Source organism: Microcebus murinus, chromosome 9 (assembly GCF_040939455.1).
Source record: "Microcebus murinus isolate Inina chromosome 9, M.murinus_Inina_mat1.0, whole genome shotgun sequence".
Lineage (NCBI taxonomy): Eukaryota > Metazoa > Chordata > Mammalia > Primates > Cheirogaleidae > Microcebus > Microcebus murinus.
The window spans coordinates 577,795-721,973 of NC_134112.1; the positions used below are offsets into that span (position 1 = coordinate 577,795).

A 144,179-nucleotide genomic window follows, 5' to 3' on the forward strand; every position below is an offset into this window, starting at 1 on the left:
CATCTCATCATCATGTGACCAGCACTGCATCTGGCGGATGATCCCAGGAAAGCCACAAGACTCTCTTGTACCGTGACAATTGGGGATAGGAGGGGACTCAGACCTGAAAAGATCTCCATGGGGCACTAACAAAGAAAGGGAAGAGGTACTGAGTGCAATGTAGAAGTGTGACCACATGCAAGAACCACCTGGGCCTGAGCCCTGACTGCCCCACCTATTAATACTGGCTGTGTGACCCAGTGAGTCCGTTGCGGTCTCAGTTTTAAGACAGTGATAGTAACAGTACCCTCCTCCCAGCGTTGCTATGAAGATAAAGGACCCGTCTCACAATGTAAGCTCAATATACATAGCCGTTATTGTTATCCAGGTTTCAGAAGGTGTCACTGGAATCCAAAAAGGATGCATGGACAGAAATCTTCAACTAGAGCATCATTACACGAGCAGCCGCCACATTTGCAGGTGAAGAATCAGATCTTCAGAAGAACAGTCACCACTGCTTCTAACCAATGCCGCTCTCAAACACAGAAATGGAAACAAAGGAAGATTCCACAAGTCATCATCACAAAACTGTCTTTTACTAACAAAACCAAAGAACTCCAAATACTTTTTGTGGACATCAACTTTTTTTCTTTAAATTTTAAACAGTGTTGTGCATCTTTAAAGTTTAGACACATTTTTGAAAAACACAGTTGTGGACACAAATCCTAGAAATGACTGGAGATGACCTGAAATCTTATTTCAAACACTTATTAACTATGAAACTGGCTTCTGTAAGTCTCTGTCCTGTGAAGTGCATGCCGTTTGTGCTTTGCCTTCAGGGGCTGGGAGCTGGAACTGCTGTCGCACAGCGGCCGGCGGACAAGGAAGTGGCCAATGCAGAGTCACACAGCAGCGCACCTGTTGGTATACAGTGGGTGAGTGGGACGGTGTCAACCTAGCTGGCCTCAAAAAAGCCTGTAAATAAAATCTCCTCCATTTATTCCACAGGTACTTTATCTTTCCCTCAGTGGGCCAGTCAGAAAGACAAGTATTTTCAAATGTGCATGTGAGTAAGTGCCTGGAAGACACCCAAATAACTAAGAGTTACCCTCGCTGCTGCTGGTCAAGACACTGGGCCTGACGGGGCCAGGGTCACCACTGTCCCCTCCCTGCTGAGGAGGGCTATCGTGGAGCCAGGGTGACTCCTATGCGGCCCCCCGACTGGCGGCCCCTGAGAAAGGACACAGGCAGAACCTCACCAGTGAGCTCTGTAGTGTGTATGGCTTTCCAATGAGGTGGGTGGGGAGGATGGGAACGTGTTGGGACAAGGTCTCTCAGCTGGCTCATGAGAGTGCACCCACGTTCACGTCATGGGGTGTGGGAGTCAGTTAAAATACAACTATGAGGATTTATACCCACGGAAGTCATTGATCTCCATGAGACAAAACAATCATGACTTGGAAGCAAAAATGTCTGCAATGCATTCAGAAGGCATCACTTAGAAACCGAAGGTCACGTGTTTCGGGTACCAGCCCCACAGAGAGCTGCACAGGGACGAGGAGGCTCATCTTTTCTACTGACGATCTTCTTTCTCCTTCACAAAAGGAGTGGGAACTAAGGCTGGTCCATTCTTAGGCAGGCCCCTGCAGACAAGGCTTAAGACCGTCAGAGCACCCTATATATTGTCCTTTATGACACACCCCTTAGCTCACAAGAGTATTTAGAAAGTCCTGGACCGCTTGTATCATGATGACAGAAACCCTTCTAAAACTGAAATCTACATGACAGAATCACTGAAGGCAAACTAATCCAAATTACTGCCCATATGTTTTAGATAAAAAATGTCAGACAGATAATACCCTGATTTTCTTGGTTAGATCATTATGTTTCCTCATATCTATAAATTCAGACTAGTACTTTTGACTTTACCACCCAAGAGTAGTCCAAAAAATATGAAATGTATTCACTCCAAATTTGTATTTGGACATTGACCAAAAGTCTGAAATAAACTTAGCTTTAGGGACATGGGTCCAATTGAGTATCTTTCTGTTTCCTACCCATCTGGAATTGTAGCCACTGTTCTTACAATAACATTTGCAATGTTGATAAAATTGAGGCACCGTTGGTTTTAATAACATACACCTGGGCAAACGCTCTAGCACTGCCAGCACTCAGTCACCAGGAGGCTTCCCTGCCGCTGCCCTTGGCACCCTGAAGTCTGCTCCCAGAAGGCGAGCTGCCTGGGACTGCAAGGGGCCTTTCAAACTTTACACAAAGTACCTGAAACCTCTGCTGAGAATGGGGACCCCAGTAGAGCCACAATGCCCCCTGGGGCTTCTTTAAAACACTAAGGTGAGCACAAAACCCAATGAGGAGGCTTGCAGCTATGGCCCCTCCACCCCTCCCACACCCCTCCACACACTTTCGGATCTGTGCCTCTCCTCAGTTCCTGGGGTCTTTCCTGCATGCTCGTCTGAAAGGTGCCCACAGAAAACGCTGACAACATGTCATCACTAGGCTCCGCTCCAGACAATCCTTCAAATACAGAAGAGACATCACCTGCCTGTTCCTTTGTCTGTCAACAAGAGACACCCCACTTTATACAGTAGGCACAGAAAAATGGCCACCGCCACCAGACACTCGTGCACAGCTGGCTCCGAGCTCCATGAGAAGGGCTTTCCGTGTCCAGAAACTTACACCTAGAGAAAACAAATGCTGAGAGACATGCAAACACTGCAGAGAAGCCAGATGTGAAGAAGTTGTATTTCACATAGGTGAGGAGACACTGTCACAAAATGCTAATGGGATGGTTTCTGTCACTCATGCTCTAACTTGAGGGTCTTTGCAACAAAAGGGGGCCTGTGAAGGTGCCTTATTTTTTCTCTCTCTTTCAGGGTTCACAGTTGTTTCTGTGTCAGGCACTAAGCAATCTGATGGCTTTTGGTCCAAACAGGTATTTTAGTTGTCTCTTTGCACCTTTTAATCCCTCTTTGAAGAGCCAAGTTCAAACGCTGGAAACTGTGCTGTCTCTGGTCTCAGGATGTCGGAGAGAAAGTGAATGGCGCCAGCCATGCCTGCAACAGAAAATGCAGATCCTTTAAGAATGACCTGGTGCTCTGGAGGGCAACGACCCAAACTAAGTGACTTCGAGTCATTTCCTTTACCAGGGGCTGTAAGAATATGGCGAAAGGTGCCGAGGACTTTAAAAATGACTTCATTAAAAAACCGTAGCATCCAGCGGGCAAAAATACCAGTTTTCTTCACTATCTTATTTTATTAAAACGTGGTTTCTGGGCTTTAATCTTGTATCTTGAAACTTTTAAGATTATACAGAATTGCTACCAAAAAGTTATGATGATAACTAATTATGTGTGGTATTCTAACACATAAAACTTCCCTTTCGGAGCTTTTATATTCTCATTCTAAACAAAAAAAATGCATTTTACACCTTCTTTACATTCAGACAATGTTATTTTTAATAAACATTAATTTATTTGGTCAAAATTCCTAGCCCACATCATCACAGTAATCAAAGCAGTGGGTTTCACCATGACTGACCCCGGACTTCTCAGGCGGGTGGGTGGGGAGGCGACTAGCCCACCAAGGCCTCCTCTCTCCCACCTAAATCTTCCCTTGCAGAGTTTTGGTTTGCATATGGTTTTTCTTTTGATGTAAAATTCACATATAATGAAACACACCAAGATGTACACATCTTAAGTGTACATCTCTGAGTTTTGACAACTGCATATACCTGTGTAAAACAAACCCCTATTAGGATCTGGAATGTTTCCACTCTCCAGGAAGCTCCGGTTGTCTCTCTCCAGCCCATCCTTACACTCTGTCCCCTCAGGGGCAACCGGCAATCTGGGTTTTAGTCCACCAGTGATTAGCTCTGCCTGTTTCAGAACTTCACATGAATGGGATCACAGTACGCAGCCTCTGTGTCTGGCTTTTCATTGATAATCTTGTGATTTGTTCAAGTATTGTGCGTGTCAGTGGCTGGTTCCTTCTTACTTTTGAGTAGTACCTCACAGACTGGTATCCCATTTTCCTACTGAAGGACATCTAGGTTGTTCTCAGGCTTCCCTATAAATTTTTGTTTGAAGAAAGGATTCCAGAAGTGTATTTAAAAAAATCTGAAAACCACTGACCTATTGGAACCTATTAGAAATAAACAGTGACCCCGAAGGGCTGCAGGAGGGTCCTGGAGGAGCCATGCTGGAATGACCTGTGTTGGTGTTGGGTGGTGGGCGGCAGATCCACTGGGCAGAGCACTTCAGCAGGAGTGAGCTCCTCTAGAAGGGTCACAGGTGTCAGTGGCCCCTCAGGCCTGGTGGCCTGTTACAGTGGCTGACATTGGTAGGCATATACATAACGATCTCTCAGCCCATCTGACGAGAACCTGGTTAGCACCTCCTGCTAGTTCTGTCTGCCGGGCACTGGACAGGCACAGGGGGAAGAGAGATGACCTGTCAACTATCCGGCCTTCAGGGAGTTGTACATTCAAAGATCCCAAATCTGCTGGGACTTTGAAGTTGCTGTTATAAACTTGAATGAACTCCATTTAGAGTGCAGACATTAACTGTATTATGTCTGGTGCAAATACACTGCATTTTTATAACCCAAAAAACTAAAATTTTTATTCAGAGGAAATTTTCCTTATGATTTCTTAGATATTAAAAAGATCATATTCTGCAAAAGATCACAGATAATTCAGATATCAAAAGGATAATAAAGGAATACTTTAGCTTTACACACATAAATTTGACATCCTAGATGAAATGGACCAATTTCTCAAAAATTCCAAACAATTAAAGCACACACACACCCAGTATGAAACCAATAACTTGAATAGCTCTATTAAAGAAACTGAATTTGTTTAATAACTCCAGAAAAATTTACAGGCCCAGAAGTTTTTACTGGAGACCTCTACCAAATACTTAAATTAGATTAATACCAATTCTTCCACGAATTAATGCATAGTCTATCCCAGAAAACAAGAGAGAAGAGGGTACTTCTCAATACAGTTTATCAGGTCAGTATTAACTTGATACCAAAACCAGACAAAGAATGGGTCAGTATCCTTCATGAATATAGATGTAAAAATCTTTAACAAAATATCAGCAAATAGAATTCTGCAATATATAAGAAGAATTGTGCACATGACCAAGTGAGGTTTACTCCAGAGATATAAGACTGGCTTAAAATTTGAAAATCAATCAATGTAATACACAATATTAATAGGCTAAAGAAGAAAAAAAATCACACGATCTTATCAATTGATGTAGAAAAAGCATGACAAATTCAATGCCCAACTATTATTTGATTTTTTAAAATTTTTTCTTTTAAATTTTTATTTCTTTTACCATCTATTGGACTCTGCTTGATATAATATTTGATTTTTAAAAAACATTATTCAATCCTTTATTTATTCTGAAGTTTATTTGGGATAGGTATAAGATGTAGTTCTAAAGTAATTAAGTTATCATGAATTTATCCCAACACCATTAAACCTTTGCCCTTTGATCTCTGCAGCTTACATTATAAATCATCCAGTTCTCTCTCTTTCACACTCGACTCAAGTTACAGAACCTCTGCTCTGTTTCCCTGCACTGTGTTCTCTCTGCCTGCAGCCTGTCAGCCGCCCACCGCTGCTCTTGATCAGAACACCCTCCTGCATTTACGCATGCTGTTTTCCTAACTGCTAGTATTTCTAATTGTTAATGCTATCATACTTCTTTATGTAAGTGATTAAACCCATTCAAATGTATTTAACTGCTTGAGCTTCCTGTGTGGCCCGGGTGACACACGGCGCTTACTTCTGCCCTCGCTGCACAGCGAGACTTCCGCGTTCTCTCTGCGCATGTGTTTCACAAAAGGTCCAAGAACACTCGGAGACATTCACATGAGCAAAACACAGGTAAGGGAAAGAGACTCAATGTAATTTTCATCAATAAACTAATTTGTTCACTGCTATTTTCCTCATCCAGTTTTGAAGTTATTACTCAAGCAAGGTCAGACGTAACAGTGCCAGTCCACAGAGGAAGGAGGCCCGATTTCATTCACCCAGATGTTTAAATCTGGAGTTTTCTTCTCACTCTTACCTTCAAAGAGGGAGTAGGGTCTGTCAGGAATGCGGCACCCATGTGCTCCATAATCTAGACACCACTCTGCAAACTAAAAAGAAAGGCATTCCTTTTTAGGCTGGGTGAAAAGGCAATGGGACTGTGACAAATTCCCCATGAATGGGGGTGGACTCCTGGCAGCACGGCGCTCACCTCCACACCCTCCTCCCGGCTGAGGCCGGCTGAGGCCGGCCAACTCCGGGGAAGATGGAGACAGCTGCAACAACCCAACCACATGCTGTGCTTTCTGTCACCTGCCTCCCACCCCTTGGGGGATGATTCCAGAATTAATTGGAAGCACTTGCTCTATCACAAATAAAATTCCTGGACCTGCAACTGCCCTCAGGACCAGCTGCTGCTCTCAGGTCTTCTCCACCCTCCTTGGGAAACGTCCTCTCGGGACACAGTCTGCGCCGTCTCACCACCGTCTGGCCTCAGCTCTCCCAGCGCTGTCCTTTGAGCAGCTCCTGACCTGTTCTCAGACCTCGTCAGTAGGTGTTTCTATATCATTATAATAAACATCCCTTTTTTGTCTAAGCTAACACAATTTTTTTCATCATTTGTATACTAAGAATCATAAGTAATAAACACGATGAATATCAAATGCAGCACATGGAAGATAAAACTTACTCTGCTTTTGCCCTCCAATTCTGCTCACTCTTAGTGTGTTTGATACGCCATCTACCTGGTTTTCTGAGTCGGAAAACATACATTCAGATATTTCCATCTTCTCCACACTAAAAAAATGCACTAAATTCTGTGGATCCTACATGCTAAATGTTTTCAAATCTCCCCTTCGGTTATCCCAGCCAATGCCTTGGTTTAGGACTCAACATTTCTTGCATTAATTATTACGCCACCATTTGGGGAAACCCAAGCCCTGCCTCATCCTTCCCACTGGACCACAGCAGTCTTTCTGAAAGAGTGGTCTGAATGTGGGTTACAAATCCTCATATGAACCACACCTTCCAAATCAGTATTCAATGCTGGCTGAGGGCCAAAATCACCAGGGGAGCTCGACAAACACTGGTGTCTGAGCTCCCTCACGGAATCGGTCTAGAGCGGGGTTCAGGCATCATTTGAGAGCTCCCCAGTGGTTTGGAGGTTAATCAAGGTTGACAACTACTGACGACGGGAAGGACTGACTTTCTTCAGCCTCCGCCCCCCTGCCTGACTTCACCTTTTCCCATATGTTTCCTTCCCTCCGCATCCCCAGTAATGAGATGCTCAGAGTTCCAGGAAGACACTGGGCCTTTCCAAGGCTCTGCCTGAGCGACTCTCCCTACCAGGAACAGATTCCACCTCCCTGGGCCACCACTTCCGGGTCCCCCTCAAAGCTCTTCATCTTTAAAAAAGCAGCTGTGTCTCAATCCTCATAAAGTCTTACACTCCCCATGTTTACTCAACCGTGCACAGCCGTGATCACTACCAGGGTTGACTGGAGCCTTCGGAGCCCAGCGGTCTCCCCCAACCCCTCCCATCTCCTGTTATGCCCCTTCCACCTGCTCCAGCCAAGGTAAACCTCAGACGGCTCCCTTGGGCGCCCGTGCCTGATGGCCTTTGGACAAGCAGTTTCCTCTCCTGTTATTGTAACATCTTTCCTCAACCTCCTTTGCTTAATTCCTAGCTGTCCTTAAGGTCTTGGCCTAGATGTCACATCTTGACCACTCAGGAGAGGGTGGGAGCCTGCCCTCTTTATATGCTCCACAGCCTCCTGCACAGACACGTGCATGCCCAGGGCACCATCAAGGAGGCATCCATTCTGTTTAGGTTGAGGAAAAGCTTCGTAATTGTAACAGGTGTTCACTGTCCGCAAAGTAGATAGACTAAGTCAGCCAAACTGCCTCCATCTATCAAGGGTCCACTGCAAACATTTTGGTATATTTTCTTCCAATCTTTTTTCTGTGTGCATATAACTACACTTTGTGGAATATGTATAGTAATAACAATACTTATAAACATTCACCAGGTCTTGCTTTGTGCCGTTCATTGTAAATATTTCAACGTGCATTTACTAAGTTTCTACTTGGTGCCATATGCCATTCTGGGTACTAATGTAGAATAGTGGCCTAGACAAGTAAGATTATGGTGCTTATATTCTGGAGCCATGTACTTGTGAAACAAGCAAAAATACACAGCAAATAACTGAGTGATCATCCACCGGGGGGATCTCAAAGGCCTCTAAGAACATCACACTTAAGCTAAGATGGGAATGGCAAGGCATCACCATGCAGATTTCAAGGAAAGAGCATTCCTGATGAAGGAAACAATTAATAACAGGTTCAACAGGAGCAAGCATGGCACAACCCATTCTTCAGAGAGAAGGGCCAGCGTGGCTGCAGTGTGGCAGGCTAGAAGGCGCAACAACATGGTGTAAAGGGGGTGGAGAAGCAAGCGAGGGTCAAGGCGTGGGCTCAGCAGCCTTGGGGCACTGTGTGAGTTTGCTATGGTACAGTGGGGACCACCAGAGGATTTTAAGCAAAGATGATGACAGATGATCTGCACATTAGCTCAATTAATTCTTCTGGGAACATCCTTAGGAGGTGGATGCCATTTTTTTTTTCTTTTTTCACCAATGAGGACACTGAGACTTGAAGAAGAAACATACCCAAAGTCATAATGCTAATAAATAGTACCAGTGCCACTTCTAATCCGGTATTGTGACTCGAAGACAAGTGTTCTTTAAAAGTCATTTGCATTTGACATGTAATGACATGGCCATTTTACAGACAAAAATACATGGGACCAGAGACGCCAGGGACAAGGATGTGTCAGAAGAAACAGTAGAAAGCAGAGTTGGGAGAAACAGGTTAAAAGAAGGAAGAGGAACTGTAATTTTTGTATTTTGTGCATATTCTGGAGTGTTCAGAAGTGGCTCAGATAGAGATGCCCTCACCTTGCAAGCTCTGTAGAGGTACTTCTTATCCTGCGTGAGTTGGTAAAGGGACAGGAAGGAGTAGCCGTTACCAGCAGTCCCGTGGCAGATCCCATAGCCCTTCCGCAGCAAACCGCGCTGCCAAATCACGTCACTGCACTCCATGGCCTCTTTCAAGTATTTCTCCTCCCTAAAAACCTGGGTGACGAAAACCAAAGCAATGTTAGTTAAAAAGACATTTTCAATGAAGAGCTGGCAAAATGCTTTCCCTTTCTGGTTAGAAAATTTACTGACATTAGAAAAATTGAAATAGCATGGAAGTAAAAACAAAACATGAACACGCTAACACCACCATGCACAGCACCTTGCAAGCTCAATCTGGCAGCCCATTCTCCTTGTTCTCCTCTTATTCCATGGTTTTGCAAAAGTACTTCTAAAGTTTAATTTACCATATTAAAATTAAAGCTACTACATCTCTTTGGCAAGATGTTTTGTCACAAACAAACCATCCCATGTTTCCTGGAACATATGTCTGGCAGCTCTAAGACTCATGCTCTTGTAAAAAGCAGTCAAGGGATCCATGACTCTGCAGTGTCCTGTTGCCAGGATGAGAATATCCAACATGCTGGGCCAGCCCACACGAAACAGCACCCCAAGGATCTTGCACTGCCGGGGTCAGCAAGATCTGTCACGATCCATCACAAGGACGCCTGCACAGAGCCTTCCAGTGTCTGGGAGTGGGCAGCCTGGACTGAAGACCCTAATGGTACCATCTCTACCACAAGGTATGCAGGACGGGGCAGGACAGGCTCAGTGCAGGCAGACAACTGGCAGGAGGAAGCTGTCTGTTTTCACGCCTCCAGACTCCCTTTAAGTACTCTTCTCTTTTCACATTTCATTTATTATTTCCCTGATCCCTTCCTTGGAAATGGTTCTTAGTAATCTCTACCTGCTAAACTCATTCCATTCTAGTGCAAGTGAGTTTTGGACAGTGAGTTAGAAGTGCAGAGGTCATCGCTGCTTGGGGGTGGCAAGCAGGATGCATCTAACTACGACTGTTGAGTAGTGACCCCTGTGCACTCAGCCGAGAAGGGATCCGAGCTGCAGAAAATGGGGCATAATAGAATGTCTTATGCTCTTTTGGGTAGATGCCCAACAATGCTATTGCTGGGTCGGATGGTATTTCTATGTCTAGCTGTTTGAGGTATCTCCAAATTCTTTTCCACAGAGGTCGCACTAATTTGCAGTCCCACTTGCACCCGAATGTTTATGGCAGCACAATTCACTATTGCAAGATCATGGAAACAACCCAAGTGTCCGTCAATTCATGAGTGCATAATTAAAATTTGGTATATGCTCACAATGGAATACTCTCAATTCTAAGAAATGATAGTGAGCTAGCACTGTTTATGCTATCCTGGATTAAGCTTAATAAGCCCCTTATCCAAAGTGAGGCAACATAATATCAAGAAAATGGGCTCCACATCTACTCGCCATCAAATTGGTACTGACTGATTAAAACTATGGTGCTCAAATGGTGGTAGTGTTCACCAGGGTTTGGGGGAGGGGGTGATACACATCTTAGGGTTGTGGTGAGCACTGTGTGTGGGGGGAGGGAATATCTCTAACCCCTCATAGGGAAAGGCAAAGATATACAATGTAGCCAAAAGGTCAACAAAAGGGGAAAAAAAAAAGCAAAACACAAAACTTTTATCGGGTGGTGGGCAGATGGGAGTGGGGAGGAGGGGAAGGATATATACTTACAAAATAGGTGTGATGCATACCACCTGGGGTTGGACACGCTTGATGCTTTGGCGAGGGGGGGCTGGGGGGGTGGAGGGGACGGGGCAGGGGGAGGAAAGGCAGTGGGGGGAATGGCAGGGGCAATATATATAACCCTAACAATATTTGTACCCCCATAATATGATAAAATAAAACAAACAAAAAAAGAAGATGGGGCATAAGGGGAAACAGAGGCATATTTAGGCTCCCAGAGTCAGAAGCAAGACCCCCTTTGTTAGTCACGAAAGCAGCTGAGACATGAGCTCTGAGGTCAGACTGCCTGAGTTTGAATCTCAGTTCTGTCACCTTTTAACTGTGTGACCTTGGACTAGTCACTTAATCTCTGTCTTAGTTTTCCCAACTATGAAAGGATACTATTTTTTCATCTCAGTGGCTTGTTGTGAGATTAAAGTGAGATACTATAGAAGTGGCTCTTGTCACCGTGCCTGGCACACAGTAAATGCTGCTGCTTCTTTGCTGTCATTAACTGGTGTTCTGTGCTATCATGCCAGCGCAGATACTTTATTTCATCCTGTCATTTGCATATTAAGCCTTTTAAAATTAAATGTAAAGGAAAACACTTTTTCTCATCCTAAAGAAATATTTGGTCAAAGCTAATAGGGGAAAAGATATTATTTTAGAGGCTGGGTCCTGAATCATATAAAGAAGGAGGCCAGCCCTAAAGCAAACCTGGTTTGCTCCTCACTGGTCATCAGGTTTCCTGCACACCATCCTCGCGCCCTGGCGAGAACGCGCTCGCTAGAGCCAGCCCTACGCTGCCCACACCGTCCCTGCGCCCTGGCGAGGATGCGCTCGCTAGAGCCAGCCCCACGCTGCCCACACCATCCCCACGCCCTGGCGAGGACCCTAGAGCCAGCCCCACGCTGCCCACACTGTCCCCAGCACCAGCAGCACCCGCCACATACACTCATGCTCTAAGTGAAGACATTTGAGAATTTAGGGTTGTAGAAAAAGCCCCAGACTCAATCACAGATTCATTCATCTCTGTGTTGCAGCAATCATAACTTGGCCAAAACATCCCTTTATTTATCCACAATGCCTCTCCCAAACAGTCAATTTCCCTGGGAAATGTCATGATAGAAAGTGTGGCGACAGTGCCTTGCGACGGATTGGACACGGCACAAGAAAACAATAATGAATATAAAGCTAGATAAATATAAATCATCTAATTTGAATTACAAAGGAAAAAAAGCCTCAGGGACCTACCTGTAGGGAAATAATGGCAGCTTTATGAAATGTAGTAAAAGACATGCACTTTCAAGTTCAAGAAGCTCAAAGGATTTCAAACATGATAGATACAAAGAAGTACATCTAGGCATATGAGAGTTAAACTACTGAAAACCAAAAATTTTAGTGGTTGCTATAGGGATTGCATACATCCTTAACTTTTCACAGTCTGCTTAGAGTTAACATTGTGTCGCTTCATGTAAAATGTTAGCAAACTATAATAGTAAGCACAGAGTTCTGTTCACTCCAGTTCTTGACATTATACCTGTCATATATATTAACTACAGATGTTGTTAACTACCACTCTAGTATGATAATTTTGATTTAAGTGACCCTGAGTATTTTAAAGAAATTAAGACAAGAAAAGAAATATATACAAATAGATACAGTTAAAGAGTCAACAAAGTTATTAAATGGGAAACCTAAAAAATATCCAAGTAATCTCTCCTACCTCCCTAAAAAAAGGCAGGAAAGAAAAAATGGAGGAATTAACCAAGATGTAACCAAAGAAACCACATTAAAAAATGGCAGAGGTAAATCAAACCAATGATACCAATAATTTTATTAAATATATATGAACTAAGCACTGCGATTATTACAACAGATGTAACACAAGCCCCACTATAAAGAAACATAAGACACTGACAGGTTGAAAGCAAAAGATGGAAAAAGACATATCATACAGTTATTATAAAATGCTGGAGTGGCTGTAATAATATCATACAAAGTAGACATCAAGACAAAGAATACTACCAAAGATAAAAAGGACATTTCATAATGATAAAGGGGCCTACTGATCAGGAAAACATAACAATCATAAATATGTATATGACAGAGCCTCAAAACACATGAAGCAAAAACTGACGAAATTAAGAAGAAAATGAATCCACAATAACAGGAGATTGAAAAACTGTACCTCCCCATAACTGAGTAAACAAACTGACATAACAAATTTGTATGGTGAATCTGTAAGGGTCAGCAAACTAGAAGCCTACAGAGCCTGATTTTATAAATAAAGTTTACTGGGAACATGGCCATGACCACTCATTCACATGTTGTCTATGTCTGTTTTTGTGCTACAATGACAGAACTGCATAGGTGCAATAGAGACCCATAAGGACCACAAGCCTAAAATATTTACTATGTGGGCCATTACAGAAAGCTTGCTGACCCCTGTAATAGAATACCTGAACAATACTTTCAACTATCTGACCTAACTGATATTTACAAAACACTATGCCTGACAACTAAAGAATACACATTCTACTCAAATGCACATGATACATTCACAAAGATAGACTAAATATTGGACCATAAAGTCCAAATAAATTTTAAAAGATCTAAATTATAGAGGATATGTTCTCTGACAACCATAGAATTAAATCAGAAATTAATAAAAATAAAATATATATAAAATTCTCAAATATCTGGAAAAACACAACACACTTCTAAATAACCCATGGATCAAAAGAGAAATCCTAAGGATAATTAGAAAATATTCCAAACTAAATTAAAATGAAAACAAAACATAAAATATTTGGGGATGGGGCTAAACTAGTGCTTAGAGGAAAATGTAAAGCTTTAAATATTTCTATTAGAAAAAAAGAAAGGTATAAAATTCAAATTCTACTTTAACAAGTTAGAAAGAAAAGAGCAAAGTAAATCTAAAGTTAGTAAAAGGAAGTTTTAAAGAGAAAATAAATCAATGAAATAGAAAACAGATAAAGACTTCAAAAAATTAACAAAGCTAAAATTTGTTTCTTTGAAAGATCAATAAAACTTTGATAGCCCATATTTTGGCTGATGAGAGACACAGAGACAAAGAGACGGAGAGGAAACATGTAAATTGCAAACATCAAGAATGAAAGAGAAACTATTACTACAGACCCTACAGACATTAAAAAGATAAGACAATATTATGAATAACATTGTGCCAAAAAGTTTGATGCTTTAGATGAAATGAGAAAATATTTTGAAAAATACAATTCATAAAATGAATTCTATTAAAGAAATTAAATTTGTAATAAAAATTTTTCCCACAACCAATTAAGTAAGAAATAATATCTATTGTACACAAAATTCTTCTGAAAATAAAAGGAGAGGCCGGGTGCTGTGGCTCACGCCTGTAATCCTAGCTCTTGGGAGGCCGAGGCGGGCGGATTGCTCAAGGTCAGGAGTTCAAAACCAGCCTGAGCAAGAGCGAGACCCCGTCTCTACTATAAATAGAAAGAAATCAATTGGCCAACTGATATATATATATAAAAAAATTAGCCAGGCATGGTGGCGCATGCCTGTAGTCCCAGCTACTTGGGAGGCTGAGGCAGAAGGATCACTCGAGCCCAGGAGTTTGAGGTTGCTGTGAGCTAGGCTGACGCCACAGCACTCACTCTAGCCTGGACAACAAAGCGAGACTCTGTCTCAAAAAAAAAAAAAAAAAAAAGGAGAAAAGACTTTCCAATTCATGTATGTGACCAGAATAACCCTGATACCAAAATCAAAGATGTTATGGAAAAAGAAAATATAAACTAAGAGAGACATTAAAATCTTTAACAAAATATTGGCAAACAAAATCTAGCAATATTTAAAAAAAAAGGATAGAAATCATGTCCAAGTAAAGTTATATCAGGAAAGCAAGGTTGGGTTAACTTTTAAAAGCAATCAATGTAAAATCACCATATTAACAAAATAAAAGAGAAAAAACTATAAGAGTATTTGAATAAATTCAGGAAAAACACAGCAAAACTTGACATCCATTCCTGATAGTAATAAAAGGCACCTAAGAAAAATAGTTAAAGTATATTTGATAATGAAATATTGAATGTTTTTTGCTATGACTGTGAATAAAGCAAAGATGTCCACTCTTTCTATTAAATATCATACTGTAGATCCTATCTACTGCTAATAAGAGAAGTAAGGGAAACAAAAGGGATAGAGACTAAAAAGGGAGAAAAAACCTGTCTTTATTCACAGATATGAAATGTGTACATAAAACAACCTAAGGAATCTATAAAAGCTACTAGATGTGAATTTAGAAAGGTCACAACATATAAAGTCAATATAAAAAAACAATTGTAATTCTATATACTGGCAATGAATAACTGGAAAATATAAATAACAAACCTAGGAATAAATTTTTCACAAAAGATGTGTAAGACCTGTATAGCAAAAATTATAATACACTGCTGACAAATTTTAAAATATACACATAAATGGAGAGAGATACCATATTGGTGGATAGGAAGACTTAATATTATTGAGATGTCAGTTCTACCCAAATTGATCTATAGATTCAATACACTCTCATTCATAACCTCAATAGGCTTCATTTTTATTAGTTGACAAATAGATTCTAAAATTTATATGGGAATTCAAAGGACCTACAATATTCTAAGTGACTCTAAAAAAGAACCAAGTTGGAGGTCTTAAACTACCTGACTTCAAAACTTAACAATAAACCTAGAGTAAGCAAAGCAACATGGTAGTAGACAGATAGATACATACAACATAAAGATAAACAGGGCTGGTTACTGAAGATGCCGGATGAGAAACACTGCCAGACAGAGTGTCTCTGTAGAAAAGACAGATTATAGCAGAAATTAGAAAAAAGAAGCAAGAAGACAAGCATACAGCGGATGAGGGCCAGAAGGAGGGGTACCTGAGACCCCGGGAGACTCCACCAGAGGAGGGTGCGGAGGAGAACTGGAGGCTGAGACCACAGGAGCAGCCCAGAGACCAGTGGCAAGGGTAGGTGGATTTGCTGTTTCCCCTCCCCTGCATTTGGGACTGCAGGTGGGCTCCCCAGTGGGTGGAGAGACCTGCGGCCACCAGCCCAGAGATGGCCGCCGCCAGCCAGCGGTGAGCCTGTAGCATACGTGGCACCAGGTTCCCAACTTCCTCCGGGCACGTCCGTGTGCACAGACCCAAGCCGCGCGGCAGGCGCCATATTGCCTCCTCCTCCCCTCCGACGACCCTACCCGCGGCTGCCCAGAGAGACAATACAGCCAGCAGCCAGAGGCACCTCAAGTGAACGGGACCTTCCTTTTTGGGACCCTACAGCTGACTCAGGGGAACTCAGACTGTGAGCTCCCTACCCGCCAGCCCTCCCAGGTGTTGCTGGCACGGTGTTCCCAGTAGAACGGTGCCGACTCAGAGGCTGAGAGACATAGACCCAGCTTGGGCTCCCTGTGGGTGAATTGGGACCAGAACTCCTCTCCCTGGTGGGGATACAGTTTGAACTCTGGGACCCAGAGGTCGGACCTGCAGACCAGATCCCTTGCACCGAGGGCTAGCATTGCACGGGGCACAGAAGGGTTATACGTGAACAGCCTACTGAGGTGTGTGTGCCTCCAGGGGCAGATCAGCATCCTAGAGGGCAGCCCTCCTCCCAAGAGGAGGCCCGGCGCCCAGCCCAGGAGGAGTTCCAGTGCAGGGAACTTTCCCGCCGGCATCACAGTCCGGGGAGGTCTGGTGGCGTGTGACCTGGCATGCTGGCAGAGGCCCAAGAGTAGCTGCGGAGTTGGGGAGGGTGAAAAGAAGCGAGGCCAGCTCCAGACTGCGGGTCTCAGACAGGCCCACCCCCACAAACAGACTTTCTGGCTGAGCGGGACCATTCCAGCCCCGCCCTCACAGCTTTTCCTGGAAGCAGAGATCAGAACATTGAACCCTGCTAACTGCCTGAGGAAAGGCTTACCCAACCCAGCTCTGCCCAGAACAAGAGCTGATAACAGAACACAAAATCAACAGCATAGCCTGTTCCTCCAAGTAAACGCCACCTACTGACAAGGACGGCACCTTGCACAGCCTTTCCAAGGCACCCACTGACTCAATATACAGGGAGTGGTCCAATCTCACCAACAGACACCACTTAACGCCTAGAAACTAAACAAGATGTGCGAATACCCAAACGATAACCAAAAGGAAAGAAACAACAACTGATCGACATGGGAAGAAATCAGCGAAAGAACTCAGGAAATATGAAGAACCAAACGGAAAACACATCCCCAAAAGAGGAGCACCAGCCCCCTAGAAACAGACACCAACCAAAATCAGGCAACCAATTTGACAGAAGAGGAACTTTGTATGTGGATCATAAGAACACTCACCGAGCTGCAACAACAACTCAATAACCAACACAAAGAAACCACAAAGAGCCTCCAGGATATGGAAAAATAAATAGACACAATGAAGAAAAGTTTAACCGAACTCCTGGAAATGAAGAATCAATTCAAGGAATTACAAAATACAGTAGAAAGTTTCAAGAAGAGGCTAGATCAAACAGAAGAAAGAATCTCAGAGATTGAAGATGACACCCTCCAATTAAATAAATCAGTCACAGAAATAGAGCAGAGAAACAAGAGAAAAGAGCAAAGCCTACAAGAGCTGTGGGATTATGTGAAGATACCTAATGTGAGGGTCATAGGGTTACCAGAAGGGGAAGAGGACAACACTCAAGGGTTGGACAAGCTGTTTGAAGATATAATAGAGGAAAATTTCCCAGGCCTTGCTCAAAATCTTGATATACAAGTTCAAGAAGCTCAGAGGACCCCTGGGAGATTCAATGCAAAGAGGAAGACGTCACGGCATGCAGTCATCAGACTGACCAAAGTATCAACTAAAGAGGCCCTTCTAAGAGCTGTAAGACAAAAGAAGCAAATAACATACAAGGGAAAGCCAATTCGAATAACATCAGACTTCTCTAATGAGACTTTACAAGCAAGGAGAGACTGGGGCCCCATTCTCACACTTTTGAAACAAAACAATGCCCAGCCTAGAATATTATTCCCTGCAAAACTAAGCTTCGTATATGAAGGAGAAATAAAAACATTTTCAGACAAGCAAAGGCTCAGAGAATTCACCAAGACAAGACCAGCCCTACAAGTACTTAAAACAGCGTTACGCACGGAACATCATAATAATAACCCACGAATATAAAAACAACCAAAACCCAAAGATATTAAAGGCCACATATTACAATGGCTCAAGAGAGAAATCATAGCAACAACATCCAACCCAACAGAATGAACAGTAATCTACCTTACCTATCAGTTCTCTCAATAAATGTGAATGGCTAAAACTCTTCACTCAAGAGACATAGGCTGGCTGAATGGATAAGAAAATACAGGCCAAGTATATGCTGTCTTCAGGAAACACATCTAACCTGCAAGGATACATATAGACTAAAAATAAAAGGGTGGAGATCAATATTCCAAGCAAATAGAAGCCAAAAGAAGGCTGGTGTGGCAGTTCTAATTTCAGACGATTTAGTTTTTAAACCAACAAAAGTAGTGAAAGACAAAGAGGGTCATTATATAATGGTGAAGGGCACACTTCAACAAGAAGAGATAACAATTTTAAATATAGATGCACCCAACTTAGGTGCACCCAGATTCATAAAGCAAACCTCACTGGAGTTAAGCAAATGGATTAATAGCAGCTCCATAATCACCGGAGATTTCAACACCCCACTGACGGCACGAGACAGATCCTCCAAACAGAAAATTAATAAAGAAATAATAGACTTCAACAAAACTCTAGAAAAATTGGGTCTGACTGACATTTACAGAACATTCTACACAAAATCCACTGAATATATGTTATTCTCATCAGCTTATAGGACGTTCTCTAAGATTGACCATATCCTAGGACACAAAGTAAATCTCAAGATATTTAAAACAATACAAATCATACCATGTACCTTCTCAGATCACAGTGGAATAAAACTAGAAATCAACCCTAACAGAAACTCACATTTCTACACAAAAATGTGGAAATTAAACAACCTCCTACTAAATGATTACTTCATAAATGAAGATATCAAGACAGAAATAAAAAAATTCAACGAAGAAAACGACAATGGAGAGACAAGTTATCAACTCCTCTGGGACACAGCTAAAGCAGTTCTGAGAGGAAAGTTTATCTCCATAAATGCCTATAACCAAAAGACAAGAAGATCACAAATAGACAATCTAATGAAACGACTCAAAGAACTGGAAAAAGAAGAACAGACCAAACCGAAACCCAGCAGAAGAAGGGAAATCAACAAGATCAAATCAGAACTAAACGAAATTGAAAACAGGGAAGCTACTCAGGAGATGAATGAAACAAAAAGTTGGTTCTTTGAAAAAATAAACACAATTGACACACCATTGGCTAAGCTAACGAAAAGCAGAAAAGAGATATCTATAATAAGCTCCATCAGGAATAAAAAAGGAGATATCACAACTGATCCCAAAGAGATACAAGATATAATTTATGAGTACTACAAAAATCTTTATGCACACAAACTGGTAAATGTGGAGGAAATGGACAAACTTCTAGAAACACAGCCTCCCTAGGCTCAACCAGGAAGAGATAGATTCCCTGAACAGACCAATCTCAAGAGCTGAAATAGAAACAGCAATTAAAAATCTCCCTAAAAAGAAAAGTCCCGGTCCAGATGGCTTCACACCTGAATTTTACCACACTTACAAAGAAGAACTAGTACCTATCTTACAGAAACTATTCCACAACATCGAGAAGAACAGAAACCTCCCCGACACCTTTTATGAAGCGAATATTACTCTGATACCAAAACCAGGAAAGGATGCAACAAAAAAAGAAAACTACAGACCAATATCCCTAATGAATATAGATGCAAAAATTTACAACAAAATCTTAGCTAACTAATCCAGACACTTATCAAAAAAATAATTCCACCACGACCAAGTGGGCTTCATCCCAGGGATGCAGGGATGGTTCAACATACGTAAATCTATAAATGCAATTCACCACATAAACAGAAGCAAAAACAAAGACCACATGATTCTTTCAATAGATGCAGAAAAAGCTTTTGACAAAATTCAACACCCTTTCATGATACGAACACTTAAGAAAATAGGCATAGAAGGGACATACCTAAAAATGATACCAGCCATATATGACAGACCCATAGCCAGCATCATACTGAATGGGGAAAAATTGAAAGCATTCCCACTTAGAACTGAAACCAGACAAGGCTGCCCACTATCTCCACTTCTGTTCAACATAGTGCTGGAAGTCTTGGCTATAGCTATCAGACAGGAAAATGGAATCAAAGGTATTCAAATAGGGGCAGAAGAGATCAAACTTTCACTGTTTGCTGATGACATGATATTGTATCTAGAAAACCCCAAAGATTCAACCAAGAAACTCCTAGAACTGATCAATGAATTTAGTAAAGTCTCAGGATACAAAATCAATACACAGAAATCAGAGGCATTCATATACGCCAACAACAATCTAATTGAGAACCAAATCAAAGACTCAATTCCCTTCACAATAGCAACAAAGAAATTAAAGTACCTAGGAATATACTTAACCAAGGAGTTAAAAGACTTCTACAGGGAGAACTATGAAACACTGAGGAAGGAAATAGCAGAGGATGTAAACAGATGGAAATCCATAACATGCTCGTGGATCGGCAGACTCAATATCATCAAAATGTCTATACTACCCAAACTGATCTACAGATTCAATGCAATACCTATTAAAATCCCATCACCATTCTTCACAGATATAGAAAAAATAATTTTACGCTTCGTATGGAACCAAAGAAGACCCTGAATATCAAGAGCAATTCTAGGCAAAAAAACAAAATGGGAGGCATTAATATGCCAGATATCAAACTATACTACAAAGCTGTAGTAATTAAATCAATATGGTATTGGCACAAAAATAGGAATATTGACCAGTGGAACAGATGTGAGAATCCTGATATAAAACCATCGTCATAAAGCCATGTAATCTTTGACAAAGCAGACAAAAATATACACTGGGGAAAAGAATCCCTTTTCAATAAATGTTGCTGGGAAAACAGGATAGCCACCTGTAGAAGGCTAAAACAGGACCCACACCTTTCACCTCTCACAAAAACCAACTCACGCTGGATAACAGACTTAAACCTAAGGTATGAAACTATTAGAATTCTAGAGGAAAAAGTTGGAAACACTCTCCTAGACATCGGCCTAGGCAAAGAGTTTATGAAGAAGTCCCCAAAGGCAATCACAGCAGCAACAAAAATAAATAAATGGGACATGATCAAACTACAAAGCTTCTGCACAGCCAAAGAAACAGTCATGAAAGTAAACAGACAACCTACAGAATGGGAGAAAATTTTTGCATCCTATGCATCCGATAAGGGACTGATAACTAGAATATACTTAGAACTCATGAAAATCAGCCAGAAAAAATCAAATAACCCCATTAAAAAGTGGGCAAAGGACTTGAACAGAAATTTTTCTAAAGAAGACAGAAGAATGGCTAACAAACATATGAAGAAATGCTCAACATCTCTAATCATCAGGGAAATGCAAATCAAAACCACAATGAGATATCACTTAACCCCAGTGAGAATCGCCTTTATCAAAAAATCTCCAAACGATAAATGCTGGCGTGGTTGCGGAGAGAGAGGAACACTCCTACACTGCTGGTGGGACTGCAAACTAGTTCAACCTCTGTGGAAAGCAATATGGAGATACCTTAAAGCGATACAAGTGATTCTACCATTTGATCCAGCAATCCCATTGATCCAATGATACTCTACAAAAAAGATCCAATGATACTCTACAAAAAAGACACCTGCACTCGAATGTTTATAGCAGCACAATTCATAATTCCAAGGCTGTGGAAACAGCCCAAGTGCCCATCAATCCAAGAATGGATTAATAAAATGTGCTATATGTATACCATGGAGTACTATTCAGCTCTAAGAAACAATGGTGGCATAGCACATCTTATATTTTCCTGGTTAGAGCTGGAACCCATACTATTAAGTGAAGTTTCCCAAGAATGGAACAACAAGCACCATATATACTCACCAGCAAATTGGTATTAACTGAACAGCACCTAAGTGTTCACATAGGTACTACAGTAATAGGGTATTGGGCAGGTGGGAGGGGGGAGGGGGATGGGTATATAAATACATAATCAGTGAGATGTGCACCATCTGGGAGATGGTCATGATGGAGACTCAGACTTTGGGGGAATGGGGGAAAATGGGCATTTATTGAAACCTTAAAATGTGTACTCCCATAATATGCCGAAATAAAAAAAAAAGATCCATGTAACAAAGTTGCTGCTTAGAGGCATAACAAAGGGTCTGAGTTTCTGCAAATGGGCAAGAGCTGCCCAGCCCCACATTAATAGGGGCCTGGAGGCCACACGATAAGCACACTGTTCCTATTATTGTTGCTTGGCCCTGTAAGATGGCTTGATAGACAATGACGGGTAACATTCCTCAAGGAGGAACAACCTAAGACATGCACAGCTGCTGGAGGTGGAGGGGAGGTGGCCAGGAGGAACTGGGGATGGAAAGTGCCCCCTGTGGCTACCTTGCTTAACTTTGCTTATCTCAGCCTGTGACCTATGCTTTGAGCAACTGCCTGGGAACCTCAAGTCAGGGGACATCTGTGTCCCTAGGCTATGTGTTCCGGAATTTATGGCCACTGCTGCAACGTCTGAGTGGTTACGTATAAGGAAGTAACTTTGATTTTTAGGGTATAAAAATAAAACGATTGGTGCATTCTGCACTGTACTTGTACCGTCAAAAAAAAAAAAAAAAAAAAAAAAAGATAAACAGGCCAAAGTAACAGAATAGAGTCTAGAAATAGACCTGTGCTTATTAGGTCATTTGGTTTCTGATAAAGGAACCAAATCAATCAAAGGGGAGAAATAAAAGTCTTTGCAACAAATGGTATGGGAACAATCAGATATCCCTATGGTTTAAAAAAACCTCATTCCTTACACCTCATGCAATATACAAAATATAACATGAGATAGATCATAGGCTTAAATGTAAAATCTAAAACTATAAAGCTTTTTAGAGAATATTATCTGTATAATCTGGGGTTAAGTAAGATTTCTTAGATAAGAAACAGAAAATAATTACCATAAGAGAAAACATGGGAAAAATGGAATTTATCACAATTAAAAACCCTATTAATCAAAAGACACCATGCTTAAGTAAATTACAGACTGGGAGAAATTATTTATAAAATATATATCTGACAAAAAGACTTTAAGCAGAACATATGAAGAATTTTTAACAATAACAAAGAGACAAAAAAAGAATAAAACAATGTGGGTAAAAGATATAAATAGACACTCGGCAAAGGAAGATACACAAATGAGTTATGAGGCCAGCAATACTGCTCAATGTCAGTGATCAATCAGGAATACAGGAATTAAAACCACAGTGAAACACATAATTCCAGAATAACTGGAATTAAAAAGACCTTTAACATCAAGTGTGGCAGAGATGTGGAACAACCAGAACTCTCTTAAATTGCTGGTAGAATGTAAAATGGAACGACCACTTTGGGGAAAGGTCTGGCAGTTTCTCAAAACTAAAGTGAACACACACCTACCCTATGCTCCAGTAATTCCACTCCTAGATATTAACACAAAAGAATGAAAATGTAAGTCTACAGAAAGACCTGAAAGAATGTTCTCAGCAGCTGCTTCATGATAGTCAAAACCTGGAAACAAATGAAAAACAGATAACTCTGCTATATTTAAATGACGCTTAAAATTAAAGGTATCAGAATTTTGAAGAAGGGAAAAAAATACAGTTTGAAAAAAAATCTCTTCATGTGATTCTGATAGTCATCCCTAGAAAGACATTCCATGTTTTAAAATAACCAACTTGCAAATTAGCTACTGGAACATAATTTACATGAAAGCATTGTCTGAAGTATTCACAACCGTTAGCCACCAGGGAGAATGTCTGATGCAGTTCTATTCTGGGTTTTCCAGAGCAGCTATGCAGGTGCAGGAGTGGGATGGCACGGCTGTTTCCCATTTAGAATAAAATCTATGGATTATATTGATAACATTCTGGTATGACTTTTATATGGTTTTCTTGGACACTATTCACCTTTCCAAATTTATTTACCCAGTGTTGGCATTTGTTTATAGTGGCTGAACCAACTCAAACTGCTAATGTCCTAGGGCTCAAAATGTGTGGTTAGAAGGTTCTGCCTTTACCCATAATTTGCTATCAGATAATAAAGAGCTGATTCTAACCACTCATGAAAATAGCTCCCAGTTACCAGGTCCACCAATGTAATTTGTTAGAAAATCATTATAATTGATAAAATTCCCAATACAGTATAGAATAGTGTTAAAATATTGACTTTTTTCCCAAAAAAACATCTAAAACTTTGGTGGCCAACCCCCGGGCCATGGCCCAGTACCCATCCTCGGCCTGTTAGGAATCAGGCCACACAGCAGGAGAGAGAGCAGTGCTTCGTATGTGTTTACAGCCACCCCCATGGCTCACATCATGCCTGAGCGCCACTTCCTGTCACATCAGCAGCTGCATTAGCTTCAGGAAAACAAGCTCAGGGCTCCCACTGATTCTGCATTATGATGAGTTGTATAATTATTTCATTATATATTACAATGTAATAATAATAAAGTGCACAATATATGTAATGTGCTTGAATCATCCTGAAACCATCCCCTTTACCCCCCGCCCCAGTGTGTGGAAAAATTGTCTTCCATGAAACCAGTCCCGGTGCCAAAAATGTTGGGGACCACTGATCTAAAATACCAAATAATTTTAAATTAGCAAATGATATATGTTCATGTACAGAAAATACTAAAACATGATTAGCATCTACAGAAAGGGAAAACAAATTTTGTATATCTGGACTCAACTTATAGTTTTATTTATGAAGGATATTAACATTTTATGCCTTTATAAACATACCTGAAGAACTTACATGCCAGGATGAGAAATTTTAAAACTTGTTATTACATAAAATTTAAACATTCCCTACTTAATTTTAAGAGACAGCTGTAATGAATGTAGACCCTCTTACTTTAACTACAACTTAAGGGAAATAAAGCCTAGAGCTGTGGGTCTGCAGCATCAGCCCCACCCCTCACCTTGGCCAACACAAACCCCATGGCCCACTCTCTGACAGACAGATGTGAAGAAGGTATATCTCATGGTCTGTGTATCCCCACCAGACAGGCAGGGTTAGTCTAAATTTATTTTCTGTTGTTCATAGTATGAAGAAAATACATTTTTATTCTTCATTGTAAAAGTATATTACATCTACTTTTCTTTTTTTCAATTTTTTTATTGATACATAATAATTATGCACATTTATGGGGAACGTGATATATTGACACATGCATACCATGACACATGCATACAATAAATAATGATCAAATTAGGGTATTTAGGATGTCCATCACCTTAAACATTTATCATTTCTTTGTTCTGAGAACATTTCAAATCTTCTCTTCTAGCTAGTTTGAAATATACAATAATATATTGCATTATTGTATATGTATTGTATATGTTTTTTCAAGTTACCATGGATGTCTTCCTGCCCCAAGAAGATTCTGATGTTCCTTTCCCTTCCTCATGTTTGAGAATCTTAGTAGAGGACACAATTAAGTTTTAACAACTAAGTATAGGATCTTGACATCTTTGGTGCTATAGAGAGAAATTTCTGTTTTGGCATCAGCAGGGCAGGGAAAGGTGTCAGTGGCATTCTGTGCAGAAGCCCTGTAGGAAGCAGCTGGCCTGAGTCATCTGTGGCCTGTCAGCAGCAGAGCAGGGCTGGGCTTGCCCCTTGGGTGACCAGCAGGGGTGGGAACCATGGTGGCTACTGTCAACAGCAATGATGGAAATCAAACTGCCCCAACGAAGGGCTCCCAGGAGGCCCTGGGGCCTAACCCTCCTTGCTGTCCCCAGGGCTCAGTTGCAGCAGACTTGGAAAGCAGCCCGACAGCAGAGGTGCCCCACCAAGAGTCACTAGCTGCCTTATGATGCTTGTTAGAGTAAAAGGTGCAGAGAAGTTTGACAGATAGAAGCTTTCGGCTTTTAGCAGTTATAGACTTGTTTTGAATAAAAAAGGGTCCCTGTTTGTACTCTCAATACTATGCTCACTCATTATTGTTGGACATTTATAATATTGTACACTTATCTTTATGACACTGAAGTTACAATTGCTCCAAAACTCTAAAAATTGGGAGGGAGTGATTTGAACAAGACTATGTTTTAATTTAAAAGCTGAAGTATTGTTAAGAAGATGAATCATTAAGGTCTTCTGACTTTCAAAGTGTGTATTTCAGGCCGGGCGCGGTGGCTCACGCCTGTAATCCTAGCACTCTGGGAGGCCGAGGCGGGAGGATTGTTCGAGGTCAGGAGTTCGAAACCAGCCTGAGCAAGAGCGAGACCCCGTCTCTACTATAAATAGAAAGAAATTAATTGGCCAACTAATATATATATAGAAAAAATTAGCCGGGCATGGTGGCACATGCCTATAGTCCCAGCTACTTGGGAGGCTGAGGCAGAAGGATTGCTTGAGCCCAGAAGTTTGAGGTTGCTGTGAGCTAGGCTGACGCCACGGCACTCACTCTAGCCTGGGCAACAAAGCGAGACTCTGTCTCAAAAAAAAAAACAAAGTGTATATTTCATTGTGCTTCGTTCTCACCAAACTTCATAACTTTCTGAGTTATTTGCTTAAGTGTTGACTTTTATGTTATTTGAATATTATTGGTCTTGCTGGAGGAGGACTAAAAAATTCTAAGAAAGTAGCCTAAATCATGAGAGAGAGAATTCCCTACAATTTTTCTAAATAATTTATTATAGTTAGTAATAAAGAAAAAGTAAAATTGACTCAGGTGTCAGTTCTTCTGTTATTTTCAGGTAGAAATGTGAGTTCTCCTCCATTAATCTCATCTATCTATCCAAAGCTAAGAGACCTTGCCAAAATACTGTGTTAAATAGAGCAATCACTGTGTTACAGGTATATACCTTTATTACTATATGAATAATAATCCTCAACAAACTACTGTAAAGATATATTAAATGAAAAATAAAATTGTAAAAGAAGCATTGTTTGCTTTCAACTTACATGATAAATCTTAGTCCAGAACAGAGATCAATACCAAACATATTTAGAGCTTACTAGACTTAATCAGTGAAGTACTGCCTATCTTGCTATAGGACCCCAGATATATAAAAATTTGAGTACCACACCATATACCTCTTATGAATAATGATTTTAAACTCAAATTTAAAAACCCTCAGATAATAATAATTAATAATCCAACAATAAAGGTTTATTCAAGCAAGAAAATAAAATGATGTGAACACAAACAAAAACCACTTTGGTTACAATACTGTGCCCACCTTCCTGGATACACATACACATCTCATTAGAATGAAAATCACCACTATCCTATCATCTAGGTCTGCAGTCCCCAATCCTCAGGCAGTAGACTGTACTGGTCAGTGGCCTGTTAGGGACTGGGCCTCACCCCCCATCCCCCCTCAACCTCCCTTCTCCCTGGTCTGTGGAAAAACTGTCTTCCATGAAACTAGTCCCTGGTGTCAAAAAGGTTGGGGACCACTGGTCTAGGTTTTCCTTTACACATACTATAAACCCTGTTAAAATGCACCCACATGTACTTGTAGCATTAACTGCAGTGGTGATGAACAGTGAAACAGACTTTCTGTGTATTTTGTAAAAACATTAATTCTAGAAGGCTTTTAGTGTGCAATCAAATGGGCTTACCAAAATCAAACTGAAAACTGGGTGGTGAAACCTGGATTTCTGTACAGTGGGTACCTGTGACATGAAGGGAAGCACTGACCTTATATGCCTGCATCAGCATGTGGACCACACCTGGGGCGCCATGGCACCAGTGGACCAAGCGATCGGTTTCATTGCTTAATGATGACGGATAATTCCCAGATCGGAATTTTTTGTGGCGCACATAATCAATACTGGGTTTCACCATTTCTGTCAAGGTTTCATGATCCACTTTTGCTGCTGGCTTTAAACAAACAAAAGTACATTTCATTTATTTTTTCTGAGTTTTTTTTCACTATTGTTTTGTAGCTAATATAATAAAGCATCATTTACATGGAATACTGAAGCACATCTAAAATTAGAATTGATTGAATTATCTAGTTATTTAACACTTAGGCAGACCTTTTCTGTTACAATTCGTTTTGAAATCTTTCAAAAATCTATTAGTGTTATAATGTATTGAACATATTTCATTCTTTCTTTGCTGAATCAGGACTGTCATCCTATAGAGCAGTAAGGAAGACTAGACTGAATCTCAGGTGAACCTAGGACTCTAGAGCTTTTGTTTTGTTGTTTTGCTCTGCTTAAATACTCATTCCCAATTTCCTACATATGGATCTTGCCTCCTAAAAAGCCAAGTACTTCACTTCTTCCCAATCTACTTAACTAGCTTAGCAAATTATTTAACCTCTAAAATAGGGTAATCATAATACTTGCTGCTAAGGTGGTGATGAGGAGTAAAGGAGAAAACATGCATGCTTCCTCCTTCACCCAGTGATCTGTGTGTAACACAGCGTGTGCTTACTGAAGGCAATCATTAAACGCTATCTATTAGAATTTATTATTGAATTTGTGTTAAAGTTTTACTATATGGACTGAGACTAAAAATACACTTGGAAAATGTTTACTAATTTTGAGGTATTGTCTTTTAACAGGACTTAAAGAAACACATTCAACGAGTCTCAAATTATTGCACAGATTCCCATGAACTTGGTGGTAACAATCAAATGGCAAGGCTGGGTGAATGGAAGGCCTTCAGTGTGGCATGCCAGCAAGCCTACCCAAACCCACACCTCGGGCACGGCCCGGAGCAGAGGGTCTGCCTCCAGCCATTGATTTAACTTTCATTTGGTTTTAGTGACAGATGTTGTAATTGGGAAATGAAATATAGTATTGTTCAAAATTCTTATTATTCTATTACAGTTAAAGAAAACTCACAACATGGATTTCTCCTATAAAATAAATCCACAACATAGATATTGCCTATAAAATAAAATTAAAACCTCACTTCTTTAACAAAAAGTTAATTTTGTTAAACACAAAGAGACAAGGAATATCAATACTTCTAAACTTCACTAAAGTAAATCTATTTTAACATTTTAAAACATAGTTACTTACTAATCTTTATTTGTTTTTCCTGATACATACTTAGAAAATGTATTTGCTCTTTTAAAAACTATAGGTCATAGATTATATTTCCAAAAGGCTAAACATAACTTTAAAAAATACTGTTATACAGATAATATATTTATAGTTTAAAAAGTCAAAAAACCGTTTTAAAAGCTTTTCGAAGACCAGCAGGTCGTGTTCCCTCACAGGACACAACACAGCCCCCACCCCCACCCCTCTTTAGCGGTTTCTCCTTATTACCGCCACATTTCTACGTAACCCACGCATAACTGTGTCATGACTTACTGATTTTAGACGTCACCTCTGGCTTCCTCTGGGCCCATGAGGACACTTTCCCTCCTTTAATCTTTCTAAGAGAATTTAGTTCTGATCACCATTTTTATCCACCTTTACTCTGTTTATAGACTAGACTATATATTGTTTGTTGCTGAGACAAGAAATTATACAAAATTATATATATTCTTTTATTCCTATTAGTTTTTCATGGAGTCTGCAACTTTCTCACATTTTCATATGCTTAGTTTTTTTCTGAACCACTACCTAAGTTTTTTTCACACCCATGAACAGCTCCATAAAAAGTCTCTCAATATAATTTTCCACAGAGTCAAATCTATCATGATTTTTTTTCTCATGGAGGTATCTCTCCATTCTCTTACTCCAATTATTATTATTATCATTATTATTATTTGAGACAGAGTCTCACTTTGTTGACCAGGCTAGAGTGAGTGCCGTGGCATCAGCCTAGCTCACAGCAACCTCAAACTCCTGGGCTCAAGCGATCCTCCTGCCTCAGCCTCCCAAGTAGCTGGGACTACAGGCATGTGCCACCATGCCCAGCTGATTTTTTCTTTATATATTAGTTGGCCAATTAATTTCTTTCTATTTATAGTAGAGACAGAGTCTCGCTCTTGCTCAGGCTGGTTTCGAACTCCTGACCTCAAGCGATCTGCCCGCCTAGGCCTCCCAGAGTGCTAGGATTACAGGTGTGAGCCACCGCGCCCAGCCTCTTACTCCAATTATAATCAACTGCTTTCTAGGTCCTCTGTGGCACTGCTATCCTGGGATTTCCACCTGCCAGCTTCTTGGGGATGCCATCCCCCCCCCTTGGCACAGGGCCCCTTGCTCCTGGACCTGCCCTTCCTCTTAGTGTGACCCTTAACTTTGGCAGGTGCCACACTCCAAAAGCTTCCTGAGATGGAGTGCAGGGGAATTAAACTTTTGAGAGTAAATATTTAAAACAGTTTTTTTTCTACCCTACATTTAATTGATTTTCTGGGAAGAACTCAATGTTGGGAGTCATTTTTACTCAAAACTTGGAAGACACTTCCATTGATCTTTCATCTTCAATAAAACTGTTGCAAAGTCCAATGCCATTCTGATTTCTAACCTTTGTACGTACATAACCCGCTTTTCCTTACTGGAGTTTTAAGCTTTGTCTCTTTATCCCTTCATCTTATGCTTTCACAGTGATGGGCGTGATGTGGGGTTGGTTTTATTCCATTCGTTGTGCAGGAACTTGGTGGGTCTTTTGAATATAGCAACTCATGTCCCTCAGTTCCAGAATATATTATTAGTTTTCTTGAAATTTCCTCCCTACCATTTTGTGTCCTTCCTAGAACTCCTATTAATTGGATGTTGGGCCTCCTGGATTAATCCTCTTATTTTCTATATTTCCTCTCCCATTGCCTATTTCTGTCTGCTTTCTAAGATATTTGACTTTTATTTCCAAACATGTTCATAAATTTTTTTTTTTTTTTTTTTTGAGACAGAGTCTCACTTTTGTTGTCCAGGCTAGAGTGAGTGCCGTGGCGTCAGCCTAGCTCACAGCAACCTCAAACTCCTGGGCTCAAGCGATCCTTCTGCCTCAGCCTCCCGAGTAGCTGGGACTACAGGCATGTGCCACCATGCCCGGCTAATTTTTTTTTTTTATATATATATCAGTTGGCCAATTAATTTCTTTCTGTTTATAGTAGAGACGGGGTCTCGCTCTTGCTCAGGCTGGTTTTGAACTCCTGACCTTGAGCAATCCGCCCGCCTCGGCCTCCCAAGAGCTAGGATTACAGGTGTGAGCCACAGCGCCTGGCCATGTTCATAAATTTTTAAAAAATTAATCTATCATATTTTTAATTTTCAAGAGCTTTTTTTTTTTTTTTGACACAGTCTCACTCTGTTGCCCGGGCTAGAGTGCCGTGGCATCAGCCTAACTCACAGCAACCTCAAACTTCTGGGCTTAAGCAATCCTCCTGCCTCAGCTTCCCGAGCAGCTGGGACTACAGGCAAGTGCCCAGATAATTTTTTCTATATATTTTTAGTTGTCCAACTAATTTCTTTCTATTTTTAGCAGAGATGGGGTCTCGTTCTTGCTCAGGCTGGTCTCAAACTCCTGAGCTCAAACAATCCTCCTGCCTTGGCCTCCCAGAGTGCTAGGATTACAGGCATGAGCCACTGCACCCAGCCAAGAGCTCTTTCCTATTCTCTCAAATGTTTCTTGGATATAATAGCTGCTCTTATTTTCCTGAGGATGTTATTAGTTATGGTCTCTTTAAAGTTTTCTTTCTCTTCCTAGATAATCCATTTTCTCTTTGTTGATTTTTGTTCTACTTGTTTAGGTCTCTATCTTTCAAGTTGGAAGCCTTTCTCAAATATCTGGAAAGTCTTTGGTTTCTAGTCTATACTTACACATAAGGCAATGTAAACCAAAAATAAAATCCTAACTCTCCCTGCTGACTGAACAGACCCTATTTTTGGCCAAGGGGACCCCAGAACAACCTTAAAACTGAGTAACTGGCCCTAAAGGGAAGGGACATTTGGACATGCCTATTATACACCCTTCCTTTTGGAGTTTAGATAAAACTAACCAGCATTAATGTTAAAATCAGAGACCATAAGGCTGACAAAATGGACTCTTTATGACAGTAAAATATTGAATTATCAGCAGGACCTATGGCCATGCCAGGCAAAGGTTAAATAGTCCTTTGTAGTCCATCAATTTACTTAACAGATCATTTTTGAGTCTGTATATTGTGACTTGTCTCTGTTTAACAAACCTCCTTATCTTAAAACATTCCAGGCCTTCAGACAAAGCTTTACTTCTTTAACCAATTACAAATCAAAGCATCCTTGAACCCACCTATAACCTGTAAGCCCCCTTATGCTTACTTTGAGATGTCCCACCTTTTCAGGCCAAACTAATGTATACCTTCCATGTATTGATTTATGATTTTTCCTATGAGTCCTGTCTCCAAAAAAGGTATTAATATAAAACCAAATTGTAACCTGGAAGACTGGGGACCACTTACTCAGGTCTTGAGTATGACTCCCAGCTGACAGTCACTCATGTTCAGCTCAGAATAAACCTCTTAAAATTACTTTATAGGGTTTGGGGGTTTTGCCTCTTGTAGTAGTACAAAGCTCACTGGATAAACTGTGCACAGAAGGGACTTGTCAAATAGTAGAAATCAATTTAGAGTGACTTTGAAGAACCATTAGGGTTCTTCAAAGAAACAGAACCAATAGGATATGTGTGTATGTGTGTGTGTGTGTGTGTGTGTGTGTGTGTGTGTCTGTCTGTCTGTCTGTCTGTCTGTCTGTCTGTCTGTCTATCTATCTATCTATAAAGAGAGCTCCTTTAAACAACTAGCTGCATAGGCTTGAGGTGCCCAAAATCTGATTGGGGTAGCTACCAGGCTGAAGACTCTGGGGAGAGCTACGTTCAAGTCCAGAGGCAGCCAGCTGGAGAGCACCCTCCTGCTGGGAGGCAGGGGTGTCAGTCTTTTGTTCTATTCATGCCTCACACTGACAAATGAGGAGCACCCAAGTTATGGAGGACAATCTTCCTTGCTCAAAGTCTACCAACGTAAAAGTAAATCTCATTCAAAAACACCTTCACAGAAATATCCACACCAATGTTTGACCAGATGCCTGGGTGCGATGGCTCAGCCAAGCTGACACACAGAATTAACAATCACAGGCTAACTTTTTAAATGAGGACTTTCAAATGCTTATGCCTATAAAACTTTTATCTGAGCCAGTTGCTTCTTCAAACCCACTGCAGTGAGAGAGGTGGTGGTGCATCAGCTGGCTGGGGCAGCAGGATGGCCTCACTGTTCACCATGTGGACATTCACTCGAGCCCCAATCACTAGTGCTAGACTTCCCTACAACTCTCCTCCTGAATCAAGTGCTGGTTCAATCCCTCCAGATCTAGTTCCTTTTGTCTCCAGCAGGCGTTAGGGGAAGGAATAACACTTTACTGTGCTGGGTGGGCACACTGACAGAGGTCCAACTGCTCCTTATATTCTGAGAAATAAAAATAAAATGCTAAGCCCCCCAACCGACTGAAGAGATCCCCTCTTGGCCAAGGGGACCCCAGAGAAACCTGATTAAGGTCCAGGCCAGGACAGGATGGGAGGTGATACACACACCTCTGTTACCCTCCCTCATTAACCGAGCTGGGGCTCTCTTCCCTGAAGGACAGACAGAGCCAGCTGGACAGGTGCTCCCTCCTGATTTCACCCAGCCTGTGGGCATCCCTCCCTTTTGTGGTTTCAGGACAGCAACTGACCAGCATTCCTCCCTGACGAGAGACCACTGACCAGGAAGTGGTCTGGCCAGTCTACAGAGGCTACACACAGAGGGCCTTTGTGCCCTTGGCTTCACCTTTTGATGTCAGATAACTGAAAACTCTACCCTCAGATCACGCTAATGCTGCCAATTTTTGAACATGGAACACATGAAGTAGCATGAAGCTCACTTGTACATGTGCGTGTTTCTCCTTACATAAATATCCATCACTCCTCCTGTATTATTAAGTGTGTATATTTGGCCACCCAACCCAGCATAATTCTTGTTCCCTCCAACCTTCCCTGGAAGTGTTTGCTCCTGGTTTTCACCCAAGGCTGCACTTAGCCTGCAAGATGGGTACCTGAAGGCTGCAGCCTCTAGGAGAAATAAAGCTCTCCTTCTCAAATATATGAACCTCATCATTCTTCAGTTGACAGTTCAAAGGCCTCCTGCTGCCCAGACCCACACCCCACAGGGACCCACATCTGGCACTGCCTTCTATGGGACGTGCCGCTTTGAATTCCTGAGTTCTAGGGTTCTGTGGGACAAACTGGTTGGCTTCTTACTGGTGTCCTCCTTCTGAGGCACCATGCACAATCTCCATCCTTCCTGGCAGGCTGTGTGCCACTGTCCACCTACTCTCAGCTTACATGTTTGTCATCTGGGGCTCCAGATGTCTCTGACTCTCAACAAAGAATTTGGATTCCTGCTTTTTGTTTTTCTGGTTGTTTTGAGATGACTTTTAAAGGAGAACTGTTTTTATTCTGCCATCGTGAAAGTGGAGTTCTGTTTAAGTGATATTTTTAAAGTTTTTGCATGTAGTTGTTCCGACAGCCTTCTAAATGACAGCACACACTGGAAACTCCCACTTCCACACAACTGCACTGCTCAATGGCAGGACGGAGCAGAGGTGCTGTGCACAGCCGCTTTTAGCCAGCTCCGCCACACCTCTGCTTAACCACCTCTCAGACAAACTGATATGGAGTTCTAAATCGAAGAGTTACTAAGTACTGTTTCCATGTTCTTCACTTTAAAAGCAGATGAGTGGAAAATTTTATGATTTGTATTTCTCTCAAGGAAACCACTAATACGTAACCACCTCACTCTAAACCACTTCGGTGTGGTTCTCACATTATTATGTTTTCCCGAAAGGTATTATTATGAAAAACACAAAAAGGTTTCTGAACCACTGTTAAAACACTTTTCTGGGAAAACAGAGAACATAGAGAATACACTGTGATGGTTACTTTTCTGTGTCAACTTGACAGGGCCACAGAGGACCTGAATTAAACATTATTTCTGGGTCTGTCTGTGAGGTGTTTCCAGATGAGATTAGCATTTGCATGGTAGGTGCAGTAAAGCAGATGGCCCTTCCCAAGGCAAGTGGGTATCACCCAACCCACTAGCCTGAACAGAATAGAAGGCAGAGGAAGAAGAAGCGATCTGCCCCTGCCTGTCTGCCTGTCGGAACAGGGACCTTGGTCTTCTCTAGCCTTGGAACTGGGATTTATACAGTCAGCTCTCCTGGCATGTGCTGAGTCTCTGGTCTCCTGGCCTGGACTGGAGTTACAGCATGGCTCTACTGGGTCTCAAGCCTGCAAATGGCAGATACTGGGGCCTCCCGGCCTCCACAGTCACATGAGCCAATATAGCTTGTTGGTTCTGTCTCTCTGGAAAACCCTGGCTACTACATACACAAAGTCTACTACATGGTTCAGAATAACAGCATCCTTCTTTAATGAGATATGGAATTCTGGTTCTTTTGGAACTGTATACCTACACTATGAAGAAAATTCACAAATTAGAATATATATATGTTTCATTTTCTACAACACTAAACAAATACAACTAATTACTAGAAAAGGAAGTTTTAATCTTGTGTAGATATGAATTTCCTATTTACTTTAGTGAGTAGAAACATGAAGTAGTAGGTTAGATAAAAAAGCAATGTGAAGTAAAATTCAAAAAAATAACATATGGGCTTTTCAGTCAAAGATATCTAAATTCTAATCTACGCTCCTTGACTTAGGAGCTTTGTGATTCAGTAGAATAAAGAAAGTCCTGGCCGGGTGCGGTGGGCTCACGCCTGTAATCCTAGCACTCTGCGAGGCCGAGGTGGGTGGACTGCTCAAGGCCAGGAGTTCAAAACCAGCCTGAACAAGAGCAAGACCCCATCTGTACTAAAAAATAGAAAGAGATTAATTGGTCAAGTAAAAATATATAGAAAAAATTAGCCAGGCATGGTGGCGCATGCCTATACTCCCAGCTACTCAGGAGGCTGAGGCAGGAGGATTGCTTGAGCCCAGGAGTTTGAGGTTGCTGTGAGCTAGGATGACGCCACGGCACTCTAGCCCAGGCAACAGAGTAAAACTCTGTCTCAAAAAAAAAAGAAAGTCTTAATTAAAAAAAAAGTAAAAAAAACACAAAAAAAACCCAGGGAGGCTATGTGCATGGAAGGGAGGGAGTCCAGGCCATCAGTCGAAGCTGAAGCTGTAGGCTCCCGCTTACGCCAAGCACAGGGTGAGGCGATTTTTGCTGTGGGGTCTCTGTCTGCCTGAGGGAAGAGTAAGTACACAATTCAGTAGGCATCAGGGATGATTGAGAAACAAGATTATAACCACAGCAATAAACTCGGTAAAAATTTAGAATACAATTTATAGCAAGCTGGGGGTACCTGAATATGACAAATTCTTTGCCCTAGTCTGAAACTAGTGAAGATTTCTCTCATTAAAAGAGCTCCTACTTCAATTGGTGGGAGAACAAGGACAGATGAAAAGTGTGGGCAACAGACAGCTAATGTGGTACAAAACTATGTGCAGAATGTACTCTCATGGATTCACTATTCGTGGTTTACGGAGCAGACTTTAAGCTTCCATGATTCAAAGTAGGATCACTACTTAAATGCAGCCTGCTCTGTTTGTACTAATAATTTCATTTTCCAGTTGATCTAATATACTGCACTGTATTAGTATTTCCAAGTATCCTCACTTACCTGCATTAACATATAGTAGATTCCAGCCATGCCATGAGCTGCTCCAACATACTGCTTCCTGTGCCACTGATATAACAGGGGGCAGCGCTCAGTTTTTCTTTCTTCTCTTGATAAAGTCTTACCCGATTCAATAATAGCATTTACTACCTAGAAACAATAAGACAGCTAAATCTAAAAAACTTACATGCATCCTGCTCTAGTTTAATTAAAACAAACAATATGTCTCTCTCTCTCTCTCTATATATATATATATATATAGATATCTCTCTCTCTCTCTCTCTATATATATATATATAGAGAGAGAGAGAGAGAGAGATTACTTAATTTAAAACTCTTTAGAGTTAGCAGCTAACATACCATGTTTCCCTGAAAATAAGACCTACCCATAAAATAAGCCCTAGCAGGATTTTTAAGCATTTGCACAATATAAGCCCTACCCCAAAAATAAGACCTAGTGATGGGTGTGGCTACACAGTGCATCTGCACAACCCATGCATTTGATTGCGGAGCGGTAAAGAAGACAAGCAGCCCTTCTCATCTGCACCATGAGAGCTCTATTGCTTGACATAAGAGGGCCAATGGTTCTAAAGGAAATAGAGTCACAAGAAATTCAGGATGGAATTCGGGGTTTGGAGAGTTATGATGACATTCCAGAAGAAGATGACTTAACTATATTTGAATAAATGTAGATTGTTGTACTGTAGTTAAAAAAAAAAACACATCCCCTGAAAATAAGCCCTTGGGTGTCTTCTTGAGAAAAAATAAATATAAGACCCTATTGTATTTTTGGGGAAACGTGGTAGTTATCTTCACTTTATAAATTAATAAATGTAGGCAGAGAGCAATCAGAAGACAATATAAGACTAGAAAAAGATAAGTCTAAGAAATCAAGAGTTCTTTATATGAAAAAGCTACTCGAATCTAGAAAAATTTCCTACAAAAACTGTTCTGAACTTGTAGTTGCTTTGTACCTGCAATGCTTTCCTCCTAACAACTGGCAAGCACATCTTCCAGGAAAGGCTGGAGGAACTGGCTTTATTTATGAGAGGCTGAGGATTTTAGTTAGATCAAAATAATATCACGTCTGGAATGACTACATGGCAAAGACACTAATTGTTTCCTCATTTCCGTTCTCCTCTCAACCTTTTGGTAAAGTACTCGAAGTTTTGGCTGGGCATCTGGCCTCCTAGCCAGAGACAGCTGACCATGGTCATTGGACTAAGTTCTGGCAATGGGATGTGAGTACAAGTGAGGTGGGCAATTTGTAGATGAAGCCTTTAACAAGGAAGCAATTACCCTCCACTCTTGCTTCTCCCCTTCCTTAGGCTGGGGTGCTAAGTGAGCTCTGGTCATGCAAACAGGGTGCCCCCAGGAAATGGTAGGACAGGACAGAAGAAGCCTGTCCCAGTCACAGCAGCCAGGACTGCAAGTCAGTTTAGGTATCTCATGAAAGAGAAATACACATTTTAACTTTCTGAAGCTACTGTTGTTTGGTTCCAGTAAAAATGGCTGAATTGATAAAGAATGAAGAGTACAGACTTTTTGTTAATGTTCCCAGCAAAAGACAAGGGCTATCGTTTACTTTTTAAGAGATGCTTTACTTTGTACTTGGATGTCGAATGTGAATAATGTCGAGTGGATAATGAGAAAAAAGCAAGCAAGTGCAAAGGGTTAAAAAATTACTGCTACCTAGAATAAGAGTCTAGCTATTAAAATAACTCTATGCTAACAGGAATGGCAGAGATGAGAGTATGCCCACAGTTGTCAGCAACCCCACATACCTCTTTAATAGCTGACTCACACACGGTGCCTGGCCCGATCTCTATGTTCAGGTACATTAAGGCATATAGATAACCTGCCCGTCCATACAGCAGCTCATCAGGAAGGTCTGACTCTTGGCAGACAATGGCCCTCTGGAGCTGCAAAAGTCTAACCAACAAGAAAAATTTTTGTTTTCTCAGAGAATGTCTAAATTACTTCTTCCTGAAACACTAAGTAACCCCATCACATTAGGAATTACCTGTCATTCATTTTTAAATTTAAAACTATGATTTCAAAAAATAACCAAACACTTAAGAAAATAACAAAAATTTCTCTGTATAACTAATTCTTCTCTGGAATGTCAAAATTAAAAATAAAACATCTTTCTGTTCAAAATTTCTACTTTTTAAAAATCTATTCTAAACCAAAAATAGAAGATATTTCATTTTTAAATCCAGAATTAAAAGAAAGCAATTTAAAATCTACTATAAATAAAATGGTAGCCAATGCTTAGGAGTTAGCTTGTGATTCTTTTAACTAACATTAATGCACTACCATATTCTGCCAGACCCCACGAGTAAGCCCTGGTTTCTGCTTCTTCAAGGAAGAATATAAACCAATAGGTGTAATAAAAGCTAATATTCCCTAATTGTTTCATCATTGGCATATCTAATCAGTTACTTAAAGGCTGAACCTAAGATTAATTTAGTTATTATAGTGGATCTAAGGCATGTAAGCTATTATAGTTTTCATGCTCTAAAGACAACCAAAAATTACTTAGAAAAAATGATTAAAGTAATTCAAAGAAACATATTTACTCCTCCCAAAATCAAGAAACACACATGCTTGGATAGAAAGAGAGCATAAGATTCCACCATTATGCTCAAGATTAATATACAAACTTCTTCACTTTTTGGAGAGATCTGTTTGCAATAGGGGATGAATTAAAATATAATTTCCTTTTTTAGTATCTTTCTACAGCAAGAGCTTCAACTAAGAATTGTGAGAAAATAGTTCCAGTTTAAAAACTCACTTTGTGATGCATTCCTGGGACTCACAGTCACTTTTGAGCTTATGATATATCACAGCTCCCACAGCAAGGGGCCCGGCATCTCCGCAGAGGAAGGTGACCCTGCGGCCGTTCAGATTCCTAAGTGTTCTCTTTACGTAATCCAGGGACCGGAGCAGGTAGGTCTGGTCACATGTGACCCGGTACAACTGCAGGTACAGAAGGGCTATGCCTGGAATAGTTCCCCACCCCAAAAGAAAAGCATTATTACCTTTTTACCTTCCAGACATTATTTTGTAATTATATGAAATATCTTCTTCTACATAAATGCTATAGTTCTGAAAGGGCAATGTAAAAAAAATTAGATATCATACATTTCTTAAAAATGGAAAAAAAAAAACAAGACTGAGAAATCAGAGTGGAAAGAACATAAAACAAATGTAAACATATTCTCTTGCTAATTGTCCTGGCACAGTGATTTAATACCTCCTACTCTTAGACAAGGAAAGATACGCCACTTCCCACTCATTCCCAGTTAATTTTCATTCATTCCAAGGTTTTATCCATTCACCTTTGTATCTTAAGCTAATTTGGGTCCTTTTTACTTCTCATATAATCATATCTGGCTATGTTATTCCAAATTAAATTATTACTTTTCTGGATTTTATACCCTCTTCTTCCTAATTTTTCTATTTTCACAATTTTTCAATTTTCTTTACCAAACAACCCTTCCGAAGGACCAACCAACCAGGGAATGAAACATTTATTAAACACCAACACGATGTAGAGTAAGGTAGCCAGTGCAGAGGGTATAGTTTACCACCTATCCAACCTTCTTATTTCAGATTAAAGAATAGACCCAGATCTTCAAACGAATCAGAAAAGGGTCTTTGTCTGAAAATCTCTGGAGGAGGACCTCTATGGCTTCTTAAAAGGAGCACCTTCCTATGCTCAGATTCAAGGAGTCAACATGATAGCTAAGTAAAAATTGAATCAGTATAAATATATACTTTAATAAAGCATATTATAGAAAAAAGTACTGACAGAGGTGACATGATGGTGAAAAAGACAAAACATTTCTTTAAAGTTTGAATTGAGGTTCTTCAATGTCCTAGTCTTTGTCTAACATCCTACTCTGACTTTTATTATTTTTTATTTTGCTTTTTAAATTTCTCTAAATATCTAGCTTCTTCTTTCTTTAATCCTTCTATTCAAGATATGCCACTTCTCTTTCAAATTAATCCTTAACACCTTTTCAAGTTTTTATTGAGAAGTCCTTCTTTCATCATTATTCATTTCTTTAAAGATGTTGAGTCAACAGATCTGAAAGTAGCATATTTGGAGGCTCTGAAAAAAAATTCTTTATGAATTACTTATCACCTCCTTGAGTGCATGTTTTCTCTATTTGAAAAATGTAAATTATAAATGTACAGAAAACCAACAGTAAATGTTAAATATCTATAAATTTCAAACATATAAAGCCTTTCACTATAAAAGGCTTACAAACAAGTACTCCCTCATTGATTCAGAAATCTCTAAAAACAGGATGCTGATCTGGTTAACCTGTGAACTCAAAAAACTGTAACTCTGTATATTTAATGTTTAAGTATTTTTAAGTAAATGATGACATGTAAAGAAAAAAAAGTCATTCTCATAGTCCTGGAGGCTAGGGGGAAAAACGGTCACCATGCTTGGTAATTTTTTGGTTGAAAGGTGGACATGTTGCTCTAGGTATCAGGCACTGCGGTGAACAGGCCTTTAGGGAGGAATAAGTGTGGGGGAGGAAGCGCTCTATAGTTCTGATTAGGTCTTACCGTCTTTGGGGAGCCTGTGCCCCTGGACTGTGCCCCTCATGCTAGGTGGACAGGATGGCTAGAGAGAGCTGGAGTTACTGCCCTTCCCAGCATGGAAGGCTGGAGCCAGCTGCTGGCACCTCCCTCTCCAGGCCAGTGAGCTCTGGAGGGCAGTCCTGGTTAAGAAAGAACTTGCTGTGCCCTATTTCTAAAGGGTTTTTTCCACCTCCCCCTACAGGCAGCAGCACTGGGGAGGGGGATTTTTCTCCGATATTCAGATACTCACTGTGAGGACCTGGTAGACCTCTCAAAGGTAAAACTCACAGAAGTGTGGGAGCCTCACTATGACTGGGTCCCCGGCGGTTTTGTTTTTGTTTTTAAACTTAAAATCTGAATACCTTGTATTGTCTGCTCAACCTCTGGGAGTTTTTAATCTCTCAGACTTATCAGTGCTAAGCTGCTAGCAATTCATCGTTACAGTTTTTCACCCTGGCACCGGTTTCTGCAGTGGCTTCTGCTCTGTTCGTTGTACACTCACGTGCCACATAATGACATTTCCAATGGCAATGAACCACATATACATGGTCCCATAAGATTTAATACTGTAATCACACCAGTCCAATCTGTCTCAACTTTATGTAACAAAGTTATGATCTATTTTTCAGTTGCCATGGACCCCCAGGTTGGATGGAGATCACCTAACTTGAGCATGCCCAGGTGGAGTGAGCATGTAGCCATAGGTAGAACTTGAGTGCTCGGATCCAGCAGTGGGAATGAATTATGAAGCAGATGTGCATGACAGGGTTTGGGATCCAACCAGACAGAGCCTTGGCGTCACCCCACAGCATGGTCCAGTCACAATTGCCTCCTGGCATCACCCCTCTGTAAGATCCCATCAGATCACACCTCATTACCCTAGGTTTATAAAACCTGGTCCAGTCCTAGCTTGGGAGACACAGTTGAGCATTTTTTCCCATCTCCTTGCCAGTCTACTTACAATAAAGCTTTTCTTTTCTCAAAGGCTGCACCATGGTGTTGGCTTCTATGTGCATTAGGCACAGACCTCACTGACTACTTGGTAACAATACTGTATTTTTATCATATCTTTTGTATGTTTAGACACACAAATCCTCGCCATTGTGTTACAACTGCCTACAGTGTTCAGCACAGTACCATGCTGTGCAGGGTTGTAGCCTAGGGGCAACAATCTATACCACATGGCCTAGGTGTGCAGTAGGCCATGCTAGCCAGGTTCATGTAAGTGCACCCTGTGATGTTAGCACAATGATAAAGTAACCAAAATGTTTGTACCCCCATAATATTCTGAAAATAAACTGAATAATAAATTATATATTTTTAAAAAATCACCTTACAACACATTCCTCAGAGTGTCTCCCAGTTGTCAATGCATGACTAATTCTCTGCATCCCCCTATCTGTCTCTCCAATTTCTGGTGCAGCAGTTTGCCCTATGACCTCACTTCTCTGATGGATCTAAGACTGCTGATTTCTCAGTTTGTTCTACTTTTTACTTACTGTCACAATGGAGTGGTGACTTCTAAGTTCCTTATATGCTGGACCAGAAAACTAAAGTCCCTCTTCAATTTGTTTTTGTTGCTTTTTCTTTGCTTTTTTCCCCCCTTTAACAATTTGATTTAGTCATTTATTCATTCAGCAAATATTGAAACTTTCCTAGACAATGAGAATGCTATACTCTTTATGGCACTGCTGAGCTTTCTGTGGTCTTAGTTCTTTCTTTGCTCCTATGGTCTTCATTTCTGAAATGATTTTGTCTTTTCCTTCAATTTCTTTTCTTGGTTCTGTCAGTTATTATTTCATGTGCTTGTGTGGTCTGGCAGTCTCTTTTCCAAGTTCCTTTATGTCTGTTTGTGAACTTACTGCTTAACTAAGTTAAAAACCAAGACTGAAAGTGCTGCCATTTTCTTATACATTGTGGCATTTTCCTGGTGTGTTTTCTCCTTCCATTGAGAAATTGTGATTTTCTTTTCCTTATGTCATGGATGCAATAAATCTTTTCTTAAAATTTGAATATATAGGATTTTTCTGGATCAACTATTAACAGGAAGAACCCCTAGAAGAGGAAAAAGGTTTGAGCAGCTTTCCCAGTTCACAAGGGAGGGTATCCTCTTCTTGCTAAATGATAAACAAGTTTAATATCTGATAACCTTTGATGGCAGATTCCCTTTGACTTTCAAATCTTTTCTTGTGTCAGGAGAGTGTCCATCACTGCTGCTCCCTCCCTTCCATGCACTGCTAGCCAGTGTCACCAGGGTGCCACTGCTGCCTACAAGTTAGCCCCTCTTCTTTAGAAGCAGTGCCTTTTTCAAAGGTCCATAACCTCTGTTCCCTGTGAGCTTTCCGTGCCTTCTACCCTTGCCTCTCCCTGCACTACCTGCCCACTTTGCGCTCAGATACACTCACAAAGTTCTCACTGAGGTTGTGGCCCACTCCTTATGCCTCTCCCAGATCCTTTGGCTTTTCTCACCTGCTACACTACTGTGGATGCTGTTTGTTTTTCACCTAACATTATTTGTATGTTTTCTCTGTCTCATAGTTTTGCTGAAGGAGTAAGTTGTGGGCGCTTCATTTATTTTTCTTCCTATATTGTATAGTTTTAGGGAGGGTATGGGTTTAAGCAGATTCAGTACTGCTACCTGAACCCCAAGGCCCTAAGTATTACTTTAAATCATTGAAACCAAATACCTCCATGACAGTTCTACCAGTGATTCCAAAAGATGGCAATAGATAGGGATTTTTAAAAAAATAGAGGCAGGGTCTCACTCTGTCCCCCAGGCTGGAGTACAGTGGCACAATCACAGCTCATTGTAAACTTGAACTCCTAGCCCCAAGCAGTCCTCCCACTTCAGACCCCACAGTAGCCAGGACTACAGGTGCGCACCACCATGCCTGGCTATTTTTTTATTTTTCATAGAGATCAGGTTTCACTACATTGCCCAGGCTGGTCTCAAATTCCTGGCCTAAAGTCATCCTCCCACCTCAGCCTCCCAAAGTGTTGGGTTTACAGATGTGAGCCACCATGTCTGGTTCAGATGGTGATTTTTAAGAAATACTGATTTCTGGACTCCATCTCCAGAGTTCCTAATATAATTATTCTGGGCTAGAGGCTGAGAATCTTAGTTTATTCTAAAGCTCTCTAGATGATTCTGATGCATAGCCAGTTTAATGCCTAACCCCCAGGGGATTAAAAACCCTTACAACAAGAGGAAATACTGCAAATAAAAGACTTTTTAGGGGAAACCTGTGCTACTAAGAGCTATGTTATTTTCCTTCTAAGATACTGTTTGTATTTTACTTGAGGCTAACCACAATTATCTAATTTTAGATTTAGAATACATTTCTTTGGTCCTATAAGTGAACTAGCTCTATGTCTTTCCAGGTTTATAAGTTTGAAGTTTGAAATAAGTTTGTAAGTTTGAAATATTTAATGTCACTAAGTACATGTTATATGCATAATAGGCAAATAATAAATGAATATAAATACAACATTGTAAGGACCATAATGTTTGGTTTGTGGTGACTTTTAACATGTATACTTGTGTCTATATGCTGTTTATGAAGTAAACAGCATATAGACACAAGTATACATGCTATATATTTCTTGCTATAAAAATTTAGCAAGAAATGGCTCTAAATTAAATTGTCATTAGGGCTTTAACCAGACTTCAGAGTAATCCCTGAGAAGAAGATCTGTCTTTCATGGCATTAATACTCCCCAGATAGCTATTACGATGTCCTGGTTATCTGGTAAAATAGTAAGAATGTAAAAATTAGTTAATAAGGCAAGTTAATTTTGATATTATGTTTTTTGATGTGAAGTATATTACTAGTTAACTGCTATCATTAAAATAAAAGCTTTATGTATACAAATGAGTACAAGTAGTAGGTTAAATAGTTTATGTAAGAGACCAGAGAACCCATTCAACCACAACTTATCACAAAGACAAAAGCAACAAAAAACTTTTTAAAAATTGAACCTAAGGCCAGTTTGTTCTTATTATACATTTTATTTATTTATTTAGAGACAAGTCTCACTCTGTTACCCGGGCTAGAGTGCCGTGGTGTCAGCCTAGCTCACAGCAACCTCAAACTCCTGGGCTCAAGCAATCCTTCTGTCTCAGCCTCCCAAGTAGCTGGGACTACACACATGTGCCACCATGCCTGGCTAATTTTTTCTATATACTTTTAGTTGTCCAGCTAACTTCTTTCATTTTTAGTAGAGATGGGGTCTCGCTCTTGCTCAGGCTGGTCTCAAACTCCTTAGCTCAAATGATCCTCCCGCCTCAGCCTCCTAGAGTGTTAGGATTACAGGTGTGAGCCACTGTGCCCGGCCTCTTATTATACATTTTCACAGACAGCTATATATTATGTTAAATAAATAATGTTATAAAAATATGACATACTACATATTAAAGTTCAATCTTTGGGCAAAAAGCATTTCTTTAGAAATAAAATTAAAGACATAGATTGAGATTTCATTTAAAAGGCATAAAATTTTAACATTTTAAAGGAAAGAAAATTTCAAAGCCAAGTCTTATATCTCATAATCTAAGAATAAAACACATCAGTTACTTATATCTGTATTCTTACCTGTCCAGCCGGTGTAGGCAGAGCAATCATGTGGATCTGCTGTCTTCAGCCCTTCTTCCATCTGCTGCAGAAGATCTTTGATTTTGGTCTGGATCCGCCTTGTGAAATTATGAATGATCTGAGAACCAAAAGAAGAGATAATTTAAATTGCACAATAAGCCAATTTGTAAGAAACACTTTAACAGTCTAAGTTGTATGAACATAACACAAAAAAGTTATTTTACCTGGCCCATCTCAATGCTTCATTCGCTGAAGTCTACTTTTTAAAAATTTGTTTTGTTTTTTTTTGTAGAGTTGGTGTCTCGCTATGTTGTCCAAGCTGATCTTGAACTCCTAAACTTAAGAAATCCTCCTGCCTCAGCTTTCCAAAGTGTTGGGATTACAGGTGTTAGCCACCATGCCTAGACTACTTTGGCTTTTATAAGGATTTTTTTAAATGAGATAATGCCCTACATCGACTGTAACTCATAAGTAGAATTACAAAAAATGACTTGCAGAAACCAAAGAAAAAAGCCATAAAAAAGATGGATATGACTATAAAAACATTTTAACTTCTATAAGATAAAGAACATAAGAAAGATGGTTTAAAAGCTACTGACAAAGGGGAAATATTTCCAATATATCATAAATCAACAGAACACAATACAGAAACAGACCCCAAATTTTTAATGCACGTCATACAGAAGAAATATAAAATGATAAGCATATGCAAAAAATGTTCACTTAGTGATTAATGAAATGCAGCTAAAAACAAGTACCATGGTTTTCCTATTAGATTAATAAAGAATAAAACATTTTAAAAGTATTATGACCCAAGGCTACTAAGAGCAAAGAAAATAGGTATTTATTATTATTGCTGGTAATCCCAAGAGAAATATGCAATAGCCTTAGCTGCTCAGAGGATACAATACATATCCAACAGCTTTCACAATCCATTTGCAGTTAGTAATATAAAACCTTGAAACCACAGGGCTCATCTTCCACCCTTAGTCCTTTCTCTCACAGTTGGTATAAATCCTACAACATAATGCTGCAACTTTTGCTTAAAAATAAGCAAATTAAGAGATAAAAAGGCAGAGAGAAAAAAACAATTTCTGCATATGCCCAGATAGCTACCATTTTCAAAGTTCATCCTCATTCTTTTCTTAGAATATTAGTTTCTATCAGGTATCATCTCACTTGCCATTTCTTGTGGTGCTGGCCTGTTACAGCAAACCAGGCTGGGGAACAAATGAGCGCCACGCGGGAGTGCTGCAAAACTGGCTTTTATTACCCTGGCAGGCTCAGAGGGGTCTCCCCTCCAAATTCTGAGAAAAATGGGGTCTAAGCATGGGGGCTTTTATACGTTACAGAAGCAAATGGTTACAAAGTCTGCTCAAGCTCGTGGTCTAGTCATGTGTTATTCTATAGTTGCTTAGTCATGTTATTTTGCAGTTATGTACAAGATTGAAAACTAGTCAAAGGTCACTCTTTAGTTTCTTAGTCATGCTAGTTCGTAGTTATGCTACAAGGAAGTGGAAAAATTATCCCTTACAGGTCTACTTTAATAAACCCTTTTAGGTGGTGGTGTTTTTTAAATCTGGAAACATCTTTACATTGCCTTCAGTCTTGAAAAATATTTTCACTGAATAAAGAATTCTCAATGGTGGTTTCCTTCAAGACTTTCACATTTCATTCTCCTCTGGTCTCCGCATCAGCCATTTATCAAACTCCCTGTATATAATGTGCTGTTTATTCTGCTCCTTTCAAGATTTGTTCTTTATCTTTGCCTGGATTTGGGCTTCTTTGTGTTTATTCCTCTTGGTGTTTGTTAGGCATTTTGTATCTGGAAATTTCTATCTTTAATTGGATTTTTAAAATTCTCAACTATCATTTCTTCAAATATTTTTTCTGTCCCATTCTCCCTCTGCTTTCCTTCTATGATTCCAATTATACATATGCTGGACAGTTTGAGATAATCCAACAGGGCCCTGAAGCCCTGCATTTTTCCCTTGAATCTTTTTTCCCCTCTATTTTTCACATTGCATAATTTCTATTGATCTACTTTCAAGTTCACTCATTTTCTCTCTTCTTTCTTCTCCATTCATCTACTAAGACCATACAGTGACTTATTAGTTTCAGATGCTGTATTTATTAGTTCTAAAATATCTATAATATTCTTTTTTATGGTTTCTATTTCACTGCTAGGATTTCCTCATTTTTCATTCATCAAAGGTATATTCTGTTTAACTTCATGGAGGAGAGTAAAAGCAGTCACTTTAAAACCCATGTCTGCTAGTTTCATTATCTGGTTCATTTCAGGATTAGGCCCAACTAATTTTCTTTTCTCTTGAAAATGTGTTTCTTATGAAAGAGAGCAGAATATGCCATCTCAAAATATGTCTTTTTGAAATAAGAATTATTTTGAGCTGACGGCTCCAGAGAAGCAGATACAAGAAAGCTTTCTGCCTTCCTCCATTTGCCTAAAAGCAGGACATACATTTATAAAGGCCTCTGTGCTCGCCCTCAACCAGTGAAGACAACTTTACAAGGTTTCAGCTGGGAAAGGCACCAAAGAAATTTACATAGCAAACTTGATTCATTTGCCTTCCAATGATGTGCCCCTACCAGAAACTCAAAGCCCTTTTTCTTGTGTCTTGTCAGTTCTCTAAAAATTTATTATATTTTGTTGAAGATGATGCAATGTAAGTAAAATTTCTAAGCCCCTTTGATATTTACTCATTCCCTATGTATACCTGATATATTTATAAAATAAACACAGGAATAAACTTTTTGTTTGTTTTCCTCTTGCTAATTTGCCTTTTGTTACAGGGGTCTGTCCCAGCTAAGAACACCGAAAGGCAGACAGAAAAATATTTTTCTTCCCTAAATCATTTTCTTCTTTCTTCATATATCAGATAATTTTGTATTGCACCTGGAATGTTAATTTGCAGACTGTTATTTTGGTTGTATAGAATTGCAAATTCTGTTTCTTGGGTAGCAGCTCTGGCCTCCACATCTTTTGTCTTTTTTTTTTTTTTTTTTGATATTAGGAAGTGACACTTTTTTCTCGGCATATTATGGGGGTACAGATTTTAAGGTTTCAATAAATGCCCATTCCTCCCCCACCCCCCACAAGTCTGAGTTTCCAGCATGACCATCCCCCAGATGGTCCACATCTCACTCATTAGGTATGTATATATCTATTCCTCCCCCCGCCCCCCTCCCCCCTGCCCAATACCCTATTACTGTAGAGCCTATGTGTCCACTTAGGTGCTGCTCAGTTAATACCAGTTTGCTGGTGAGTATATGTGGTGACTGTTTTTCCATTCTTGGGAAACTTCACTTAGTAGTATGGGTTCCAGCTCTAACCAGGAAAATATAAGATGTGCTATATCACCGTTGTTTTAGAGCTGAATAGTACTCCATGGTATACATATACCACAGTTTATTACTCCATTCTTGGATCGATGGGCACTTGGGCTGTTTCCATAGCCTTGTAATTATGAATTGTGCTGTTATAAACATTCGAGTGCAGGTGTCTTTTTTGTAGAGTGTCATTGGATCTTTTGGGTAGATGCCCAGTAATGGGATTGCTGAATCAAATGGTAGATTCACTTGTATTGCTTTAAGATATCTCCATATTGCTTTCCACAGAGATTGAACTAGTTTGCAGTCCCACCAGCAGTGTAGGAGTCCTCCTCTGTTTCCGCATCCACGCCAGCATTTATTGTTTGGAGACTTTTTCATAAAGGCCATTCTTACTGGAGTTAAGTGATATCTCATTGTGGTTTTGATTTGCATTTCCCTGATGATTAGAAATGTTGAGCATTTTCTCATATGCTTGTTGGCCATTCTTCTGTCTTCTTAAGAAAAGTTTCAGTTCAAGTCCTTTGCCCACTTTTTAATAGGGTTATTTGAATTTTTCTTGCTGATTTTCGTGAATTCTAACTATATTCTAGTTATCAGTCCCTTATTGGATGCGTACGATGCAAAAATTTTCTCCCATTCTGTAAGTTGTCTGTTTACTTCCATGACTATTCCTTTGGCTGTGCAGAAGCTTTGTAGTTTGATCATGTCCCATTTATTTATTTTTGTTGCTGCTGGGATTGCCTTTGGGGACTTCGTTGCCTAGGCCGATGTCTAGGAGAGTGTTTCCAACATTTTCCTCTAGAATTCTAATAGTTTCATACCTTAGGTAAGTCTGTTATCCACCATGAGTTGAGTTTTGTGAGAGGTGAAAGGTGTGGGCCCTGCTTTAGCCTTCTACAAGTGGCTATCAAGTTTTCCCAGCACCATTTATTGAAAAGGGATTATTTTCCCCAGCGTATGTTTTTGTCTGCTTTGTCAAAGATTAGATGGCTATATGAGGATGGTTTTATATCGGGATTCTCAGATGTGTTCCACTGATCAATATTCCTATTTTTGTGCCAATACCATATTGATTTAATAACTACAGCTTTCTAGTATAGTTTGATATCTGGCATATTAATGCCTCCCATTTTGTTTTCGTTGCCTAGAATTGCTTTTGATATTCGGGGTCTTCTTTGGTTCCATAAGAGTAAAATTATTTTTTCTATATCTGTGAAGAATGGTGATGGGATTTTAGTAGGTATTGCATTGAATCTGTAGATCAGTTTGGGTAGTATAGACATTTTAATGATGTTGAGTCTGCCGATCCACGAACATGGAATGGATTTCCATCTGTTTACATCCTCTGCTATTTCCTTCCTCAGTGTTTCATAGTTCTCCCTGTAGAGGTCTTTTAACTCCTTGGTTAAGTATATTCCTAGGTACTTTAATTTCTTTGTTGCTATTGTGAAGGGAATTGAGTTTTTGATTTGGTTCTCAATTTGATGTTGTTGGTATACAGGAATGCCTCTGATTTCTGTGTATTTATTTTGTATCCTGAGACTTTACTAAATTCATTGATCAGTTCTAGGAGTTTCTTGATTGAATCTTTAGGGTTTTCTAGATATAATATCATGTCATCAGCAAACAGTGAAAGTTTGATCTCTTCTGCCCCTATCTGGATACCTTTAATTCCACTTTCCTGTCTGATTGCTGTAGCCAGGACTTCCAGCACTATGTTGAATAGAAGTAGAGATAGTGGGCAGCCTTGTCTGGTTTCAGTTCTAAGTGGGAATGCTTTCAATTTTTCCCCATTCAGTATGATGTTGGCTATGGGTCTGTCATATATGGCTTATATCATTTTAAGGTATGTCCCTTGTATGCCTATTTTCTTAAGTGTTTGTATCAAAAAAGGGTGTTAAATTTTGTCAAAAGCTTTTTCTGCATCTATTGAAAGAATCATGTGGTCTTTGTTTTTGCTTCTGTTTGTGTGGTGAATTGCATTTATAGATTTACGTATGTTGAACCATCCCTGCATCCCTGGGATGAAGCCCACTTGGTCATGATGGTTTATTTTTTTGATAAGCGTCTGGATTCAGTTAGCTAAGATTTTGTTGTAAATTTTTGCATCTATATTCATTAGGGATATTGGTCTGTAGTTTTCTTTTTTTGTTGCATCCTTTCCTGGTTTTGGTATCAGAGTAATATTCACTTCATAAAGGGTGTCCGAGAGGTTTCCGTTCTTCTCGATGTTGTGGAATAGTTTCTGCAATATAGGTACTAGTTCTTCTTTGTAAGTGTGGTAAAATTTGGGTGTGAAGCCATCTGGACCGGGACATTTCTTTTTAGGGAGATTTTTAATTGCTGTTTGAATTTCAGCTCTTGAGATTGGTCTGTTCAGGGAATCTATCTCTTCCTGGTTGAGCCTAGGGAGGCTGTGTATTTCTAGAAATTTGTCCATTTCCTCCACATTTTCCAGTTTGTGTGAATAAAGATTTTTATAGTATTCATAAATTATATCTTATATCTATTTGGAATCAGTTGTGATATCTCCTTTTTTTGTTCCTGATGGAGCTTATTAGAGATTTCTCTTTTCTGCTTTTTGTTAGCTTAGCCAATGGCGTGTCAATTTTGTTTATGTTTTCAAAGAACCAGCTTTTTGTTTTATTAATCTCCTGAATAGCTTCCCTCTTTTCAAGTCCATTTAGTTCTGATTTGATCTTGTTGATTTCACTTCTTCTGCTGCATCTGGGGTTGGTCTGTTCTTCTTTTTCCAGCTCTTTGAGTCCTTTCATTAGATTGTCTATTTGTGATCTTTTTGACTTTTGGTTACAGGCATTTATGGAGATAAACTTTACTCTCAGAACTGCTTTAGCTGTGTCCCAGAGGATTTGATAACTTGTCTCTCCATTGTCATTTTCTTCATAGAATTTTTTTTATTTCCATCTTGATTTCTTCATTTATGAAGTAATCATTTAGTAGGAGGTTGTTTAATTTCCACGTTTTTTGTAGAAATGTGAGTTTCTGTTAGGGTTGATTTCTTCTTTTATTCCACTGTGATCTGAGAAGGTACATGGTATGATTTCTATTTTTTAAAATTTCTTGAGATTTACTGTGTCCTAGGATATGGTCAATCTTAGAGAATGTCCCATGTGCTGATAAGAAGAACGTATATTCAGTGGATTTTGGGTAGAATGTTCTGTAAATGTCAGTCAGACCCAACTGTTCTAGAGTTTTGTTTAAGTCCATTATTTCTTTATTAATCTTCTGTTTGGAGGATGAGTCTTGTGCCGTCAGTGGGGTGTTGAAATCTCCGGTGATTATGGAGTTGCTATTAATCCATTTGCTTATCTCCAGTAAGGGTTGCTTTATGAATCTGGGTGCACCTAAGTTGGGTGCATCTATATTTAAAATTTTTATCTCTTCTTGTTGAAGTGTGCCCTTCACCATTATATAATGACCCTCTTTGTCTTTCACTACTTTTGTTGGTTTAAAAACTAAATCGTCTGAAATTAGAACTGCCACGCCAGCCTTCTTTTCACTTCCACTTGCCTGGAATACTGATCTTCACCTTTTTACTTTTAGTCTAGGTTAGATGTGTTTCCTGAAGACAGCATATACTTGGCCTTTATTTTCTTATCCATTTAGCCAGCCTATGTCTCTTGAGTGGAGAGTTTAGCCATTTGCATTTATTGAGAAAACTGATAGGTAAGGTAGATTACTGTTCATTGTGTGAGGTTGGATGTTGTTGCTTTGATTTCTCTCTCGAGCCATTGTATTATCTGGCCTTTAATCTTTGTGTTTTGGTTGTTTTTATATTCGTGAGTTTTTATTATGGTGTTCCGTGGGTAACACTGTTTTGAGTACTTTTTGTAGGGCTGGTCTTGTCTTTGTGAATTCTCTGAGACTTTGCTTGTCTGAGAATGTCTTTATTTCTCCTTCATATATGAAGCTTAGTTTTGCAGGGAATAACATTCTAGGGTGGGCATTGTTTTGTTTCAGAAGAGTGAGAATGGGGCCCCAGTCTCTCCTTGCTTGTGATGTCTTATTAGAAAGTCTGGTGTTATGTGAATTGACTTTCCCTTGTATGTCTCTTGCTTCTTTCTTCTTACAGCTCTTAGAAGGCCCTCTTTAGTTGATATTTTGGTCAGTCTGATGACTGCATGTCGTGACGTCTTCCTGTTTGCATTGAATCTCCCAGGGTTCCTCTGAACTTCTTGAACTTGTATATCGAGATTTTGAGCAAGACCTGGGAAATTTTCCTCTATTATAGCTTCAAATAGCTTGTCCACCTTTGAGTGTTGTCTTCTTCCCTTCTGGTAACCCTATGATCCTCACATTAGGTTTCTTCACATAATCCCACTTTCTGTAGGCTTTGCTGTTTTCTCTTATTTCTCTGCTCTATCTCTGTGACTGTTGTATTTGTCACAGTTGGAGGGTGTTATCTTCAATCTCTGAGAATCTTTCTTCTGTTTGATCTACCCTGTTCTTGAGACTTTCCACTGTATTTTGTAGTTCCCTGAATTGATTCTTCATTTCCAGGAGTTCGGTTAAACTTTTCTTCATTGTGTCTATTTCTTTAGTGAACTTTTGTTCTAGGTCCTGGAGGCTTTTTGTGGTTTCTTTGTGTTGGTTATTGAATTGTTCTTGCAGGTCATTGAGTTTTCTTATGATCCACATAGGAAATTCCTCTTCTGTCATTTTGGTTGTCTGATTTTGGTTGGTGTCTTTTTCTAGGGGGCTGGTACTCCTCTTTGGGGGTGTGTTTTCCATTTGGTTCTTCATATTTCCTGAGTTCCTTCGCTGATTTCTTCCTATGTCGATGAGTTGTTGTTTCTTTCCTTTAGGTTTTTGCTTGGGTATTCACACACTTTGTTTAGTTTCTAAGGTGGTAGGTGGTGTCTGTGGGTGAGATTTAACCACTCCCAGTATAATGAGTCAGTAGGTGCCGTGAAAAGGGTGTGCAGGATGTCCTCCCTGTCAGTAGATGGTGCTTGCTTGGAGAAACAGGCTACTCTGTTCTTTTTGTGTCCTGTTATCAGTTCTTGTTCCTGTAGAGAGGCACTCTAGGGCCTCAGGTGGTCGGTGGGGCCCTGGGACTTCCAGGTGTGTCCTTTTCTCCCCCTCAGTAAGGGCTGGTCTAGGAGAGAGTCTGGGCGGAGCTGGGTTGGGTAAGCCTGCCCTCAGGCACCACCAATGTCGTTAGCAGGGGTCAACGTTCTGTTCTCTGCTTCCAGGCAAAGCTGTCAGGGAGGGCCTGGAATGGCCCCACTCAAACAGAATATCTGTGTGTGAGGGTGGGGCTGTCTGAGACCTGCAGTCTGGAGCGAGCCTCGCTTCTTTCCACCCTCCCCACTCCACAGCTACTCCTGGGCCTCTGTCAGCAGGCCAGACCACACGCCACCAGGCATCTCCAGACTGTCATGCTGGCGGGGAGGTTCTCTGTGCAGGAACGCCACCTGGGCTAGGCACATGGCCTCCCTTTGGGAGGAGAGTTGCCCTCTAGGACGCTGATCTGCCCCTAAAGGCACACACACCTCAGTAGGCTGTTCACATATATCCCTTCTGTGCCCTGGGCAATGCGAGACCTCAGTGCTCGGGATCTGGTCTGCAGGTCTGACCTCTGGGCCCCAGAGTTCAAACTATATCCCCACCAGGGAGAGGAGTGCCGGTCCCAATTCACCCACAGGGAGCCCATGCTGGGTCTATGTCTCTCAGCCTCAGGGTCTGCCCCGTTCTCCTGGGATTACTGTGCCAGTAGTACCTGGGAGGGCTGGCGGGTAGGGAGTTCACAGTCTGAGTTCCCCTTAGTCAGCTGTAGGGCCCCAAAAGGGAAGGTCCCGTTGCCTGGAGATGCCTCCAGCTGGTGGCTATATTGTCTCTCTCGGCAGCCGTGGGTACGGTCGGCGGAGGGGAGAGTGAGGCAATATGGTGCCTGCCGCGCAGCTTGGGTCTGTGCACACGGAGGTGCCCGAGGGATTTGGGAGCCTGGTGCCGCAACCGCTACTGGCTTACCGCTCACTGGCAGCGGCCGTCGCTGGGCTGGTGTCCGCTGGTCTCTCTACCGGCTGGGGAGTCCACCAGCAGTCCCAGATGCAGGGGAGCGGAAAGGTGACTGATCCACCTACCCTTGCTGCTGGTCTCCGGGCTCCTCCGAGGTCACAGCTTCCAGTTCTCCTCCGAAATCTCCTCCCGTGGAGTCTCCCGTGGTCTCAGGTACCCCTCCTTCCGACCCTCATCCGCTGTATGCTCGTCTTCTTGCTTCTTTCTTCCAATTTCTGCTAGAATCTGTCTTTTCTGCAGAGTCACTCTGTCTGGCGGTGTTTCTCATCCACCATCTTGATCCCAACCCACATCTTTTGTCTTTAATTGAGCTTCTCTGAGTCTGTTCCAGGAATTCATCTTTTAAAATTTGGTTAGGATCACATTTAGACAAAATTGGGGGATTCCCTTCTTTGGCTTATTCCTCTTCCCCATTGTCTTCAGAAACCATGGTTATGCATAGTTTTCTGGTTTTTCTGAAAACAGGTTTGTCCCATAGGCACCGCCTGCCACCACTGTGTGCTCCACATAAATGGCACTTAGCTCCAAGATAAAGACCTGGAGACAGGAAATTTACTCCACAGGGTTCCTCTCTGCCAGTCATATCTGATAACCATATTCCATAGAGCTTGGACATAACGCAAAACTATTTATAACCATGTACTATAGAATATGGACAAAATACAAAAAAGCAATTACACTCTGGTCTGTTTACTATCCAGTGCCTTTGAGTAGTTGCTTTTCGTATTATATTCAAGGTTTATACTTGTTTTATACAGGGAATCCTCCAGTAGGGAATAGTCCATCATCACCAGAAGTCTAAGTGCCTTAAAACTGCTTTTTAAGTTAAAAAAAATTCCAGTCTATTCCCCTTTTTGTGTACCCAAGGTACATATAATATCAATAAAGTCCATTCCTGCCCACATTTTTAAGCCATTGTAAGTAATAGATGAGCACTCAGTGATGGGTATATCCACTTTAAGACCAACTCAAGAGGATTTAAATGTAGATATTTATAAGTAGACACATTTCTGCCATAATATGGGTACTGAATATGATTTTCCCCCTTAACATTATATATAATAGTTGCCCAAGGTTATAATGGTCAGCTAGACAATGGATTCTATTAAGTGATTAAGACATAGCATTAGCTTTCAAATTGTATCTTTCCATTAAATATTTTTCAAAGTAATAACATAATTACAATAATTTCTACTCAATCATGACCTTCTCTCATGAGAAAAGCCAAGCTAGAAATCTAAGGCCAAAAACAACTTCATGAAAATCTTTATAAATATGTTTACTTAAAAAAATGATAAAAATAGTAGTATATCAATGAATGCAATATCAATATTTCACTGACCTCAAAGGTGATGTAATAAGTACTATGCAAGTAGATTTCATTTTACCAATCTTTGCTTATTAGCAATGTTTTCCAGATTTGTCCTTCCCTACAGTTTTGATGATAAGCTCTTAAATGTATTTTACTTTCATGTTGTTAATGCACCAAAAACAATAATTGATTCTCCATCAAACTTCTTAATAACTTTTCGACTCCAAGTTAGTAACTTAAGACTCCTGAGTCTTGCCTTTGGTTTCTACTGTAATCAGAGATGCAGAATAATCTGCATGAGAAGGAAAAATTAGGATAATATCTCGCTAATACCTGGTGTGGCAGAACCTGTAAATTAGTACCTAGCCCATATCTATTCCCCATACCCTCTTCTTTCTTAACAAGAATTATAATCATACTCAGAACAGTAATGTATCAAACTTGGGAAGAGCTATTTGCTTTCCCATGTGACAGTTCAGACCACTGACACCTAAGCACAAGTCTTCTAGGAGATCTTGGAAGGTTCTTATTTTTCTTGATAAGAGAAAGAAATACATATTTATCACTTCCCTCATTTTTATCCCTTCTCCCTCCTAAAAACCTGGACATGATGTCTGGGGCTACAGCAGCCTTCTTGTACTGTAACAGAACAAACATGAGAGAAAGACCAAAGTAACCGCAGAAATCCTGGCCCTGATCTTACTGAAGTCAAATAACACCACAGCTGTCTACCTCTAGACTTCTCATTATATGGGAAAAGCAATCTGATGAAGATACTTCTAAATTGAGTGTTCCGTTTATTTTAGCTGAAGGCAGTACTAACTCACACTCATATTCAGTGCTAGTTCTATCAGAGTAACTTAATTCTAAAGCATATGCTATTAACCCTTTATTCCTCATAAATGCCCCTCGAGTATGTTTTTAAGGCTTATGATTACTTAAACTCCCTTTAATATTTTCTCAGCTTTCATTACAAAAATCATTTCTCTGCCCTTTGCTTTAAGGTATTTTTTCTAGTTCCTCTTTTTCTAACAACTTCTCATAAAAGAGACTTCTAATTTGTTTATACTGGAACCAAAATCTCTTCAACAAAGAAAATTTATTATGCTATAATTCTATTTGGATTTGATGGAGATTTTTGTGCCAGGAGAAATTTTAACTAGCTCATCTCATTTAAATTATGGTATTATTACAAAGGTAACTAATAAGCATTATATGCCTGGCACTAAGTGCTTTACATGATATTTCAATTAATCTTCACATCACCCATTCTGTTTCTTAGGTGAGAAAACTGAGGCTTACTCATGGTCACATGATAATCAGGCTGTCTGATTCTAAAGTTCCTGGGCTTCACATGTGCTGCTTACTGTAAAATTTTTTTCTTGATTCATATATACATTTTACCTATATATTTTCAGGACTTACAGACTTCACTCAATCATACCATATGAATACAAACACATACCACACGGCACAGAAACAGCAGGAGCAGTTAAAGAACTTTGCAGGTGTTATCTCTGACTTTGAGACTGATTTTTAGTAATTACATTGCAACCAGAAAGAACATGTTCTTTCTCTATATGGTAGGCAATTTTCCCAAACCAGGATGCACAAGTGTGTTATAAAGCAAAAATATATTGGAACGGATATTAATCACAAGTTGTAAAACTCCTTGTAAGGCGTCACTGCACCTATTATTTCAAATGATATAGAATGCATGTATATGGGAAGATTTATTTCTCTACCTCATAGTGTTTTTCCTGGTAATAAATCTTAGAGTTTGGATGAGAAAGCTTTTTATTGGCAAGGAAGAGTGAGGAGGGGGAAGGGCAGGTGGGGGAGGGAGAAGAGAGAAAGATAAAGAGAAAGGCAGACAAACACTGGGTGACATTTAAGCATATGAATTACTCCAGTTATGTTGTTGAAAAACTTTCTGGAAATTGAATTATTCTTCTTTATCCATATTTTTTCCATGTACTTCACAGTAATAAAGGGAATAATTCATTTCCTAATACATATGCATGTATTCTGTACCTCTCTGCCTCAACTCTAGAGTTTAGAGAAGGTATGGGTTCACATGAGCGTGTTTATAAGCTGTGTTTTGTATTGTATACAGAAAAAATAAAAAGTAGATTTTACAAAGTTTTACAATTTAACAAATATTGGTGATTAGAATGGATCAACACTCTAAAAACTTCTGAAGATAAAGGCCCAAATTTTCTCTATTTTGGAGTAAAGCTTTGCAAGCATAATATAATTGGCATATTAACAACTTAATATGTATTAAAATAGCCAGCATTATATATATTTCAGATATCTATGAAATAGGTAAGAAAAAAGAAAATGTGGATCACTAGTAAATTTTGAGTCCAATATTAGATTATTTTATTCACTTATTCTTTTGAAAAACAAGTAATCAGTGATTTCCATGTGCCAGCCACTGTTATTGGGACAAAAAGTTGACTAAGATTGATTACCTCCAAAGGCGGGATAACCCAGGGTCTAATGAGATAAACATAAAAATAATTATGATTCTGCATAATGCCTGACTAGCAATATACAATATGGTATATTCAGAAAAATATGTATGTCTATGTAGACTAACATATGAACAATTCAGAAATGTCTATAGCCTGGAACTTCTAGGAAAATGGTAGACCTTGGAAAACAATCTTCAGTTCTCTCTTGTAGAAGGTATTCAGGAATATGCTGGGGATGTTATCAGATCCTTGCTCCAGGGGCAGGCAAGTGTGTATTCAGAAGTATCATCAGTGGGGCACTTTGTGCACCAGAAGGCCATGAAAGCTTATTCCACACTGGGATAAATGCTGCTGAGCTTGCTCTGCAGGGCTCTGTGTGTGTGTGTGTGTGGATGCTGGATCCTAAACTCCACTAAAGGAATACACAGCCCCTCAGTCTGTTGCTGCCTTCACCACCATTACAGTTCTTGGTGAAGGTACAATCACTACTCCCACTTAACATGACAAATACAAAGCACAAGGAGAGAGACAGGGTGACTTACCAAAGTCAAATGAACAGTGAGTGGCAGAATTGGAGTGTGAACCCAGGCAGGCAGCCCCAGACTGCAAGCTCTGAACCAACATGCTAAGAACATTTACAGTAGGCAGAATGGCCCCCAAAGATATCCTGACACCTCAAACAGGCTACAGATCTTAAAATAGGGAGAGTATATGGGATTTCCAAGTGGGGCCCATCTAATCCTAAGAGCCGTTAAAAGCAGAGAACGTTCTCTGACTGGAGAGACAGAGAGAGGGGGCAGAAGGTGAAATTAGAGAGATGTGAGGTAGGAGGGCCATGTGGAGAGCAAAGGAAGGGACCAGGCAACATCTAGGAGCAGAGGCCGGCCTGGCTGACAGACGGCAAAGAAAGGGACCACAGTCCAACACCCAAAGGAACCAGACATGGCCAAGAACCCAAATGAGTCTGGAAGCACGTTCACCCCAAAGGCTCAGGAAAGAGCCACCCTGCTGACACTTTGATTTTGGTCTCATGAAATTCTAAGTAGAGGAGCCAGCCAAGTCTCACTGTACCTGGATTTCTGACTTACACAACTGAGGAAAAAATAAATAAATGGTATCTTAAGCTGCTAAATTTGGAGTAATTATTTACGGCAGCAAGAGAAAATGAATACAAGTTTCTTATCCAGTCTTTTGAGAGGCCTGGTCAGGTAACACAGTCCCCAGACAGCTCTGAGAGCGCTCCAGGGAGAGTCTCACAGAGAGACCAAGGTTTGCTATGTGGAAAGCATGGGACAAAGAGTTTATGAAAAAGGCATTTAAGTGAAAGACATGGTAATCCTGGAGAAATTCTATCTGAAAAGTAAGGAATATGTAATCATTCCCTTTCTAAAATACATATTATGTTCTTCTGTATTTTATTTTTTTAATTTAGTGCTAGTTTGAGGAAATACAACTGACATATATATAATAAAAATACAGAGATCATAAAAAAGATTGACAACTTTTAAAGAGTCATGATCTTAACCTCAAACAGAGGAGAGTGGAAAGTCTCAAAATAGGCATCAACATGAACATATAAATAACTCCTAAAAATAAAAAGGTAAGCTTTGAACAGTTATGCATGAATTAAACTTTTGGGTTTGAATACTACTGTAAATGCACCAGAGGAGCTTACTAATAAAATCACTTACTACACTCCTAATATATGCTATGTACTTGTAGCACTTTTCTAATTTAATTCTCTTGATAATCCTAAAACAGCATTATCATCCCCATGGCATATGAGGAAACTGAAGCTAAGAAAGAATGCCTTGCCTACTATTTTAAGATGGTAAGAATAGATTTTTGACCCATATTTTGTATAGGTGATATATACAAAGTTGCAAATGTAAACAACAGTAAATCTGTCTTATGAAAAGTTTTATTTTTTTAGTTAAGGTGGGGGGGGGGTCTTCCAGTGAGGACCAGAACATCTGCTAAAACAAATTCTAAAAGAACTGTAACACTATTACAAAAAGTTTTAACAAACCTTTTTGTTAGGGGACTTGGGTCAGGGAAAGAGCTTTCATAATCTCAGCTCTCCTAGGCTAATAATGATCATTTGTAAATTACATGCTCCGTGATGGTTATACAGGAAGAGCATAGGCCTGGTTTTTTAACACTCCATTCTGTAAACAAAACCAAATAAAACAAAAGTACCTCAATACTTACCTCAAAGTTAATTACTGAAGGCAAAAAACATGGTGGGTGGGGAGAGCTGTATCTTTTGGCAGCAAAGAATTAGATTGGAGTGGAAACATATACCTTCATTTAGTGGTATTTTCAGTAAACAAGCCCTTTTCTAAACTGCATCTGTACCAAGAAAATGCAATTTGCTTAGATGTTTAAAAATATTTCATTTTCCTAAAAATAGGCATAGATTTACAGAATCAGGCCCCTTTCTGTTCTTATTTCTAAGTCAATAATATAATAGAAAATATTCTACGTTACCTATCCTAAGTACATACACCTAGCCCAATTTTGATGTGTCATAAAAATTCGTTGATAATCTGCTGTGCATACTCTCTAGGGGATATATCTCCTAACCACAAGGAAGTTTATAATTGCAATACAGAACCAAGGACAAACTAAGAGATGGCATATTTATAAACTGAACTCAAGGGCTCAAAACACAAATAATTATACTTCAAGAGATCATGAGGACCCCACGGAGATGACAGTAAAACCGTCGGACAGGCGGCGCCTCTCCCGCCGACTACTAGGCGGAGGCACCCATCTCTCCTCGGTGGCGCCCCTGGTTTCCATGGGCTGCGCTGCTGGGAGATCTTGATTGGATACTTTTTGAATCCCACTGCTGATAGGATGTTAAAGTTTGTTGCTGCCTGGATGTTAAAACTTGTTGCTGATTGGACGCTTTCTGAATCCTACCAAGGGTATAAAAACTGGAGGAGAACAAGGAAGAGGGGTCAGAAGTTGGCTGAGCCTGCTGGCGGAATAAAGGCTGTTCTATGACTCTTCCTGTGCCACTCGGTTCTTTCCCCGGTCAAGAGCTGTAACACTAGCTGTACCACTTGCCGGAACAGAGATAGTGAGACATAGTGGTCAAATTATATTTAATTATGGAACACTCTCAGAGAGAATTTAGGTTTCATTTTTATTAAACAATTGCTGCATGGTTATAATTAAAATACATGGAAGACAGGAGCATGTTCTGAAAAGTTCAGTTTGTTATATTCAATTCTATCCCAGCAAAATTTGCTCACAACTTACTCTGGCCCTAGAAGACTGCTAGCTGCCCTTACGAGGTATATTCCTCACCCAGACCCCCCCAAAGTATATCACAGAGTCTTTGTCTACATTAGCTTAGAATATCATCTAGGAGACCAAGATGCTGACAATGCACATAACATTTTAAATAGAGATTTAAAAAAACACCAAATTATACTATTAATAAGCAAATATGGCTCTAGTAAAATAAAAATATTTTTAAATTTCAATACATTTATTCATTCAACAAACATTTACTGAGTATGTACTATTTTCTTAGTTCAGTATCAAACAGTGTACATATTGAAAAGTAAAAATAACTCAAGCATATTCAAGAAAAAATTCTTGTTCAAGGAGAAAAGTGAAGTAGAGAAGAGAAACAAAAATGAATCACAGTAACTAAGCCCTTTAGTAATCACAAATTAAACATTCAGAGCTTTTGTCTGAGGTTTTGTAACAGCAAACAGGACAGGGAAACAAACCGAGAGCCACACAAGTACAGCAAACTAGGCTTTTTATTACACGCGGGCTCAGAGGGGTCTCACCTCCAAATTCTGAGCAAATGGGGTTAATAATATGCTGGTTTTTATATGCTTTGTTATGAGGAAGTTGGTGGTTACAGAAGAAAAAAATGGTTACAAGGCTTGTATGAGGTAAGGGCTACAAAAGTTGCTTATCCATGCTATTTGGCAGTTCTGCTTTTATAAGATAGAAGTTACAAAGTTTGCATCAGGCCGAGGTTTAGTCAAGTGCTTTTCTTATAGTTACTTAATCATGTTATTATTAGGAGGGGGGTGCAGAATTTTTCCCTTACAGTTTCAAGCACAGATATGTGAATCTGAAGACCCATGGCATGATTCACGCCAATTTTCAATTTTGCTGAGGCCGGAACATGAACCTCTGGAAGAGTGTGGGTAGAACTTTATATCTCCATACTCCCTGGGGTGTGGCTGTTCCTCTTTGTCCTGCCCCTCTCAGAGATGAGGGGAGTAAGTAAAGTACATGGTACTGGGTTTAGAAATCTGGAAATTGTTGACGATCTGAGGACCTACCCATATGAACATTGCGTATCCAACCATATTTTCCTCAGAAGGAAAAGGAGACAAGAATAAGCATCTCCCTAAGAAGGAAAAAGTGAAGGTTATGTGTCTTTTCCTGTATTCCAATGAAAATATAAAATTGAAAGAAATTTTTCATATTTTATACTGTAATAAGAAATGAGAGATATAAATAATAATGTCAATAGCTGTCATTAACTGAACTCTTACTATCTAGGTTGGTGCAAAAGTATATTGCGGTTTTAGCATTGTTGAAATTTGGCCTTTGATATTGGAATTCATTCTTATATGTGGTTCTGTTAGACATCATCTTAATGTGCATTTTCCTGCTTATGACTTATTATTTGCTGTTTATTTTATTTTAGACTATGGAAACAATGTTAGACAAAAAGCAAATGTCAGTGATTTTCTTATTTGAGTTCAAAATAGGTCATAAAGCAGCGGAGACAACTCGCAACATCAACAACGCAGTTGGCCCTGGAACTGCTAACGAATGTACAGTGCAGTGGTGGCTTGAGAAGTTTTGCAAAGGAAACGAGAGCCTTGAAGATGAGGAACGTGATGGCCGGCCAACAGAAGTTGACAATGACCAACTGAGAGCAATCAGCAAAGCTGATCCTCTTACAGCTACATGAGAAGTTGCCAAAGAATTCAAGGTTAAACATTCTACAGTCATTCGGCACTTAAAACAAATTGGAAAGTAAAAAACCTCGGTAAGTGGGTGCTTCATGACCTGACCAAAAATCAAAAAAAATCATCATTTTGAAGTATCATCTTCTCTTATTGTATGCAACAAACCATTTCTTGATCAGATTGCGACATGTCACAAAAAGTGGATTTTATACAATGACCAGCTCAGTGGTTGGACTGAGAAGCAGCTCCAAAGCACTTCTCAAAGCCAAACTTGCACCAAAAAAGGTCATGGCACCAATTTGGTGGTCTGCTGCCAGTCTGATCCATTCCAACTTTCTGAATCCAGATGAAACCATCACATCTGAGAAGTGTGCTCAGCAAATGGATGAGATGCACCGAAAACCGCAACACCTGCAGCCAGCATCAGTCAACAGAAAGGGCCCAATTCTTCTCCACGACAACACGCGACCGCATGTCATGCAACCAAAGCTTCAAAAGTTGAATGAATTGGGCTACGAAGTTTGCCTCATCTGCCATATTCACCTGACCTCTTGCCAACCAACTACCACTTCAAGCATCTCGACAACTTTTTGTAGGGAAAAGGCTTCCACAACCAGTAGGATGCAGAAAATGCTTTCTGAGAGTTCGTCGAATCCCGAAGCACGGATTTTTACACTACAGGAATAAACGAATTTATTTCTCATTGGCAAAAATGTGTTGATTATAATTGTTCCTATTTTGATCAATAAAGATGTGTTTGAGCCCAGTTATAATGATTTCAAATTCATGGTCTGAAACCACAATTACTTTTGCACCAGCCTAATACCTATGTATCTATATTACTAATTATACTAGGCACTGTTCTGGATGTTCTAAATGTATTAACTCAATTAGCCATTGTAACAACCCATTGAGGAAGAGGTGGTTATATTACAACTATATTATTACAAGCTTTTAACAAATATGCTATATTAAGAACTATCAATTAGCTTTTCCATTTAACCATTTATAATAAGTTGATGTGGTAAGAAAATAAAGGTTCAATGTGGTTAAATAATTTGCCCAAAGTTTATAGCCAATAAGTGGCAGAAAAGTAGGAGTCAAACATAGGTCTATGAAAATCCTTAACTGCTCTACACTATAGATTTCCAAAACACAGGAAATGCTAATTTACCATATTTCATTAGTTTCCTCTCCATAATCTCACCATTAACCTTCTATCTCAGTATCTTTCCAAATCAGGAACTGAAAATTGGATGGAGCTGAAGTTCATATTAAAAGAAAATGCAACAAAGCTACAGAGCCATATTCCTCAAATTTATGAATTCCCTGGCCTGGGGATCTTGTCAAAATATAGACTGTGGTTCCTTAGGTGTGGAGTGGGATCTGCATTTCTATAACAAGCTCTCAGGAAGTACTGAGGCTTTTGGTCCACAAATCTCACTTTGAGGAGGAAAGTTCAGAGTATGTACCCCACCCTCCACCCAACACACACATTATTTTAGTTCATTCTGAATGAAGAAAAAAATTATATGTCTCTGGACAGTTGAGAAGTAGTGATTTCCTTATGTTTCCATAATGTACTGTGATATTAAACAAATTTTGAAGCAAAAGAGCATTTACTTATAAGAAAAATATGGAAAATTAAATAATGAATTATAAAATAAAGCATTTCCAATAGTTAAAGATTATGTCAAATTACAGACATCAAGTAAGAGTTTTCCTCATCCATTTTTCTGTGGAAAAGGTTTTAAAATCCTTTAGATGGACCAGAAACTATAAAACTATAAGAGAACATAGGGGAAAAGCTCCTAGACATCGACTATGGCAATGATTTTTTGGATATCACACCAAAAGCTCAGGCCACAAATGCAAAAATAAATAAATAGGATGATCAAACTAAAAAAACTTCTGCTCAGCAAAGGAAACAATCAGCAAAATGAAATGTCAGCCTACAGACTGGGAAAAAATATTTGCCAACCATATATCTGAAAAGGAGTTAATATCCAAAATTTATAAAGAACTCATACATCTCAACAGTGAAAAACAAATAACCCAATTTAAAAAATGGGCAAAACACCTAAATAGACATTTCTCCAAAGAAGATGTAAAAATATCCAACAGGTGTATGAAAAGGTGCTCAGGATCATTAATCAGAGAAATGCAAATCAAAACCACTTTACACCCATTAGCATAGCTATTATTAAAAAGTACACTATTGGTGGGAAGAGAGGTAACAAGAGGAAATGGGGAGACATACGGCAGAGGATCCAAAGTAACAAATATGCAGGATGAACATGTCTAGAGAGCTAAGGTGCAACATGAGGTCTGGGTCTATAGGTAATAAAACTGTTTTGTATCTGGAATTCATGCTAAATGAGTAAATCTTAGCAGCTCTTGCCACAAAAACAAAAACATGGGTAATTATGTGAGATTACTGATATGTGAATTTGCCACTATAGAAACCCATTAACTACCTTTATATATCCCATAATAACATGTTGTATACCTTAAATATCCACGATAAAATTTATTTTAAAATAAAGCTACCTCTTTAGCCTCATTACTCCCAGTGTCATTCATGCCCCCTCCTCTCCAGTCACACTTTACTCCCTGACATTCCCTGAATGCAGCATCTCGTAAGTCCTTGCTCACGCAGTCCTCCAACTTAGCCTGGAAAATCTCCACTTAATCTTTCAAGAACCACATAAATATCATCTTAACTGAAAAGCCTTCCCTGATACTAATGGGCAGAATTAATTTCTCTTCCTTCTTCTCTTGTACCAAGATATCTTAATATATTCTCACTATAACACTCATTGCCTGGTTCTGGAGGGTCCATTTCCAGCAAGTTCCACTGGTGTGGTGTCAATTTCTCTGCCAGTCAGTGAGTAGCTATGGCCATGCCTTCTCAGACAAGTTCAAGATCTCAGACCTGGCTACAAGGCCCTACATTTCAGGTTATTTATGCCCCTGTGTAATCACTCCACTTGAGGGTGGGCTAGACTTACTGTCTCACTTCTAATGAACAGAATATGGCAGGAGTGATGGTAGATCACTTCTGAGATTGCATTGTGCAATAACTGCTGCTCCTGGCACACTTTTTCTCTTTGATCACTCACTCTAGAGAAGCCAGCCACCATGTCAAGATGCAGCCCTATGGAGAGGCCCGTGTGGTGAGAAACTGAAGCCTCCAGCCAACAGCTAATGAGGCAATAACCTCCATGTGAATGGGCTTGCAAACAGACTTTTCACTCCAGTTGAGCCTTAAAATGATGTCAGCCCTGGCTGAGAGCTTGACAACAGTTTTGGGAGAGACAGTGAGCCAGAACCACAACGGGATTCCTGACCCTCAGACACTGTGTGAGATAAGAAGCACTTATAAAGTTGCTAAATTGGGGGTAATTTATCACACAGCCACAGAAAACTAGTAAGTGCCCTCTCAGTCCTAGAGGTTTGGCTTCTTACTCCGCTGTTCCTGTAATCTTCACAGTTCTCTTTACTTCTCATGATGTATGCTGTTAGTGAGTAAAGATTACATAATCTAGCAACCCAGTAACAGTTTATTACTAAGAATTCTTTAAATCATTTACCTGATCTCATTTTAGGTTAGCTGCATATATGTGTGAGACATATGTGTAATCTCATCATATCAGTCTCCTTACGGTTAATATTAATAACACCTCTTTATGTTAAACTTCCCCTATCAAATTGTGTGGTTTCCATCTGACTGACAGATAAAGCTGATGCTACTGGTGAGAGATCACTCTTTGAGAACCTCTGGCTGAGAGTAATCATGACTTGACTCCTAGACCTGGGACCAATCCCCCTGAAGTCCACGGCCACAACAAAATCAAGCAAAAGGGCGGAAATGGCTGTCAGAAAAGTAAGAGTGTCTGTTTTCCATAATTCAAAAAATTGCTACCATGTTTCCCTGAAAATAAGCCCTACCCATAAAAGAAGCCCTAGCAGGATTTCTAAGCATTTGCACAATATAAGCCCTACCACAAAATAAGACCTAGTGATGGGTATGGCCACACAGCACATCTGCACAACCCATGCATTTGGTTGCGGAGCGGGAAAGAAGACAAGCAGCCCTTCTCATCCGCCCGATGAGAGCCTATTGCTCGACATGAGAGATTGGGGCCAGTGGTTCTAAAGGAAATAGAGTCACAAGAAATTCAGAATAGAATTTGGGGTTTGGAGAGTTATGATGATGTTCCAGAAGACAACTTGACTATATTTGAATAAATGTAGATTGTTGTGCCACACTTAAAAATAATAACACATCCCCTGAAAATAAGCCCTAGGGTGTCTTCTTGAGGAAAAATAAATATAAGACCCTGCCTTATTTTCGGGGAAACACTGCTTTTCATACATTTGGACAATATTGTAAAAAATGTTACGAGTGCCTATTTATGATTCAGAGAAACAGGTCTGAGTGGTTTTAGAACTGGAGGTGAATTTTGCGGATTGATTACACCAAATATAACACACAGCTAATCTAAAATAAGATCAGGTAAGTAACTTGAATTCTCAGTAATAAACTGTTATAGTGTTGGTATATTTATGTAATCTTTACCTACCACAGCATACGTCATCAGAAGAAAACCATTCAACACTTAACTTAGAAATTAACAAGTTACCCTCTGCATTAGTTTCTTAGAGGTGTCACAAACTGGGTGGCTTAAAACCACAGAAATTTATTGTCTCACAGTTCTGGAGGCTCCAATTCCAAAATCAAAGTGTCAGCAGGGCCAAGTTCTCCTGAGACCTATAGGGGAGAATCCCTCCCTGCCTCTCCTAGCTTTTGGTGCTGAAAGGCACCTGAGTCCCTGACTCCATCATCACATGGCTATATCTTCTTTCTCCAGGTGCGTCTCTGTTGCTCTTCTTTTCTTATAAAGGACACCAGTCATACTGAATTAAGGGCCAGTATGGCCTTACCTTAACTAATTACATCTGCCACAACTTTATTTCCAAATAAGGTCATATTCAGAGGTTCCAATGGGTTAGGACTTCAACATATCTTTTTTGGGGGGAGGAAAGGGGAGACACAATTCAACTCATAACACCTTCATCTTCATGCAATTTCACATCTATCAAAATAAATGCATAGTTTCATATCTTTATCTTAATTGCATTCTCAACATATTTTAAAAAATAAAACATTTTTTAACAATTATAATTTTAATTACATAGAGATATCACAAGTTCTATTAGTTATTTGTGGTTTAATTTTCTTTTAAATATAAGTCAGTTTGGCATCTAGTTGAAGTCAAAACCACACATCCAGATATAAAGGGTAAAAAGAAAACCATGCAATTTCAGAAGTTTGAGTTGAACCAGTTTATCTCCTTCTGTGAAGGTGAAAATGAAACTCACCTGCTCCCCACATAGCTTTTTTGTTCTCATGAAGAATGTTACCAAGATCAAACACCTGTCAAGAATTCATCTTTCACTAAACATTGCAGTAACCTACTTACTCCAAAGAGAATTGAGATGGCAACCTGTAATAAGTATTAATGATGGATTTTTTTTAATGCTTGTCAGGGATTTTTGTTATAAAAAAAAAAAATGAACACCAAGTCACAAATATAACAGGTATATTTACGTAAAAATAGAAGAAATCTAGAAAAAAACCAACATTGATACATGAATTCTAAACCATATGACTGAAATTGTTCACAGTAAGAAAGAGGCTACCATTTATTGAGGCCCTACTTAAGCTACCAAATCAAACAGTTTGCTAGGCAATTTATATACTTCACCTAACTCAATCACTAACATCCCTGTGAGCTAAGGATTGTTATCTACAGTTGCTGATCACATACAAGAAAAGTGATGTTTACATAAGTCATTTGCCTTCACACCAATGGCTCTTTCAAAATTACCTTCTTAGTTTTGGCCAACTTGTCCTTTCACAAATATGAAATACATGGGGAGCAGGGAAAGGAGGTGAAGTAGATCTTGGAACATTAGTGGAAAAACACAGCCTGGTAAATATATGGTTTTACCAAGCTTGAAAACAGTTGTGCTGACGCTCACATCTTTTATTTCCACTTTCCTCCCCCCAAGTTAAGGTTTGTTCAGATACCCCTGAAGGGTAGTAGAATCCACCCCAAAATATGCCACTTTGGCATCAGGATTATTTTAAGCTAAAAGCACTCGAAAAACATCACAAGGGTGTTCTAAACGTATTTTCTTCCTAAAAGGTAATAAAACAGAAACTTTTCTAAAGAAGACAGAAGAATGGCCAACAAACATATGAAAAATGACCAACATCTCTAATCATCAGGGAAATGCAAATCAAAACCACAATGAGATATCACTTAACTCCAGTGAGAATGGCCTTTATCAAAAAGTCTCCAAACAATAAATGCTGACGTGGATGCTGAGAGAGAGGAAGACTCCTACACTGCTGGTGGGACTGCAAACTAGTTCAACCTCTGTGGAAAGCAATATGGAGATACCTTAAAGCGATACAAGTGAATCTACCATTTGATCCAGCAATCCCATTACTGGGCATCTACCCAAAAGATCCAATGACACTCTACGAAAAAGACACCTGCACTCGAATGTTTATAGCAGCACAATTCATAATCGCAAGGCTGTGGAAACAGCCCAAGTGCCCATCAATCCAAGAATGGATTAATAAAATGTGCTATATGTATACCATGGAGTACTATTCAGCTCTAAAACAACGGTGATATAGCACATCTTATATTTTCCTGGTTAGAGCTGGAACCCATACTACTAAGTGAAGTATCCCAAGAATGGAAAAACAAGCACCACATATACTCACCAGCAAACTGGTATTAACTGAGCAGCACCTAAGTGGACACATAAGTACTACAGTAATAGGTTATTGGGCAGGGGGGAGGGGGCGGGTATATACATACATAATGAGTGAGATGTGCACCATCTGGGGGATGGTCACGCTGGAGACTCAGATTTGTGGGGGGAGGGGGGAAAAGGGCATTTATTGAAACCTTAAAATCTGTACCCCCATAATATGCCTAAATAATAAAAAAAACCACCAACAACAAAAAACTTCCATGTAAAAGATGACCTCCCTATACCAGAAGGAAAGAAACACTTATCATTGGAGACAGGTCGTCAAAGTCAAGGGATTTCTGCACAAACTGACCTTGTTAAAATAATTCTAATCTTCTCTTAGCCTCCTCAAATATTTTAGTTACTTTTCCACAATTGCCACCCTTGGTTCGGTCTAATATAAAAGCATGTAGTTTCCTCACTTCTTTGTGTCATTTCTTTATGAAGTCTCCCATGTCACAAAACGTATGAAATAAATGTGCGTGCTTTTCTCCTGTTACTTTGTTTTATAGCAATGAAATTCTCCAGCGCAGCTCAGGACCCTAAGGGTAAAGTTTCGCCTCCCTTACACGCGTTTCCAATTCCTAGGCAGACAAGCAATAACCGCTCCGACCCTACTGTTATCGGACAAGGCTTTTCTGCAGTTGTTCCTATCCGGTACAGTGCACCGGCGGGGGCCCGGGATAGCCTGAGGAAAATGTGTGGAGAAACGACGTGGGCGCGAGCTCCGCAGCTGGAGGGGGGGGCACAGCCCCCGCGGGCACATAAACCTGCACAGCTAACCGCCCGCGCTAGGTGGTCACTTGCAAGCGCCAGGAAGTAAAGCGCTCCATCAGAGTATGTCACGGACAGGAGGGCCTGGAGGCACCTGTCCGCGAGAATGCAGCTCCCACGACGGAAGCCCAAGGCCCTGCAAGCCCACCTGCCGGGAAGGACCGCCCGGAGCCGGCGACAGGCTGCCGGACCGCGGGTCCCCCACGCCGCGGCCAGAACGAGGCTGCGCGCGCCGGTGACGTCAGGCCGCGGGCGGGTGGACGCTACCATTGCCGGCGCCCCCCGCCCGGCCCGGCCGCCGCCTCACCTTTCCGTCGCTGTGAAAGGGGAGGCCGAGCTCATCCGTGGTGGGCGGGTGGCAAGCAGAGCCCATCTCCTCTGTCGCTCCAGCGGAGAGCACCGCGGAGGCGGCGGCCTCGTAGTCCGGGAAGGGGTTGGCGAACGCACGCTCCTCCATCTCTGCCTCCCCTCCCAGGTGCAGCTTCAGTCTCTTCGACATGGTCTCGCCCATCTCCGCCGCACGGGTCTCCAGCGGGGCCGCAGGACGGCGCGCGCGCGGGGACAAACCTCCTGCCTCGGCGCTGCGGCTCCAGCAACGCGCCGGAAGCCCGGGCTTTCGCCGGCCGCCACTGCGGGCCGCCCCTACGAAGGCCCAGGCCACGGGCGGGGAGGGCGAGCGGGGCCTCGGCGCGGGCGGCAGCGTCTCCGCAGGGCCTGCCTAGCGGCGGGTGGCTAGTACATCGGGCTACAGCTGGGCGCTGCACGTGGTGCCCGGGCAGGCTCTGGGGCGCCGCCCGCGCCTTCCCCGCGCTCGGCCGCGGGGCAGGGACCACGGCGGCGCGCAGGACGGGCCGGGGCCCGGGTGTCGCCGCTTCCGCTCCCCGCTGCGGACCAGCACGCGGAGACTTCGCGGGCAGCGGCGGGGCGCGTTCCGCCTTCTCGGTCACTCGGCCTGTGCGGGCCGCGGCGGCGAGCGCGTCCCGGGGCTCAGCTCCATCCTCGTCCTCGTCTCCGCCCGGCGCGCCGGCCAAAGGAAAAGCAGCAGCTCTTTGTTTGGTATTAAGAGAAAACACCGCAAGGATAGTCTCCGGGGGACGAGGGGGAGGGAGACAGTCCCTCCTATTCATCCCTGTCGGGAGGGGGTGTCTTTGGAGGAGGAGCCACGGCCTTTTTTTGTTGTGGTGGGTTTTGTTTTTTGGTTTTTTTGGTAATGTTTTATTTTCAGTCCGTTTGTTTTGAATAAATGCACATAATCTTTGGTAACAGATACTATGAAAGCACAGTAATAATCCAGATATTTTATTGACCAGAGAGATTCCTCAAACATTAATGTAATTGTCCAGGAGCATAATGTGTACCATAAAGGCCACAAGCAAATAGATCTTTGCATTTATATAATCGTGGTATTTATTCACAGTCTTTATTGGTTCTCTTTATTCTTGTTATTTATGTAGAACCAAATAGATGTAATGATTTCTCCTCCTTGAGGAAAATGTCTTATTTCTATTTTCTTCCATCTAATAAACATTGAGCACCAGATGGTACTAGGTGATGAAGAAGTAAGGTTAAAAAGATAGTTTCTGCCTTTGTGGGGATTCCAAGGTAGTGGGTGAGAAAGATAAGGATTAGGGTATAGCTGATGGGGGACACTTCCTGGAACCAAGAGAGGTACACATTAATACAATGTAAAAGGTTGCAGTAAAGTTCAATCACCCCTGGCCTCTGTGGCCTCAGAGTGGGGTGATGTGCAGAAAGTCTGGCTCCCTACTGCCACCCTATTCTAGTGTCTTCCTGGACGTGTGAAACACGCCTACCAAGAGCATGACTGTGGGAAATTATAGTGTAGGAGAAAATAATTTTAAAGGGGACACTCAGCATAAACACCCTCAATGTTCAAGGAAACAGCTGATAGAACAGGTTACTATACTGTGGCATCCGTTGGAGATGCCACTTTCCTGCTACTTTCCCTTGACCAGGAGTCCATCTTTCTCCCACCCTCCATGAAGGACATGTCCTCAGTGCTCTCAAATTTCCAGACCTATACTGTGAAGGAAATCCAGTCTACAAACTACTGATGCCAGCGTGCCTTAGGAGCCATCCCCCTGCCACTTTAGGGACTTGACAAAATAACCCACGGTAGATGTTCCCCAAAGCCTGCAAAGTTATTGAGACTGCAGCAGCATAGACAGGTACAGCAGAAATGTCCATGCTGGCTTTGCTCAGCTACACCTGGTGAACTCAGATCTCTCTTTGGCATAAGGTGAAGGTAGTCTCATTCTTTGTGCAATCTGTGAGTGGATAACTGGACAGCTGTTGGCAAGTGTACAAGTTTGTCCTAAGTAAAACCAAAACTTTCAAAAGCTACGACATCTAAACCCATTTTAAGGAATTGCCATATTTTCCTAAATGCTGTCCAATCTGCAGTTTCCTTGCCCTCAGTGGAGATTTCACTTACACCAGGGGTCCTCACAGTTTTTAAACAGGGTGCCAGTTCACTGTCCCTCAGACCGTTGGAGTGTGCGCACTATGGGCCTGGGACGCTAAGCAGAACAGGCAGCGGTGGCAAAAATGCTCTGAGGGCGGGATATATGTGCTAGGTGGCCCGCATGTGGCCCTCAGGCCGTAGTTTGAGGATGCCTGACTTACACTATTTGACAGAGAAGTGCCAGTTTTCCTTTCTTCCTCCACTTGTATCCTGGAGGCTTTAATGCAGACAGCATGGGGATCCATTCTACAGCCCTTTTAAGCCCAGGGCCATCTTCCTCTGGTGGTCACTCTTGAGGAGTGCAAAGACTTGATCCATGCCTTGGAATTACAACTTTTATTTACCTTAGGACAAACTAAGTTCTTAGCCTGGGCACCCTTCCTTACTCTTCTATGTAAGGGAGGGGGCAAGACAAAGTGCAATATGTCCCCATTCAAAGCAACCCCCTAGGAGTGGTGAAGACACTTAGCAGCTGCCTCTCCTTTTGCTCAAAGGAAAACAAAGTTAAAGGACACGAACTGGGGCGAAGGGAGCATCCGTGTTCTACCCAGGTTGGCAGGCTCTGTGAGGGCCCAGGGAGTGAGACTTGGTCCTGAGGGACACGGGTTTTCCTGGGAGTGAGTGGGGGGGTGCACACTGGCAAGGGAGGTAGGGGTACATGTGAAGGCCTGAGTTGTTTTGTTTTTTATTTATTAACCAAAGCATTTTGGACTTTAGCTGAGTTTGGGTTCTGTTAGCATTCCTGGGAAGAAATGATGTTGCAATTGGAGAGCCTCTTTTTTTGCTCAAGTTCCTGTGGTGACTCTCAGCGTCTATCCTCTGTGAGCACAGGGCCACAGCTCTCATGGGACTTCTGAGTGGGGCTGCTTAAGTGGCTCTTACCAGAGCAGAGTGTGGTTATCCATGAAAATCTGAGTCAAAATAAGCAATTTTGTACTCTTCCATTCTCTCTACATGGGATCAAAATCTATCATGGCTGCCCCAAGTATCTACCTTGATTTCTAGATCTCTGTAGGAATGAGTGGAAGGATTTAACTTATTCTAAACTAATAGATAGGAAGGCAAGAATGAACTCAGAAGTTAGATCACAGGAAAGGTTACAAAGGAGAAAGAGGTCCTCTCTGCAGATATATCACATGCGGCCAGGCCTAGTTCCAGGTGCCACACTCACATGGGCAGAGTGCAGCATGTTAGGTCAGCACCTAAGGGGGATGAGCAGCTGAGCTCAGAACAGTCTCTGACATGCATTCACCAGACCTTATGTGGGAGACCTCAAACGGCTGTCTGCACACTGGCTTGTCTGGGCATGTCTGTGCAGCCGCACTTCCTCCCGTCCTTCCTGGGGAAAGGCAGCACTGGAGCAGAACACTCCCAGGAAAGGTTCATCCTGAGTGCCTTTAGGCAATAAGAGACAGAAAGATAGAAAATCTGAGGCCCAGAGAGCTCTGACTGCTGGAGTTCAGCCACCTCTGAGAAGGTCTGGAGACTTGCAGACAACCCCAACGTGAGCCTACTTGCAAGTAGTTTGTCTTCTCCTTGCTCTATGAGAGTCAGGTACATCCCTCTGGCCCAAGAACAAAGCCTCAGTTGCTTGCAGGGGTAGCATGATTCAGGGAACAATGTGGGGCTGGGTTAGCACAATGTGGGATCTGTATTGTATATTTCAAAACTCCATGTTTTCCTACTGCCTCAGTATCACCACAAATAGGCTGTGAGCCTCTTCCCAGGTGACCAGTTGCACTCACCCCTGGGACTGTGACCTAGTGACAAACTAGCCAGACTCCTGAATCTTCTCCTAGGCCCATCTGTGTGCTTTCTTGTAAAACATAGTTTTAGCAAAGAGCCCTGATAAGTTAATTTAACAAGAACACGCCCCCCAATACCTGATCACTCCTGATATTTGATTGAGCTTCCCATGCTCCACAAATCCCCAGGTGGTATCTGGTCACCCTGGCCTGTCTTCAGCAAGAATCCTGTTAGTCAGTTTAGCCAGAATCCCCCTTACCCTGATGGTACCTCTCAATAATTTTCCATCTACTCACCCCCACTTTGTTTCTTGGCTATAAATTCCCACTTGCTGTATTTGGAGTTAAGCCTAATCTCTCTCCCTCACTGTAAAATCCCATTGCTGTGATCCCTAAACCTGTCATGATGGTCCTGAATGATGGTCTGAATAGAGTCTGCTTTTCTGTGCTGTGTATGGTTTGAATATTTGTCCCCTCCACAACTCATATTGAAACATAACCTCCAATGTGGCAATATTGAGAGGTGGGGCTTTTAGGAAGCGATTAGGTCATGAGGACTCTGTCCCCATTAATGGCTTAATAACATCCGTGGATTGATGGGCTAATGGATGGATGTGTTATCATGGCAGTGGGACTGGTGGCTATGTAAAAAGTCTTCCTGAGATCTAAGCTAGCACGCTCAGCCCCCAGCCATATGACACCCTATACCAACTTGGGACTCTGCAGACAGCCCCCATCAGCAAAAAGGCCCTCACTAGTTGCGGCCCCTCAACCTTGGACTGTTAGAGGCAAGGACCCTCAAAGACCCTCAACTCCCCTATGACTCATCCTACGCACGGACTTCGCCCTAGAAAATTCCAGCTATAGCTCCGAGAAGAATGCATTCCATGACGTGCTGACCACGGGATGCTCCAGGGAGTGCTGACTGCAATTGTTCCCGACCACCTGCCAGGTTGGAGATGAGTAACCAGTCAAAAACAGGATACCGATAAGACGCTGATTGGGGCTGATTAACCCCGACACAAGCCTCATCGTCGCCCCACTCTATTTTTTTGTTTCTACTTCCTTGTTTCTGTATGCTTATAAAACCTACTAAGAATCTAAGTAAAGCAGATCTTGACAACCATTTGCTTGGTCTCGTTTCTTTCTCTCGCCCATCTCTTTCAGGCACGGTCCCCCTCGCCCCCGCGAGTAACAGAAGGTCCCGCGGGCCGGGACATTGGACTTTTCAGCCTCCATAACTATAAGAAATAAATTCCTTTTCTTTATAAATTACCCAATTTGGGGTATTCTGTATAAGCAACAAAAAATGGATTAAGACACTCTACTTTAACAGGTGCCCCTGAATTTTTCTTTAGCACTAGTGACATTGAAACACACCAGTAAAGTGCCCTCAGCCTTTTTCTTGTGTCTTGCACCCTGACCCCCCACCCCAATATAGGTGCTGCCTGCAGGTACCTGCACTCTGCTCCCCACCTTCTTGGTTGAGCCCTTGAGACCCCGTGTGTGGCCCCTTGTGACATGCAATGACTGTTTCTCCAGGACCTGTGAGTGCAATATACTTTTTCTGTGCCTCTTCTGTGGCCCTTCTTGTGGCCCTTCTTGTGGTCAGCCTTCCTGGCTGAACACAAAAGAATACAAAACAGGGTCTTTGTCCCCAGTGTAATTTGTGGAAGGGTGGCAGGAAGAGAAAGTTATCACACTGAACAAAGGAAATGCTTCTCTGCTAACTGTGTTTCCCCATCTTACTGCAGAACACCAGGCTGTAGGGACTCCTAGGGGCCTACCTCAGCCACTGTGCCTGTCAGAGTGGGGAGATGGTGTGGTGCCAGCAGAGCAGTGGCACACCCAGGAAGTGGACTCATACATGGGCACACACCATGCAAATTCCCATTGCCATTTGGGAGGAGGGTGGTTTGCAGGCCATGAGCCAGTGATATGTGTGTAACTGTGCTACTGTTCACATGGCTTAGTCATGGGCTGGTGGGATCTGCCTCACCTGGCGCAGAGAGCAGCTGCAGAGGTCAGCTCTTTCCTGCAAGAGACTTGGTGTTTTTCCACAGCAAGTCCTAAAGACACCTTCTCCATTCAGGTTGTGGTTCTGCTTCCATCTAGCAGTTATTTCCTTACCTCTTCTCCAGGCAGAGAAATAGGCTTCTTCTGATGCAGGCTGGACTCCACTGGGGACAGTTTGCACAGAACGAGCTGGCTAACTAGCTAGCTGCCTGACTTCCTGAGCAGATAATGGTGCAGAAACAGTCCGTTTCTCTTCTCTTTGTCTGTCTCTCATGGGATGTCTGGCTTACTGTGAGGTATTTTGACATTGTTGTTCTGTTGAGACCACAGTCAAGGCCACCCTCTACAAATAGGTGGGATTTCACATTAAGTGAGTAGATGTTCTTCTTGTTAGTGTTCCACGTGGGCCATATAGACAGGAGTCGGGCTCCTGCCCCCTCTCAGCCCTGCCCTCTTGTCCAAATGTGGAGGAGTTCAGTTGTGTTTGAGGGTTTGGGAAAATGTGGCCTCCACCTCATGGAGATTAGCCTGCAGCTGAGCTGGAAAGTGGTTGCGTAAGATCTCTGTTTAAGGAGATACGTTGTGCATTTTAAACCGTGTCGTCTATGGACATGTTATCTAGATCTACCTCCATTTGTCTTTTGAGCCTTCATTACAACAATTTCAGACTTGCCCTCACCCATATCCCAGAAACTGAGCCCATCTGGGGTCTGAGCGTTAACAGGATAGGGCTGTGCCCAGGCTGCAGTCGGCATCGGGCAGCGGTGGAGGTTAATGAGCCCCCAAGAGAGTGCAGATCCTGAGAACAGGACTTGGAGGCACAAGAGTCAGTTACCCTCCCCAGGTGGTGATTCTCTATTCATTTTCATGTTTGGAGGATCTGTCCTGGTTATTTCGAGGGTAAAGTGGGTTCCTTAAACTACCCACCTAAGAAGCTGTCCCATTAGCACAGGCCATGAATTGTTCTGTTCTTAAAAAGACCAAATGGGCCACTGGGAGAAGGACATAACAGATAGAGGCCTCCGTGCCTGGAGAAATGCAAGCATGTGCCAACATGAAGACTTGTACATGAATGTTCATAGCAGCATTATTCACAGTAGCCAAAAGTGTAAACCACCCACACATCCCACCCTGATGAATGAAAAATAAGATGTGGTGCTGTCCAGGCATCCTCAAACTATGCCCCACGGGCCACATGCGGCCCACCAAGGACATTTATCCAGCCCGCCGGGTGTTTTTGCCACCGCTGCCTGTCCTGCTTAGCAGCCGACTCTTCCTGGGCCCACAGTGTGCATGTGTGGAATGTGCCCCGCACTCTCCAACGGCCCTCCAACCGTCTGAGGGACAGTGAACTGGCCCCCTGTTTAAAAAGTTTGAGGACCCCTGATCTGTACAAAGGAATGTTAGTCAGCAGTGAAAAGGAATGAGGTATGGATACATCCTACTGCACGGATGAACCTCGAAAACATACTAGTGAGGGAAGCCAGTTATAAAGTGACAAATATTGTCTGATTCTATTTATATGAAATGTCCAGAATAAACAAATCTGTAGAGACAGAAAGCAGCTCAGTGGTTTCCAGGGCTGGGAGGAGGAAGAAATGTGGAGTAGGTGCCTAATGGGTCAGGGATTTCCTTCAGGAATGATGGGAATGTTCTGGAGCTAGATAGCAGTGAGGGTTGCATGGCACTGTGTGTGAACTAAATGCCACTGAATTGTGCACTTTAAAATATTTAAATGGTGAATTTATGTTTGTTTTACCACACAAAAGGGAGTGAAGTCTTCATAGATGCTATTACACAGTGTGACAATGTCACATTAAGTGAAAGAAACCAGTCACAGGAGATCACACATTGCATGATTCCATTTATTTTAAATGTCCAGCATAAGAGAAAATTAGTCAATATCTGGAGCTGAGGGGAGGAGGTTAGGGACCAAGGGTTAGGAGTATGGGGTTTCTTTTTGTAGTGATAAAAATGTTCTAGAATAGATTGTGGTGATAGTTGTGCAGTGAACACACTGCAAAACATTGAACTGCACACTTTGAATGAGTGAGTTACATGGCATGTGAGTTATATCACAGTAAAGCTGTTTCTCTCTCTCTCTCTCTCTCTCTCTCTCTCACACACACACACACACACACACACACACACTGAAGAACTAGTGGCTAATACCTGGACACACAGGGTCCTACACCCAACTCCCCATAACACAGGTGGAAGAAATGACTGTTCTCGCCTGCCCTAGATGAGGTAGAGAGACTCAAAACACAGGTGCTCCATGTTGGGACACAAATTTATTATTGGTTTCTGGCCAAAAGGAAGGCTTTGAGAGTGTGCATTGGGTGGCTTCACTCAAATGTGCCCTGACTTGGCCCCCATGAGACTTAGTCTGAGCATAGTGAGCAAAGAAAGAGAGAAGGATAAAGAGAAAAAGGAGAAGGTGGCATAATGTCACCCCAGGCCCTTCCTCAAAAATGTTCAAGTTCTTCTCCCATGCCAGATACCTGGCAGTACCATGTGGGTTGGTAGCCCAAGCCCTGATGGTATATATGTGGGCTTGTTCACATTTCTTTCCTTCGGAGAATTCTCCAACGCTCCATCTAGCTCTGGTTCCTGCACCTGCACCCTGCAGATGCCCAGGGAGCTCTGGGATTCGTACCTCTGGGATTCTCCTCTGTGGCTGGAACGTGTGAGGTTTACAGGACAGTGGCCTAGAGAGAGAGTAAGCCACTGAACGGTGCCGTCACATTGATTTGGAGTGATTCAAATTGTTTATGTAAACAGCTGCCCTACAAAACACTATTTGCCCCAAGCCCTACACAGCTTAGGGTGTGCTTCCCCAACTTCAGCAATAATGCTAGGGTAGAAGGATGACCATGCTCACCCTGGATGCTCTGTCATAGTGAAAGCCCAGCTGGATCTAAACCCTCAGGACCTGCATCCCTTCATCCAACACCGTGCCCAGCCTTGTGTAGGGAGTAGTTGAGGCAGGCCTGCGAGGAGATCAGCTGCTTCTCCCCACAGAGCCAGGTCCCTAAGATAGGGGTCGCCACAGAAGATAAGGAAATTGATAGGCAACAGAGAGAAATAAAAGAATACACAGAGACTAAGGTATAGTTTATAGTTTTATATATATAAAAAGATCAGATATAACACAGTGGTGTACTCAGGAGACTGGCGTATACCCGGGAACGCCAGCAATATGGTTAGAGTCCTATAGGCTTTTATAATCACAGACATCAATTACCAGTTGTCAGGGGAACATATTTGCATATTAGGGAATGCAGTCGCTAGGGGATATAGGTAGTGGGTTAGGGCTAAAAGTCCTCTCAAGGAGCTTCTAATCTATCTAGGTAAACAAATAGGTACAAAGTCTTTCAGGGGCTAACTTCTAAGTTCTAAGAGATAGTTGTCAATTAACAAAGGTATAACAAAAGAGGTAGAGTGACTCTATATTTCTTTAATTAGTTATGGTAGACTTAAAGATAGACAGGAGAGAGCAAAAAGCCCATCTCTATAAAACAGGTTGTTTATTACCACCCGGGCACATTTCTGGGCAAAGTGCACTCATTTTCTCTGGCTCCCATCCTGTGGGCCATATTTGCCTTGTCTTGTCTTTCAAGACACAGGGAAGCTCACAGATTTTGAGATACCAGGAAGCCTTCCTGGAAAACATCCCCACAGGAGATTTGAGAGCTCTCCCATGATAGCAGCCTCTAATAAGTGAACCATTGAGTTCACACATTCCTTCAGGGCAAAACCCTGCAGACTCCTGTTTCTGTCTTTAATATAGTAATATTGAGTTATGCAATAAAATAATGATCTTATGAGCCACGTTTCATAAGTTCCTCAATCACATTTTCCCAACAGCCTTGGGAGCTCAGAAGGGGCTTACTGAGTGGTAGTTGGCAAGATACATCCCTAACCTGAAGGTTTGCACTGAGAGGAAGCGGCAGGTGGGCAGTAGTAGGTTCTATTTGAATCAGGTGAATTTAATTCTCTTCAGCAAGTAAAGGAAAACACTTGCTTGCCTGCTTATTTATTTATATTTATTTTTCCTGGTTATAAGTGTTTACATGTTTGCAGAAAAAATTCAGAAAAGATAGAAAAGCACAAAGAAAATGAAAGATACCCATAAACTAACAGCCTCTTGCTAGCACTGGATGTTCAGACAGTTCGTATGGAAGGCAGAACTTACGCTGGCACACGGCCACTGGAAATAAATTCGGTTGTATCGGGACTGAAATGTCATCGTCAATGGCTGATAGAGACCTTATCATGAAAAGTTAAACTAAAGATCTGTGGAAAATGCATTATGTCTGTGCTGTGTTTCACACAGTGTAGGTAGTAAGCACAATGACCTTCTAATTCTTAAAATAAAGACCAGCTCGTAGTGTTCCTCAGTGTGACCGCGGGAGAGCATCAGGCACCCTGGCGCACGCCGTCCGCATGGCGTCGTGCGGGGCGAGCGCAGCCGCAGCCGGCGGGAGGGAGCGGCCGGTCGTGCGGGGCGAGCGCAGCCGGCGGGAGGGAGCGGCCGGTCGTGCGGGGCGAGCGCAGCCGCAGCCGGCGGGAGGGAGCGGCCGGTCGTGCGGGGCGGGCGCAGCCGGCGGGAGGGAGCGGCCGGTCGTGCGGGGCGGGCGCAGCCGGCGGGAGGGAGCGGCCGGTCGTGCGGGGCGAGCGCAGCCGCAGCCGGCGGGAGGGAGCGGCCGGTCGTGCGGGGCGAGCGCAGCCGGCGGGAGGGAGCGGCCGGTCGTGCGGGGCGAGCGCAGCCGCAGCCGGCGGGAGGGAGCGGCCGGTCGTGCGGGGCGGGCGCAGCCGGCGGGAGGGAGCGGCCGGTCGTGCGGGGCGAGCGCAGCCGCAGCCGGCGGGAGGGAGCGGCCGGTCGTGCGGGGCGGGCGCAGCCGCAGCCGGCGGGAGGGAGCGGCCGGTCGTGCGGGGCGGGCGCAGCCGCAGCCGGCGGGAGGGAGCGGCCGCCGCCCGGCCGGCTCTACCGCGAGAAGGGGCTGGTCCTGATGAAACCCCTAGCCGTGCGGGTCCCTTGGCAGGACGTGGACACTGCTGGGGCGGGACTGGCGGGGGCGCCGCACGTGCGGGGCAGAGAGACTGCAGGTGGAGCGGACGGGAGCGGCGGCAGTGGGTGCGGGTCGAGGCCGGCGCCTCCAGCTCCTAGCGGCGAGCGGCGAAGGGCAGCGGGCGGGACCTCGGCCGGCGCCGGGCGGCCTCCCCACACCCGCTCCGCGCCGGCGGGAGGGAGCGGCCCCCGGCCGCCCGGGACGGAACCGGAGCGGAGAGAGGAGGGCAGACAAGGAGGAGCCTGCGCGCGTCAGCCCTTGCCCGCCCTCGTGCAGTCGCCTCAGCGGTCCGGCGCCGGGCCACGTGGAGGAGCTGGGAGATACGCGAGTTTTGCTGTTCACATCGTGACTCTAATGAAAGCTCAGTACACAGTTTGATTGTTCTGAATCCTGCGATTTCTTTCAGCCCACGTTTATCGCTTTAACCCACTTTATGTATATTTTGAATTGTGTATGTGGCCGCAGAACTGAAATCAATAATGAAATCTCTCCTAGCACTCTGCGAGGCCAAAGCAGGAAGATCGCTTGAGGACAGGAGTTCGAGACCAGCCTGGCAAGAGTGAGACTGTCTCTACTAAAATTAGAAAGAAATTAGCAGAGCAACTAAAATATATATAGAAAAAATTAGCCAGGCATGGTGGCGCATGCCTGTAGTCCCAGCTATTTGGGAGGCTGAGGCAGGAGGATCTCTTGAGCCCAGGAGTTTGAGGTTGCTGTGAGAGAGGCTGACGTCATGGCACTCTAGCATGGTCAACAGAGTGAGACTCTGTCTCAAAAAATAAAATAAAACAAACAAATAAATAAATAAATTAGATAATGAAGTCTCAAGTTTTGATAGGCTGTGAAGTCCATAAATATCTTAATTTTACCTGAATTGATTTGGGGAAAATTACCAGAATACCTTGGTGTGATTATTTGATAGAACCAGTTATTGTACATAAAACAGATCTGCTTACATATAATAAATAAAATATTGTATGACAATGGTTAAAAAAAAGAACATTGCGCAAAGTGTATGAAGGCTTTAAAATTTTTCCTATATCTCTCTCTTAATTCTTTGATGTTCAAAATGTTCTCTTTGGCCCCCTATTTTATTGATTCTTTATTTTAAGCAAAGGCTTCAGTTTATGTCACTATTTGCATTTCCATCAGTGAGCATTATTTCTTTGGACAGTTCTACACCAGGAGCAGACATCTGGTGGAGTGTTGAATCTGCAGAAATTTCAGGAGCCAGAGTTGAGCTTGGGGCTGGGTATGAGCGAGTGGCCCTGACAGCTGGGTTCTGAGGGTGCATGGCCTGCTCAGCAGCAGCTCCTGCTGCCGGAGGTGCCTCCCGGGCACACTGCTCACCAGAGCTGCGCTCACTGTCTCCCGTTCAACTCTTTCCTCTCAGGCTTCAATTCCTGTGTGGGGGCTTCTTCCTGGCAGTTTATCTGAGATCACAGATCAACCTGCAAAACAGCAGATTTCCAAAATAGCTCCCCCAAGTGAGTCTTAGCTGGTTTTTCTCCTTGGCAGCACCTTATGGATATGAACAACCATGGCTGAATATTTCGTATTCTCTTAATTGAGGCATGGGAGATAAGAAAACCGTTTTTTTCTTTTTTCACCTAGATAAAAATTCTTCAGATAATCAGCTCATGATTACGTGGAATTTTTTTGTATTTGTACAAAGTCACTACAGAATTTTATTTTGTATTCTGGTGGACAGCCCAGGAAAAATTTCCTTCCTTCCTGTTTAGGAACCGCTTTGTAATGAGCATGTATGAAAGGACTTCTGATTTCCACTAAATGTAACCATTTGTCTTCCAAATAAAAACACCATATTACTCTTAAAAAATACACTAAGCTAAAACCAAAAGAGACCTCTAATAGTCAAAGCAATCCTGCCCCAAAAGAACAAAGCTGGAGGCATCACACTACCTGACTTCAAAATATATTACAAAAGCTATAGTAACCAAAGCAGCATGGTATAAAACCAGATACATAGATGAATGGGAGAGAATAGAGAAATCAGAAACAAACCCATGTATTTACAGACAACTGATTTTCAGCAAGAGCAGCAAGAACATTCACTGGGGAAAGGACAGTCTCTTTAATAAATAATGCTGAGAAAATTGAATATCCATTATGCTAAAGAATGTAACTGGAGCTCTATCTCTCACCATATACAAAAATCAACTCAAAACGGATTGATGACTTTAATGTAAGACTTGAAACTACAAAACTACTAGGAGAAAACATTTCTGAGAAATGTCCTGAGACATGCTTCAGGACTTTTTTCTGAGCAAAGATTTTATAAAGACCTAAAAGCATAGGCAAGAAAAGAAAAAATAGGAAAATGGGATTATAACAAACTAAAAAGCTTCTGGATAGCAAAAGAAACAATCAACAGAGTGAAGAGGCAACCAGGAGAATAGGAGAAAATATTTGCACACTATTTATCCAACAAAGGATTATTATCCAGAATATACAAGGTATTCGAACAACTCAACAGCAAAAAGCAAACCAAAAATAATCCAATTAAAAAATGGCAAAAGGGCCGGGCGCTGTGGCTCACGCCTGTAATCCTAGCTCTTGGGAGGCCGAGGCGGGCGGATTGCTCAAGGTCAGGAGTTCAAAACCAGCCTGAGCAAGAGCGAGACCCCGTCTCTACTATAAATAGAAAGAAATTAATTGGCCAACTGATATATATATAAAAAATTAGCCGGGCATGGTGGCACATGCCTGTAGTCCCAGCTACCCGGGAGGCTGAGGCAGAAGGATCACTTGAGCCCAGGAGTTTGAGGTTGCTGTGAGCTAGGCTGACGCCATGGCACTCACTCTAGCCTGGGCAACAAAGCGAGACTCTGTCTCAAAAAAAAAAAAAAAAAAAAATGGCAAAAGATCTGAACATCTCTCAAAAGAAGATAAACAAATGGTCGGTCAACAGGTATATGAAAAAAATGCTCAACATCACTAATCACCAGGGAAATGTAAATCAAAACCACAATGAGATATCATCTCATCCAGTTAGAATGGCTATTATCAAAAAGACAAAAAAAAATGCTGACAATGACGCAGAGAAAGGGGAATTCTTACATAAATGTTGTTGGAAATGCAAATTAGTACACTCTCTGTGTAAAACAGTATGGATGTTTCTCAAAAAACTGAAAATATTAGTGGCATAAGATCCAGCAATCCTACTATAGGGTATAGTAACCAAAATAGCATGCTACTGCTATTGATTTCAGAGGAAAGGAAAGGAGTATGTCAAAGGGACATCTGCACCCCACATCCATTGCAGCACTGTTCACATTACCCAAGAGACAGACACAGCCTAAGTGTCCATCAGCAGGTGAATGGATGAAGAAAAGGTGGTATATGTACATGATGGAGTACTACTCAGCCATGAAAAAGAACATGCTCCTGTAATTCGTGGCAATGTGGATGAGCCTGATAGACTTTTTTTTAAGTGAAGAAGTATTCTAGGCAAACACTGTATGTTCTCACTCATGTGTGGACTGAGAACCAGTAGCAAAAAGGTTCATCTCGTGAAGGTGGAGAGTAGAATGTAGTTACTAGAAGCTGGGAATGGTGGAGGGGTAAGGAGAGAGGATGGTTAATAGATATAAAAATATAGCTAGATAGGAGGAATAAGTTCTAGTGTTCTATAGCACCATAGGGTGACTATAATTAATAATTTGTTGTATATTTTCAAATAGCTAGAAGAGTGGATTATGCATGTTCCCAACACAATGAACTGATAAATGTTTGAGGTGATGAACATGCTAATTACCCAGATTTGATCATTATACATTGTATACATGTATCAAAAATCACACTGCACCCCATAAATATGTACAATTATTATATGTCAATTAAAACTAACTAAAAAATAAGAACAATAAACAAATTATAATCATAACAAACAAAAATAAAAGCAGGGAAGGCTTTTCTTTATTGACAAATATATTTTTTTAACTCAAAAATATGTTCCTCATGCTATTTTCTTTTGGTATAAGCAAGTTTCATTGATATAACATTTTCATTTAGAATTAAATCCACCATCTTTTATTTGTATTTTGAATTCTATATGAAATATTTCAAAAACTTCTGCCAGTGGATCTAGATTGCAGATGTTGGCCCCATTGGTAGGAGTAAAAGCTAAGGTGGGAGAGAAGACAGAGTACAAATATCACAAATTTTTCCCCATATTATGATTGCTTTTACTTCTCTGCTAATATAGGGACTCTTAATGAAATCTTGTACCTGTTTTAAATTTTTTCTATAACTGTATAATATATTTACAAATTTGAGATCATAGTGTGTATGCTATTAAACATATATTTTTTGTCTTCTCAATTTATTGATACTTACATCATCATGAAATGTCTCTTTCTGTTTCCAGTAATACTTCTTGAAGTCTATTCTGTCTGATATTATACTTGCTACTTTATGTTTCTTTTTTTTTTTTTTTTTGAGACAGAGTCTCGCTTTCTTGCCTAGGCTAGAGTGAGTGCCGTGGCGTCAGCCTAGCTCACAGCAACCTCAAACTCCTGGGCTCAAGCGATCCTCCTGCCTCAGCCTCCCGAGTAGCTGGGACTACAGGCACAAGCCACCATGCCCGGCTGATTTTTATATATATATATATTAGTTGGCCAATTAATTTCTTTCTATTTTTATGGTAGAGACGGGGTCTCGCTCAGGCTGGTTTTGAACTCCTGACCTTGAGCAATCCGCCCGCCTCGGCCTCCCAGAGTGCTAGGATTACAGGCGTGAGCCATCGCGCCCGGCCTATAATGTTTCTTGTTTACATGCTGTATCTTTTTCTACATTTTGACTTTCAACCATTATATCTTTGCATTTAAAGTGTGTCTCTTGTAAGACTTGAGTTCTAGTTCTGAGTTCTTACTTTGGGCAATTTTTTTTACTTGTCAATCTATTTGTATTATCATATGTAAATAAATGATACTGAACTAGATGGTTCAATTCAAAGGTGAGTTATCAAACAGCTATTCTGCTCATGATACTGTCGACGGAAAAAAAAGCCAAGTCTGCAAAATAATTTTAAAGAGATTTATTCTGAGCCAAATTTGAGGACCATGACCCGGAGCCACTGCCAAGAGGCCTTGGGCAAGTGGACTCGCTGTGGCTGGGTTACAGTTTGGGTTTTATACATTTTATTATTATTTTTTTTATTTATTTATTTTTTTTAAGTTAGATGTTATTTCCTCTTTTTATTTTATTTATTTTTTTTTTGAGACAGAGTCTCGCTTGTTGCCCAGGCTAGAGTGAGTGCCGTGGCGTCAGCCTAGCTCACAGCAACCTCAAACTCCTGGGCTCAAGCAATCCTGCTGCCTCAGCCTCCCGAGTAGCTGGGACTACAGGCATGCGCCACCATGCCCGGCTAATTTTCTATATATATTAGTTGGCCAATTAATTTCTTTCTATTTATAGTAGAGACGGGGTCTCGCTCTTGCTCAGGCTGGTTTTGAACTCCTGACCTTGAGCAATCCGCCCGCCTCAGCCTCCCAGAGTGCTAGGATTACAGGCGTGAGCCACCGCGCCCGGCTAGTTTTATACATTTTAGAGACAAGGGTTATGGGTAAAGCCATCAATCAATGTGTGGGAGGTATACATTGGTTTGGCCCAAAAAGGAGGGCCATCTTGAAGCGGGGGGGCTTACAGGTTATAGGTGGGTTTAAAGATTCTTTAGATTGTAATTGGCTAAAGACATGAAGCTTTGTCTAAAGAGGTGGAATGTTTTAACATAAACTGTTTACCAGAGGTAAGCCACCATTTGTTGCCAATAGAAGGCCTGCAGGTTTGTCTTGCATACCCTCAGGCCTGTTAATAGGTTACAAAGGAAGTCTCCAAGAAGGGAGGGGGGCATGATAAGGCATGTCTGACCTCCCTCCTCCTGGCAGGCAACTTTGCCCTTGAATATTCCTCTGGCCACGAGGGGGTCCATTCAGTCAGCCGGTAGGGGTTGAGGATTTTAGTTCACAATACTATGCAAAATGTGCTGGGGGCTACAGCAGTGAATTGTCAATGCCTTTACCTAGTTGAAGTCACTAGTGCTTTATACCTAACTTCTATTTAATGAAATTGCCAGATTGACTGTTGTTTTCCATTTTCTTTGTAAACACACTGAAAATAAGTAGTTGTGAACTAAAATGCTCAACCCCCCCACCGGCTGACTGAATGGACCCCCTCGTGGCCAAAGGAATATCCTAAAGCAAAATTGCCTGCCAGGAGGAGGGAGGTCAGACATGCCTTATCATGCCCCCCTCCCTTCTTAGAGACTTCCTTTGTAACCCATTAACAGGCCTAAGGGTATGCAAGACAAACCTACAGGTCCTCAATTTATGCAACAAATGGTGGCTTATCTCTGGTAAACAGTTTATGTTAAAACATTCTAAGCCTTTAGACAAAGCTTTATATCTTTAGCCAATTACAATCCAAAGAATCTTTAAACCCACCTATAACCTGTAAGCTCCCTCTCCCCAGCTTCGAGATGGCCCACCTTTTTGGGCCAAACCAATATATGCCTTCCATGTATTGATTGATGGCTTTACCGGTAACCGCTGTCTCTGAAACATATAAAACCAAACTGTAACCCAGCCACAGTGAGTCCACTTGCCCAAGGCCTCTTGGCAGTGGCTCCAGGTCATGGCCTCAAATTTGGCTCAGAATAAATCTCTTTAAAATTATTTTACAGAGTTTGGCTTTTTTCTGTTGACATAGTGGGCACATTATAAAGTATCCAATGTGGTATAATAAAAAGATTACATGTTATTAGGTATTATATAAAATAAAGCACTTAAGGTTATAAAAAAATAAAAGTAAAGTATGTCTCTTGTAGAGAGGATATAATTGTATCTTGCTTTTTTATCTACTCTCTACCTTTTATTTGGAATGTTCATTTATTTTTAGGGTAATTATTAATATGAATGTATTTAAATATAAAATTGCGTTATTTCCTATTTGTCTTATCTACTTTTTGCTATTCTGTTTCTCCATTCCTGCCTCCTTTGGGGTTAACTGAAATTTTTAGTATTCTATATTAATTTCCTCCATAGGCTTTTTAGCTCTGCCTTTATGAGTTTTTTGTTTGTTTTTAAGTGGTTGCTCTAGGCAGAGTTTATCACCTTGACATCACTGACATTTCAGACCAGACAGTTCCAGTTGTGAGGAGCTGTCCTGTGCACTGTAAGATGGTTGGCAGATTTCCTGGCTTTTACAACCCCAGATGCCAACAGCAATTCCTCCCCCAACCCTCTCACCCCACAACTGTGATGCTAAAAACATCTTCAGATATTTTTTGCCCAATGTTGCCCTGGGGAGAAAAATCACCACTGGATGAGAACCAGCATGCATCTTTGATTGAACAGTCTATTCATATTAATGTGAAGTTAATATCAATTAACTTCGCATAAAATAAAGGCATGTAGTTTACCTCCTATAAATTGTTATTGTGAGCACATACATAACATCTACATATGTTATAAACGTCACAATACACTGTTGTAATCTCTATTTTAAACATGTCTTTTAAAGAAATTACTTTCTAAAAAGAACTCCAAACTCTGTACTTCCTCAACAAAGATTCTTTGACCAAACTCTAGACAGGCCCCTCTGGGTTCTCTTTGGACTAGGGCTTGCCCTGGGGGCCTTGTCTTCAAGAGCCCAGTTGTAGCAAGAATCTTGTCAAGTCAGTTTAGCCAGAACCCCCACCCTAAATATCTGGCCACATTTCTCATCCTTCCCACCCCTCCCCCAGGTGGGGCTGGTCTCCCTGGCCCACCTTCAGTAAGAGTCCTGTAGGCCAGGCTAGCCAGAACCCCTCACCTGGATGTTTCCGTTTAGTTATTTTCCACTCACTGCCCCCACCTGCTCCTCGGCTACAAATCCCTGCTGTCTTTGCTGTATCAGAATTGAGCCCAGTTCTATTCTGGGCAACAGTTCCTTTTCCCCCCTGTTGCAATAGTTCCTGAATAAAATCTCTTTTTTCTGCCTCAGCTACTGTCCTGCTCTAGTTTTCCCACACTGTGCAGTGGGAAGTAGCTGAAATCTCTGACTGTTCTTTTAGTTTTCATCTATTCCTTTTGTGCTGAGCCCACTGGGGTCTCCCCATGTTTGTGTGCTTTAGCAAATCAGCCAAGAATTTGGGGCACAGTTTACCATCAGATTTGGGGGTAAACTGTGCCCCTGTTTGGGGCCCTCCATGGCCCTCTCCTTTCCAGGATTTCTTCATAACTTTACATCTGTTCTGCCAGCTCCAAATGTTGTCATCTGACACATCAAGCCAATAAGGCTGAGGCTTCCAGCTGTTCTGAGTGATGCGAGGGACCTTCAGGCCAAAAGCTGCAGGTTGCAAATCTACTCATGTGGTTCCTGACTTCCATGAACTGACTCTATACCAGTTACTGCCTTCTTTTGGTCATGCTCCAGTGACTACTGTCAACCTAAAATAATCAAAAAGGTCAGAATCTTGTTTAAAGAGAGTTTATTCAAGCACACAGGTTGAGAATGGGCCTGGCTGGGAAGCACAAAGTGTAGACCTGCAGAAGTGTTCCCAACTGTGGAAGTGTGGGATTGCTTATGTAGACAAAGGGTACGGAGCTTGAACAGAAGGTCAACATCTTTCTATGCAGTACTGAATGCATTGTTATAATGATCCGATTAGTTGAGGTGGTCCTCTTATTTCCAGAAAGGTATACTTAACATTCCACACTGAGGATGTCACAGTCATGAGATCTTTATGCCATCTGGTCTGAGTTAGGTATAGGACAATAAAGGAGGCAGTTAATCCATAACAAACATCAGTAATTGGAAGAGGGGAATGTCTGGTCTCTGTCTCCTAGGCATTTACAGAACAAGACAGCGAGGAAGACAGTTAATCTGTAATCTTAAGAAGCAGAACTGCAAACATGCTACATGACTCAGTCTTCAGGGCTTAACTCCTCCCTTGGCATAAAAAATGTAGAGTGTTATGAAATTTTATTTTCCTTCACATGACACATTTTTGTCTTTTTGACTATTTTGTTCAGAGTTTATCATTGTTAACTAGCAAAATATTTTTCTGTAACACAATTTTATTGGCTGCATACGCCATTGTATGATCTACGAGAGTTTATTTTACCAATCCACTATTATCAGGCATTTAAATGTTTCTATTTGTTTCTATAAATAACGAACAAGAAGAAGATCTCAGCGTCTTCCAGGTGGCTGCCATGACTGGGTGGCAGCACCACGGCCCTTCACATGCTGCGCCCTACACGAGGTGTCCCTGGGGCACAGCGTGTGCTGTGCTGCGGTCATGTCCAGAGCCCCGGGACGACGTCAGGGAAAGGAGGATATGAAGGGCTTGGAGGATCCCAGTGAAACTGAGCTGAAGGCTCAGAACTAAATAATTACTTGTTAATGCTGAACTTATTAGTTGTGCCCTAATCATTTGTCATGGACAAGTACCCAATTTCCCCCAAAATAAGCCCTACCCATAAAAGAAGCCCTAGCAGATTTCTAAGCATTTGCACAATATAAGCCCTACCACAAAATAAGACCTAGTGATGGGTATGGCCACGCAGCACATCTGCACAACCCATGCATTTGGTCACGGAGCGGGAAAGAAGACAAGCAGCCCTTCTCATCTGCCGCATAAGAGCTTATTGCTCGACATGAGAGATTGGGGCCAGTGGTTCTAAAGGGAATAGAGTCACAAGAAATTCAGAATGGAATTTGGGGTTTGGAGAGTTATGATGATGTTCCAGAAGAAGACAACTTGACTATATTTGAATAAATGTAGATTGTTGTGCCATACTTAAAAATAATAACACATCCCCCAAAATAAGCCCTAGGGTGTCTTCTTGAGGAAAAATAAATATAAGACCCTGTCTTATTTTTGGGGAAACACGGTAGTCCATGTTGGTGCCACATACATACCAAACTTGCCGGCTCATTTCTTCTTTTATTTGTTTTATGGTTATGTGCTTTTTCCTCTCTCAATCCCTTTCACCTGTCTGATCATACCAGCCCCTTTCTCTTCTGCTGTTCTCAGTACTTAGCTCTAGCCAATCTGCACACATCATGCCACACGCTAGCCACATGGAGATGACGGTTTGATGACAGGGCATTTGACAAAACCTTGGCTTGGGAAGAGAAGACTGTCCTTTACTTCTGATTTTCATTTAGGAAGACTCTCCTGCTGGGGAGAGCTTGGGTGAGAAGAGAAGGAATCTTCACAGTCAATGAAGTGATTATAGTTTCCTTGCTCACCTGGATATTTTAGGGATTCTTATTTTCCTTGAGAAAACTTTGGATATGAGACTTTTAAAAAATTATATGTTTTTATATTTTTTCCTAGGATAATATTTTGACTGAAATTTTATATGTAGGGCTATAAAAATAAAAAATAAAAATAAAATCCCATCTGTTGGAAAGAAAGAAAAAGAAAGAGAATGAAAGAATAAAGAGAAAGAAAGACAGGAAGAGAAGCAAAGAAAAAAAAAGGGAGGAAGGAATGATGGAAGGGGCAGAGGAAAGAAGCTCCCAGAACGCTAAGAGCGGGAGTGAAGGGGGGCGTGCCTCTCCTGAGCCTTGTCAGTCGCTGGATGGAGCCAGCTGGGTCCCACAAACAAAATCCATGGTTGTTTTTCTAATGAGTGTTCACATCATATTCTTACAGGTGACCAAACTGTTAGAATGGTTAATGCCTCATATACACAGTTTTAGATCTTTCATCTCTCCATCTGTCAGGGAAAGAACTGGCAAGGGTAGGGTGAGTCATATTATAGTAATTTTTTCTGGTCTGGTACTATTGTCCTAGCAACATGAACATCAGGGATGTTCTATCTGCTTGGGCAGAAAGTTTCTCCTTATGGTCTTTTATTATTATTTTTAGTAAACTTTATTCATTTATTTCTCTTTGAGACAGGGTCTTGCTCTGTTGCCTGTGCTAGAGTGCAGTGGCATCATCACAGCTCATGGCAACCTCAGACTCCTGGGCTCAAGTAATCCCCCTGCCTCTGCCTCTGGAGTAACTGGGACTACAGGCTAGTGCCACTACACCTGGCTAAATTTTCTATTTTTTGTAGGGACAGAGTTTCTCTATGTTGCTCAGGCTGGTCTCCAACTCTTGGCCTCAAGCAATCATCCTGCCTCGGCCTCCCAAAGTACTGGGATTACAGGTGTGAGCCACTGCACAGCCAGCTAGTAAACTTTATATACTCAGAATCAGTTCTTCAGAAAAACTGAGGATTAACTAAGATTGATTTCATTTGTAGTGGGTCTTGTCAAATGTGGGATTCCTCTTACTGCCTTATTAACAAAAACAAAGACAGTGAGATAGCTGGATACAACCTAACCAGATTCATAAAGTAACACACAAAAGAAATTATAAGTTGGCTATCATGGATCTCACTAATGTAAAGTTTATTGTTACCACTGCCAATGGGGTACCCGTGGCTTTTCTGGGTTCACAGATTCTTCAGACATTTTATCGGCTACTACTGATATAGTACCTTCTGGTATAATCAAGTGGCACTGCAAAGGGTCAAGGCTGCTGAAAGTTGTGCATTTTGACGAGGGGTTATTTAAATCTGAAAAACATTTTCCCCATAAATTAAATTTATAAAACCTTTTCTAATAACCATGACAACCTAAACCTATACCTTTGGACAAGCTGTGGGAACATGATTAGGAAGACATGAAGACTGAGCCTACTACTATGACTGCTCTGGTTTCTGAGATATTTATCTTAGGAACTTCAGCCAGTGCACTTGCAATCTTGTTATCTTTTGCATCTTGTGATATGTAGTGCTGAGAAATATCTAGATAGACTCAGGAGCCCCTGCTATATCTACACAAAGGCATCCTACATGTCCTCTTCAGGTTTGACATCAGCATGTCAGTTAAATGCTCACACTATATAAAACCTGATGACTCAAATAGGGCTCAAGAACAGTAATTAAGAGTGTTGGCTCTGAGGCTGGACTGCTGGGTCTGAATAGCAGCTCTGCTACTTACTGGCAGTGTAGGTAACCATGGGCAAGTTGCTTAAGCTCTCTGTGCCTTAGTCTTCTCATCTGTAAAATAATGATAACAACAGTAAGGGTTAAATGAGATAAGACATTTGAAACTTAGTAGGATGCTTTAATATATATTAAATGCTCATTAAGAAGTAGTTATTGATATTATTAATAATTATTATGCAACCTATGTTGTCCATAACTTCTTAATCACTCTCAGATATTAAGGTGATCCAAGTGTTTGCACAGTTCTTATAGGGGACTGACATATATTTTCCTAGTTTAAGAATTAAATTTAGTGAGTAATGTACGTGTTCTGCCCAGAGCGTTTGAAAGTAATGTGTTCTAGACAAGGCCCTTGTTACAAACACAGTTGCTGCCTAGAGGCATAACAATAGACCTGAGTTTCTGCATTGAGGCAAGAGCTGCCCAGCCCCATGATAATTGGAGGTCTGGAGGCCACACAATAAGCACATTGTTCTTTTGATTGCTGCTTAATCCCATTAGATGGCTGGTTAGTCAATGATGGGTAAGACCCCTCAAGGGAGGGGTGACCTAAACCATGCACAGCCGCAGGGGATCGGCCTAAGAGGAACTGCATATGAAAAATGCTCCCAGTGGCGGCCTTGTCCAACCTTGCTAATCTCTGTGATCTATGCCTGGTGCCTCAAGCAACTGCCTGGAAACCTTGAGTCAGGAGACATCTGTGTTCTTAGGCTACGTGTTCCGGAATTTATGGCTATCGCTGCCACGCCTGGGTGGGCACGTACAAGGAACTAACTTTGATTTTGGGGGTATAAAAATAAAACAACTGGTGCGTTCTGCACTGCAGTCTTATAACCGTCTTTGTGTATCTGTGTGTCTTTTTGTGTTCTGTGTTCATCCTCCATCCTGTAAACAGGCCACAACAGTTCTATTGTGGTTGGTGCTCTTTGGGGTCTGTCTGAGATGTCACTGCCCATCTCAAGGCTAGGCAGATGTTTCCATATACTATCATCTGAAAGCTTTATTCTTTTACCTTTCAAACTTATATCTACAATCCACCTGGAATTATTTGTGTGCATGGCACGAAGAAGGCTAGTTTTCATTCTTTTCCAGTTGAATATTCCATTTTTTTTTTTTTTTTTGAGACAGAGTCTCGCTTTCTTGCCTAGGCTAGAGTGAGTGCCGTGGCGTCAGCCTAGCTCACAGCAACCTCAAACTCCTGGGCTCAAGCGATCCTCCTGCCTCAGCCTCCCGAGTAGCTGGGACTACAGGCACGAGCCACCATGCCCGGCTGATTTTTTTTTATATTATATATATTAGTTGGCCAATTAATTTCTTTCTATTTTTATGGTAGAGATGGGGTCTCGCTCAGGCTGGTTTTGAACTCCTGACCTTGAGCAATCCGCCCGCCTCGGCCTCCCAGAGTGCTAGGATTACAGGCGTGAGCCACCGCGCCCGGCCTGAATATTCCATTGATCCAGTGCCGTTGCCTTCACTCATTGTTCTGCACTGCCCACTCTGTGCTGAGTCAAGTGGACATGCACATGGAAGTCTGCTTCTGTTCGCTGCTTGTTCTTTCTTCTGGTCCGTTTGTCCAGACTTTCCCCAGTACTGTTATAACTGTCATTATGTAGTTAGTCTTGAAGTTAGGTAGAAAATTCCTATTGCTTAGTTCTTCTCCTCCAAGATTGTTTTGCCTATTGTAGGTTATTTGCAAGTCCATATACAGTCCCAAATCTCCTTGTCAGTTTCATAAAACAACAACAACAACAACAAAATACCAACACAACCTTCTGGGATTCTGATTGGGATGATTTTGATTCTATAGATTATTCTGGAAAGAACTGACATTTTTATAATACTAAGTTTTCAAATCATATATTTATTTAGATTTTTAAAATTTTCTTTCAATACTGCTTTATGGCTTTCTGTACAGAGGTCTTGCATATCTTTTATTAGATTTATTCCCAGGCATTTGAATTTTTGATGATATTGTTTTCTGTTTGTTGCTGGTATATAAAAATATAATTTGTATGGGGACTATCACCAAAAGACATCACATAAGGATGTAAAGGGAAGCCCTAGGCTGGGAGAAGGTATTTGTAGCACCTTAACTTGAAAGAGGGCTTTTCTAGACTATGTAAAGAACTCCTACTACAAAGAAAAAAACATAAGACAATGGAAAGAATAGGAGAGTCCTGAAGTGATAATTCACAACAAAGGATATTGAAGTGCCTAACAAACATGAAAATTGTTCAGCATTCTAGATCCTCAGAGAAGCACAAATCAAAATCACATAGTGGGATTCTACTGCACACTCAGCAGAAAGGTAAATTTAAAAAGAATTTTAATACCAAATGTTGGCAAGAGTGTGGAGTAATAGGAAACTCTCATATACTATGGGTAGAAGTGTAAGCTGGTATAATTTCTTTTTTCTTTTTTTTTCTTTTTTTTTTTAGGCTGGCCAAGTGAAGCAGTGGGAGTGGAGAAGGAACAAATAAGCCGGTATAATTTCTTTCACAAACCATTTGGCAGTAGCTACTACAGTTAAATTTATACATACTCTATGATCCCCAGTTTTGTGACTAGGTATATACACACAACAAAAATACATGTATGTGCCAAAAGACACCTACAGGAATATTTGTAGCAGGATTGTTTGTATAGCCCCAAACTGAAAACAACCAAAATATCCATTAATTTTCAAATAGATATATAAATTACACTATAAGCATATATGATATAGCTGAAAAATGGTCCCCCTAAGATACCAAGTCCTAATCTCTGGAACCTGTCAATGTTACCTGACTAGGAAAAACTGTCTTTACAGCTATGATTAAGCTAAAGCTCCTGAGATGGGGACATTATCCTGGATTATGTGGGTGGACTCTGGGTGTCATCACATGTGTCCTTACTGGGAAGACAGGAGGATATTTAGTACACACAGAAGAAGAGGAGGCAACATGGCCAAGGAAGCAGAGGCTGAGTGATGTGTCCACAAGACAAGGAACGGGGGCAGGGAGCTAGCAGAGTTAAAGGTTCTCCCTCACAGCCTCAGGGGAAGTGAGGCCCTGCCCACACCGTGGCTAAGGCATAGTGACACTGATTTTGCATTTTTGACCTCCAGAACTGTGAGAGAATAAATCTCTGTTGTTTTAAGCTACTAAGATAGTAAACTGTTATAGCAGCCATGGTAAACTAATACACCATGCAATGATATATAAAAAACAAATAAAAATAAATGAACTACTCTACACATATCATGGATGGATCTTAAAAAATAATGGCGATTGAAAGAAGCCAGTGTCAAAGGGGAACACACTGTACGATTCCAGTTACTCAAAGTCCATAACAGTCAAAACTCACCATGTCATTAGAAGGCAGGACAGTGGTTCCCTTGGAGAGGGGCTCATGGCCAGGAGGGGTCTGAGGGTCCCTGGGGTTCTGTGATATTCAGTTTTTTTAACTCTAGGGCAGTGCTCACTTTGTGATGATTCTTTGAACTGTAATATTATAACTTATGCTCTTTCTGCATGTGTGTTTCCCTTCAACAATTTATTTTTTAAAACCCCAAAAAACTAAAGGAAATCTGGCATACTCATGTTGGACACAAGCCTTCCTCACCCGGAGTGGGAATGCGGCCACCATCTGTTCCTTCGTTCCCTGCCTCACCCCCCCAGGCCTACCCTCCTCTGTGATGCTGTTCTCCATGCAGATGGCAGCTGTGCTTTCTGGGGGTGGGGACAGTGTCCACCTTTGTCCTTTATCACAGAGCATCTCCCACCAGCTGCCCAGCAACCCTCACCCAGGTTACTGCTCAAGGTGGGGCTCGCCCTCTCTGGCCCTGTGCCTAGGGGCCGAGGGCTCCTGCCCTCCTCCAGCACCCGTGCTCCACACTGGGGCAGCTTAATTCCTCTTCACAGCCCCTGGAGCTTCACAGATCTGGACGAGTGAAGAAGTAACCCCCTTGGGCTCTCGGGCACACCCCACAGTGGGCCCTTCTCATGGGCCTGGGCTCCTCTGGGGAACTTCTCACCTGCAGAAAGCATCAGCCAGGGAAAGAGGGGCCCATTTTCTTTTAGGTACCTACAATCTCCAGAAATGACTCTTCCAGCACCTCCCTCCTCTCTTGGCTTTGGGACAGGGTAGTGTGCGAGAGAAGCAGAGCATCTTCCTGCCCACAGAAGAAGAGAGAAGCCTCTTGCCACCAGTGCTGGGCACAATCACAGAATGACTATGCCTTCTGGCGAGGCAGGTGGAGGGATGCAGTTGAGAAAGTCTCTTTTCAGTCCAGGGGTTCAGGGGGCTATCTTACTCTGGAGGTAGAGGAGGTAGTGAGCATCTTTCTGTCCTCAGCTGTACACCTTAGTCACCAATTCCGGGACAAACGGGACTCAGTGATCTGTCATCCCAAGGTGCGCTGCCCCAATTTTTGCAGACGAATGCTGGAAAGATGGGTTCAAGCCAAGCATGCAGGCAATTGTTCTGCTCCCTGAAGTATCCAAGGACACCTGGAAGGTTGGCTCTGTTGGATTCAGAAACAATAGGCCAAAATTAAGGCCTCAGAAGCAAAATGGTCCCTTGTCCTCCTGCCTCTTGGTTCCATTCTTCCCTGAGACTAGCCATAGAAACTAGAATCCCTCTTCCCCAAGGCAGGTCATAAAAGCCAGAATCTGCTTTTCTGAAAGCCAGCCATAAAGCCTAAAATTATTCTGTGTAAAAACTGGCTGTAAAAAATTATCTGACCTACCCTGTTTGACTGTCAGTCATAAGACCCCCATTCCAGAGAGGGGCCTGCCCTACACCGTGGAGGAAGGATGCTGCTCAGACACCCTAAGAAGAATCTGGACAGATAGGCCTTGCTGGGTTTCCCCATTCAGTCTGTTAGCATCAGATCACACTCTTTTTGTCCAATCACATTTCTGCATGGCTGTCCACAGTTCATTGAACCTAAGCATAAAAATGGACAATTTTCCCTGTATGTTGGGTCTTCATTCTGAAGGCTCTCATGTAGACAGGTTAAATAAATATGTTTGCCTTTTCTCCTACTAATCAATATGCCCCATGCCTTCAGGGCGGTAAGGGACTTGGTCTCGATAGCTCCAATCCTTGGTAACTTCTGTATTTTAATAAGCTTATACATTTTTGTCTGGTTGGAAACTAGCTATAGTTTATAACTGGAGGAACAAACTATCTTTATATTCCTTGATCCCTGAAGGTTAGCTTGTAATTGAGGATAACAAACCCCCATTCTACCCTCATTCATCCATATTCTTACCCTGGGAAGGTGAAACTTTTGTTTTTCTTCATAATTTTTGGTCATTGGCAATTCTTATTTCCTGCCAGGACCATTTTCCTCTAATAAAGTGAGTGATGTCCCATTATCAGTCCCTACGCCAATATTTTGCTGAAAGTACTCACCTGACTCAACACTCTGCCTAACAATAGGGTTTGGCCTGAGGTACACTGGTCACTGCAGAAGATAATTGGGTTAGTTTTCTCAACCTTTGTCATGTCATCTTCTATCTGAAATATAATAATTGCAAAGCTAGAATCACATTTTCAAACCTCTTGCTGGATGTAAATTGGGTTCTGACAACATGAGGCAGTGACACGAGGTCTGGATGGCCAGCGTTAGCGGAGGCCCCGCTGTCTCCAGGTCTCCCCGTCGTTGCAGCGCGTGGGGCTGGCGACCGAGGCCGCTGTGAAGGCTCACCCCATGTCTATGTCCATTTCTCAGCTTGTGGGAAGGCAAAAGGCAGTGGCTGAACTGGATCTTCTTTTCTTTTTCTTTCTTTTTAAATTCAAGTATAGTTTACCTAGAGTAATGTACACAAAGCTTAAAGAATTATTACCTATGTTTATGCTTATTTAACTACCACCCACATCAGGATACAGAGCATTTCCAGTATTGGGAAAATATAATTAAAAACAAACTCTCCTGCTAATCCAGAAAACCTCTTGACAAGATTAGAAGGGAAAGAAACCAATTTTATTATTGAATAAACACTAAGCCATAATGTTATGTACATCACAGGGAATCCACTAAAGAGACAGAAGCAGCCTCACCCTTTCCTACAACCAGGCACACCCAGCGAAACCTGGGGAGTTAGTCCTGAACCATATCATGGAGGGCAAGCGGCTGGACGACCTGTGCAGCAGCATCACTCATGGCCGGTTCCGGGAGCAGAAGTTCCGGCTAAAGCGCTGTGGCCTGGAGCGCCGGATATACCTGGTGGAGGAGCAAGGCTCAGTCCACAACCTCAGCCTTCCTGAGAGCAAGCTGCTGCAAGCTGTCGCCAACACTCAGGGCATCGATGGCTTCTTTGTGAAGCGCACAGCAGACAGTAGGGAGTCAGCTGCCTACTTGGCCCTCTTGACACGGGGCCTGCAGAGACTCTGCCAGGGACACACTGTACGCAGCCGCCCCGGGGAATCCCAGGGGATCCTGAATCAGGGGCTGGGCCCTCCCCAAACCCTCTCTGCTCACTCCTCACCTTCAGTGACTTCAACGCAGGAGCCATCAAGAACAAGGCCCAGTCAGTGCGAGAGGTGTTTGCCCGGCAGCTGATGCAGGTGCGCGGAATAAGTGGAGAGAAGGCAGCAGCCCTGGTGGATCGATACAGCACGCCTGCCAGCTTTCTGGCCGCCTATGTTGCCTGTGCCAGCTCCAAGGAGCAGGAGACACTGCTGAGCACCATCAAGTGTGGGCGGCTGCAGAGAAATCTGGGACCCGCTCTGAGCAGGACCTTGGCCCAGCCCTACTGCAGCTGCAGCCCCCTGACCTGAGCTTATGCCATAAGACAGACCCCCAACCGCTCTGTCCCCCGACCCCTCAGGCTAGCCAACCTTTAACCAGGATCTTTTGGGCTATAATAAAAATCTAGCTGTTTGCAACCTTACATGTTGTGGAGGCTATGCCAGGCCCCAGGAGCCTTATAAAATACACAGGAGCTAGGGAAACCATCTGGTCCAGTGGTTTTTAAACCAAGCTCCTGAGGACCTGGGGTTCCCTGGACAGGGAGGTGGAATCAGTGGGTCATCACAACTTTGAATCTATTTTATGTAATCAGATAGTCCCTGATGAAATAAAACTTCCTTTGATAAAACACACACACACACACACACACACACACACACACACACACACACACACACTTGCTCTGTGTGAGATGATAGCTAGTCCCTGAGTAAGAGGACTTGACAACACCATTTGTCACACACAGTTCGTCTGACATTCACCTGGTAATTGGGGTAGCCACCTGTGTTTCCTAATTGCTTTTATCCAAAAACAAACAAAAACAAAAACAACCTTGGAGCCAGGTGCCTCTTGAAGTTGGGCACCTACCCTCCCATGGAATTTAGGGCATGGAGTGTTATCTTCTTTGATGTTTACACTTTAAAGAGATGGCTCTGGAGTCCTTGAGAAAAGCACCCTTGAGTTGTAAAACTCAAAGGAAGCTTATTTAGTTATTAAAAAGATTTGCATACAACCCAAAGGGAGAGAGAAAGAATTTACAATGACAAATTCTCTAAAATAAACCTAAGGATGGTGGGTGTCTCTTTTGCTTCTTGCATCAGGGAAAATTCAAGCTTTCTTTTTTTTAGATTTGTATTTCACCTTACACCAGCACCCGAGAAAGCTCTCTCACGCCTCTTTGTTCTGGGGCCGCACCCCTCGAGGCGCCTTCCGAGGGACCGGCCTGGGAGCGCTCCCAGCTGCAGACGGGCGGCTCCACGCAGGCGCTCGCGTGGCGCCCGGCCTCGCGGAGACCGGCCTGCGCCCGCCCGCTCCACGTCCCTGCGGCGAAACGCGGCGCCCGGGCCGTGCAGTGTGCCAGGGCCCGGCCCCGGGCGTCCCTGCGTCCCCGCGCCGCCCCGCGCACGCCCGGGGACCACGCGCCCGGCCCGCGTCCTCCGTGGTCCGGCTTGCGGACCTGCGGGCCTAGCTGCTTCCTGGTCCTGTTTGCCAGTGTTTTGTGGTTTGTCGGTAAGCACTGTTCCATTCCACGCGTAAGCCATCATTGATTGACCCGCTCTCTGCGGCGGCGCGCGTAGTTTCCCGCCGGGATCTCAGGGCCCCTGCGGTGGCAGGATCCTCTCTGCTGGTGCCGCTGGTTTTCTCGGCATGGCATCCTTGCAGAAGGCCTTGAACCTGCGTCTCCAGCTCTTTCAACAGCTGTTACCAAACTCCCACGTTAAATCCCCGGTCCATTCAAGTACCTGGGGTGGTTTCTGAGCCTGGAATGATATGAGGACTGAACTCTAATTTTTTTGCTAAAAACTCCTTCCTAAGGAGGCCAGCTGGGTCAGGCTGACAAATGGTAAACTCCCACTAAGCGGCTTTTGTTAACCAAACGAAGCAGTGGTTTACTTCCTGACCTGATTCTGGTATGGCATTAACATCACCTGAAAGATAAGAAGCCCCTGTCTTAACTCAAGCATCCTAGCAGATGCCTATTGTAAATTTAAAATGTCCTCGGGTCTGGACCTCCCAGAGTGCTCAAACCCTTATCTTAAAGTGAGCATATCCTTTCTGGTCTTCTAGATAAAGTCTAACTCTCTCAGCCAATTGCCAGCCAAAGAATCTTTAAGCCCACCTATAACCTGTAAGCCCCCCCCCCTTCGAGATGTCCCACCTTTTTGGGCCAAACCAATGTATGCCTCTCATGTATTGATTTGTGACTTTGCCTGTAACCCCCGTCTCCCTGAAAATGTATAAAACTGAACTGTAACCCAGCCACAGCGAGCCCACTTGCCCAAGGCCTCTTGGCAGTGGCTCCGGGTCATGGTCCTCAAATTTGGCTCAGAATAAATCTCTTTAAAATTATTTTACAGAGTTTGACTTTTTTCCGTCGACAGATATAAGCAGTAATTTCAAAGCTTTATCTGGATCTTTGTATAGGCAGGGCCTGTTCTGTTGCTTAAACTGTGTAGCGATGGCTCTGTTTCCTCAGACCGCCAGCTTCTGAGTGTGGTCTGAGAGCCTTAGGTGACCACAGGGCCCCTGGCAGTTTGCAGGATTGTGGGCTCTGCTCTGTGCAGATTCTTTGTGTTTAAGAGATGACTCATCTTCTCCAATATGAGATCCTAAAATCAAGTCTCTAAAAATGAATATTTGTCCTTGGGAGAGTGTGTGCGTGTGTGTAGGGGATATGTGTGCATATTTAAGCAAATTACTTTTTGTTGGATGACTGGGAATAATGGAAAGTCTTGTACTCTGATGAGAAAATCTAAAGAGCTTTTGGCTTGTGAAAATAAAGAAAATCTAAAAGCTGTTGGAACCCCACCCCAATACACTTGAGCCTTGTGAGAGATGTGGCTATGATCTGAGTCACATATGGTTACAACTTCTGTTCTCAGATTATAGATTACCTCCCTTTGTTAGGTTTCTCCTGTACAATGACTAGAGAGAATTAAATGACATCAGGGGCTAAACTCCTGCTGCCTTAATTTGTGACCCGTGTTGTAGGTTAACTTCCCTTTTGTTGTCCTGCTTTGCTTAGGCCAGGTGACAGAAAACCCATGACTACTATACCCTCTGTAAAAAAATGGTACATGTACCTTTTCCCCAAAGAAACACTGCCTGTGACCCATCAAACTGCTGTAACTATGCACAAACCTTGTATGAATAATGTTGCAATCCTGCTAAAACTCCTCTGTATCTGCCCATATAAAGGAAACCCTAACTCGCCTACTTCAGAATGCTGACTCCACTCCTTTGGAGTTGGTGTTCTGGGTGATCCATCCTCACACTTTGTGTTTCAATAAATTCCCTTTAAATTAGATTCTGACCCTTTTGATTATTTTAGGTTGACAGCCTTTATGTGCCAAAGCTCATGTACTTTAGCAATGTTTTGCTGAAGACTCCTCCCCAGAAACTTGGTATTGTTAGAATATCATTAAATTGGACTTTGGGAAGCAGACTCATGTGGTGGTTATAGAATAGACTGGTGGGTGAGGAAATAGATCCTAGGATGACACCAATTCCAGAAGCAGGTGACTTAGTCTGGACTCCCACCAAGGCAGTCTCTCAGGTGCAGCTAGTTTGGTTGGAAAGAGGCTCTCAGGAAGCAGATGTAGGGAGAGGAGGTAAGCCAATGAGGGTGTACTTTGAACTGTAATTGCCGTGGGCAAGTGGGGATCAATCCATCAGGGCATGCTTTGGGGAACCAGGTAGAACGTGCCCAGGAAGTGCAGGCATCTGTCCATGGGTGCCCTCTTCATGGCGTGAGTGTTGCTCCCAGGGGTGCTTGTGCCTCTGCTCCTGAGCCTGGGCCAAGGGTCTTTCCAGGCTGGCACAGCAAAGCAGTAGGAGAGAGACAGAGTGCTGGTGGCTGTGTGGTTCTGCTTCAGCGAAGGTGGAATCTAAGGAGCCACACATGCAGTGTGGGGCGGGGCCTCAGAAAGTGAGCAGGGTCACCCAGGGGAGGTCCTTGGAGGGAAGCCAAGTTCTGAGGACAAGGAGCTGGGCTGGAAGATGGGACGTGTGCTGAAAGAATCTCCTAAGACAAGTTTACCTTTTACTTTGTTTGCTTGGTTTTCCTATGTACTGTGGGACTAGTGCTCAATGTTTGAATATTTTCTAGCTAGTGTCAAACATCTATATTACAGTTACTTAACTTCACCTACTATTAATATTTTGCTACATTTTCATTGGCTGTATGTATATCTATATGTATCTATATTATATATATAAAAAACTGCTAAACAATTTGAAAGTCATGACACTCTTAGTATTTCAGCAGGCTTCTTCTAAGAATAATGTTCTACATAACCACAATGTTGCTGTCATATCTATAGAAAAAATTCAATAATATCACATAATTGAGAAACTGTATTTAAATTCTCTAATTTTCTCAAGGATGTCATTTAAAGCTTTTTTTTTTAAATCCTAGATCCAATTAAGTTCACACATTGAGGAGGGCTTAGGGATGGACCCATTAGTTTGTAGTCTGGAACTTTCCCCTTGCTGTTTCTTGTTTTTTATGGTGTTGACTATTTTTGAAGAATCCAGGCCAACTGTCTTATAAATTATTCATATTCTTCATTTGCCTGATAGTTTCCTCATGAAAAGATTCAAGCTTAACAGTTCTGGTAAGAGGACTGCACAGAAGTTATTGTGTATATCTTGTGCACCCACCACGAATTCCGAAATGTTGTGTCTCTCCACTGTTGGTGGTGTCAGATGTGTCACCTCGACAAGGGACCAGCTGATTCCTCAATTCTAAAACATTTTCCTCATTGTGATGAGTAATTAATCTGTGTTATCTGTGGTTGATCATTTTTGTGTATAATATCCTGCCTCCAATAACATTTTATTCCATGGTTTTATTTGATAATCTTTGTATCAATCAATTATCCCTTTGGGGTGCTGCTTGAAATTCTATCATTTTTTAAAAATTTATTCCCTGGCTGCAAAGAAGAGCTTCTCTTTCCTCTGCCTTTTCTCTTTTTTTCTATTTTTGAGTGTTATATAGATTCATGCAATTTTTATTGTTATGACCCATTATTGTTATTCTTTTTGGCAAACTGACCTAGTTTTAGACAGTGGGAGCTTCTTCCAACCAATGTTGTTTTCCCATCATAAATGCTACTGAGGTGCAATAAATATAGAAAAGCAAGTTCTGTATCCCTTCAACCTGACACATCCATTTTTGAGCACTTCCTTGTGTTCTGGCAAAATGAGATAATATATCCCAGGCTCACCTTGGACTTCCACAGTCCCAGACTAGAATCTACCTAGAACCTAGACATTCTACCAAAGAGTCCAGGTTCCTCTTGCGGGGAAACAGCATTTAGAGACCAAGTTCAGGGTCCTAGATGTGCTCATTGCTCCTAGGCCATTTCAGAATACAGACTGAAAAAATAAATGTATAGTATTTTGAAATGGTGATAAGGACTATGGAGAAAACATAAAACAGGCAACAGGGTCCAGGGCAACAATTTCAAAGCGAATGAAGGAATTAAGCACACATTAAGGAGTAGGGCAGAGAGAGGAAGTGCTGTGCTTCCACACGCACCCTCACGGTGGGCGAGACAGCAGCATTGTGTTGAGGGGTGCAGAGGCAACAGCAGTTTTTCTGGCAGTGGGGTGAGAACCGTGTTACCTGGAGAAGCACGTTGCCCAGAGAAGCAGCAGCCAGAGGACAGCTCAGGGACAGTCTGACAAACCTTCTCTTTCTCAAATATACTAGAGAGAGGTGACCTGGAGGTAGGGATCATCAGAGAAGAAGTGGAATGAGTCACAGTGGGGCAGGGAGGGCACTGGCATTGGGTTGCAAAATCATGTCCATTTTAAAAAGGGACAACTATCTCTCATCTCTCAGATGATAGAAACACTCACTTTTTCATCTAGAATGTAGACAAATCGCCCACTAAAGCTTTACACCAAGAGAAGGCAGGCATTGGGCATAATAAGTACACATTTCTTTATTAAAAGTATTGTATTTAATCACTTCTTGGGTAAACTTTTAGGAGTAAAGTTACCTTAAGGTGATATTTCATGAGCCTTTGATTCTGTGAACAGGAACGAGTTATGGACTAAGCCACTTGTTTCTAAATTCTCCTAAAGAACCTTTCCTTTATTTTTACTGTGAAATTCAGGATTTAGAGCAATGGTTTCCAGATAAATCACATAATTTCTTCTGATAAAAACCAGACATTTTAAAATATTTAATTCACAGTATAATGCTGTCATAGTTTTCTCCCTGACCTCTGAGGCATTAAGTTTGAGCCTTTCTTTTTTTTAAAATGTATGCAATTTTCTTTAAGCTTGGCATTAGCTGTATTGCACAAGTTTTTATATGTAGTATTTTCATCACCATTTAGTTAAAACTATTATCTAATTTTCATTGTGGTTCAAGACCTATGGGATTTGGAGGTTATCTTTTTTCCCATTAATTTATTATTTACATTGGAGTCAGATGATGAAGTCTATTTTCTTTCAATTCTTTGAAATCTCTTCAATCTTAGTGTTGGCTGTGTGTGCACATGCCTGTGGTCAGTTTACTTCCAGGTCACTACACTAAAGGCAGAGGTGTTGGAGGCCCAGCTTTGTGGTGAAAGCACCTCTTATTTCATCCCCACGTTGGTCAGGCCTTAGACTCTTTTCTTTGTCTTCTTTGATGGCGACTGCAGTTGTTTGGCATGTGGTTTCATCAGCCATTAGGCTGTGAAAAAAAAACCTTAAAGTCACCAGGTTTGGCAAATACCCTTGCAGTGAAAACTGGGCATAGTGATATTGATCTCTTAGATTCCTACTGTGCCCTAGTCACTGGCCTGGGGACGCCCAACTTTCTTGTCATTTGAAAGAAGCTTTTGAGGATTGTAGACACAAATTTATGCTGGAGTTTTAGCTGTTTTCAAGTACATGAGTTAATTGGGGTAACAAGCTTATGATTTTATTGAAAGCAGATACCCTGGAGACTGTGGTTTACACAGCGACCTTTAAACTCTTGATTACAAGTAAATGACCAGAGAAGTCACAGGCCTTCCAGAGCATTTACGTTCACCCAGGGCCAGGGAAGAACTAGGCCTAGACAGCGGTTTCCAGGAGCAGAGGGATTCTATAACAAAGCCACCTTAAGATCACTGTGCTAGCATAGTTATCATTTTTGTGGTGAGAACACATCCAGTCTGTTAGCACTTTTTAAGAAAACAATATATTGTTAACAGTTGTCACCACGTTGTATAGCAGATCTCTTGAATGTACTCTTCCAATCTAACCTGAAACCTTGTCTCCTTTGACTGTCTCCCCAACCCACCCCACTCAGCCACCCCAACGCCTGGTACCCACCATTCTATTCATCACTTCTCTGAGATCAACTGTTTTAGATTCCGCATATAAATGAGAACATGCAATATTTGTCTTTCTGTGCCCAGCTTCTCTCACTTAACAAACTGTCCTCCAAGTTCATCTGTGTTGTCACAAATGACAGGATTTCCTTCTTTTTTATATGTCACTTAGCTATAATAGATTTAGTCATTCTACAATGTATATATACTTCAAAATATCATTTTGCACATGATAAATGCATGCAAGATTATCTGTCCATTTAAAAATAAAAAATTGTGCTGTTCAATGTAATGTTTACTTTTTTAATGGTTTAAGTGAACGTTTTGTTGCATCAGCTTTAAACATCTTTAAAGCTATAGATCTTTAGTAATTTTCTGTGATATAGAACTATGGATGTTTTTCTCCCCTTCATTTCTGTATTTGAGAAGAAGCAAATTATTTTCTGAGGAAAATCTTTTGGAAAAATGATTCTAGAGTCTTTAAAATTTCATGTCATTTGATGTTGATCCACTGATTATACTTCTAGAAAGAGTTATAGTGGAATAATTAGACTTGCAAAGAGTTACAAATAAGAATATTTTCCAAGTGTTAGTATAGAAAACTGGATATAACTTAAGAGTTCAAAAATAGGGGACTGCCTGTGAAGTTAAAGTATTTCCATTCGATGGAATATTATACAACCACTAAAATCACATTTTGGCAAAGTGAAGCATAGCTTGGGAAAATGCTCATGATAAAATACTTATGAGTAAAAGTCAGGATATACATCTATATATGTATTTATAAAAGCAGATAATATTTGAACAATTGTGAGAACTTCTAGATGATTGCTAAATGTTTGATGATGAAACAAAAGGTAGGTTTGATGAAGCAAAAAGTTAAGCATTTTGACTCCCTGGCCTGTATTTTTTTGATAATTAGAAAATTTCCATAAAAGGAAATAGAAGAATACACAAGAGCTAAATTAGCAAATATTAAACTAATCAGCAATACTGTAGTCCTGGAATTCCTGGGCAAAACTGTATACAATTGCTCATGTATTATTAAAGAAATGAATACAAAGTATCAGTCTTAAATCCAAATTATAATTAATATCACCAGTAGAAACAATCAAACCAAAATACTGGTAACAATTAAAACTGCACACAGAAAAAGTTTGTTAGAGATTTTCCACAACTGAGGAAAAAATTGTGTTAAAATCTGCAAGTCTTGACTGTGTAGAAATAAGTAGTCGAACATAAAACTCTGAATTTCTAGATCTTCTCACAAAGAATCACTTTCTTTTAAAATGCAGTGTCTTGTTTTTTTTCTGCTATAAGAGGCTACTAGAGACTGGGGAATTTATAAAGAACAGAAGTTTATTTGGCTCATCGTTTGGACGCTGGGAAGTCCAAGAGCATGGCACTGGCACCTGGTGAGGGTCGCCCCAGGGTGGAAGACTATCACATGGTGAGACAGAGAGAGAAAATGGGGGCTGAACTTACACTTTTATCAGGAGTCCATTCCCATGATAGCAGCATTAATCCATTCATGACGGCAGAGCCTTCATGGCCCTTCACCTCTCAAAGGCCCCACCTCTTATACTGTTACAATGGCCATTAAGTTTCCAGAACATGAACTTTTGGAGGACACATTAAAACCACAGCATGTGGTCTATAAACTTTATCATGATCGAGTTTACTAAAAGTTTATCCTCAAAATAACTGAGAAGGGTTAGATAGTTTGATTTTAATATTTGCAGACCCTCAAATAGCAGGGTGAATCTTCTATACCTCTGTTCCTGGAGTGCAGAAGGGCTTGCACAATGGGCAGACCAACAGTGACTAGAGTGGACTGCAAACTGATGGGCTCTTCCTCCATAATCTGGGATGAGCTGGGTGCTTTGTATTATCCTGGTGGAAGGGATGACATCTGTGCTGGCGAGACTCTGTTCCTGCCCAGCCCAAGCCCTTTATCCTGCCTCAGTGCTCTCCTCTGTGCTCTGTGCCTCAGGGTGCCCACTCTGGCAGGCGCTGTCCCTCAATCTCTCTTGCCTTCCGGTTTCCTGAGGGCTTGGCTAGTGGAATGGGCTGATTGACAAAGAGTCAGAGAAGGGAGGAGAGAGAAGTCAGGGTATGTATTTTTCCTTCTTACTTCCCACTTTGGCATGGTTCTGGCAGGGAATGTGCCACTCCATGAGTAGATTCTTCCAGAACTCTATCCTTCACCAGGCTCTGGTAACACTCTTGCCATGGCAAGCCTTGGGATGATAAGGTTTCCCACTGGTGTTGGTCTCTGGATGCCTCAGCATACCCTGTTTTTCCCTTAACCCTGCTTAATCTATGTAAGTATTTCCTTCATTTAAGAGTCTCAGCTGGGCACAGTGGCTGATGCCTGTAATCTCAACACTTTGGGAGGCCGAGACAGGAGGATCACTTGAAGCTAGGAGCTGGAGACCAGACCCTAGTCCCATCTCTACAAAAAAAAAATCTCTTCAAAAATCCCAGTTGACTGTGAATGACTAGAATAAACCCTAAATGAAAGCAATGGTTTCATCTCAAGAGATTTCTAAAACATAAGGTAACATCACATACAAACGGATTAATTTGCATTGGTGGCACCACTGTTATACTTCTTTCTTTTTTGTGGAGAAGAAATGGAGCCTCCCTGTGCCGTGACACTGTCTTGTCAACCAAGCAGTAATGGAAATAATGTCCTCAAAATAGGGTGTTTGTTCTTTCTCTACTGTGCACAGCACATTTAGATACCTAAAGTAATATATCTGTACAAACAGCTAAGATGACCAGAGTAAAAACCAGAGAGAAGCTGTTTTTATCAGAAAACATTCAAATTTAAATAAATCATGTTGAAAAAGAGATTTCATTAACTGCTTCTTTAAGAAAAAAAGGTGATTTCAGAAAAAGAAGAAATGACAAACCACCTTAATTGCAGTGACATGACATTTGCACCACTGGATGTCTCTTTATCTAGGGATCCTAAATTGGTCAAAACTCCCAAAATCAAAAAGCCACCACCAATGACAACAAAGACTGGATTTATTAATTTAACAATGGAATCCCTAATGACAGTGCTTTGATAAAAGGGTAGCTTCCTGAATTAAGAGCCAATGGTGAAATCCAAATGAAGTTTGAAACAATGAAGCTTGAGATTTTCTTATGTGTTTAAGTACACTTTCTTTGACTAGAAAAGAAAAGCCCAGAGATTCTGGTGACATCTGAGACAATGAGAGAAGAGTTTCGGTCACTTCTGTGGTTTGAATGTGCAACCCAAAGTTCACGTATTGGAAACTGAATCCGCAGTGAAACAGTGTTGTTGAGAAGTGGGACTTTTCAAAGATGATTAGGTCATGAGGGCTTTGCCCTCACAAATGGATTAATGTTATTGAAGGAATGGGCTCATTACTGTGAGAGATGGCTTGTCATAAAAGCGACTTTGACTTTCTCCTCCCTCTTTGCTCTTCCACTGTCTGCTGTGGGACGATGCAGCACAAATGCGCCGCCGGATGCTGGTGCCGTGCTCTTGGACTCCCAGACTCCAGAACCACAAATCAAATACAGGGTTGAAACACCCTGTATCTGTCCAGGTGTCCTACAATTTCTACCATTAAAGGTGCGCCTAAAGCCAGGAGCAGCATGTACAGAGATGCTGGCTTGTCCAGTGTTGCTGATTGTAAAGTGGGATGCCACAAACAGACAGGTAGGTGCAGGGTGTGGAGGAAAAGGTGTATCATCTTGTGCTGAGTTGAACTCTGCCACATGTAGGCAAAGAGTGTGGCAAGGACCTGGTTAAGGCTCTGCTGAGGAAATGTGTTAAAATTTCTTTAAAAAAAATTTTTTTAAAAAGTGTTAAGATTGTTAACTGCACATGGGAAATGGGTAGAAAATACTAGAAACAAAATTGCATCTGTTTTATGGTGACAAAGGAAGGGCTGCACTGCCACATTAAGAGAAAGTGCCAGATTCTGGTGGTCGGGGCCCTGTGTTTCACCAATGTCCACGGCTCTGTCTGAGAAAAGGCAGGACCGGCTGAAAGATCAGGTGCATTGGGCTCAAGGATAGTCCTTGAATGTCGCGCCCGCCTCGCCAGCAAGGAAGACGCGGCAACAGGAGTTCTTCTGACAGTGCTTTAATGGGGTTCCCTTTAGACTTACATGATGCGGAAGACCCAGCCCGGCAGCGCGCAGGCTGCTATAAACCCCAGAAGCACAACCCCTAAGCTGGGATAGGCCGCTCAGCTGTCGAGCCACCAAAGCATTAGTCCATAGCAGGACCCTTTGTTTGCATGCTTGCGCCACAGGGCAACCAACAATTGCGCGTGCGCTGAACTTGTTAGCTGCTCTAGGCAAAGCCGGAAACAGGCGCCAACTTGTAATGGCGTTGACACCGCGCCCCACACTTGAAACCCTTGGCCTTGCAGTCAGAGGTGCGCTGTGCCAGTCTGCTCTCCAGTGATGCTAAAAATGGGAGTGAGAAATTCAGTTTCTTTGGGGAAATAGGACTAAGATTCATTTGTCCTTGGGAGCTGAAATGGCCATATTTCAGCATTTGGGAGAGGAGGATGCAGAAAACACTGGGACAGGAGGCACAGTGTTGGGCCGCAGAAATGTACAGCCCGTGTGGGGGAGAGACGACCGCTCAAAAAAAGACTCAGAGTCCAGAGACTTGATGCAATAGCATGAGGTGGATTCATTTTCCAGCGCGCGCAAGGGCGTACAGTGAAGCTGTCGCGCCAACCTTTTTTTTCCTTAGGATTTTTATAGACAGAAACCACACGCAGGTGGCTAGGGGTCACAGGGTGGGGGGAAAGTTTCATGGGCTTTGACCTTGCACAAACATGGACCAGATGAGCTAATGTCAGGAATTTCTAATCTTGGTCAATAATTTCCAAGGACTAACGGCTGGGGAGTTACAGAGTGGCGCCGGCGGGGGAGGGAGTAGGGTTGAGCGAGCAGCGCCAGCGAGGGGAGGGAATAGGGTTGAGCGAGCGGAGTTTACAGAAGCAGAATGGCAGGTTAGATTTTTCTCCACAACAGAAACAAACAGAGCGAGGAGATCCGAGGAGAGGGCAGGAGTCACTCTGGCTTCTGCTTTCGATTTCCATTCTGTTCCCCCGTGCCTTACGTGTTCCCTTTCTGTCCACCCACAGGCGCGAGATTGCCGGTGCCCTAACCCCACCCTTCCTTTGCTGGTGTCGTGAGAATGGATCTCTGGTACCAGCAGCAGGGGTTTCAAAAATACCTACCCACAGGGATTGGCTTTGGACACGCTTGTGTGTTGTATGTGACTCCCAGTGGCCGGGCGATCTCGGCAGGGACTTCCTCGGATAGCCCACTAGCCTTGTGATGGTCTCTCCACACCGGATTGAAATTTGCACCTTGGGGAGGTGCAAATTGGAGTACAGAGGAATAGCTGAAATTACAAATGTGTACAACACAAATGTCAAAGTTTCAATGTGTGTGTCTGTGTGTGTGCCTGTGTGCATTTATGTGTATACATATATACAGGGTTTTAATATGCTAGGCATCCCTGTAAGATTGTGGTTGATTTGTATTTTTTATTTCTTAAACTTTTGGTAATGAGAAATTTATCTTTTTAAAAACAACTGCTACATTATTAAAAAAAAAAAGTAGATGGGCCTCAAATGGGAAATTTATACAATTATTGTTTTGAAGCCAACTTGATTAAGAAAAGGTGTATTTGGAATTTATATAAACTGTGCCAATGATTTTAACCTAAAGTCTGTACACACGTCACATGATAGCTTTGCTCTGTAAGTGCCTCTGTGTATGTTATCCTGTGGAGAAATTGTAGGAGAGCAGAAACGCAGGAGATGGTGGCCATGGGAGCTGCCGTCGTGGAAGAGCCCTTCCTCCTGGACAGAGCTGACTGCCACGGAGCCCAGTCAGGTGAGAACATGTACTTGCCGGTCAGTTTGCTCTAGCAAGTGCCTTCTTTTAAACTTATGCTGAAATGTTATGTATCAGAGTTAGCATAAAATAATGAAAATTATAATCAAGGGACATTCTCCCTGATCTTGGGGACCAGGAACTCTCCTGTATGAACTGCCTGGTTAAAACAGCATAACCTTACCCCAATCCAGGTTGTTTATGTAGGAAAATTTCCCTCTTCACCCAGCTTGTATGATGCTTTGTAAATCAGGTCCAGAGGAAAATATTTGGAAACATTTTTATTCTCAGGTCTGACTCTGTTGGCTTAAACCTGGTGGCAGACCCAGAACAGATGTCCTGTTGGCCCTTAGCCAATGGCTCTGTAGCTGTCCATCTGTGAGCACTTTTAGCTTGGCTCCGGTGATGGCCAACTGACGTTTGTTTCACCAGTACAGTTTTAGATGAAGGAAAACTCACTAACTGCTGTTTTACATTAAATTTTCAAACAACTTGGGTTTTCATACATAACTTTGTTTTTTTTTTCTTTTCTTTTTTTTTGGTCACCAGTATAAGAAAGGACGATTTAGACAAAAAAGGAATGAATCTTCCTCTTCTTAGGAGGTAACAAACCGATAATTATTGGAACCTCGGGTCTCTCTCTTCCTGTCATTCTGTTTTCCTGTATATTGAGAGCTGAAGGAACTGGGTTTGTACGTATAGGACCCACAGACTATTCCTGTTGCCTACAGAGTGTTCTCGCATTCTTGGATGTCTGCTGATGACGGGTCTCTGGAAGTTGCTGCTGCATCCTGTGGGTGCTGGATCACTGCGGCCCACAGGGCCCATGGAGGGTGCACCTCCTGTTCTGGCAAGACCCTGATCCTTAGCAAGACCGCAATGCCAGGCACTCCAGCAGTTTCCATGCTGTGCAATCTGATTGGAGCTCTGTGCAGCTACTGCTCACAGACCGAGTCATGGTGCCCCCATTTTCCCTCAGAAATACCTCATGTTTGAGCATTCTGAAGAGCACAGCTATCACATTAGCTAATAAGGTGGAGTCAGATGTGTCCCAGGGGCCAGCAGGGGCCAAGTGTGGTTTCCTGAGCTGGCCAGGTGCCAGCCAATCTGTTTATTCCATGACTATGGTCATGCTTTCTGCCAATAATGGCAGAAAATGGTACATTCTGCTTAACAGTTTGATCCATTTGGCTGACAGAACACATTCAGCTGATGTTGCTATAGGCGCCCACAAGGTGCAAGTGCCAGTGCTGCTGGAAACGCAAAGTGAGATGCAAGGTTCACAGCGTCTCCAAGGACCCCTGGAGTAGCAAATTGACATAAAATCAGAGATTCAGGGCCACTGGAAGTTGTTCAACTTTTGGGAGAGATTCTTATACGTCATTCATCTTGTGCAGAATTGTGTGACAGTGGCATGGGTGTCACTGGAGGGCGGTGCGGGTGGGTGCTGCGCCCGAGCGGATTGGAAGCGGGGCCGGTGGGGATCGCCTGTGTTCTTACTTCCAGCAGAACAGCTCTTGGCCCCAAGGACAGTGCCAACAGTCAGAGCATGTCTGTTCTGAATCTCTGGCCCTGCCGCATCACCCCTCCCTGCTGTCCCTGGCCCCAGGTGAGCACCCATGGCGCTGAGCCCAGCTCCAGCCCCAGGGGGCCTTCTCAGGGGCTCTGTAGACCAGTGACCGTCTCCCCCCTTCCTCTCTTTCTGTCATGCTGCCATAAAGGACTTTGAAATACTCTTGCATACCTTTAGGTTGACATCTAATATTTTGAAATTTAGGCTTAAATAGTTAAAAAGGAAGAAGTTTCCTATATAGTATAAATATTGGCATTATGATCCATGGACTCTAATCCATGAGTCAAAGAAGTATGTTGTTAATCTTCCAATTACATGATACTATTTTGTCATATTATTTCTTGGTAGAGTTTTACTTGTTATTTATTTTCAATTTATTTGCATTGTGGTCAAAGAATGTGGTCAATATGATACCAATCCTTTGAGAGTTGTTGAGATTTGCTTTTTGACTTTACATTCTCTTACATTGAAAGAAATTGATTTAAATGTTAAATTAAATATTACAAATATGCTTATAAAGAATGTATTTTCAGGCAAATCCATAGAAACAGAAAGTAGATTAGTGGTTGCCAGGAGCTAGGGGAGATGGGAATAGAGAATGACTTCTTTTGGGGGTTATAAAATGTTCTGGAAGGTTCTCCACAGGGGCTGGAGCCAGTCTCAGCAGATATTGGTTGCACAACTTTGTGACTATACAAAAACCACCTAATTATATACTTTTAAAAGAGTGAATATTTTGGTATATGAATTTTCTTTTAATTAAAAAACTATTTTCTTCAATTATTAATGCAAGTTTGTTAATTTTGTTTAAAACTCTTCTATATTCTTCTAACTTTGTCTCCTTAATCTATTTATTAACTGTCTTCAGAATGATGATCTTAATGGTACATTGAAAAAGAAACTTAATTACTGTTGGAGAGTGCTAGTAAATCAACACATTAGTTTGAAAGTGGTACATTAAAAAGTGGTGCAAAACTGAAAGGATCAAACCTTTGGTATACCTTTTCTCTGTGCACTGCAGCAATGTAACCAGGTAGCAGGAGAGGGAAATTTCTTTTTGTGGATGTACTTCAGCTATGGATGAAGAAGGAAAGACTAATTAGGATATTAACTTTTCATGACCAGTAATGAATTAAAATGTCTCAGCTTTGAATATTAATGGCAGATAACTATACACACATACACAAATATATATATACACTTGTGGGTATATATATATATATATATATATATATATATATATATATATATATATATAGAGAGAGAGAGAGAGAGAGAGAGAGAGAGAGAGAGAGAACCATACCTTATGTACTTCTTCCAACAGCACTACCTGTGAAGAAATGTTGAAAAAAAGTGAATCAAGCCTCTAATTACCAATTTGCAGGAAATAACAGAAGACAGAGAAATATATATATATTAAACCTCAGGGATTCAACCAGACAAATTCATACCATGGTGAACTTGTCAGGATGAAAGACTTGATTTCTTCAATAAGTAAATGGCAAGAAAAAAATAACAGAGGGGACTGTATAGATTTAAGAGCTATATCAACCAATATGAAAGTGTAGGTCTTATTTGGACTGTAATTCAAACGAACTAAAAACAATATTTATGACATTTAACTTTACCCAATATTGGGCATTTAAAAGACTGTTTAAGGCCGGGCGTGGTGGCTCACGCCTGTAATCCTAGCTCTTGGGAGGCCGAGGCGGGCGGATTGCTCAAGGTCAGGAGTTCAAAACCAGCCTGAGCAAGAGCGAGACCCCGTCTCTACTATAAATAGAAAGAAATTAATTGGCCAATTGATATATATATAAAAAAATTAGCGGGGCATGGTGGCGCATGCCTGCAGTCCCAGCTACTCGGGAGGCTGAGGCAGAAGGATCGCTCGAGCCCAGGAGTTTGAGGTTGCTGTGAGCTAGGCTGACGCCATGGCACTCACTCTAGCCTGGACAACAAAGGGAGACTCTGTCTCAAAAAAAAATAAAATAAAATAAAATAAAAGACTGTTTGGATATTTGATGCTACTGAGGAAATTAATTCTTTCTTAGGTATGAAATTGGTAACATGACTATGTTTTTAAAAAGTCTTTGTCTTTCAGAGCTCTTACTAAACTGCCTCTGGATGAAGTGATGTGATGATTAGGGTTTGCTTTAAAATAATATGAGAGAGAGGAAAGTGGGTAATGAAATAAAATTGGTCACGATCTGATAATACTTATAGTTGAGTGGTGGGTATGTGAGGGTTCGATACTTTGTTCGTGTTTAAACTTTTAATAATGATTATTTGAAAATAAAAATGAAAAGCATATATCAGTCATCACATGACCACTCTTTGGCCTGTCTGCTTCTCTACTATGAAAAGAAAGACACTGTTCACACCCACTTGTCATCCGTCACTGTTGTGAGTAACAAAAGTTATCTATGTGATAATGGCCTGTGAGAGCTCTGAGCTGTCTGCAGGGCCAGGCAAGTGGTTTCTGCACTTGTTTAGACTTTTCTAAGACTGAGCACAGATGACGTCCTATGAATCCCACGTGGCCAGGTCTGACCATGGGCTCTGCAGCGGGTGAGGGTGGGCGTGGTGCAGCTCTGCTTTTCTGGTCCCAGCCCTTTCCCTTCCCAGCAAGACCAGGTGGACTTGAGACCTAAAAAGACACCTCTGGTTGCTGTGGTGCTGCTCAGCCTGCATTTCAGTTTCCTGACTGAAGGCCAAGGCTGGGGCGGCCACCTGGGGGTTTGCAGTGTGAGCTCATGAAAAAGGCTCCACTTCCCCCCACCCCGCCCGCCCGCCATCGTCTCACACTGCTCCAAAATCTTCATGATAGTTGACCCTCCTGTTGTGACATACAGCTTTTTAAAAGATTCCACTGTCCCTAGCTCCACTTCTGGCTCAAATGGCGCTCCCTTGGTCACCGCTCTGCACCGGCCGTGTGCCTGGCCGGACACTGGCCTTTGGAGGCCAGCTCCTCTTGACCTCCAGGGAGCAGAATGAACAGGGGGAGTGTGGGGCAAGTGAGGCGTCTTGATTTTTCCTTAGGATTCAAGAATAGGAGTTAAGAAGGGGCTACAAGGGGTCAGACCTCCCCGCTCTCCCGTGTGCTATGAGTTCGCCTCAGGCTGTGCGGGGGAAGTGGGTGCCCTGAGGACGGAACCCCCAGGGCCAGAAGGGTCTCAGCTGTCTCTCAGAATACAGCCCTGCAGCCCTGCCTGGCCTGCTCCACAGCAGAGCAGAGAGACCTCACCCTTGTCTGTGGACAGTCTTTTCCTCAGTAACGAAGAATAAACAAGCCAATATTGGACACAACTTCGTTCAACCATTTCAAACCCTTTATGGAACAAGGAAGGGCCTATTAAATAAATAAACAAACACCCTGAAAACAGCCCTTTTAGGAATCTGAAGGTCAAATTTCAGACTCTTCCATACAAGGACTGCCAGATTTATTGATTAAAAGAATTGAGTTTCTGGTAAACAATGGGCAATTTTTTAGTGTCAGTCTTTGGGACATATTTATGTAATACTAAAAACTTGCTGCTGTTTATCTGATATGTAATATAACTGGGTGTCCTGTATTTTTCCTGGCAAGCCTACCCAATGTGTCTTTTCAGCTTTTTCCACTTTCCAAAGAAATCGTGACCAGGAGACAGGAAGGCGGCATGTGAGCTGCACAGTCTTCTGGATGGAGAGGAGTGGGGTACACTTGTGGTTAATGATGAGGAGAGCAATTTGCATTTTCTCAGAAGTTTTATAAGTTTTAAAATTGACATCTTTTGTCTCGATTTCACACGTGGTCAGCTCACATGATTTTACCAATTTGGTCCCTAGAAACACAGTGAGCAATGTCTGCAGTGTGCGGGGCTCTCGCGAGCTGCAGGCAGCGCTGGCACTGCAGCCCCTGCTGCTGCTGCTCTGGTGCCTGCGCAGAATGTGCGCAGAGGAGAAAGAGCAGCGCTCTGGGGAGGGCTGGGGGGCACCTTTGATGGTGTGGCGTGTGAGGCTTAGCTGGAATAATACCTCGTGAGTGGGACGCTGTCGTGTGGCACCGGGTTGGGAAGCTGCTCAACTGCAGAAACACAGAGGTGCGCCAGCCCTGCACCCAGGGGTGCCCACTGTCCTCTTCAGGGTCAGACCCTCAACCTTTCTGCAGCTTGGCTAGTTACACAGGAGACATCAAGTCCCTGCTGGAAGGAAAAGAGACATTGCAGTCAGGAGCATGCTAGGGAGAGATGGAACATACTTGAAATGTAGTAGAAAGATCAGCATGGAACACAGAGCCCAGAGTATGGCAGAAGAAGAGCATTCCAAGGACCATGACCAAGTCAGACCCCCTCCCTTACAAACAGTCCTTACAGGGGCCCAGGGTCAGCAGGCTAGAGGATGCTTCCACCTGCTCCCCAACTCCCCTTTCCTAACCTCCAATTCTATCTTCCTGCCAAATCTAGTTCTCACCCTGAATTCTCTATTTCAGCCAATGGTCCGCTATTTGCTGAACGAATGTTTTCATCAAATGTGGACCAGGTCCTGGCCTGTGTCGTCTGCTGCTGTGGCCAGACGCCACCCCGAGCCACCCTCTTTCTGCCCTGCAGCCTGTGTCCTCAGGCCCGAGGAGGTCAGGCTCGTGTCTGCGCCGCCACCTCGCCAGGTCCTTGCTTCAGGTGCTGCCTGCTTTCTGGATTCCGACCGCACAGATTGCTTGCACCTGCCTTGCTCTTTCCTCCTTTATCTTTACTCAGTTATCTTGACTCAGCCTTTAAAAGTCCATCCAAGCTTCTCTTCAGTAAGTCTTTTGGGCTTGCTCGCCAGTGTGGCCTGGCAGACGTCTGTGGGTTTCCACCCGTGTGGGTGTGACCAGCCGGGCACACGCGGCACAGCACTCGCCAGCCTCTGCCGGCACTGCCCTCCTGACACGCAGGGACCCTGTATTGCTTTTCTTTGTATTTCTTGGAGATCTTCAAACTGCACTACCTAAAATGGAGCTTACTATCTTTTCCCTTAAATCTGGTTTTGCTTCCATGTTCTCTACCGATGGGGTCCTGCCATACTCTAAGTCACCCTGGCCCCAAGCTCTCCATCCCTTTTCAAATCCACTATTTTTTTATTCTAGCTCCAAGATACATTTTGAATCTTTCCACATCTCTTCACATCTCTCATCACCACTTTATTCTAAACTGGTGGCCCCTGTGGACATTTCTCAATGTCTTGACACATTTTTGTCGCCACAACTAGGGCAGGGAGCCACTGGCGTGCAGGGCGTGGCTGGGACGCTGCCGTTCGAGGTGTGCGGGACAGCCTCACAGCAAAGCCGGACACCACGCAGGGGTACGGTGCAGCTGCTGAGAAGCCGTGCTGCATGCCTCCCTCCTGGCCTGACAGCCAACTCCCTGCACCTGCTCCTGCTGCACTTCTGACCTTTGTCCGCACATAGGTACACTGACCCTTATAAATGCTAATTTGAGTCTGTCACCATTCTGCTAAAAATTCTAATGGTTTCCCAGTGCTTTTAAGATAAATCCCAAAGTTTCTGAACCTGGCTCACCAGCCTGGCCTGGTGTGACGCTTGCCAAAGCCACTGGCCTTCCCAGGCCTCTCCTCCGCTACCTGTGCTTCTGGGGTGCGTGCGCCTTCGTCAGGTCCCGGCTGTCCTCTTTAGGTGCTTGCACCTCCCCTTCCCTTTGCCTGGAGGAAGAGAGAAGACCCTCCCCTCCCTGCTTCCCTTCAGCTACTCCCTGCCTTCCGCAGGTTTCAGCTCAGATTCCTCTAGCCAGGGGGCCTTCCTCACTTCCCAGACTGCTTGGGAACACCTCGTCTGGGCAGCACACTGTGTTTTCTTTTTGCAGCACTTATATTGTAATTAACTGGTTGTGTAATTGGTTGTTGAAAGTCTGAGTCTTCTGCTAAAACCTCAACTCTGTAAGGGCAGGGACTGCGTTCCCCAGAGTTCGGTGTGGGGCTTGCACCTAGTGGCCTTCGAAGGGACGCCAGCAGATAAATGGCACCTGTGGAACCTGCCTAGGATGTCTTGGCACATAGCAGGCGCTCAGTGAACACTGGGGGACTACTGACCACTTGGATGGCCCTGGATTTTACTCAGCCTGGCTGGGCGAGGTTCTCAGAGTCCGTGTGCACTTCCTGCCCTACCAATCCCCGCACGACATTGTGCTCTTCTGAGAAGTGTTTCTTCACTTTCCTTCAATTTGAAGTTTATTTGTAATGACAAGTAAAAGTGCTAACACCACTTGCTATCCTTCAGGGATCACCAGCTTCTGACTTCAGACAGCAAATTTAGATACTCCCTGACGCAGGAGAAATAATAAAAGTTCTCATCCACACTTTAGTATGCCCTTCCCTCTATACTTGGTTTTATTGGACAGTCCTCATTCTTAAGCATTCTTGGTGGTAAGTCCAAAACTCACTTAACAGATTTCCTGGTTTCTTGTGCCCTCAAAGAATAGCAAACAGGAAGCCACAGGAGGACTCCGGACCCCTATTTCAAAGTGGGCAGTACACACGATGTGAGGAGGGAGCCGGCCCCACAGACCTGTGGGGTGGTGTCTGGAGAGCTGCAGCCCTAGTCTCCAAAAATGTGGAGGTCACGGAGGACAACCAGCCTGAATGTCAGGTTCAGCCAGTTGTGTTGGTGTGAATCAAACAGGTGTGGAGAACGCAATTAATTCTGACAAATGCGTTAATGTCTCTGAGCTTCTGTGTCTTCACCTGTAAAATAGGGGTAAGGAGAGCTCCTACCACACTGGATTGCTGTGGGAATGAAACGAGTTAATAGTTCAGCACCTGGCATGTGGCAGTTGTTACTTAGGCATTTGCCGTTTTTCTCAAGTCACATTTTGCACTTCTCATTTAGGGGAATGTTAGCTTCAGACTAGGAAGGTTATAGCTAGAAGGAGGAAACGGCCCAGCATAAATGAAACTCAGAAGCAGGGATCACAAACTCTATGCCAAAAGGCCCAGTAAGCCCCCATGAGTGAGCCCGTGGGCCAGGCGGAAACCTCCAAACTAGAAACGCTCTTCCCAGCCTAGAGACTCAATGCCCTGCGGGAGTGTGGGCCCAGGAGTGACACAGCTTTGGAATTCCAAGCGAAGCCAGGAATTCTGATTTTATGTCAGGTTCTTGTTGTTCAATGCTGGCAACTGATTCAGACTTTTGGGAACCTTGTTTGATACCATGGTCTGGGTGTGGCCAAGGTTTGCCAGGCTGTAGCCTCCACTGAGAGGCTGTCTGGTTGCTCTGTGGGTCTGGCCCAGAGTAATTGCAGACTCTGAGCAGCGGAACTCACCAAATGATGGCCAGCAGGCTTTCGAAAGCACAGGTGTTTGGAGAGACCAAGTGTTTGCCTTGGTAGGGGAGGAAGGTACATTTTACATAATACAGACTGTAGGCTTGCAGAGTTCTTTAGCAAATGAACTGCTTGTCTATGCTAAGCAAAGTACAAAGAGACTAGAATTTAGCTTTGAATCCCATTAAAAAACTATGTCAAAGTTAGCTTCATTTCCTTTTTCATCTCAGTTTTCAGATTGAGAGATTGGCAGAGTGGGCAACACTGGTGCTGAAATTGGGCAAACCATGTGACCTTTTTTCCACATCATCCTTTAGATAAGAGGGAAGTGCAAGTTCAGTGATGCCTAAGCAGTGAGCACTGGCGTCTGGACACACTGCTGCTGAAAGTGCGTGTCGAGGCCCAAGAACACCAAGAGATACGTGACAGGGAAACTGCTCTCAAGGAAACCAGATTTGAAAGAAAAGCAAAGAATGACCCCTAGACGGTGTGGGGAGGGAGCTCTGTGGCTAGTGGCATAAGCTCTGGCGCAGGCTTCGGAAACTGGAAGAAAAGGTGAGTGGCAGTGGCAGTGGCAGGTGAGACACGCTCTTTACCGTCGGGGACACAGCAGTGGCGGGAGCATGGCCAGGAACGTGGGAGCACTTTTATACGGCTCTGAACAATAGTGGCGGCATGCCATGGGAAAGCGTGATCGCATGGGCGCACACAGGCGATGACACCTTGGTTACATGAGTGTGCTGACTCACCCTGCCCGGAAGGCTGGCTAGCCAGGGCGGGCCGAAAAAATACCGAGTAGTCATCTTACTCCGGCCTAAGAAACCTGTTGTCTGTACACTTGCATTTTCCCTTACAGACAGGAAATGCAAACTGAAAATGACCAGCATGCTGTAGGCTTCCGGTGGTGCATGTGCAGCCTGTCCTCGGTGGGGTCCTCTTCTGCTCTTTCACTGTGGCGTCAGCAATGGCGCATGTCATCTCAGGCTCATTTCCAGCTTCTGCATTCTCTGCTTCTTGCAGCTTCCTCCTGCTGGGTTCGTCCTCCAAGCCTCTGGACCTGTCCCCTCCAGGCAAGAGGATCCACCGTTGCTCCCCCAGGACTCAGGTCAGAGGTGCCTGGCCTGTGCCCCGTGACCCACCTGCAGAAGCTCTCCTAGTCCATGTGTGTCTGGACTGGGTTTCTGCTGTGCTTCCTGTCTTGTGCTTGCTAGCTCTTTTTCTAGAGACCCTTTCTTCCCATGTCCCGACACCCACAGGCCCTTAGGAGAGCTCTGCTAGCCTTGGCTTCTCGCCCATCATCTTCACAGTTCCTTCCCTCACAACCCGAAAATAGGATTCTGCTGTCTTCTTTTGGAAGTGCTAGGGCCATCTGTGTCCAAATCCATGGTTAAAGTGGTCATGCTTGCCCCTCTAGCTCAACACGCCTGTGGCTCCACCTGCTCTCTTGGTAAGGGTCATTTCAGATCCTGGCACCCTGCAACCCTTTCTGCTGCAGGGGCCCTACAGAAGCATCACACCCTCCACCCCAGTCCTGGAATGGGGCCACGGAAGGCACAGTGACCACATTCGTGGATTACATTGAGCTGCAGGACAAAATCAGGATTCACAAAAGTCTTGACAAGTAGCAGTTAGCAGGACAAGTCCTGATCTTGGTCCACGCACCCACTTGCTCACATGCAGAATTTGCTTTCGGCATGTCCTGTTAAATAGAGTTACAGATTTTTAGTGCATTTACTAAAAAGTTGTCTCACTGTGAGCCATCAGTTTGTGAAGTAACATCCAAAAAAAGCTGGAATGAGCTCAGACTGCATCAATACAAGTATAGAAGTTTGAAGGCAGAAAGCGATAGCTCCACTTTTCTTGGTGCTGCTCAGCCACAGCTAGGCTGGTGTGCTCATCTCTGGAAGCTGCATGTTTAGAGAACTATAAATAATATGGAGCACAAAAGCATGAGTCTGACGAGAGAATGTTTAGCCTGCAGGAGAGACAGCTTAGGGGGACACGAAGTGTGTCTGCAAATGCATGGAGGGCCATCATACGGGGCCTTGTTTGTATCATCCTATGGGGCTGAGACAGCTGGGCCAGCTCTCCAAGGAACAGCCAGCCACAAATCAAACTGACCCAAAAATAAAACTGGCTGCTTTGGTAGGTGGAGAGTCTCTCTGTCCCTGGAGGTATTTAATATGACCCAGATGATGGCTTAGAAATGTGGTAGAAGGAAGTCAGGCCTCCCTCAGGGAGATTTGGGGTTCTGTGACCTTTATGATCCCTCCTTCAGACATTTTGTGGTTGTAGGTATGTCTTTTAAAGCCAGACCTTCCTTCATTTGAAGAGAAGGAATGCATACAGAAGTGAATATTTAATGAATGCTAACTATACATAGATACTTCAAATATATACCTCATTTATGGAGCACAACAAGCCCATGGGGTAGATGCTCCTATCTTCAGAGGAGATTATTGTGGTTAAGGAGATTAAACATTTTGCTGAAGATCACCCAGCAGAAGGGTGGGCTCTGGAATCAGTCTAGGTCTGCAGGACTCAGAAAGCTTGTACTTCTCTAGAAAATGAGTTGGTGACTTTCACTGAGAGGAGCCACAGCCTGTCTGTGACAGATGCATCCTCTCACCAACTTCTGATTGACTCCCATTAATGTGGATGGACTAAACATGCAATGAAAAGGCAAAGGTTTTCAGACTGGAATTTTTAAAAAGCTACATCTGCCCATAAGACACCTGTGTTAAATATAAACACACAGAGTAAAAGAATGGAAATAGATACACTGTCCCAACACTAATCAAATGAAAGCTGGAATTGCTGTATTCTCAAAATCAGGGGTCCTCAAACTTTTTAAACAAGGGGCCAGTTCACTGTCCCTCAGATCGTTGGAGAGCCAGACTATAGTTTTAAAAAAAACTATGAACAAATTCCTATGCACACTGCACATATATTATTTTGAAGTAAAAAGACAAAATGGGAATGAATACAATATTTAAAATGAACAAGTAAAGTTAAATCAACAAACTTACCAGTATTTCAATGGGAACTATGGGCCTGCTTTTGGCTAATGATATGGTCAATGTCCAGTTCCATATTTGTCACTGCTAGTCGTAACGAGTGATGCAAGTGTACATCAGTTAGTCTAGGTCTGGTTGGAGATTTCAGATGTTTCATTCTGGAAAAAGTGTTCACAGACGTAAGTGCTGCCAAAGATGGTTGCCACTTTGAGTGCATGGTTCCTGAGGTTAGGATATGTCTCAGAGGGGAGAGATGCATAGAAATTAGGAAGGCTGCTTAACTTGAATGCATCTTTCAGAGAGTCACAATTCTGCAGTTCAGCCAGTTCCATCTGGTAAATTGTATCCACATTTTCAATGTCAATAGAAAATGGGTTACGGAAAAGCTGTATGTCCTGTTCATGGAGATGAAGCTCTTTAAATCTAAATTGGAACTCCTTTTGCAGCTTTTCCAGTGAATCCACACATGTTTTGTTTGGGAATGCAACCAGTGGTTTTTCTGCTAACAGATTTTGAGTTGTGGGGAGATGGCAGAAATTTTCCTCCTTCACTTCTTTGATGAGGAGGCCTAATTTTGCTTCAAATACTTTCGCACGTGATTGCATATCACAGATGAGAAGTTGCACATTGAAACTGTTGAGTAGCTCTGTTACAGCTGTCAGAAAGGCAAGGTGCCACTTCCATTCTGCACCATTGAGCTCTGGTACTTCTTTGTTTTTTGAAAGCAGAAAAGCTGTAATCTGTGGAAGTTAGTCATAGAAATGTTTCAAAACTCTCCCTCAACTCAGCCAATGGACTTCTGTGTGGTACAGAACATCTTCATAGGCAACATTTAGCGCAGAAAGAAATTCCTGAAATTGTCTGTGGTTTAGTGCATTAGCTCTAATGAAGTTAACACAAGATGCCACAATTTTCATACCAGAGTTCCACTTCAGTGATTTCTACACAGCGCTTGTTGGTGGACGAGGCAGTGTATGGCTGTTGGATGAGGATGGTCATGTTTGTCCATCTCTAGGTTAATGCCAGCAGTTACTCCTTTCTTAGACCCCACCATGCTAGGAGCACCATCAGTTGTCACACTGGCTAGTTTAGCCCAGTCCAGCTCCAAACCATTCACTATTTGGAAAACCTTTTCATAGGTATCCTCTCCCGTAGTTGTTCCTTTGATGCTGTGCAGTGCAGCAAGCTCTTCTGTGACTTCGAAATAGTCATTCATACCACGCATGAAAATTAGAAGTTGTGCAGAATCACGGACATCATTACTTTCATCAAGTGTCAAGGAAAAATAGGGAAGTGTTTTTGCGGAGTTTTGCAAATGCTGATGCAAATTGTCTCCCATTTCTTCAATCCTTCCTGTACTTAATTGTAGGTCCTGAAAGACTCACTGCACTAAGTAAATCGGCCTTGTCTGGACACATCTCTTGCGCAACAGAAAGAAGGCATTCTGTAACAAATTCTCCCTCCACGGACGGTCTGCCAGTGCATGCTATTAGCTTGGCAACTTGAAAGCTGCTTCTGCTTCACAAAAGTATTTTGCTGAGTTGTCAATGTATTTTTTAGTTTTAATATTTTATCTTTTCTCACTTCTCTGACCAAAACTATCATATTTATCTTTATGTTGAGTTTGATAGTGTCGACCCAAATTATATTCTTTGAACACAGACACTATATTCTGGCATATCAAACACACAGCTCTTCCTTGTACTGCATGAAAAAGTTATCATAAGGCCACTGTTCTTTGAATATCCTACACTCCGAGTCAATTTTTCTCTTACTTGATGTCATTGTTTCCTAGGGATTCCAAATTGCTATTAGTAAAATACCAATATATATATACAGCACTACAAAAACAATATAGCAGCAATAACTATGCCCACACAGAGACATATAGACTGCAATGCCCATCGATACAGTCTGATCAGTGCCCATCGATGCAGTCTGATCAGTGTCCATCGATGCAGTCTGATCAGTGCTCATCGATGCAGTCTGATAAGAGTCCATCGATGCAGTCTGATCAGTGCCCATCGATACAGTCTGATCAGTGTCCATCGATGCAGTCTGATCAGAGTCCATCGATGCAGTCTGATCAGTGCCCATCGATACAGTCTGATCAGTGTCCATCGATGCAAACTGATCAGTGTCCATCGATACAGTCTGATCAGTGCCCATCGATGCAGCCTGATCAGTGCCCATCGATGCAGTCTGATCAGTGTCCATCAATGCAGTCTGATCAGAGTCCATCGATGCAGTCTGATCAGTGCCCATCGATGCAGTCTGATCAGTGCCCATCGATGCAAACTGATCAGAGTCCATCGATGCAGCCTGATCAGTGCCCATCGATGCAATCTGAAGAGTACCCATCGATGCAGTCTGATTCGTGTCCATTGATGCAGTCTGATCAGTGCCCGTTAATGCAGCCTGATCAGAGTCCATCGATGCAGTTTGATCAGTGTCCATCGATGCAGTCTGATCAGTGCCCATCAATGCAGTCTGATCAATGTCCATCGATGCAGTCTGATCAGTGTCCATCGATACAGTCTGATCAGTGCCCATCGATGCAGTCTGATCAGTGTCCATCGATGCAGCCTGATCAGTGCCCATCGATGCAGTCTGATCAATGTCCATCGATGCAGTCTGATCAGTGTCCATCGATGCAGCCTGATCAGTGTCCATTGATGCTGTGTGATCAGTGTCCAAAGATAAAGTCTGATCAGTGCCCATCGATGCAGTCTGATCAGTGCCCATCGATGCAGTCTGAAGAGTACCCATCCATGCTGTCTGATTAGTGTCCATCGATGCAGTCCGATCAGTGCCCATCGATGCAGTCTGATCAGTGTCCATCGATGCAGTATGATCTGTGTCCATCGATGCAGTCTGATCAGAGTCCATCGATGCACTCTGATCAGTGCCCGTCAATGTAGTCTGATCAGTGTCTGTCGATGCAGCCTGATCAGAGTCCATTGATGCCGTCTGATCAGTGTCTATCAATGCAGTCTGATCAGTGCCTATCAATGCAGTCTGATCAGAGTCCATCGATGCAGTCTGATCAATGTCCATCGATGCAGTCTGATCAGTGTCCATCGATGCAGTCTGATTGGTGTCCTTCGATGCAGCCTGATTAATGTCCATCAATGTAGCCTGATCCGTGCCCATCGATGCAGCCTGATCAGTGCCCATCGATGCAGCTTTATCAGAGTCCATTGATGCAGTCTGATCAGTGTCCATCGATGCAGACTGATCAGTGCCCATTGATGCAGCCTGATCTGTGCCCATCGATGCAGCCTGATCAGTGCCCATCGATGCAGCTTTATCAGAGTCCATTGATGCAGTCTGATCAGTGTCCATCGATGCAGACTGATCAGTGCCCATTGATGCAGCCTGATCAGTGTCCATCGATGCAGTCTGATCAGTGTCCATCGATGCAGCATGATTAGAGTCCATCGATGCAGCCTGATCAGTGTCCGTCGATGCAGCCTGATCAGTGTCCATCGATGCAGCCTGATCAGAGTCCATCAATGCAGTCTGATCAGTAACCATCGATGCAGCCTGATCAGTGTCCATCGATGCAGCCTGATCAGAGTCCATCAATGCAGTCTGATCAGTAACCATCAATGCAGTCTGATCAGTGTCCATCAATGCAGTCTGATCAGTAACCATCGATGCGGCCTGATCAGTGTCCATCAATGCAGTCTGATCAGTGTCCATCGATACAGACTGATCAGTGTCCATCGATGCAGTCTGATCCGAGTCCATCGATGCAGCATGATCAGAGTCCGTCGATGCAGTCTGATCAGAGTCCGTTGATGCAGTCTGATCAGTGTCCATTGATGCAGTCTGATCAGTGCCCATCGATGCAGTCTGATCATTGTCCATCGATGCAGTGGCCATCGATGCAGTGGCCATCGATACAGTCTGATGCAGTCTGATCAGTGTCCATAATCAGTCTGATGCAGTGTCCACCGATGCAGTGCCTATCGATGCAGTCTGATGCAGTCTGATCAGTGTCCATCGATGCAGTGTCCATCGATGCATTGCCCATGGATGCAGTCTGATCAGTGCACATCGATGCAGTCAGATCAGAGTCCATCGATGCAGTCTGATCAGTGTCCATCGATGCAGTCTGATCAGTGTCCATCGATACAGTCTGATCAGTGTCCATCGATGCAGTCTGCTCAGAGTCCATCGATGCAGTCTGATCAGTGTCCATAGATGCAGCCTGATCAGAGTCCATCGATGCAGCCTGATCAGTGTCCATAGATGCAGCCTGATCAGAGTCCATCGATGCAGTCTGATCAGTGTCCATCGATGCAGTCTGATCAGTGTCCATCGATGCAGTCTGCTCAGAGTCCATCGATGCAGTCTGATCAGTGTCCATAGATGCAGCCTGATCAGAGTCCATCGATGCAGCCTGATCAGAGTCCATCGATGCAGTCTGATCAGTGTCCATAGATGCAGCCTGATCAGAGTCCATCGATGCAGTCTGATCAGTGTCCATCGATGCAGTCTGATCAGTGTCCATCGATGCAGTCTGCTCAGAGTCCATCGATGCAGTCTGATCAGTGTCCATAGATGCAGCCTGATCAGAGTCCATCGATGCAGCCTGATCAGAGTCCATCGATGCAGTCTGATCAGTGCCCATCGATGCAGCCTGCTCAGAGTCCATCGATGCAGTCTGATCAGTGTCCATTGATGCAGTCTGATCAGTGTCCATCGATGCAGTCTGCTCAGAGTCCATCGATGCAGTCTGATCAGTGTCCATCGATGCAGTCTGATCAGTGTTCATCGATGCAGTCTGATCAGTGTCCATCGATGCAGTCTGATCAGTGTCCATCGATGCAGTCTACTCAGAGTCCATCGATGCAGTCTGATCAGTGTCTATCGATGCAGTCTGATCAGTGTCTATCGATGCAGCCTGATCAGTGTCCATCGATGGAGCCTGATCAGTGTCCATCGATGCAGTCTGATCAGTGTCCATTGATGCAATCTGCTCAGAGTCCATCGATGCCGTCTGATCAGTATCCATCGATGCAGTCTGATCAGAGTCCATCGATGCAGTCTGATCAGTGCACATAGATGCAGCCCGATCAGTGTCCATCAATGCAGTCTAGTCAGAGTCCATCGATGGAGCGTGATCAGTGTCCATCGATGCAGTCTGATCAGTGTCCGTCGATGCAGTCTGATCAGAGTCCATCGATGCAGTCTGATCAGTGTCCATCGATGTAGTCTGATCAGTGTCTGTCGATGCAGTCTGATCAGAGTCCATCGATGCAGTCTGATCAGTGCACATAGATGCAGCCCGATCAGTGTCCATCAATGCAGTCTAGTCAGAGTCCATCGATGGAGCGTGATCAGAGTCCATTGATACAGTCTGATCAGTGTCCATCGATGCAGTCTGATCAGTGTCCATCGATGCAGCCCGATCAGTGCCCATCGATGCAGTCTGATCAGTGTCCATCGAAACAGTCTGATCAGTGCCCATCGATGCAGTCTGATCAGTATCTATCCATGCAGTCTGATCACAGTCCATCGATGCAGTCTGATCAGAGTCCATTGATGCAGTCTGATCAGTGCCCATAGATACAGTCTGATCAGAGTCCATCGATGCAGTCTGATCAGTGTCCATCAGTGCAGTCTAGTCAGAGTCCATTGATGGAGCGTGATCAGTGTTCATCGATGCAGTCTGATCAGTGTCCATCGATGCAGTCTGATCAGTGCACATAGATGCAGCCCGATCAGTGTCCATCAATGCAGTCTAGTCAGAGTCCATCGATGGAGCGTGATCAGTGTCCATCGATGCAGTCTGATCCGTGTCCATCAATGCAGTCTAGTCAGAGTCCATTGATGGAGCGTGATCAGTGTCCATCGATGCAGTCTGATCAGAGTCCATTGATGCAGTCCGATCAGTGAACATAGATGCAGCCCGATCAGTGTCCATCAATGCAGTCTAGTCAGAGTCCATCGATGGAGCGTGATCAGTGTCCATCGATGCAGTCTGATCAGTGTCCGTCGATGCAGTCTGATCAGAGTCCATCGATGCAGTCTGATCAGTGTCCATCGATGCAGCCCGATCAGTGCCCATCGATGCAGTCTGATCAGTGTCCATCGAAACAGTCTGATCAGTGCCCATCGATGCAGTCTGATCAGTATCTATCCATGCAGTCTGATCACAGTCCATCGATGCAGTCTGATCAGAGTCCATTGATGCAGTCTGATCAGTGCCCATCGATGCAGTCTGATCAGAGTCCATCAATGCAGTCTGATCAGTGTCCATCGATGTAGTCTGATCAGTGTCCATCGATGCAGTCTGATCAGTATCCATCGATGCAGTCTGATCAGTATCCATCGATGCAGTCTGATCAGTATCCATCGATGCAGTCTGATCAGAGTCCATCAATGCAGTCTGATCAGTGCCCATCGATGCAGTCTGATCAGAGTCCATCGATGCAGTCTGGTCAGTGCCCATCGAGGCAGTCTGATCAGTGCCCATCGATGCAGACTGGTCAGAGTCCATCGATGCAGTCTGATCAGTGTCCATCGATGCTGTCTCATCAGTACCCATCGATGCAGACTGATCAGTGCCCATCGATGCAGTCTGATCAGAGTCCATCAATGCAGTCTGATCACTGCCCGTCAATGCAGCCTGATCACAGTTCATCGATGCAGTCTTATCAGTACCCATCGATGCAGACTGATCAGAGTCCATCGATGCAGTCTGATCACTGCCCATCAATGCAGCCTTACCCGTCCACATTATCTCAGCCTCACCAGTGCCCATACTGGTGGAACTCCACGTTTCCCTCATGCTCACACTGGTGCGGTGCAGGAACTGGCTCAATTACAGAGCCGGTTCCTCCAACACCTTTCCAGTTCACAGTACCCTATGCGAACAGCACTGGGATCTGTGAACTTACACAGGAATCTGATCGCATGGGTGAAAAGACCCATGCGATCAGATTCCACTGCAGGAAAAAAGAAGGCACATATGCCTTTTTTCTTCCGAATCTAATGCGAGTTCAGCCATACAAGAATATGGCTGAACTCACACTGCTCAGAGATCCCAACAGTGTGAATCAAGGCTTACACAGCTCACAACATACAACATCATACAGAGCTGAATAGCAATCAGAATATAAATGCGCTTACTATCAATTAAATTGGGTTTCCTACTCCTCGACTGTCTGCAGAGCCAGACTAAGTTCCCACAGGGCCCTAGGCAGATTACCAGTTTGGGGCCCCCATTCCATAACACTGGGCACCAACCATTTGCGATAACAGTGACCGCTGACCATTTGCATTACATCTGAGCACTGACCATTTGCATTAGCACTGGGTGCTGACCATTTGCATTACCTCTGAGCACTGACCATTTGCATTACCTCTGAGCACTGACCATTTGCATTAGCACTGGGCGCTGACCATTTGCATTACCTCTGAGCGCTGACCATTTGCATTACCTCTGAGCACTGACCATTTGCATTACCTCTGAGCACTGACCATTTGCATTAGCACTGGGCGCTGACCATTTGCATTACTTCTGAGCGCTGACCATTTGCATTACCTCTGAGCGCTGACCATTTGCATTACCTCTGAGCGCTGACCATTTGCATTACCTCTGAGCGCTGCATTTGCATTACCTCTGAGCGCTGACCATTTGCATTACCTCTGAGCGCTGACCATTTGCATTACCTCTGAGCGCTGACCATTTGCATTACCTCTGAGCGCTGACCATTTGCATTACCTCTGAGCGCTGACCATTTGCATTACCTCTGAGCGCTGCATTTGCATTACCTCTGAGCGCTGACCATTTGCATTACCTCTGAGCACTGACCATTTGCATTAGCACTGGGCGCTGTATCTGCATTATCTCTGAGCGCTGCATTTGCATTACCTCTGAGCGCTGCATTTGCATTACCTCTGAGCGCTGCATTTGCATTACCTCTGAGCGCTGACCATTTGCATTACCTCTGAGCGCTGACCGTTTGCATTAGCACTGGGCGCTGACCATTTGCATTACCTCTGAGCACTGCGTTTGCATTACCTCTGAGCGCTGACTGTTTGCATTAGCACTGGGTGCTGTATCTGCATTACCTCTGAGCGCTGACCATTTGCATTAGCACTGGGTGCTGACCATTTGCATTAGCACTGGGTGCTGACCATTTGCATTAGCATTGGGTGCTGACCATTTGCATTAGCACTGGGTGCTGACCATTTGCATTAGCATTGGGTGCTGACCATTTGCATTAGCACTGAGCGCTGACCGTTTGCATTAGCACTGGGTGCTGACCGTTTGCATTAGCACTGGGCGCTGTATCTGCATTACCTCTGGGCGCTGACCATTTGCATTAGCACTGGGCGCTGACCATTTGCATTAGCACTGGGTGCTGACCATTTGCATTAGCACTGGGCGCTGACCATTTGCATTAGCACTGGGTGCTGACCATTTGCATTAGCACTGGGCACTGTATCTGCATTACCTCTGGGCGCTGACCATTTGCATTAGCACTGGGTACTGACCATTTGCATTAGCACTGGGTGCTGACCATTTGCATTAGCACTGGGTGCTGACCATTTGCATTACCTCTGAGCGCTGACCGTTTGCATTAGCATTGGGCGCTGACCGTTTGCATTACCTCTGAGCGCTGACCATTTGCATTAGCACTGGACGCTGACCATTTGCATTAGCACTGGGCGCTGACCATTTGCATTAGCACTGGGCGCTGACCATTTGCATTAGCACTGGGCGCTGACCGTTTGCATTAGCACTGGGTGCTGACCGTTTGCATTAGCACTGGGCGCTGTATCTGCATTACCTCTGGGCGCTGACCATTTGCATTAGCACTGGGCGCTGACCATTTGCATTAGCACTGGGTGCTGACCATTTGCATTAGCACTGGGCGCTGTATCTGCATTACCTCTGGGCGCTGACCATTTGCATTAGCACTGGACGCTGACCATTTGCATTAGCACTGGGTGCTGACCATTTGCATTAGCACTGGACGCTGACCATTTGCATTAGCACTGGGTGCTGACCATTTGCATTAGCACTGGGCGCTGACCATTTGCATTAGCACTGGGCGCTGACCGTTTGCATTAGCACTGGGTGCTGACCGTTTGCATTAGCACTGGGCGCTGTATCTGCATTACCTCTGGGCGCTGACCATTTGCATTAGCACTGGGTACTGACCATTTGCATTAGCACTGGGTGCTGACCATTTGCATTAGCACTTGGTGCTGACCATTTGCATTACCTCTGGGCGCTGACCATTTGCATTAGCACTGGGTACTGACCATTTGCATTAGCACTGGGTGCTGACCATTTGCATTAGCACTGGGTGCTGACCATTTGCATTACCTCTGAGCGCTGACCGTTTGCATTAGCATTGGGCGCTGACCGTTTGCATTACCTCTGAGCGCTGACCATTTGCATTAGCACTGGGCGCTGACCATTTGCATTAGCACTGGGTGCTGACCGTTTGCATTAGCACTGGGCGCTGACCATTTGTGTATCACTGTGATGCAACTCCCCTAGAAACCACCCCCAACCAATTAACTTTAAAAAAATAAGGCTCTCCTAACTTCAACAAAGGCGCCCCCTACCTCCTAACTTCAGGAAAAAAATGCCCCCCTTAACCACAAAAGAAAGGCCCTACTAACTGCAAAATAAAAACAAAATAGACCTCCTAACTTCAAAAAAAAATAAATCCTAACTTGTTGTTACCTTGGTCCCCAGGCAGCAGCAGGCTCTGCACAGGCAATCTCGTGACTCGCCCAATCACACCCGAGACTGAGAGGAGAACTCTAGAGACAGAGAAGGAGGAAGGCGGAGTGTGCTGCACACATTCCACACGTGTGCACTGTGGGCCCGGGACTGGTCGGCTGCTAAGCAGGACACGCAGCGGCAATACATGTCCTTTGCGGGCTGCATGTGAGCCGCGGGCCGTAGTTTGAGGTCCCCTGCTCAAAATATTATCCAAAACCTTTCAGAAGAAATAATCATGCTCAGAATAGAGTCATTTCATAATGATAAAGTGTCAGTTCTGCAAAAGGACATAGAATTCCTGTGGTTATGTTCCTAATTACAGAGCTTTAAATTGTATGAAGCAAAAACTGATAACAGAAAGAATAAATAGACAAATCTGTCATTATAGTCAGAGATTTCAGCACCACTCTCTCAATAATTAAAAGAACAAATAGAAACCAATAGGAATATAACAGACTTGAACGGCACTTTTATCCAATTTGACTTCATTGATATTTGCAGTTCTCTCTATGCAACAACAGTAGACTACACATTGTTTTTCCAGTGTACTCATAATATTTACCAAAATAGATCATATTCTGGGTCATAAAGCAGGTATCAATACAGTTTTTAAAAATCTAAATAATGCAAAATATGTTCTACCACTACAATGGAATTATATTAGAAATCAGTAACAAAGATTGAAACGTGCACATGGAAGAACAAAAGGAACTCTTTGGAGGTGGTGGATGTGTTCAGCGCCTTGATTGTCATAATGGCGTGCATAATGAGCATATGCCTATGTCCAGACTCACCAACATGTGTACATTAAACATGTACAAGTTTTTGCATATCTAATTATATTTTAATAAAACTTTTAAAAACCTTCCCCAAATAAATGAGAGCTATCTGGGTAATCTACAAATATTTGGAAGCTAAACTATACATTTCTAAGTAAGCCATAGAGTTAAAGAAGAAATCAAAAGGGAAATTAGAAATCACTCTAAACTGAATGAAAATTAAAATAAAACACAACAAATTGTAGGATGCAGCTAAAGTACAGCTTAGAGGGAAATTTATAACATTAAACAATTGTGTTAGAGAAAAGAATGTGCTCAATTCACTTTAAGAACTTAGAAAAAGAAGAGCAAATTAAACCCAAACTAAGCAGAAAAAAGGAAATAATAATGATCAGAATGGAAATCAGTGGAATAGACAGAAAAATATAATCAATGAGATCAAAAGCTTTTCAAAAAAAATCAACAAAATTGATAAACATCTATCCAGACTTACCAGGAGAAAAGAGAGAAGACATAAAGTGCCAATATCAGGAGTAGGAAATGTGACAGATTCACAGATATTAAAAGCAAATATCACAAACACTGTTACGACAATAAATTTGACAATTATATGAAGTGGACAAAGTATTTGAAAGATGCAAACTGCCAAGGCTTATTCAGTCAAGAAAGAGCCTGAGTAGCCCTGCTGGGAGAGCGTTCTCCACGGGATTCTCGTGTTTCTGCACATCATGGCTGAGGCTTTAGGCTTTGTTCTGGACGATCTTCTCAAAGATGTTTGTGTGGGAACAGCATGGAAGCTACGGAGTGTTTCTCCCTCTGGCAGAGCAGGTTGCTTTGCTGTCCAGAATAGTAATGTCTCCCTTCAAGGCAAGGTTCAGACAGGTTTGCCAGCGGCCTCTCCGATAGGTAAAAGAGAAAGAAGGGATGGGGAAGGGAGAAAGAAAAGAAGAGACAAAGAGAAAAGAAAAGAAAGGGAAAGAAAAGATTAATAAATAGAAGGTGCTAGCTTCCTAAACTAGGGATTCCTTTGGGTTTTGACCCCTGCTGTGATTTTCAGCTCGGCTTTCTCATTATAGGGTCTTCTTAAGAGCACCTGAGGGAGGTTTCACGAGGCTCTGTAAAGACAACACAGATATCTTTCTTCCTTCCCTTTTCTCCTCTTCCCTCTCTTTGTTTTTGTCCTGCTCTTTCCTCCTCTGACTCTCTTCTCTTAGTTTTTTAAGTCTTATTGAAATATCTCCATGCCATAAAATTCCTCCATTTAAAGTGTTTTAAATTTTAAATCTAGTGGTTTTTAGTCCATTCACAGAATTGTACAACTATCACCACAATCTGATGTTAGAACATTTTCATTACTCCCAAGAGAAACTCAGTATGCATTAATGATCATTCCTCATTTCCACCCACCCACGTCCCATCCCAGAAAACCACTACTTCACTTCTGTCACTAGAAATTTGCCTATTCTGGAGATTTTGTGTGAATGGAATTACACAATGGGTAGTCTTTTGCATCTGTCTTCTTTTACTCAGTGGAACGTTTTTTCAGAGTTTATGTTATGGGTGTATCAGTCTTCATTGCTTTTTATTGGCAAGTAATGTATAGATATTCAACATGATTTATCTATTCATCAGTTGAAGGGCATTTGGGTTATTTGTACTTTTCACTATGTACCCACATGTACCCACATGCAAGCCTTTGTGTGGACATTCATTTCCTGTGAGCGTGTATGTGGAAGTAGGATTGCTGGGTCATACAGTCACTCCACAGGAACTGACGGACTGATTTCCAAAGTGGCTGCCCCACTTTACATTCTCATCAGTAGTGTATGAGGGCTTGGATTTCTTCATATCCTTATCAACATTTGTTATCTATCTTTTTGATTCCAGTTCTAGTGTATGTGAAATGGTCTCTTTGTGGTTTTGATTGGCATTTTTCTAATTATTAATGATATTAAGCATCTTTTCATGTGCTTATTTGGCCATTCTTATATATTCTTCAGAAAGATCTGTGTTAAAAACTCTTTTCATTTTAATTGTTTTTTTTAATTATTGAGTTGTAAGAATTCTTTGTTTATTCTAGATGATAGTACCTTATCATATATATGATTTGCAAATATTTTCTCTCATTCCAAGGATTGTCTTTCATTTTCATGATGGTATCACCTGTAGTACAAAATGTTTGATTTTGATAAAGTCCAATTTATCTTTTTTTTCTGGTCACTTGTGCTTTTTGTTCTATCTAAGTTTCTTAGATAGAAACTTGTCTAACCCAAGGTTACTAACATTTACTCCTGCGTTTTCTTCTAAGAGTTTACAGTTTCCTTCTTACATTTATGTATATGATCCATTTAGAGTTGATTTTGTGTATAGTATGAGGTAGGGGCCAATTCCTTTCTTTTACATGTGGATATTTTATTCAGTTGCCCCAGCAACGTTTGTTGAAAAGCCTATTCTTTCCTCCACCAGACTGTCTTGGCATTCCTGTTGAAAATAAAATGACCATAAGTGCAAGAGTTCATTTTTTGGACTTTTAACTCTATTCCATTAATCTATATGTCTATCCTTACACCAGTACATGTTCTCTTGATTTCTGTAGCTTTCTAGTAAGTTTTAAAGTTGAAAAATGTGTCTATTCCAACTTTATTCTTCTCTTTCAAGAATTTTTGGGCTATTTTTGGTGTCTTGAATTCTCATATGAATTTAGGATCAGCTTATCAAATTTGCCATCTGGGAATTTAATAAGGTTGACATTGAATCTGCAGATCAATTTGGGTACTGTTGCCAATATTAATTCTACACACACATCTGATTGGTTATTTTTCTATGGAGAACTCTGACTATACTTGCTGAACTCATTTATTAGTTCTATAGTTTTTTAGTGGAATCCTTAGAGTTTTCTACATACAAGATCATGCCGTCTGCAAATAGAGATAATTTTACTTTTCTCTTTTCAGTCCAGATGACATTTTTCTTTCTCTTGCCTAATTGCCCTGCCTAGAACCTCCGATGTGATGTGGTGAGAGTCTCATCTTTGTCTTGCTCCTGAGCCTAAGATTAGGGGACAGCATGCAGTCTCTCGCCAGTAAGTACAACGTCAAACTGTGAGTTTTTCACAGATTGCCTTTATCAAGTTGAGGGAATTCCTTCCATTCCTAACCTGTTGGGTGTTTTTTTTTTTTTTATCATCAAACAGTGTCAAAGTTTGTCTGAGGTTTTTTCTGTGTCCATTGAGATGATCATGTAGTCTTTGCCCTTCATTCTATTAAGACAATGTATTATATTGACAGATTTTCATAAGATAAACCAACCTCTCACTGCTGTGAAATATCCCACTTGATCATTGTATGATGAGAGTAAGACCACTGGGACTTAGGGATGCCATTTCTGAGGCCGTGGGAGGAGAGCAGGTGAAGAAATTGCCTGAACAGAAGCCTGAAATAAGAGCAGATGTTAACTGCCTAGTTGGGAAACATATGTCAGCGATCTGGGAGTACAGCAAAGCATGCTCCAACCTCAGAGCCTGAGGGGCCTCATGCATGAAAAGCTGCAAGTGGCCTGACATGCAAACTCCTCATGGCTATAGAGGTAGATTGCAATATTTCAGCCTGGGAGAAGGGTCTAAAGGCTTCTTTAGTATTTGCACCCTGGGCCACGCTCCTTCTCTCCCTGTCTCTCAACAGTGCCTCAGTTAATGTAAAACCAGTCTCCCGGTGGGAAGCATGTAGTTTCCTTGTTCCTTGATCAAATGGGTCACAGCTACTGAAGTTAAAGATTGATATCCATGTATAGCTTGAGCTTGGTATAAAATTAGTTAGTTTACCTTGGGACAGGTTGTACCTACTAAATAATTATATGTTTTTCACTTCTAGTAAGGAGAACTTAATTAGCTAGGACACCTTGTGATTTTGGGGGAAGCCCTGAGAACTTTGATCATTGTATCCCATGATTTTTTCACATGAGATCATTGTATTTTGCAGCATGGCAAAGAGAATAAAAAGCAAGTGCTGGTTTCAGTCACCACCACCTTGGCACTAGAGTGCTGGTGGTCCCCTGATTTCTCCACACTCTTAAAATTATTCCTGTCTCTGTGTCTTAAAATTATTCCTGTCTCTTGCAACACATTCTGCCCAGGGACCCTTATCTTTATCGTGGACATTGCAAATCCCCAATAATTGTGTATAATCCCTTTTATATGTTACTGAATTTGATTTACTACTATTTTGTTGATAATTTTATGTCTATGTTCTTAATGGGTATTGGTCTGTAGTTTTCTTTTTTTCATGATGTTTTGGTATCGGATTAATTCTGGCCTCATAGAAGGAGTTGGTAAGTGTTACTACCTCATGTTTTTTAAAGAATTACAAAGAACTGGTATTAATTCTTATTTAAATTTTCAATTGTATTCACCAGTCAAATCATCTGGTCCTGGGATTTCCTTCATAGGAGGTTTTTAAGTTACTGATACAATCTCTTTACTTGTTACATGTCTACTCAGATTTTCTATTTTTTCTTGTTTCAGTTTCAGTAGTTTGTGTGTTTCCAGGAATTTGTTCATTTCCTCTAAGATATCTGATTTGTTGGAATACATTTGCTCACAGAATTCCCTTGAATCTTTTTTTATTTCTGTAAGGTTGATAGCGATGTTCTCTATTTATTTCTGATTTGGGTAAATTTGAATTGTGTCTCTTTGTTCTTAGTCAAGTTAAAAGTTTATCAATTTCTCCTCTTGTTTTTCCTCCCTTCCTTATCATCACTGGGATGATGACATCCATATTATATGATGCATTATATATAGTTTCTGAAACAGCTTGCCCATATAAAATAAGTTCAGCTTAGTATGCAGTTAACAAAAGTGAAGCTTAGGTGATTACACCAATTCCTCAATTTTATAGAGTTGGTGAACTCAAGCAGAATTACCTTTATGGTTTAGCAACACCTTAGTCTGGGCAGCTTTTGCTTGTCTGGTGTTTACTGGTGCTCTTCTGCATTTTGTATGGATTCTCCACCTGTTCTGGTTCATGCAGAGCCAATTCTTTCCTTGGACTTGAGCAAATAAACATATGAACTATAGGAAAGTCTCAATATCTGTTTCTCATTGTTGTAAGTAAGCAGTTATTAAACCAATTTTCACTCCATCATGCTGAAGGCTTTGGCAAGAGCTCTGGAGTAGTAGGCTTCAGGAGGTGCTTTCCCAGGGTGGAGGACATCTCAGAGCCTCTGGGGGCATCTGCAGTTCAAATGACTTCCCCTGAAACTTCCAAGATGCTGGAAGTTGTATCCTAGCTAAAGTAGTCAGGGTCTAGATTATGTGTCTTAATTTATACTGAATCAGATGGAAACTACAGATAACATCCAATGCATGGATCAGAATGCTGGATCAGAATCTCTGTTTCAAGTGCACATTTTCAGGTATGGGATGGCCATCTGCTCTTTCTCTAGTTTGCTTTCATCCTGATTAGTTACTGCATATAGCTGTGCAGTCAGAGAAGGTGGCACTGTGTGTGAATATGTGTGCAGAGTGATGTTTTGTATTTTAATCACTTTAAAGCCACAGTTTATAATCTACAACTTCAACTCCATGCATTGGATGTTATCTGTAGTTTCCATCTGACTCTCTATAAATTAAAACACATAATCTAGACCATGATTACTTTAGCTAGGGTACAACTATATTTTAAAAAAATTCTTAAGGCTGAGAATCCTAGGAATCCTGGGAATCCTCACATCTGTAATCCTAGTGCTTTGGGAGGCCAAGGTGGGAGGATCGCTTGTGGCCAGGAGTTTGAGACCAGCTGAGCAGCCTGGGCAGCATAGTGAGACCCTGTTTTTGCAAAAAAAATTAAAAAATTACTCAGGTGTAGTGGTGCACACCTGTAACCCTATCTACTTGGGAAGTGGAAGAAAGGGGATCACTTAAGCCCAGAAATTCAAGGTTACAGTGAGCTATGATCATGCCACTGCATTCCAGCCTGGGTGAGAGAGCAAGACTTTAAGAAAAAAATTCCTTGATATCTTTGTTATTTTCTTATTATAATAAATTAATGAAAGGATTACTTTTATAAAAGCTGTTAACAAACTATAAAAATAAAATTTATCCTTGCATGGTGGAACTAAGTCTTCTGCCTTTTGGCAGTTTAATGATAACTCAACCAATGAGTTGTCTAAATTCTCCTTTATAACAAAATTGACTATAATAAGATAATAAGCATAGAGCTTTATAAATCATGTGCTATTAAAAAGTGTCATTTAGTTCATCCCAGTAGGGTTTCCATTAAGCTGCAAATGAGTCACTCAACAAAACACCCTTGAAGGTCATTGGTGGCTTTGGCTGGTGTCCCAGGCAGTGTTAAGGCAAAAGACATCTGCTTCCATGGCCTCAGCATGCCTTCCTGCAGCTCCCCGCTCCTCCCTTCTCCTGCTCACACTCCTCTGTCTTACACGCTCAGAATCTTTCTGCTCCTCCGCTGACGTGAGAAAAGACTTGATTAGATGCTGCTGCTTCAATCAGACATTTGCATTTTTAAATTTTAATCACTAAATGAATAGTTAATTAATTTAACAGTCAGCACTAGGGAAGATGGTTTTTATTCCAGTAGGATTCTGAAACCCCAGTGGGATGATTAATCAGTGCAGCCTCCAAGAGGAACTAGAGAAGACTTTTCAGGGGACTTGGTAGTGGGGTCCCGAGCACCACCTGACTGGACTCGGGCTCCTCCAGGGCTGAAGGAGTGGGACGGTTTGCAGGAATTGTGGGAGGAAAGAAAAGGCCTCCAACAGGTGTTTGCTGAGGAGGCTGCCTTGCCAGAGCCAGGGGACCTCTGTGATCCGTGTCCACGCTTCTGTTTCCTGGAGACTGACTCTCCTCAACGTCGCCCTCTGGATCCCCAGTGCCTGCATGGCTTCCTGGGGCGGTAGGCAGAGTCTTTGTCCCAGAACTCTTGTGAGTAGTTTTGTGAATAAATTTAAAAGGCGATAAGTTGAATATCTCTAAATAGAATTGTGAACTACATATGCAGGACTTTCAAAGGGTCAATATTATAGGTAAAACATATACGTTCTCCCAATTCCTAATAACATAACATCTTCAAACTAAGAAAAGCAGAGATTTGTGGATGAAGAAGGGTAAACTGCACTTCCCCTAAACATCCCCTTTCTTCATAGGAAATTTAAACTCTTAATCTAAATTTATTTTGGCTTTTTTCCTTTAAAATACATCCAAAGCATGAGGTTATTATATCTTAATTTATT

At 42.4% G+C, this 144,179-nt stretch overlaps 1 protein-coding gene, 1 non-coding gene and 1 pseudogene across 4 annotated transcripts; 1 reads left to right on the forward strand and 2 right to left on the reverse strand.

The window, feature by feature from the left end:
* Positions 1 to 553: 553 nt before the first annotated feature.
* Positions 554 to 72,538, reverse strand: LANCL2 (LanC like glutathione S-transferase 2). 3 transcript variants are annotated; one of them, XM_076006238.1, is made up of 10 exons: positions 71,798 to 72,538; positions 45,737 to 45,854; positions 39,340 to 39,547; positions 38,327 to 38,474; positions 36,546 to 36,692; positions 27,643 to 27,825; positions 9,001 to 9,177; positions 6,084 to 6,156; positions 2,956 to 3,053; positions 554 to 897 (listed from the first exon to the last, which is right to left on the reverse strand). In XM_076006238.1, exons 1-9 carry the CDS (start codon positions 71,999 to 72,001, stop codon positions 2,959 to 2,961), a joined length of 1,353 nt encoding a protein of 450 aa, XP_075862353.1. In that variant the 5' UTR covers positions 72,002 to 72,538; the 3' UTR covers positions 554 to 897; positions 2,956 to 2,958. The 3 variants fall into 3 exon arrangements, with proteins under 3 accessions (XP_075862353.1, XP_012641748.1, XP_075862354.1); XM_012786294.3 differs by having other exon boundaries at positions 554 to 3,053; XM_076006239.1 differs by lacking the exon at positions 71,798 to 72,538 and adding an exon at positions 71,639 to 71,697 and having other exon boundaries at positions 554 to 3,053.
* Positions 60,867 to 60,929, reverse strand: LOC142873188 (U7 small nuclear RNA). Its single transcript, XR_012921231.1, has one exon. It is a non-coding gene; the product is annotated as a U7 small nuclear RNA (small nuclear RNA).
* Positions 72,539 to 99,277: 26,739 nt separating the features above from the next.
* Positions 99,278 to 101,916, forward strand: LOC105883136 (structure-specific endonuclease subunit MUS81 pseudogene; annotated as a pseudogene).
* The last annotated feature ends 42,263 nt before the right edge of the window (positions 101,917 to 144,179 follow it).

Coding starts and splice junctions, on each gene's coding strand:
- LANCL2 (XM_076006238.1), bottom strand. CDS start 72,001: ATGGGCGAGACCATGTCGAAGAGACTGAAGCTGCACCTGGGAGGGGAG. Junction 45,855..71,797: donor CCTTTCACAGCGACGGAAAG/GTGAGGCGGCGG, acceptor TTTGGTTCTCAG/ATCATTCATAATTTCACAAG. Junction 39,548..45,736: donor TGCCTACACCGGCTGGACAG/GTAAGAATACAG, acceptor GAACTATTCCAG/GCATAGCCCTTCTGTACCTG.